Source organism: Saimiri boliviensis, chromosome 2 (assembly GCF_048565385.1).
Source record: "Saimiri boliviensis isolate mSaiBol1 chromosome 2, mSaiBol1.pri, whole genome shotgun sequence".
Classification (NCBI taxonomy): Eukaryota; Metazoa; Chordata; class Mammalia; order Primates; family Cebidae; genus Saimiri; species Saimiri boliviensis.
This window is the reverse complement of record NC_133450.1, coordinates 110,096,051-110,228,927: the sequence shown is the minus strand read 5'-3', so window position 1 is coordinate 110,228,927 and position 132,877 is coordinate 110,096,051. Positions and strand designations below refer to the sequence as shown.

Below are 132,877 nucleotides of genomic sequence, written 5' to 3'. Positions count from 1 at the left end.
TTCACCACATTGGCCAGGCTAGTGTTTTGTTTTTTTGAGACAGAGTTTCGCTCTTGTTGCCCAGGCTGGAGGGCAATGGTGCAATCTAGGCTCACTGCAACCTCTGCTTTCCAGGTTCATGTGATTCTCCTGCCTCAGCCTCCCAAGTAGCGAGGATTACAAGCATGTGCCACCTGGCCTGGCTAATTTTTGTATTTTTAGTAGGGACAGAGTCTCACCAATTTGGTCAGGCTAGTTTCAGACTCTTGACCTCAGGCGATCCACCCTCCTTGGCCTGCCAAAGTGTTGGGATTACAGGTGTGAGCCACCACACCTGGCTATTTTGTTTTTGTTTGAGACAGTCTCACTTTGTCACTCAGGCTAGAGTTCAGTGGTGTGGTCAGAGCTCATGGTAGCCTCGACCTCTTGGGCTTAAGTGATTCTTCATTAGCCTCCCAGCAGCTAGGACTACAGGCATGCACCACCATGCCCAGCTAATTAAAACTTTATTTTTGTTTTTGTAGAGACATGGTCTCACTATGCCCCCCAGGCTGGTCTCAAATTACTGGCCTCCAATAATTTGAGTGCTCCTCATGACTCAGCCTCCCATAGCACTGGGATTACTGGCATGAGCCACCATGCCTGGCTTATGTAGGCTTTTTAAGACACAAATTAGAGATGGCAATCACTTTAATTCTGTAGTCTTTTCACTTATTTTAACTACTCAGATATGTCAGAAACTCTGGTTGTCTGCTAGTGCCCACTCTCCCCTCCTTCAAAGATAGAATTCTAAAACTTTAGCTGGACACACAGCCACCTGATTAAAGATATTTCCCAGTCTCCCTCACAGTTAGGTGCGGCAAGGTGGCTACACAAATAAAAATAATAATAGTTTATACTCTTTTTTTTTTTTTTTTTTTTTGAGACGGAGTTTCGCTCTTGTTACCCAGGCTGGAGTGCAATGGCGCGATCTTGGCTCACTGCAACCTCTGCCTCCTGGGTTCAGGCAATTCTCCTGCCTCAGCCTCCCTAGTAGCTGGGATTACAGGCACGCGCCACCATGCCCAGCTAATTTTTTGTATTTTTAGTAGAGACGGGGTTTCACTTTGTTGACCAGGACGGTCTTGATTTCTTGACCTCGTGATCCACCCACCTCGGCCTCCCAAAGTGCTGGGATTACAGGTGTGAGCCACTGCACCCGGCTATAGTTTATACTCTTATATGTGTCGAGTAACTATCCTAAGTGCTTTAGATATACTTTTCACAATAACTTCATGAAATATTTAAAAACAGGAGTACAGATATGTTAAGTGACTTGGCCAAGGCCACACAGATAGGGAGTGGTAGGGCTGGGGTTTCATCTCAAAAATGGGGCTGCTGAATCTGCAACTAACTCACATTTAGCCCAATGGATGAAAGTAGACCGTCTAGGCCACGCCCTCAAAGAGGAGAGGATCATCAGCCATTGCCCCTTCGCTCTTTCCTCCTAGCAAAAAATCACCATCTTAAACTACAAGATGAATGCTCCATACCGAAGTTGGCAGAACAGCAAGATAAAAAGAGCCTGGGTTGAGCGGGGTGCAGTGCCCTGTAATCCTCAGCTTTGGGAAGCTGAGGCAGGAGGATCACTTGTGGCCAAGGCCAGCCTGGGCAATATGGGGAGACTCCATCTCTACAAAAAACAATGAAAAAAAAAATTAGCCAGGTGTGATGGCCTGACCATGTCGTCCTAGCTACTTGGGAGGCTGATGCAGGATTGCCTGATCCTAGGAGTTCAAGGCTGCTGTGAGCTATGATCATGCCATTGCACTCCAGCCTGAGTGACAGTATGAGACCCTGTCTCTGCAAAAAGAAAGAAAGAAAGAGCCTGGGTTCCCAGAGCCACAGAACTATCCATCAGTCTTGATTCCCAATGTTCAGATTGTTGCATGAGAAAGAAATAAATGTTTAACGGATTTTAGCCATTGTTATTTGGAGAGGAAAGGTGGTCTTTTATCACAGCCATATTGTAACAAGGGATATATCCTAACTAATCTAGGTCACAGAGGGAAGGAAAACATATCTTTGAGCACCTACTGTATACCTGCTGTCTTCATATATTACCTCATTCAACTCCTAGAAAAGTTCTGCAAAATAGGCATCATTAGCCAGTATCTGCAATGAGAAATCTGAGGCCCAGGGTGGCAATTCATCTAAGATCATATAATTAGATAGTTGAATAGGCCAGGATTTCAATAAATCTTCACCCAAGGCCTCTTTTTCACTATTCTATAGCAATGCCTCCTGGAGATGGTGACTCATTCATAAAAGACAATTTCCACATCTGTATCATGATTCATAACCCTTTTTTTAATTCTTCGAAGCAATCTGATCAGATTGGTACTCTTAGTTCCATTTTATAGACGACAAAACAGGCAAGGCATGCAATTACACCTCCAAAGTCAACAGAGAGCCTAGATTTAGAAGTTGCAGCTGCAGAAATTAAAGACTGATGATTCCCCTACAAATAGAACCGGTTTGAGACCCCAAAAGCCCTTACTCTTGAATCTTGCAAAATAACTGCTCATTTTTCATGAATTTTAAAGGCTTGGGATGTTGCTATGAGACAGACAATCTGTGTTTAAGCTGATTTTTAGGGATCTTTCCTAAAAGGTTTGACTATTCCAGGTTTGTGGGTCACATTAGGTCTTCTAGGCTTCAGGGACAGTTGCATGAAGTCCCTCAGCCTGGAAACTGGCCCTCTTTCAGAGACAAAGATGTAGTTACCAAGATTCTTGCACACTCTGCCATGAATAACCTTAAGGTGGGAGACCTGGAAACCTCCCCAGTACCCAGCCCCAAGTCCCAAGTCCCAAGTCCCAAGTCCCACTGTTTTTCTTCTTTGGTTTCCGGTGGGAGAGCAGCTTTCTCTGTTACCAGTCTACTTAGGGGTAAATGGTGGCCAACTGCTCCCTATGACATATTTCCTGGGTTAACAGGATGATATGGTTTGGCTGCAAACCCACACAAATCTCATTTTTTTTTTTTTTTTTTTTTAAGACGGAGTTTCACCATATTGGTCAGGCTGGTCTTGAACTCCTGACCTCAGGTGATCCGCCCGCCTTAGCCTCCAAAGGTGTGAGTCACCACGCCCGGCCCCAAATCTCATCTTGAATTGTGACTCCCTCAATTCCCATGTGTCATGGGAGGAGCCCAGCAGGAGATGATTGAATTATGGAGGTGGGTCTTTCCTGTGCTATTCTTGAGACAGTGAATGAGTCTCATGAGATCTGCTAGTTTTAAAAATGGGAGTTTCCCTGCACAAGCTCTCTTTTGCTGCCATCCATGTATGATGTGATTTGCTCCTCCTTGCCTTCCACCATGATTGTGAGGCTTCCTTGGCCATGTGGAAGTGTAAGCCCCATTAAACCTCTTTCTTTTGTAAATTGCCCAGTCTCAGGTATGTCTTTATCAGCAGCATGAAAATGGACTAATACACAGGAATAACCAGATCAAGCTGGGTCTCACACCTAATTTCCCAGGGAAGGGGGAACAATGTTGTAACTTAAGCCCACTGTCTGCCCTTCATCCAATCAACCATGCCCAGTGAGAATATAGCTGTGGAGATTTGGGGAAAGGTCTGTTCTCATAGAAACTGCAGGAGCCAATGACTTAGAACATTGTTACAAGGACATAGGACAGGGTTCTCAAATCTATCTGCACATCAGCATCTTCTGGGGAATCTTAAAAATCTACCAAAGTCCAAGCCCTACCCCAGAGACTATGATTTTTTGGTGCTTTGTCAAAAGTTAACCAGGTGATGATTTGCAGGCCATGGTAAGATATTTGCAACGTGTCTTAACAGTACAGAGGAAACCTCTCAAAAACGGGAGCTCTGTGTTCTGAAAAGTGGTTTGCTTTGTTCTGTGACCGTTAGTGGCTCGATTCCCTTCAGGTGTTAAAGAAACATCCAAGGATCTGCTAACTGAAGAGTGGTCCACAGACCACTGGCATCATCATCACCTGGGAGCTTATTAGAAATGCAGAACCTCATGCCCCACCCCTGACTGCTGAACTAGAATCTGCATTTTGACAAAATCCCCAGGCGCTTTGTGTGCACATTACATTTGGGAAGCGCCACCTTGAGACCCTCATTCTCAAACTTGGTTGCACATTGGAGTCATTTGGGGCCAGATCCCACCTCCAGGGATTCTGATTTAATTGAGCTGAACTATAGTCTGGGAATTGAGATTTCGTTTTTCTTTTATTTTTGAGACAGTCTTGCTCTGTCGCCCAGGTTGGAGTTTGAATGGCCTGATCTCAGCTCACTGCAACCTCTGCCTTTCGGGTTCAAGTGATTCTTCTGCCTCAGCCTCCCAAGTAGCTGGGATTACAGGCACCCACCACCACACCCAGCTAATTTTTTTGTATTTTTAGTAGAGACGGGGCTTCACCATGTTGATCAGGTTACTTTCAAACTCCTGACCTCAAGTGATCCGCCCGACTCAGCCTCCCAAAGTGTTAGGATTACAGGTGTGAGCCACTGTGCTCGGGCAAAATTGAGTTTTTCGTTGTTTTTTGTTTGTTTGTTTTTGTTTTTTTTGAGACGGAGTTTCTCTCTTGTTACCCAGGCTGGAGTGCAATGGCACGATCTCGGCTCACCGCAACCTCCGCCTCCTGGGTTCAGGCAATTCTCCTGCCTCAGCCTCCTGAGTAGCTGGGATTACAGGCACGCGCCACCATGCCCAGCTCATTTTTTGTATTTTTAGGAGAGAAGGGGTTTCACCATGTTGACCAGGATGGTCTCGATCTCTTGACCTTGTGATCCACCCGCCTCGGCCTCCCAAAGTGCTGGGATTACAGGTGTGAGCCACCTCGCCCGGCCAGAATTGAGCTTTTTAAGAGCTTACTAGGTGATTGTAAAAGGCAGCAAAATTTGAGAACCACGGCCTCAAGGGTCTTCCCGTCCCACACTTTCCACTCCACTTCTCTCTCTGCCCCCAAATTAGCTAAAGAGTCAGTCCTGAAAATCTCCTGTCTGTTAGGAGAGGGAATTCCAAGAAAGCAGTTATCCTATTTCACTATTTGATTTAGGTTTAAAGTAAATAGCCCCAGGCAAAAATACAGCCCTCAAGATTCTATTTGAATCTTTGTAAGAATTGATTGGAAAAAACTTTATGAATGTTTCTCTACCCCTTCTGTCTCAAGAACCACACCCCTAGGTGTCAGCCTGGACTTTTCTCTCTCTTCCAGCCACTTTTTGAAGGCAGGGAAAGGAAAGAATAAATATTAGGCTTCCTGATGCTCACCTTGGTGTCCACAACACAGAATGCCGTTTGTTACTGATTCGATGTCTCAATCTGGGGAAGTTTTCCATTTTGCTTAAGGTCTCAGTCTTCTGGGCTGCTCAATTTAAGCTCTGCCCCCTGCTGTGAGCAGCTAAACTAAAAAGCTCTGCAGAACCGGTCAAAGCAGGCTCAGGTTTTCTTTCTCCAGACAGCATCAGAGGGAAATAATGGAAAGCTACTGCAGAACAATTGTCCTTTCATGTCAAGGCAGCCTTCACTGAGGGAGGGGACCCCTTTGCTTTGTTATTCTCAAAATTAGCCTCCCAGGCAAGGGTCTGTGCTCTCCCCTCGAATGTCAATCATCACCCCAGTTTAGGGCTTTTCAATGTCACCTCTCAATCTCCCCAGCTCCTTTCTTTTTATTTTCTTGGCTAATAAGAATCACGTTTCCTAATATTGATTAAAAGAGATGTTGACATTCAAAACCAGAGAACTTAAATCTGTGGGAGTAGGAGGCCTTTCAGCAAGCAGTGACTGGTAAAATATGGGAGTCAGATATAGAAGACTGAACAAAGCAGGACCTTGGTCATCTCCCCAAATCTAGGGAGCCACCAAATCAAACAAGCAGCCACCTGGAACTACGAACACATGCCACCACTCCTCAGAGTCTCCTAAACCACATCTTGAAGTTGAAAGATGAGTTCATGTATGAAAACAGGGATTTGATAGCCATTGAGATTGCTTCCCCAACATCTATCAATCCCTCCACTACAGGGGCCATCATGGAAGAATGAGTTTGATCCCACCCTCAGCTCCACCTCCCTTTGCCATAGGGATTGGCATGAAGGAAGCTGGTCTGAGGACCAAGCCAACATGTTGGGGGAAGACGGAAAAATGGAGACGCAGCCCTCAACAGTAACTCTCAGCACTCAGGAGTCAGTGTCTACATCCCCCAGCCTTGTTATCCTGGAGCGAGATAATTCTGAGCCACGTGTTGTACATCAGTTCCCAGAGCTTCCCTGGGGGTTAACTACCCTGTGCCGTTCCCAAGGATGTAAGTACCTTTCCCAAGGATATAAGGAAATGGATGCCAGTTCCTGGAGGGATGGCCCAGTCATTCTCCTTATGAATATGTATTTGAATCCAAGTTCCTTGATATTATGGCAAGATGCGTGTGTGTGTGTGTGTGTGTGTGTGTGCGAGCGTGCGTGTGTGCCCGCGCTGGCAGCGGCAGTAAAGGAAATGGAATATGACCAAAATACATTTGAATCTTTTTAAAAATTGCACTTATGTCAAGTTGCTTCATTGGGGGAAAGATTCTCTCACTAGGCTGGCCTGGGACTGGGCTAGAGGCCTCAGGAGGTGAGGAGAGTGATTAAGGTAACTCTGAACCCTAGAAATCATCATCTTTTGAATGAAAAGACATCTAATTTTTTTTTGCCTTTTTTCAACTGGGTTTTCAATGTGACTTCAGCTCAGTCTTCCTCTTCTCTTATGTTTCAGCTAAGTCTGGGTTCTAATGAAGACTGAGCTGAGAAGCATTTGCTTCCCATACTGGTAAGCAGGCAATATTTGTGGTATCTAAGAAGCTCATTATTGACCAGGCATGGTGGCTCATGCCTGTAGTCCCAGCACCTTGGGAGGCAGAGGAGGGTGGATCACTTGAGGTCAGGAGTTCAAGACCAGCCCAGGCAACATGGCAAAACACCGTTTCTATTAAAAACACATTTAGCTGGGCATGGTGGTGTGCACCTGTAATCCCAGCTACTTGGGTGGCTGAGGCATGAGAATTACTTGAACCCTGGAGGCAGAGGTTGTAGTGAGCTAAGATCGTACCACTGCACTCCATCCTGGGTGAGAAAGTGAGACTCTGTCTTAAACAAACAAACTGTAGAGCATATACTAATGCAAGAGAAATTTGGGCTGATTTCAGGCTTAAACAAAGTTGACTTTTCACTGAATCTCTGTGAGCTTATCTAGGAAGCTGCAGTGTGGCCAGAAGCACAGATTCTGAAGCCAGACTACCTGGCTTTGAATACCAGTTCTGCCATTTCTAGCTGTGTGACCATCAGCAATGGACTTAACCTCTCTGTGCCTTGAATTCCTTACCTGGAAATTCTCCTTACAAGGTCAGGAGATCGAGACCATCCTGGCTAACATGGTGAAACCCTGTCTCTACTAAAATTACAAAAAAAAAAAAAAAAAAAATTAGCCAGCATGGTGGCACTTGCCTGTAATGCCAGCTACTCGGGAGGCTGAGGCAGGAGAATCAGTTGAACACAGGAGGTGGAGGTTGCAGTGAGCCGAGATTGCACCATTGTACTCTAGCCTGGGCGACAGAGTGAGACTCCAACTAAAAAAAAAAAAAGCATTTTCTCCTTTGTCACCTCTTGCTGTCCCCTTTGGCAAATTGTCACCATGGTCGTCCTATCCTGTTAAGCCTGAAAGCTTACATGAAACAAAAATGAGTTGCATCAGCTGCTCCCAGTGATGCGCTATCTCAAGGCTATGGGCTAGGATTCTTTTGGTAGGGAGGAGGCTTAGAGAATGCCAAACCCCAGACCTTCAATTCACAGATACAAGAACAACCTGATAGATGAATGCTCAAAGCTAGGACCTAAGCCCAGTACTCCTTTCCCTACAGGCAAAACCTAGTACTGGGACCTAAGCCCAGTACTCCTTTCCCTACAGGCAAAACCTAGTACTGGGACCTAAGCCCAGTACTCCTTTCCCTACAGGCAAAACCTAGTACTGGGACCTAAGCCCAGTACTCCTTTCCCTACAGGCAAGACCTAGTACTGGGACCTAAGCCCAGTACTCCTTTCCCTACAGGCAAGCAATGACCTCTATTTGTCCAAATACCATGTAACGGGCGTCCAGATGTTTTTTCACAATGTACCGACTGCTCAGGTATCTGCTGCACACATGCAAATGTAATTTCCAGTCTGCCCCAGTGGAATGGCCTGTTTGGATAGCAAACAAGACTTTGCTCCCTCTGAATGCCTATGCACACAGAATGTGTGCAGCCTGCCTGACCCTGTGCAGCTGATTGGGAAAACAAACCAAGTTGTTAACAGGCACAGCCATTAAAGACACACACAGAACATTTATTTTACATGGTTACAAGTCCCTCTAGAAAACCCTGTGCTTTTGCGAACTAGAAGTACCTGAGTAAGCTAAAAATAGCTAGACATTTTAAGCCATAGCAAGGTATGGTTTCATATATATCTAGTGCTATTTATTGCCATTCTCAGGGGAAAGTATAAAATAAAATTGCCCGTTGTGGGGAGTTACATGCAAAATTAATATATTCCTTATGCCAGACAAGCATATATAATTATCTGCAGTGGCTAGAATTGAAATTTTAAACAGTGCTGGGAATGACAATGGGTAAAAAGAAAAGCTTTGGATGGGAGCTTTCAAATAAATACTCCATTAGAGCTGGTTTATGGGCTGGGCGCGGTGGCTCAAGCCTGTAATCCCAGCACTTTGGGAGGCCGAGGCGGGTGGATCACACAGTCAAGAGATCGAGACCATCCTGGTCAACATGGTGAAACCCCGTCTCTACTAAAAATACAAAAAATTAGCTGGGCATGGTGGCGCGTGCCTGTAATCCCAGCTACTCAGGAGGCTGAGGCAGGAGAATTGCTTGAACCCAGGAGGCGGAGGTTGCGGTGAGCCGAGATCATGCCATTGCACTCCAGCCTGGGTAACAAGAGTGAAACTCCGTTTCAAAAAATAAATAAATAAATAAAAATAGAGCTGGTTTATTAACTTTTGATACTAAATGAATGTATCTATGACAGACTTATTCCAGGAATAAATTATCTTTAACCTTCTCCATGTACCCAAATGTCCATACAACTTTCAGAAATTACACTAGGCCACCTTGCTTTTAATAGTGCCTTTTATACATGGCCATTTGAATAAAGCTTCTTCCAAAGTTAAATAATTTAACTGCACATTATTTTTAAAAGCCTAGCTTTAAAAGTATGAGGGGATTGAAATGGACGTTGATTTTTATTTCATCTGTTTTTTCATCTAGCTCCTTCCTTTCTGTTCTTATAAGACGTTATATAAACTTTCATTAGAGCCAGTGACAGTCTGCATGTACATGTTTTTCCAGCTGTCATATCAATAGTTTCTCCTCTGACTCTTAAAACTGCCCTGCCTTGGGGACAGTTGCCTGGTGGCTCTAATTATAGCACAGGTCACACCAAGTTGTGGCATCTCCCTACTGATGTTGTGGGTTCCCTGAGGAAGGGAGCCCTTTCTTTTCTTTCTTTTTTCTTTTTTTTTTTTTTTTTTAATAGAGACAGGTTTCACCAAGTTGGCCAGGCTGGTCTTGAACTCCTGACCTCAAGCAATCCACCCGCCTCAGCCTCCCAAAGTGCTGGGCTTACAGGCGTGAGCCACTGGGCCCGGCCGCGCTTTCTTTTCTCTTTATCTTTGTGTCCTCAGTGCCTAGAACAGAATCCGACTCATGGTACGTACCCTGGAAATGTTTACTAAGGACTAACAGCCAGTCACCAAAGGATTGGTATTTGCCATTGAGATTTTTTTATTGAGTCTTAATTATTTCATTTTAGTTACTGTATTGTGCTTGAGCCTATTAGCTAATCACAGTTGGCCACTGGTAATGACTGAAAAAGAAAAAGTGAATTGACTTGAAATCCCTCTGATTGAGTGATAAAGTTACAAGAAGATACGAGGCAGAGGAAAACAGAGGAGGAGGTAAATATCACCCAGAGCCTGGCAGTGTTCCACATACAGCAATGATTTCACAATTTTCTTACTGAACAGGATCTGCTACTCCAAAACCAAAGTTTGGAAAATGAAATCGCGCTTGCAGTCAACAAGTATTAAAATCTTTCAATATTTATAGTGATATCACATGCTAACAAGATAAAGTTATTTATAGTGCCTGACTTGCCCCTGGCAAGAATAATGTTTTAATCTTATAAACATAAAAATGATAGTTTACAGAATTATAATAACTATCGAATCCTTTCGGAAAAGGTCTAGAATCCTTAGGGAAACGCACGTTAAGATTCAGTTTTAGTATCATGTAGTTCACTTTTATTTAGGAGTAGAGTAGTAGAAATAGTAGTTTTGATTCATAAATTTATTCCTATGCTGAAATTGTTCCCAAAATGTAAATATCAGTATCACTGAAAAGGGAATAAGATTTCCTTCTGATAACAAAGCATGTTTAGGAAAACTGTCAGTGGATAATTTGAATCTTACGACTGTTTAAGGCAATGTCTACTGTGAGTACTTTTTACCACCAAATTGTGAAAGCAGTAACAACTCATTGCCTTACAATTAAAAAAATGCAAGAGGGCCGGGCGCGGTGGCTCAAGCCTGTAATCCCAGCACTTTGGGAGGCCGAGGCAGGTGGATCACGAGGTCAAGAGATCGAGACCATCCTGGTCAACATGGTGAAACCCCGTCTCTACTAAAAATACAAAAAATCAGCTGGGCATGGTGGTGTGTGCCTGTAATCCCAGCTACTCGGGAGGCTGAGGCAGGAGAATTGCCTGAACCCAGGAGGCAGAGGTTGCGGTGATCGCGCCATCGCACTCCAGCCTGGGTAACAAGAGTGAAACTCCGTCTCAAAAAAAAAATGCAAGAAATGAAAATTCTTTCCTATTCTTCTCTTCAGAAGTAATAATAATTTTATTTTTTAATTTAAGCAAGATTTTAAAAAGTTTTTAGCCAGGTGTGGTGGCTAACACCTGTATCCCCACCACTTTGGGAGGCCAAGAAGGCTTGAGGCCAGGAGTTTGAGACCAACCTGGGTAACATAGGGAGACTCCATCTCTACAAAAAATAAAAAATTAGCTGGGCATGGTAATGTGTGCCTGTAATCCTAGCCTTGGGAGGCTGAGGTAGGAGCATCAGCTGAGCCCAGGAGACTACTGTAAGCCATGATTGGACCACTGCACTCCCGCTTGGGTGACAAAGTAAGACACTGTCAAAAAAAAAAAAAAAAAAAACAGTTCAGGTGTGGTGGCTTATACTTGTAGTCCCAGCACTTTTGAATCCAAAGGTAGGATCCCAAGGTAGGATCCAAAACATATTTATGTTTTGGGAATATTTCAGTATAGGAATAAATGTGTGAATTCTAACTACTATTTCTACTACTCTACTCCTAAATAAAAGTGAACTACATGATCGCAAGGTAGGCAGATGTGTTGAGGCTAGGAGTTCAAGACCAGCCTGGGCAACATGGTGAAACTCCATCTCTACCAAAAATAAAAATAAAATTAGCTAGATGTGGTGGCATGTAATATACCTGTAACATATATACCTTATACTATTTATATATTTACATAGCTTATACTTATATATCTATTACATATAATATATGTAATACATATAATACATAATACATATATATGTAATACATATAATATATGTAATATATGTATAAGTATGGCTATGTAAATATATAAATAGTATAAGGTATATATATTACATATACCTTATAAATATGTAAATAAGGTAATCCTTATTAATATAAGGATTATATATAAATATATATAATATATTGATTTATTTATATATTTATATAAGGATTATATATAAATATATATAATAAATTATATATAATATGTAATAAATATATATACTATAAATTATAAATATTTATAATATAAATATATATATTTATTATATATAACATATATTTATGTAAATATATAAATAGTATAAGGTATATATATTACATATACATTATAAATATATAAATAAGGTGTATACCTTATACCTGTAATCCCAACTACTTGGGAGGCTGAGATGGGAGGATTGCTTGAGCTGGAAGGCCGAGGCTGCAGTGAACTGTGATCACACCACTGTACTCTAGCTGGGGTGACAGAGAGAGACCCTGTCTCAAAAAAAAAAAATTGAAAAAATTCTAAGTAAATATGCTTTGTACACACGCACACACAGATACACACATACATCAATGCAAATACACTTCTTCTGGAGGTCAACGTCACTCTTCCTGTTAATGGAGCATAAATCACTTCCCAGTTATAACCCTAAAATCCAATGATCCGAAAGAGCATTTCTTGATTTTTAATTCTAAAGAAAAGGAGTTGCAAACACAGTACAAAGAGGTCCTTGGAACCCTGAAGCCAGCTTTCCCGAATGGTTACACCTGATATAACCGTAGTATACCAAGCCAAGCCAACAAAGAATGTTTTTGTTTGTTTTCTCACTTCTTTTTGAAACACGAAGTCATTTGGGGAAAATCCTGCTTTACATATGACAAAAGGCCCTTTGAATTCTTTATATCCACATAAAATTTTTTCTAAAAGGTTTTTATATCATAGAAGGACATATTAACAACTTTAATTAGTGAAAGTAACAAGATACCAGGTCACAGGCCAAGGTAGATGTCAACAACATAACATTTAATGGGCTTTGACGGACAATATTGTTTTAAACTCTATACCCTCCTAGTCTGAATCAACAGAATTTTGAGTCACAAATGATATTGATGGCCCAAACACATTTATACTTAGTGGTAATGAGGTTGATAATAAATGTTTCTTAAAATACTAGATACTTTACAGTACATCATGTATACATTGTATGTACTTGGAGCAGTGCTCAAACAGCAATCAGCGCATCTGTAACAATCATGAGTGATGGCACCAGTATGTTTTAGTTGTAATTTAAAAACTTGCCCTCAAGGCCTCACCCACATCAGTTCCTCAAAACCTGTGTGTTTTCATCTGTTTTGGCACCTTCATTTGGTATCATATTCCCTTTACTGTTGAGGTTGCATTTAGCAAAATCACAGAAAACAAATAACACAGTAATAAGAGTATTCTCAAAAGGCAGTTTCCTCGTTATTAAGCAGGTGGTTTGGGGCTTGGAAAACATAATGACAGTGTACTTCATAAGCCAGAACTACGAAGCAGAGGACAATAGCAAGTCACACGAATCTGTAAGATAAATGAATCAATGTATTTATTTGTGAAATACTGAAGGTCACCTGGTGGACAGGCACAGTCCTGAGCACTGGATATATACAATCCTAGATTAGACTTTTTCCTCCAACATGTTGACATCTCAAAAATAGAGAATTAGCTAACAGTGTCTTAAAAGCATTATTGGGCTGATCGTGGTGGCTCCCTCCTGTAATTCCAGCGCTTTGGGAGACTGAGGCAGGCAGATCTCAAGGTCAGGAATCCGAGACCAGCCTGGCCAAAACGGCAAAACCCTGTCTACTAAAATACAAAACTTTAGCTGGGTATGGTGGCATGTGCCTGTAATCCCAACTACTCAGGAGCCTGAGGCAGGATAATCACTTAACCTGGGAAGCAGAGGTTGCAGTGAGCTGCGATGGCACCACAGCCCTCCAGCCTGGGCCACAGAGGGAGACTCTGTCTCAAAAAAAAAAAAAAAGGAAACAAGAAAAAAATTTTCAAGGATTATTGGCTAGATAGTAGTTGTCACTGCCTACACATCTGCAAATTATTATAATTCCTTTAATGTTTTGGTCAGTCGTAGCCCATTTAGTACAGCTATAACAAAATACCTGAGACAGGGTAATTTATAATGAAAAGAAGTTTAGACCAGGCACAGTGGCTCACGCCTGTAATCCCAGAACTTTGGGAGGCTAAGGGAGGCAGATCACCTGAGGTCAGGAGTTCATGACCAGCCTGGACAACATGGTGAAATCCCATCTCTACTAAAACTACAAAAATTAGCTGGGCGTGGTGGTGGACACCTGTGATCCTGGCTACTCAGGAGGCTGAGGCAGGAGAATCACTTCAACCTGGGAGGCAGAGGCTGCAGTGAGCTGAGATCATGCCACTATACTCCAGCCTGGATGACAGAAGGAGACTCCATATCAAACAATAAATAAAATAAAAAACAAAAGTTTATCATTTCATGGTTCCAGGGACTGGGAAGTTCAAAATCAAGAGGCCAGAACCCAGTGAGGGCCTTCTTGCTGTGTCATCCCCTGGGGGGAGGGGCAAAGAGAAGGTGAGAAGGAGAGAGTGGATAGCACTCACAGCCTTGAGCCCTTTTAGAATTGGCTTTCATCCATTCTTTTTTTTTTTTTTTTTGAGACAGAGTTTCACTCTTGTTACCCAGGCTGGAGTGCAATGCAGCGATCTAGGCTCACCGCAAACTCCGCCTCCTGGGTTCAGGCAATTCTCCTGCCTCAGCCTCCTGAGTAGCTGGGATTACAGGCACGCACCACCATGCCCAGCTAATTTTTTGTATTTTTAGTAGAGACGGGGTTTCACTATGTTGACCAGGATGGTCTCGATCTCTTGACCTCGTGATCCTCCCGCCTCGGCCTCCCAAAGTGCTGGGATTACAGGCTTGAGCCACTGCGCCTGGCCAGCTTTAATCCATTCTTGAGAGCAGAGCCCTCATGACCTAAGCACCTCACATTAGGCCCTGCCTCCCAGTACTGTTGCACTGGGGATTAAGTTTCCAACACGTGTTTTTTGGGAAGACACACTCAAATTATATCAGTCAACAAACCGTTTAAGAAGCATTTGAAGAAGGAATATGAGTCCTGGTTATTGTCAAAAAACCTTCTATTGACTCAGAAAAATCTAAAAAATATCAAAATTAAGACTCACAGAATGGGTGTCAAAGCACTGGGGAAAAAAATCCTGTAGGCGAGAATGGAGCACTCTCTTAAGAGACCCTGAATATAGATGATACTCTTGATGTCTTAGAGGACAATATGATACATATGCAATCTATATATTATATATGCATTTTAAAATATCTTACCATTTATATATACACAAGAGGAAGATATAAAAAATACGTATAAATAAGTTTATTAAAAAGGCCAAAGTAATCCAATAGGGAAATAAAACTCTTTCAATGGATGTTGCCAGAACAATCAATACTGATAAGAAAAAAAAAATTTGCTCTCTACCTCACACCATATACAAAATTAATTTGAAACCTTAAGGTGGTGGATCATTGGGTGTTTCAACTTTTTTGTATGATTGAAAATTTTCAAAATAAGATGGTGGAAAAAAATGTTTAAAAAGAAATCCAGCTGGGTGCAGTAGCTCACACCTGTAATCCCAGCACTTTGGGAGGCTGAGGTGGGTGGATCACCTGAGGTCGGGAGTTCAAAACCAGCCTGGCCATCATGGTGAAACCCCATCTTTAAAATAAATAAATAAATAAATAAAAACAAAGAAATCCAAAAGAGCTCTTTCAAAAAGTACAAAATAAAAATTCTAAGTGATAAGGAGTCGTGGTGTCACAGTTTAATTGACAGGGTTTTTCTCCCTTTTACTAATTGTACCCAAAATAATGATATATCTTACAGTTGACGACATTTTAGATTTAAAGAAATATAATGATTCCTAGGGTGGAAGAGAATACAGTCTTCCCTGACCTCTAGGAGCTTACAGTAGAGGAGAAAAGGAACATGCACCTCTGGGTGGGTGGGATTGAGTTCTGTGATGGGACGTGGGTGTGCACCTACAAAGCAGCCCTCACATTTTAGAGCTTTACAGCTTGCACTGGGCTTCCACATTTATATTTACGGCATCTCCTTAACCATCCTTTCGATAGGCCACATGATTAGCCCAATAGGCATTAGTTTAATGAACCCATAAAAAGAGTGGGGCCCAAAGAAGTGAAATAACTTAACTAGGATCATTTGGCTAGTAAAGGCTCAGTCTCAGACAAGGTTCTTCCAATAATTCTTCCTCCTAAGCCACATTTGTTTTAGGTTGGGTTCCCTAGAAGCAGAGTCAGAGATGGGGACGCTTTTGTGCAAGTGACTTAGTGAGGTTGTGATCTTGGGGAAAACCTGTAAGGGACTGAAGAATGTGGAATAGGGCCAGGGATTGAGGCTGAGTGAAGATGTAGGTTCAGCCCAAGTCTGGCCTCAGTCTGATCTCATGGGGAACCCTGGAGAGGGGGTTTTCCCACCTTGGGGTAAGAGTCTGGGCTTACATACCCCTCTATCAATCTGGCTTCGGGTGCCGCACCTTCTCATGTTGGGGGTATGCATCTCTGAACAACGTGTTCTGAGGGCAGTTCTCTGGACAAGCGGGGGAGCTGTGACCCATTAGCAGCCAAAAGTCAGCAGCAGCTAGGGAACGCTTGTGCCAGCCAGGCAAGCAGATCTGGGTGGAGCAGTAACCACAACTCTTACACCACCGGGGCTCTCAGCGAGAATTCTATCAGAGACAGAGCATCACATATTATCTTAGGGGAGGGTCACTGTCCCCGCTAATGACTTCACTGTGAGATATTGTGAACAGATAGCGTTTAGCCATTAGGCCTGCTCTGAGAGTTAGACAATATTTACTGCAAAATAGATATTCCCGTGACATTATGTTCTGCTGGCCTAGAGGTCCTAGTTCCAGAGGGAGAAATGCTGCCACCAGGAGACACAGCAACGATTCCATTAAACTGGAAGATTGCCACCTGATCACTTTGGGCTCCTCCTACCTTTAAGTCAACAGGTTAAGAAGGGAGTTACAGTGTCGGCTGGGGTGACGGACCTGGACCATCAAAATGAAATCAGTCTACGAATCCAGAGTGGAGGTAAGGAAGAGTAGGCATGGAACACAGGAGATCATTACGTCTCTTAGTATTACCAGGCCCTGTGATTAAGGTCAATGAGAACCTGCAACAGCCCAATCCAGGCAGAACCACAAATGACCGAGATCCTTCAGGAATGAAGGTTTGGGTGACTCCAAAAGAGAAAAAACCCGCAATGTGCTGAGGTGCTTGCTGAAGGCAAAGGGAATACAGCAAGGGTAGTAGCAGAAGGCAGCCATCAATACCAGCTACGACCACGTGACCAGCAGCAGAAACAAGGACTGTCATTGTGAATGTTTGCTCATTTTGTTAACAATACGTTTGTGCATGTGTACACTTGCACTAAGAAAATTTTTTTTTTAAAGAAAATATTTTATTTCCTTTCTTTTTCCTTTATCAAGTGACATTTTTTTGGCTTCATATCAATATTTAAGTGTTAACTTTATGTAAAAACATTTAGGTTAAGGATTAGTGCGCTTTCCGGTTGTATGAGGGATAGCTGTATTATGTTAGACAACCTTATTATTCTTTATTTGGAGATTATATATGATTTTGGGAAATGTGTAAGGTTCAAGTGGACAAGGAGTGGACTTGTGACAGTTAATATTGAGTGTCAACTTGATTGGATTGAAGTATTGTTCCTGGGTGTGTCTGTGAGGGTGTTGCAAAAGGAGATTACCATTTTTGTTTGCTAGGTTGGTGTTTTTTTGTTTTTTTTTTTGAGACGGAGTTTCGCTCTTGTTACCCAGGCTGGAGTGCAATGGTGCGATCTCGGCTCACCGCAACCTCCGCCTCCTGGGTTCAGGCAATTCTCCTGCCTCAGCCTCCTGAGTAGCTGGGATTACAGGCACGCGCCACCATGCCCAGCTAATGTTTTGTATTTTTAGTAGAGACGGGGTTTCACCATGTTGACCAGGATGGTCTTGATCTCTTGACCTCGTGATCCACCCGCCTCGGCCTCCCAAAGTGCTGAGATTACAGGCTTGAGCCACCGTGCCCGGCCTAGGTTGGTGTTTTTTTGGAGACAGAGTCTCGCTCTGTTGCCCAGGCTGAAGTGCGGTGGCGCAATCTCAGCTCGCAGCAACCTCTGCCTCCCAGGTTCAAGCAATTCTTCCTCAGCCTCGAAAGTAGCTGAGATTACATGTGCATACCGCCAGGCCTGGCTACATTTTGTGTGTGTGTGTGTGTGTGTGTGTGTGTGTGTGTGTGTGTGTGTGTTTTAGTAGAGATGGAGTTTCAACTTGTTGCCCAAGCTTGTCTCGAACTCCTGAGCTCAGGCAATTCACCCACCTTGGCCTCCCAAAGTGCTGGGATTACAGCTGTGAACCACCGTGCCTGGCCAGGAGATTAACATTTGAGTCAGTGGACTGGAAGAGGCAGACCCACCCTCAAATCTGCATGGGCACCATTCTGAGTCATCTGGCCTCCGTCTTTCTCCCGTGCGGGATGCTGCCTGCCCTCAAGCATCTGACTCCAAGTTCTTCAGCTTTTGGACTCTTGGACCTACACCAGTGTTTTGCCGGGATTCTCAGGCCTTTGGCCGCAGACTGAAGGCGGCACTGTTGGCTTCCCCACTTTTGAGGTTTTGGGACTCGGACTGGCTTCCTTGCTCCTCAGCTTGCAGATGGCCTAATGTGGGACTTCACCTTGTGATCACGTAAGCCAATTCTCCTAATAAACTCCCCTTCATATATACATTTATCCTATTAGTCTAGTTCCTCTAGAGAATCCTGACTATACAGCAGAGTTAAAGACCAACTCCCTGTACCGCTTTATCTCAGCTTTCTGTCATAAACCAGAGTCTACAGGCAGGATTTGCCTCACGGATGCATTTCATCTGGGCAGGAAAGTGTTTGACTGTTTTAAAAAGTTGGAGATTCCACATTGTGGGTTGTCTTGCTTTCACCAATAAAGTTGAAAGGGCTGAGTGGCTGTGCCAACGTTCCAACATGGCAACAATTTGAGTCTCAATATAAAGCAAGCTGAGCAGTGGCTTCCCATTGCAGACAGGTGTTTCCCTGCCTGGCCGCGTCCACCTCTCACTTTCACTGTGTCTGCCCTGAGGGTATTGGAATTAGTGACTCCAGGTATAATCTCCTTGTAAACCCTTTGCATGTATTTTTAAGAAAACTCTATGAAAAGTGCATATAATTGCTCCAGTTCTCCCTCTGCACAGTATAATTAACTTGTTAAAATTGAAGTATAATATACATATAAAAAGTGCATATTTCACAGTGTACGCCTTGGTGAGTGTTCATAAGTTAAACATATCTGTGTGATAATAACCAAGTCAAGAACCAACACATTTCCAGCACCCCAGAAGCCCCCTTGTGTCCCCTTCTGGTTACTCCTGCCCCGGGGTCACCACTATCCTGATCTCTATCAACATAGATCAGTTGTGTCTGTCCTTGTAGCTTATAAAAAGAGAATCGCCCATCTAGTATAACTTTGGAAACATTTTCGATAGCATATGTTTGGCTCCAGTTTGTAATAAAGTGATACAGTTTACTGTCCTGCTATATACTTTGCAGAGACTTCTGCCTCAGCTGTAGAATAACTGCATTTCCAGGTGAGCTGGGCACAGTTTAATTCCATCGTATTTTCCCGTATACTCCTGGGAAGAACTTGGTCAAGTAGACATTGTACATGAAAAGGGTCTCTGAGTGTTAGCACTTTGGGAACTGACTTGCATTCTACCAGGGAAGATAATAAGGTTTTACCTACAACAATAGCCTTTGCTTTCAGCCTACGTGTAATTAACAACCCCGCTGCTCAATGCCAAACACTGGGGATATATTTAAAAAAAACAACTTTCCCTTAAGATCTCGTAGTCTGGCCTGCATAGAAACAAGTAGCTGCTATTTCTAGTTCAGGATGCTAAGTGAGTGCGTGACTCTGGAGTCAGATCGCCTGGGTTTAAAATCATGTCACTGCCAATCAGCTGTGTGACTTTGGCTCAACTCCTTAAGCACTCTGTGCTTCAATTTCCTCACCAGTAAAGATGATGAATAGCTCCTGCTTCATGGGTGTGTTTTGTGGCTTAAATGAAATCATCTGGCCAGGTGTGGTGGGTCACATCTGTAATCCAGCACTTTGTGGGTCAATGTGGGAGGATTACTTGAGGCCAGAAGTTCAAGATCAGCCTTAGCAATATCATGAGACATCCCCCCACTACTCCCAGCCCCTTGTCTACAAAATAATAATAATAATAATAAGCTAGGCATGGGGGCACATGCCTGTAAACCTGTACTCCTAGCTACTTGGGAGGTTGAGGCAGGAGGATCACTTGAGCCCAGGAGTTTGAGGCTGTAGTGAGCTATGATTATGCCACTGAACTCCAGCTTGGACAACAGAGTGAGCGCCTGTCTCTAAAAATAAAAAATTTTAAAACAAATATGGAAGAAAAATTTTTTTTAAAAAGACCAAAAACAAAAGAGAAAAGCAAATCATCTAGGTAAAGCACTTAACACAGTACCAGAACATGCAGACAGCTCAGCACATGTCATGATCGTTGTGATTATAAAGGAACACAGAAACATGTGAGGCATACTGAATGGAGTCAGGGGCTGGGGAAGATAGAAAGTGGACAGGAATGGAAGGAGGCAGAGGAATAGTCAGAAAAGCCTCAGATTAGGTGATACCTTGGTTGAGTTTAAAGTTGCCTTTCGGAAGTTAACCAAATATTAGCTAAGTTAACCAAGAGGAGAAAGGACTGGAAGGTGGCAGAGAGAGGAAGGGTGTTTAGGAAGGAGGAACAGCCTGTGCGAAAGAAAAAAGGCAGGAGTGAGCATTACCTGTTCTGGGCATCACACCCCAAGGCGTTTTCCTGGAGAATCTAAGAAGTGGCAGGAAATGAGTTTGGTAAAGTTCACGACGGTTGGATAACGCAGACTGTTAGGAAAAATGAGAGAAAAATTAGAATAAAACCAAGTGAAGATGACTGCATATGACTTCAATGCCTTACTGAAGCTCTGAGTAAAACGCCCACCGAAGGGCTATTTATTTCTCCAGGCAAATGTACCATTGTGAGATTTTGCTTTTTTTTTTTTTTTTTTTGAGACAGAATCCCATTCTGTCACCCAGGCTGGGGTGCAGTGGCAAGATCTCAGCTCACTGAAACCTCCACCTCCCAGGTTCAAGTGATTCTCTTGCCTCACCCTCCTGAGTAGCTGGGATTACAGGCACCCACCACCACACTCTGCTAATTTTTTTGTATTTTTAGTAGAGATTGGGTTTTGCCATGTTGGCCAGGCTGGTCTCGAACTCCTGACCTCAGACTATCTACCTGCCTTAGACTCCCAAAGTGTTGGGATTATAGGCGTGAGGCACCGCGCCCAGTCTTTTTTGTTTTTTGAGACAGAGTCTCACTTTGTCACTCAGGCTGGAGTGCAGTGGTACGATCTTCGCTCACTGCAACCTTTGCCTCCTGGGTTCAAGTGATTCTTGTGCCTCAGTCTCCTGAGTAGCTGGAATTACAGGCATGTGTCACCCTGGGTAATTTTTATATCTTTAGTAGAGACAGGTTTTCGCCATGTTAGCCAGCCTAGTCTCAAATTCCTGGCCTCAAGTGATCCCCTCTGCTTGGCCTCCCAAAGTGCTGGGATTGCAGGTGTGAGCTACAGTGCCAACAGATTTTACTACTTAATATTAATTAAGGACTCAGACTTTGTGAAGTTCCATGTAAATTAGTAGATCTGTCTAACAGAGATGTAAATAATTTCTGTCTGGTAGAAAAATAATCCCAAAGGTTATAATTATATTGCTTTGCAGGATATTAACCAGCTTTATGTCTAACCTAGGAAACTTATTCTAACATTTTTTTAAAGGACCATATAAATCCTAGTTCCCCAAGCATTCCAGCTCTATTTTCTGATCGGTTCTCTCACGAATTAATGAATTCAATAAATTTTAACCTTTTTGTTCTATATTTGTGTAAAAGTCTAATTTTTTCAGTTTTCTTTTGTTTTTGTTTGTTTGTTTGTTTTTTTGAGACGGAGTTTCACTCTTGTTACCCAGGCTGGAGTGCAATGGCGCGATCTCGGCTCACCACAACCTCCGCCTCCTGGGTTCAGGCAATTCTCCTGCCTCAGCCTCCTGAGTAGCTGGGATTACAGGCTGCGCCACCATGCCCAGCTAATTTTTTGTATTTTTAGTACAGATGGGGTTTCACCATGTTGACCAGGATGGTCTCGATCTCTTGACCTCGTGATCCACCCACCTCAGCCTCCCAAAGTGCTGTGATTACAGGCTTGAGCCACCGCGCCCGGCCCTGTTTTGTTTTTTTGAGAAGAAGTGTCTCTCTGTCACCCAGGCTGGAGTGCAGTGATGTGATCTTGGCTCACTGCAACCTCTGCCTCTGGGTTCAAGCAATTCTCTGGCCTGAGCCTCCCGAATAGCTGGGATTACAGGCGTGTCACCACACCCAGCTAATTGATCTCGATCTCTTGACCTCATGATCCACCTGCCTTGGCCTCCCAAAGTGCTGGGATTACAGGCGTGAGCCACAGCGCCCAGCCTCAGTTTTCAAAATTATACTTTGGTGAAGGCCATTACATACTGTGCTAAGAGGTATGAATTTATGCTTTAAAAAGTAGGAAACCTTTGGAACATTTATGCAGAAGAATGACATGATTATATCACTTTAGAAAGGTCACTTTTATCAGGAGTGTCTTAAAGGAGTGAGATAGTCATTCATGTGAAATTTAAGTCTGAAAACCAGTGGACACTTGGTGGCAACAGTAGTGATAAGAATTTCTGAATATCATGGGAGCAGGTAGTAATTTCTGTATGGGAATTTTATCACGTACAGAATCAGGGAAGAATGGTATTTACACTGCAGTTTAGGAGAATGTCCTACATATTAATGTCCATTAACAACCACTATGGTAATCAGAGCTCATAAATATTTTAAGTAGATAAAAGAAGCTGTACTCTAGGGTTACTAGCAGAGGCACATTCTCAACGTGCCCATGGATATGGAGTAAGAAAAATGAGTCATCATTGCCTGCAGCTGGGAAGAAAGCCAGTTTATCTGATGTGAAGTTATCTCTAATACCCTTTTTTCTTCTCCTGGTATTCTCGAAACTCAAGAGGTGAAGTAGAATAAGGGAACACCCTGGAAAGCTCAAATTATCTTGGAACACTGCCTCTGGTCAAGGAAAGCAGGGATAGGAAGGAAACGTGCTGCTCATGTGCCTTTGTATTTTAAGCCATTGGAATGAACGCACTGCAGTTCTGCGCACTGCTGTGCCTGGGGTCCCACCCTCTGTGGAGGCGCCGTTCATATTATAGAGACTGTAGATCTGGATAAATATGCCGAGCTTTTGGTAGTTATCAGTAAAGCATCTTGGATCAGGATTGCATTTTTGCACAAAGGCACCAAGTGGGCTAGGGGTGGCCTTGTGAATGATGAACCTTTTCACATGTATTTAAAAATGCTAACAGGTCAGATTCCTAGGATTTGGGAAGGCTGGCATTTTGAAGTGCTTTTCTTATATTACTCATTATTGTACTACTGTTTCTCCCTTAAGATGGACTTATTTCTCCAAAGTCCTGGAAGGTAAGCAGAAGGCACAAATTCTTTACCCTAAGGAACATGATCCTTCTGTTTTGTGTTACTTTCACATTTAGAATCCTTTCTGCAGATGACTTGTCTGTCTATGTATCTATCTATGTATATATATCTGTACCTATGTATCTATGTATGTATCTATCTGTCTACCTCTCTATCTTTTATTTTTTTTAATTTTTTTGGCTTTTCTATCTGTCTGTCTGTCTGTCTGTCTATCTATCTATCTATCTATCTATCTATCTATCTATCTATCTAGAGTCTTGCTCTGTCACCCAGGCTGGAGTGCAGCGGCACGATCTGGGCTCAAGGCAACCTCTACCTCCCAGGTTTAAGCAATTATTGTGCCTCAGCCTCCCAAGTAACTGGGATTATACTCACATGCCACCATGCTCTACTAAAATTTTGTCTTTGTAGTAGAGACAGGGTTTTGTCATGTTGGCCAGGCTGGTCTCAAACTCCAGGCCTCAAGTGATTCACCTTCCTTTGCCTCCCAAAGTGCTGAGATTACAGGAATGAGCCACCACACCGGGCCATCTTGTCATTTTAAAAAGCTGTTCGGCCTCCACTCTGCCATTAAGACATCAGTCTGAATTTCTTTTGGGAAACCACTCTTTCCTCATTCTCAGCCATGTGGTTTAGATGGGACTGATTCTAACGCTGACCCCGACTGTCCTAAGTCACCATCTTGGCCACTTGATTGGTTCAGCAAAGGGAATATATCCCAATCAGAACTTGTGAGACAGGAAGATGCTTTCTGGGGGTATTTTGCTGCCACACTAGGGGAGAGCCTGATGCTGCTGGAGAGAGAGCACCTGGTATAGTTTGAGAATAAATCTAAAAGCATAGAAAAAAAAAGTCACCCATGGAAATGTCATTTGAGTCTGGGATCACACAGATTCTGAAACCAGCACTGCCTTTGGGTATTGTGGTTATGTAAGCCAATGCAGTCCATTTCTTGTTCAAGCAAGTTGAGGTTTTTTAGGGAGGTTGATTTTGTTTTGATTTTGATCACATGAAACACACACACATTCTTCACGAATCCATTCTATTTTTTATGTGATTCGGATTTATCCATTTTCAGACTAATGACTTAAAGGATGACTGCAGGCTACAGCAGATCATTTTAAAAATAACTATTTGCCATTAAAAGCACTTAAGGTCAGGTGGGAGGGCTGATGCCTGGAATCCTAGCACTTTGGAAGTCCAAGGTGGGAGGATTGCTTGAGCCTAGGAATTTGAGGACAGCCTGAGCAACCTGTAGGGAGACCTTATCTCTACAAAAAAATTTAAAAATTAGCTGGGCGTGGTGGGGGAGGTCAAGGTTGCAGTGAGCCATGATCGTGTCACTGTGCTGTAGCCTGGGTGACAAGCAAGATGCTGTCTCAAAAAAAGCAGGGGGATGGGGGAGGCACTCCAGCACCTAACATAAATTGCTGACACGAGAGCCTTATAGTATTTGAAATTTACAATTACTTTTTGTTTTCGCCTTTAAGCAGAAATGATTACCCTGACTACTCTTTCTCGATGTTTTGCTTTGGATAAATGATCAGTAATATCATGCATTTCACAGTATGGGTCCGTTCAGGAGAAAGAACCACTGCATAGGTGAAGTAGAGGAGGTTTTAGATAAAGAAGTATTAACTATGCTAAAAGTGTAACAATAAAAGATATATGGTGCCCTAGGGCTGAGCGAGAGGACTAAAGGAAGCATAGACTTGAAAGAGGTTCACGTCTCACTGGAGAAGCTGTGGTTCAGCCCATGGGGCAGCAGAGTGGTTTCCCAGTTCTGCTGGAGAAGAGCTGGCCTGAAGCTGCTGGAAAGCAAAGGGCCACCTTCCAGAGTGCAGCCTTGGAGCTGGGCTTGGGTGGGCAGTGGGAGTCTGCATGGGGACAGGAGCCCCTCAGAACACACGGGCTGCACCAGAGCTTTGGTTTCCATGACAAGAGGGCCATGGAAAGGCTGTCACCAGGCTGAGGCTGCAATGTCACAGAGGGACTGTGTTCTGGGCTGGGGCAGGCTCTACTGGAAGTCCTGGGACCCATAGAACTGACCCCTGGTTCCCTCAGGAAATGACAGGAGAGTCTCTTCCTCCTGCAGTGTCCTCCAGCGCCCTGTACAGAAGTTTAATGAACATCATGCTCCACTTCAAGAGAAATGCTTGAAAGAATTCTAGGTTGATCCCAGAGCATATACCGAAGGTTGCATTCAGAGCTGAGAAGCAATAAATTGTGTTTTTTCAAGAACACAGCTCTGTGCAATTCATCAGGGACTGTTCTGGGGGAAAGGATGACAGCAGTTGTCTGATCTTACTCAGATTTTGAGTTGGGTTAAGGGTTTCCCAAAGGGGTGAGCTTTGTCTACGTGGGTGTCAGCTAGAGTGTTCTATGTACTAGGATGAAGCAGAAAACAATGGAGATATGCCGTGTCAGGCAAAGTGTTAAGACTGACCTACTGCTGTTCACTCCAAGGCTTTCACATGCTAATGTATAATGACTTCTTCCCAAACTATTCAAACTGAGAACCCTTTTCCCTTCGGGGTTATGTTGCCTATAGCAGATTGTTTTTCTCTCAAAATTGCCATATCCTCCACATTCTCTTCTTACAATATGATATTAAAACTCTTCCCATTGAGAATTTGGATCTATTTTTCTTCCCCTGAAGTTTGGGTGAGCATATGACTATGTCGGATCTATACTACGTGGCTTCCAAGGTTAGATTATAAAAGATAAAACAGCTTCTGCCTGGTTGTCTTGGGACAATTGCTCTCGGAATCTAGCCACCGCACTTTCAGGAAGCCTAAGTGGCCACATGCAAGTCTTATGTCCAAAAGGCCCAGCTGTATCCCAACCAACAGCCAGAATCAATCACCATGCATGTGAGTGAGTGTTTAGTTGGTTCCAGCCCCCAGCCATTGAGTCAGGTCTTCCCAGTCAAGGCCTCCGACATTGTGCAGCAGAGGCAAGCCAGCCACACGATGTCCTTCCCAATTCCCAGACCTACAGGATCCATGAGGGTGATATAATGGTTGTTGTTTGAAGCTACTAAGTTTGGCTTGGTTTGTTACACAGTAAGAATTACTGCACCGGCTGGGCGCGGTGGCTCACGCCTGTAATCCCAGCACTTTGGGAGGCCGAGGCAGGCAGATCACAAGGTCAAGAGATCGAGACCATCTTGGCCAACATGGTGAAACCCCGTCTCTACTAAAAAATACAAAAATTAGCTGGGCATGGTGGCATGTACCTGTAGTCCCAGCTACTCGGGAGGCTGAGGCAGGAGAATTGCTTGAACCTGGGAGGCAGAGGATGCAGTGAGCCGAGATTGCGCTACTGCACTCCAGCCTGGTGCCTGGTGACAGAGAGAGACTCTGTCTCAAAAAAAAAAAAAAAAAAAAAAGAGTTACTGGACCACACACTGTAGGAAAGCCTTTCTTGCAACTCCCAGCTGTCTTACAGTTCTGTCCCATCCTTTGATCCTTCTTTTCACTAGTACCAGGCTGTCCACTGCCCAGTCCAGGCATCCACTGCTCTACCAATGTGATTGCCAGTGTGCTGCGACTCTGTGAACACATTCTTCTGCTCTGTGTGACCCATACTGACCCGGCACTTTCCAGATTCTTACTCTGCAGTGCAAGATATGTTCTCATTAGGTCTGGAAGGGAGAGGGTGCTCGACTTGGCCCGGGTTGTTTAATCTTAGGTTTGTGTTTTGGTCACAAAATGTAAAGAAGCGAGCCTGAGCGAAGCCACTTCCGTTTCGTCCCTTTCAGGGTGACAGCCCACTGGGGTATTAGGCCTCCCAAGGAGGGCTCCTCCTCCTCTTCTTTCCCCCTCCATTATCCTCTCCTTCCCCTTCCTCTCCTTCTCCTCCTCTTCCTCTTCTTCACTCCCTCCTCCTTTTTTTTTTTTTTTGAGACGGAGTTTCGCTCTTCTTACCCAGGCTGGAGTGCAATGGCGCGATCTCGGCTCACCGCAACCTCCGCCTCCTGGGTTCAGGCAATTCTCTTGCCTCAGCCTCCTGAGTAGCTGGGATTACAGGCACACACCACTATGCCCAGCTAATTTTTTGTATTTTTAGTAGATACGGGGTTTCACCATGTTGACCAGGATGGTCTCGATCTCTTGACCTTGTGAGCCACCCGCCTCGGCCTCCCAAAGTGCTGGGATTACAGGCGTGAGCCACCTCGCCCGGCTCCTCCTTCTTAAGCAGTGACCAGGAGCCAGGCACAGCATGTAACGACATACAAGGTGTGAGCGCGCTGTCATCCCCTGGGTGGTGCGGTTCGTGTTCTCCATCCGTGTGGATGCCTTTTCCATTTCCCTGCACACAGGCTCCCCAGCCAGCACCTGAGTCTCTGGTTTCTTTGTCCTAGAATGGTTCTCCGGCTGCCTAGTTGCAAATGCCTGGCAGTTAACACACCTTCTCCCGGTAGCCCTGAACTTTTGTGGAACTAGACCAAAACTTCCCTCTGTGCGACCTGGCTTGCTGGAGCACTTTAGATTGCCCCCATTCCCTTTCCTGTCTCCTGCGAATAGTTCCTGATACATCGCTTTTGCATGAATCCCAGACTCAGGGTCTCTTTCTGAGAAATTCAGCCTAAGACATTTCTGTTTAATTGTCAGGGAAACTGAGACGTACATCGCACCATCTCTGTAAAAAATAAGTGATTGACATTGAGATTTAAACCTGGCTTCCTTTGGATCTCAGGTCTGCGTACCTGCTCCTGACTCAATACTGCTTCCTGAGAGGAGGCAGCCAGGTAACACCTAGGTCTCTCCCCAGGACAGCTCCAGGGAAGACACTGCTAGGGAGAGCCAGCTGTGCCCAGTCAGCTGCCTGTTTATCCACCAGCCCACAGTTCTTTTTTTTTTTTTTTTTTTGAGACGTAGTTTCGCTCGTTACCCAGACTGGAGTGCAATGGCGAGATCTCGGCTCACCACAACCTCCGCCTCCTGGGTTCAGGCAATTCTCCTGCCTCAGCCTCCTGAGCAGCTGGGATTACAGGCACGTGCCACCATGCCCAGCTAATTTTTTGTATTTTTTAGTAGAGACAGGGTTTCACCATGTTGACCAGGATGGGCTCGATCTCTTGACCTCGTGATCCACCCGCCTCGGCCTCCCAAAGTGCTGGGATTACAGGCTTGAGCCACTGCGCCTGGCCCCCACAGTTCTTTAAAGTTCATCCTTTGAGGGCAGACCATGTTATATTGAAGTTTGCAGCCCCACAACATTATGATGCTCGTGACTGCCATTAGGACAGGATTCGGTGGGGAAGGAAAGGCTCATCTCTGTTCCATGTGGTGTCAGCTGCAGGCCTCCACTGAGGGATGGAGAATCTGCTTCTAAGAGGGCTCAGTCTGTCAAATTGGTGCTCTCAACAAGATGATCAGCCAAGGCTGAGGCTAGAGGGGTCTCTCTCGGTGGGTCTCTCCATGTGGCTTCTCTTTTTTTTTTCTTTTTTTTTTCAAGATGGGGTTTCACCATATCGGTCAGGCTGGTCTCTAAGTCCTGACCTCAGGTGATCCGCCCACCTTAGCCTCCCAAAGCGCTGGGATTACAGCCATGAGCCACCGCGCCTGGCCTCCACGTGGCTTCTCATAGCAGCAGAGCCAGGTTCCAGGTGTGAGCCATCCCCGTAGAGAGCCAGGAGGAAGCTGGGCTGCTTCTGTGGGCTGGGTTCAGAAGTCAGACAATATCACTTCTGCCCTTCTCTACTGATGGAGGCAGTCACAAAGGCCCACCCAGTTTTTTTCAAGGATGGGGACAGCCATAGACTCCACCTCTTGTTCAGGAGTGGCCAGGTTCTGGAAAAACACATGTGATGGAAAATATTACTGTGGCCATCATTTGGAAGCACAATCTGTCACAAAGGTATTACCTTCCTTCCCGTGGGTGAGCTTGTTAGACACAGACATCAGTAATTCTCAGGTTCCCAGCTTCCGCTCCACCATCTGAGAGGGATGCCCTTCTTGCCTTTAGCCCAGTTTGGGTTGCATCTTTGCTCTAATTGCTCTGGTGAGAGATTGAATAATGTTGTTGGTTTATTTGGGGTTGGGGCCCTACGTCTCCCTGTGGCCTGGGGTGTGAGATCTGAAAGCAGATGGCTCTTAGCAAGAGGGTGAGGACAGGATGAGGGTGAGGAGTAGACCCAGACGAGGCGAGGGGTGCTACCCTGAGCAGACAAATCAATAGCTGTCCACCACAGGCAAGACATCTGACCCCTGACCTTAGGACATGCTGTCTTGGAGAGATTGCTCTTAAGTACTGCCCTTCCCTGCCCTCCACCGGGCGGCAAAGAATGTGGCTGCTTAGATAAATGGGCTCCCAGCCTGCTGTTCCAAGGGAGGACTTATATTACTTTATAGACCCAATTCTGCCAATGTAGCTAGAGGTTTAGGTGGAAGTTGTGAAGATCTATGTTTAAAGAAAGAAACCCGGCAGGTTTAGCAATAAATGGGATCCATTTCTTCTTGGAAGTTTCTGCTCTGAGAAGGTGTAAACTTTTAAGTTTTATGATCCCTGATGGTGGCAGTCAACCCACATATGTTTCTCAGAACAATTTCTTTGGTTAAACACTTCAGATTTTTGTGTTATTTTGTTTGAAATTATTTATTTAAATGGACAGATATCATTGTTTGTTTTTTATCATGTATAACGTGATATTTGAAGTGCATGTCTATTGCAGAATGGTAATTAACAAAGGAGCCCTTCAGATTTTAAACACCAGCATTGGCCCTAAAAAACAAGAACTGCTTGAGACCACATGAATAAAATCAAGATTTTGGGAGGTCAGACATTCAAGGCTTTTTGTAAACTGGATCCAGCTGAAAAATGATAGCCTTTATTTTCACTACTGATTTAAGCTTCAACAAGTGGAATTTAACATAAGATTTTAAAAGCCAGGCACAGTGGCACATGCCTGCAGTTCCAGCTATGCTGGAGGCTGAAGTGGGGGGCAGATCCCTTGAGCCTAGGAATTTAAGGCCAGACTAGGCAACAAGTGAGATCCTATCTCCAAAAAACAAATAAATAAAAATAAAATAATGCTTTAATCAATCTTTCTTTCTCTTTTTCTTTTCCTTTCTTTTTCTTTCTTTTCCTCCCTCCCTTCCTTCTTTCCCTCCCTCCCTCTCTCCCTCTTTTTCTTTTCTTTTTTTTTTGAGACGAAGTTTCGCTCTTGTAACCCAGGCTGGAGTGCAACGGCGCAATCTCGGCTCACCGCAACGTCCGCCTCCTGGGTTCAAGCAATTCTCCTGCCTCAGCCTCCCGAGTAGCTAGGATTACAGGCACGCATCACCATGCCCAGCTAATTTTTTGTATTTTTAGTAGAGACGGGGGTTTCACCATGTTGACCAGGATGGTCTCGATCTCTTGACCTCGTGATCCACCCCCCTCGGCCTCCCAAAGTGCTGGGATTACAGGCATGAGCCACCGCGCCCGGCCTCTTTCTCTCTTTTTCTTCTTTTCTCTCTTTCTTTTTCTCTTTTTCTCTCTTCCCTCCCTCTCTCCCTTCCTCCCTCCCTCCCTCTTTTTCTCTTTCTCTCTTTCTTTCCTTCTTTCTGAGTTTCACTCTATTACCCAGGCTGGAGTGCAGTGACACAATCTCAGCTCTGCCTCTGGGTTCAAGCAATTCTCCTGCTTCAGCCTCCCAAGTAGCCGGGATTACAGACATGCATACCATGCCTGGCTAATTTTTGTATTTTTGATAGAGACGGGATTTCATCATGTTGGCCAGGCTGGTCTCGAACTCCTGACCTCAAGTGATCTGCCTGTCTCTGTCTCCCAAAGTGCTGAGATTATAGGCAAGAGCCATCACCCCCGGCCTACATATTTCTTAATAGTTTTATTTTCAACTTTGGTGGTTTCCTCGGAAATGGATTCTAGATCATTTTTTTTGGTTTTAGTCCTATTTTTTAATACAATTGAGGAAACCCAAGAAACATAAATCTGGGGGACATAAAATTCCTCACTCAACAGGATCCCCTCAAGGTCATCAGGTGCTGCTGGAACATGTGGGTGGGAGAGAACACACTGCTGGAAGAGGCTGTCCATCTTCCAACTCCGACACTCCTCACTGCGAGAAGGGTATTACATTAAAGCCAAGCCTGCCTCTCTCATGCAGGAGTGCATTTCTGGACTCTGACCAAGAAACACAATTCCGCTTCCTCCCACGACCGCCCTCTGGATACTTTAAGATAGTTATCAGGTTCACGCATGTTCAGTCCAAACTTTCTGTTGCCTAAGTCAGTCATACCCAGAACCCAAACCCCACACCATCCTGACTGTCCTCCTCAAGATGGATCTTCATTTTAAATGTTCCTTCTGAAAAGGGAGTGCCTGTACCAAACACAGTATTTCTTCATTCCTTCATCAACTAGGCACTGAACACCTATATGAGGGCTAGGCACTGCTTGTCATCCAGAGAGCTTGAAGAGCGCAGGACAGATGCAATTCCTGCCTTATGGAGTGTGACGTATCCTGAAGGAGCTGGGCATACAGGGTGCCAGGTGTTGGGGAGCCGGGCATGCAGAGTGCCAGGTGCTTTTATTTTTCCTGATCACCACTCTTTTGTCCCATTCATGCTGCCTGAAACTGTATTATCTTATTTGATTTCCACAACAAACCGTGTGTCATACAAACTGGGGCAGTGCCAGGCATCTGTCACCCCGAGCCTGTGCAGCTGTATTTATTTTATGCTTAAATACAGCTGTCATTTCCCTTTTATCTTGTTGGCTACACCTCAGGATTCTGATCTGTTGAAATCATTTAAATGTTGATTATGCCATCTCTTTTATTTGCCATTTCTCTGAGTTTAGGATCATCTGCTAAGTTGATGAGCATGGATTTTAAGGTTTTTGCTTTTAAATTAGTAGTTGATTTTTTTCAAAATGTGAAGGACAGAGCAATAAACAGTACCCTGTGGAATACCACACTAGTTCAAGGAGTCTCAGTAAAATACTTGAATGAACAGCTAGAGAGGAAGAGTAAGTTCTAATGTTCTGTACCAGTGTAGAATGACTACAGTCAGCAATAATGTATTATGGGCCAGGTGCAGTGGCTCATGCCTAAAATCCCAGCACTTTGGGAGGCCGAGGCAAGCAGACCACGTGAGGTCAGGAGTTCGGGACCAGCCTGGCCAATATGGTGAAACCCCATCTCGACTAAAAATACAAAAATTAGCTGGTGCGGTGGTGCAGGACTGTAATCCCAACTGCTCAGGAGGCTGAGACGCAAGAATCGCTTGAACCAGGGAGGCAGAGGCTGCAGTGAGCCGAGACGGTGCCACTGCATTCCAGCCTGGGCAACAGAGTGAGACTCTGTCTCAAAAAAAAAAAAAAAAAAAAAAGAGAGAGAGAAAAGAAAACAACACCCCCCCCCCCACCCCGCCGACAACAAAACCCAATAATACACAGTTTCAAATGGCTAGATGGCTAGGAAGAGGATACTGAATGATCCCAACACGAAGGAATAAAACTGTTTGAGCTGATGGATACGCTAGTTACTCTGATCTGATCATTGTGCATTAAATGTATTGAAACATCTCTATGTTCCCCATGAATATGTAGTTATTTGTCAATATAAAAAATGAATCCTTGAATGAATGAATATGTACTTTTCTCTGAAATTTTTAAAATCTGCTTTTCTAAAGTCACATTTACTATTCTCCAAATCAGTTAATCACTTTTTTCCAAAGGGTTCTGGCATTTCGTTACCCGTTGTTTGGAGGTTTGTACAAATTACCATATGCCCACTAATCCCTTACTCCGAAGAAAGGAAAACTGGGTACTTTGAATGCAATGTTCAATTTACCTTTGGTTGTGTCGAAGAGGATAGCCTTTAAAAAATGATCTAAGGTCAAAAAAGACATCTGCTATACTATTTTGTTGGTAATTTTAAAACCCTGGGCTAGTCAGGAAGATTCTATTTTTACACTCATTGTTGAGAGAATCAAGTAACAACAGGAAAACCACCCTACGGACTGAAATCAGATAATCTCAGACAATAGGGTGTCTTGCCACTGGCTTGAAGCTTCTGGTCCGGCCTGCAGGGAGGTAATGGTCTGCTCACAAACCTGGAGCAAGTTCCGGTTCCAGAGGCTTCACAGAGCAGAAGTTGGAGCCGTATCAAGCAGGCCTCTGATTTATGAGGGTAAGGCAGGGGAATAAACATGGCTCCTGCCTGTGCTGACCCAGTCTGCGTCATGGGGCTGAGGTGTGTGTGCCTGTGTGTGTGTGGGCATTCCTCGAGGGCACACCCCTGGCGGCCTCGCCAAGTGTTGGTGAGGTGAAATTCTGAAACCAAATATTGTTTGTAATCTTGCTGTTACAGGGACAGATTTACTTTATTGTCAAAATTAAAACTCGTTCATATCTCCCAAGAAGTTTATGGACCCCTTGTGCACCGTTGTGTATGGGAGCAGATTTGGTTTTGTCAGCTCGGGGAACGAGCAGTCTGGAAATTCACACCAGCCTCTGGTTCGTCTGAAGGTCCTGAGTGGTGAGGAGTGGAGTGGCCATCTGAGGGGTTGATGGTGACAGGCCCACAGCCTGGGAGTGGAGAGGGCTAGGTTCTGACTGCGTTGTGGAAAGGGACGCCATAGCCTTTCTTGATGATAAATGATCACCATTTATCATCCAGACTGTGGCACTTAAAAAAAATTCTAAATAAGGCCGGGCGCAGTGGTTCGTGCCTATAATCCCAGCACTTTGGAAGGCTGAGGCTGGTGGATCACAAGGTCAAGAGATCGAGACCATCTTGGTCAACAAGGTGAAACCCCGTCTCTACTAAAAATACAAAAATTAGCCAGGCGTGGTGGTGCACACCTGTAGTCCCAGCTACTCGGGAGGCTGAGGCAGGAGAATTGCTTGAACCCAGGAGGCGGAGGTTGCAGTGAGCCGAGATCGTGCCATTGCACTCCAGTCTGGGTAACAACAGCAAAACTCCATCTCAAAAAACAAAACAACAACAACAAAAACAGCTTTAAATACTTTGATGTGTATTTCCTTTTTTTTTTTTTTGAGACGGAGTTTCGCTCTTATTACCCAGGCTGGAGTGCAATGGCACGATCTCGGCTCACTGCAACCTCTGCCTCCTGGGTTCAGGCAATTCTCCTGCCTCAGCCTCCCGAGTAGCTGGGATTACAGGCACACGCCACCATGCCCAGCTAATTTTTGTATTTTAGTAGAGACGGGGTTTCACTATGTTGACCAGGATGGCCTCGATCTCTTGACCTCGTGATCCACCCGCCTTGGCCTTCCAAAGTGCTGGGATTACAGGCGTGAGCCACCGCGCCCGGCTGATGTGTATTTCCTAAACCTAAGGACCTTCTACATTAATGGCAGTGCTGTTACCTAATCTGCAGTATTCAGATTTCACATGGCCTGCTAAAGCGCTCTTTTTCCATTCAGGACATAATCTTGTACCACGTGTTGCATTTCGTTGTCATTTCTCTTTAGTCTCCTTCAATCTCGAATGACTCCTTAGTCCTTCTCGTCTCTCATGACCTTCACATGCTTTGTGGCTCAATTGTTGTGTGGAACGTCCCTTAGTTGGGGTTTATCTGATATTTCTTAGTCATGAGATTCAGTTTAGATATTTCTGGCAACAATATCACAAAAATGCTGTTGTGTCCTTCTCAGCACTTTTTTTTTTTTTTTTTAAGATGGGGTCTCACTCTGTCGTCCAGGCTGTAGTGCAGCGGTACGATCTTGGCTCATTGCAACTTCCACCTCCCAGGTTCAAGTGATTCTCCTGCTTCAACCTCCTTAGTAGCTGGGATTACAGGTGCATGCCACCACGGCCAGCTAATTTTGTATTTTGTATTTTTTTTCTTTTGAGACGGAGTTTTCACTCATTACCCAGGCTGGAGTGCAATGGCACAATCTTGGCTCACCGCAACCTCCGCCTCCTGGGTTCAGGCAATTCTCCTGCCTCAGCCTCCTGAGTAGCTGGGATTACAGGCATGCACCACCATGCCCAGCTAATTTTTAGTATTTTTAGTAGAGACGGGGTTTCACCATGTTGACCAGGATGGTCTCGATCTCTTGACCTCGTGATCTACCCGCCTCGGCCTCCCAAAGTGCTGGGATTACAGGCTTGAGCCACCGCGCCCGGCCTAATTTTGTATTTTTAGTAGAGATGGGTTTTACCATATTAGCCAGGCTGGTCTTGAACTCCTGACCTCAAGTGATCTGCCCACCTGCCCACCTCAGCCTCCCAAAATACTGGGATTACAGGTGTGAGCCACCACACCTGGCCCTTCTCAGCACATTAAAAAAAAGTTGTTTTTTTTTAAGAAACTGATGGGTTTTTAAAAACTGATGTTTAGTTTTCATTAACCTTATTTCCATGTTGCTTAAGAGTCCGTGAAGAACAGCTTAAGACCATTCAATGGTTGCTCCTACCCATTCAGTGGCCTACGCAGTGGGAGCTGCAGACCAGTCTTCCGTGGCAGGCTGGGTGCTCCAGGCTTCAGCAGGGAACTCCTGGACAGGCACAGCGGGCACCTGAATGCCTTCAGACCAGTCGGCAACCTCAGGCTGAGTGGCAGTGAACTCAGGAGCTGGAGCAGTCCATTCGCCCTGAAATTCCTCCTTTTTTTTTTTTTGAGACGGAGTTTCGCTCTTGTTACCCAGGCTGGAGTGCAATGGCGCGATCTCGGCTCACCGCAACCTCCACCTCCTGGGTTCAGGCAATTCTCCTGCCTCAGCCTCCTGAGTAGCTGGGATTACAGGCATGTGCCACCATGCCCAGCTAATTTTTTGTATTTTTAGTAGAGACGGGGTTTCACTATGTTGACCGGGATGGTCTCGATCTCTTGACCTCGTGATCCACCCACCTCGGCCTCCCAAAGTGCTGGGATTACAGGCTTGAGCCACCGCGCCAGGCCGAAATTCCTCCTTGGTCACAGCCTTGTCAGCAGCAGCCTGCTCTTTTTCAGTCTCTTCAGGATCTCTGTAGAAGTAGAGATCAGGCATGACCTCCCACGGGTGTTCACGGGAAATGGTGCCACGCATGCACAGAGCTTCCTGAGCCAGCATCCACCACATCAGCCCACGGAGTGAGCTCCCTTGTTGTCGCATGGGATGGCAATGTCCACACAGCGCAGAGGAGAATCTGTGTTACACAGAGCAGTGATAGGTAGGTTAACTTAAGACGCCTCCATGAGAGGCTGGTGGTCTGCCCTGGGTCGGTAACCATAAGAGGCCATGGCTCCCGGAAGGCTGCCTGGATCTGGTTGGTGAAGGTTCCAGGAGTGAAACAGTGGCAATTGGAGTGGCTCCAGTGGAAGAGCAAACTCAGCGCGGCCCTCTGGCCAGTATTCCTGGAGGATACAACACTGGCATCAGCAGGGTTTTCAATGGCAACAATGGCACGAGCTGCCAGCAGGAGCTGCTCCCAGGTCCTCTGCAGATTTCTGATGTAGATGCCATCACTTTTCATTTTACAGATGTACTGTTCCATTTGGAAGACAAGATTGGTGCCACCTAAGTGCGTTCCTCCTGCAAGGAACTTAAGGACATCCTCCTCCTTCATTTGCAGGACATCAAGGGCTCCGGACACTGTGAAAGTTTCCCTTTAAGTTACGATGGGAATCCAGAACAACGCCGTCTGGACCCCTCTGTGGGTGGCATGGAAAGCTCTCCACACATCTTAACAGGAGGCACATGACGCCCGTTGGTACCGTCTGTGAAGATATTGATCTTGGTTCCTGGATTAAACTTCTGCCAGATTTCTCTACTGTAAAGTTACTATTTTTTTCCTTCGTAATTACCACAATTTTTTAGGGAAATGCTTTGAAACCATGCATAGATCAAACATGTATTTTGAGAGGAAAAAAGGGGGCTACTGATACTTAAACTGTGACAACAGAAGCAAACGTATTATTCTGGGGAACTAGGACATATGGTCATCCTAGTTCTGAATGACTTGTTATTTCCTGGTGTAATGTCCAGGTTGCTCCTAGCCACATTGTAAGGGTCACATTCACGGCAAAACCATTTCGGAACCCCTCCTCTCTGCTCCCATTTCACCCTGTGAAATGACTGACATAGACGGTTATGTCTGTCTGACTTCCTGTCTCTTTCTCAGACTCACAGCTCCTTGAAGGCAAGAACCTTGTCATTTCTATATCTCCTAGGGCCGTGCACGGGGCGAGTACTTTCTACAAGTTTTAATTCATACTGACCTCTGAACATTGGTTTTGTCATCTTTTGCAAAGAGGGGTAATGAACTTTGCTGATTGCCTGTATGGATGAATTGCAATGAGATTTTATAAGTGAAAGCATTTCATAACCTAGAGAGTACCAGAGGACTCAGGCATCATGGTTTGTTTGGAGAGAAGAAGGACTCCAGCACCAGTGAGAACTGCTGGGTCTCCTCGCACACTCAGCAGCTGGCCACCCAGACTCTGATCTGAAATCAGCATGTTCACTCCCTGGTCCTAAGGGTAGTTTCTGTGGCTGTCTTGTTCATATTAGCAGCTTCAGGGCCGAACATAGAACACACCCAGGGGTACTCAATAAGTGTTTTGAAAGAACCCCACATAAGTGAATGAATCTAGCCCCTTTCCCTTTTCTTAGTGTCCAAATCTCCTAAAAGAAATTTCAGAACTAGCACTGTACCTGACACAGTATTGTGTCAGCATTCAAGATGAATGCTGTGAAGAGAATCACAGCAAGTAAAGAGATTGAATTAGCAATCAAATAGCTACTTACAAAGAAAGCCCCAGATTTAGATGGCTTCACTTGGTGAATTCTATCAAACATTTGAAAAAGAATGAATACCAAGTTTTTCACAAACTCTTTCAAAAAATATTAGACAGGGGAATATTTCCCAACTCATTCTATGATGCCAGTATTATCCCTGATACCAAACAAAGACAATTCAATAAAACTCCTGCTCAATATCCCTTATAAATATAGTCAAAATCCTTTAACAAAATACCAGTGAAATAGAAGAGTGATACACCATGACCAAGTGGAATTTATCCCAAGAATATAAAGTTGGCAATACATGAAAATAAATCATGTAATATACCACATAAAAAAAGAAATTGAAAAAAGCCACATGATCATCTCAGTAAACGCAGGAAAAGCATTTGACAAAAGTGAATATACTTTCATGACAAAAACACTCAACTACGACTAGAAGGGAACTTCTTAAACCTGATAAAGGGCATCTACAAAAAGAAAACTCATCGATAATGGTGGAAGACAAATGCTTTTTTTTTTTTTCTAAAATCAGGAAGAAGATAAGAATGTCTATGCTTGGCCAGGTGCCATGGCTTACGCCTGCAATCCCTGCACTTTTGGGAGGCTGAGACAGGCAGATCATGAGGTCAAGAGATGAAGACCATCCAGGCCCACATGGTGAAACCCCATCTCTACTACAAACACTAAACTTAGCTGGGCATGGTGGCACACACCTGCAGTCCTAGCTACTGTGGAGGGCTGAGGCCAGAGAATTGCTTGAACCCAGGAGGCAGAGGTTGCAGTGAGCCAAGATTGCATCACTGTACTCCAGCCTAGTAACAGAACAAGACTCTGTCTAAAAAAAAAAAAAAAGAATGTGCTCACCACTTCTACTCAACATTCAATTAACTGACAAAGTAATTCGAAAATAAAATAAAATAAAAGGCATCTAGATCTGAAAGGAAGAAATAAACTCTATGTCATCTATTGGCAGATATAAGTCTTATATAATTATGAAGTATCCACTAAAAATTACTAGCACTAATAAACAAGTTCAGCAAGGATATAAAATCAATATATAAAAATCAATTGTATTTCTATATGCTAGCACTAAACAATCTGAAAATGAAATTAATCTAAAAATTCTAGTTATAATAGTATCGAAAAGAGTAACATACTTGGGAATAGGTCTAACATAAGAAGTATAAGACTAGTACACTCAAATTATAGAACACTGCTGAAAGAAATTAATGAAGACCTAAAGAGATGAAAAGACATCCCATATCCATGAATTGAAATACTTAATATTGTTCAGACGGCAGTACTCCCTAGAGTGATCTATGGTTTCAATGCAGTCCTTATCAAAATCTCACCTGGATTTTTTTGTAAAAATCAACAAACTGATCTTGAAAATCATATAATTTGTGTATTAGCTCAATTTAGCCATTTTATAATATATATGTATTTCAAAACATGTTATACATGATAAATACATACTATTTTTGTCCATTAAAAATTAATTAAAAATAAAATAAACCCAACAGTAATGAGAAAAACTTAAAAAAAAATATGGAAATTCAAGGTATCCAGAATAACCACAACCATCTTAAAAAGGAAGAATTAAGTTGGAGGCTCACATTCCTCTATTTCAAAACTTACTACAAATCTATGGTAATCCAGACAGTATGGTACTGGTGTAAGGATAGATACACTGGTCAATGGAATAGAATTGAGAGTCGTGACAGAAATTTATACATCTATGGTCAACTTGTTTTCTAAAACGGTGCCAAGACCATTCAGTGGAGAAGGAAGTTTCTTCAATAAATGATGGTGAGGCCGGGCGCGGTGGCTCAAGCCTGTAATCCCAGCACTTTGGGAGGCCAAGGCGGGTGGATCACGAGGTCAAGAGATCGAGACCATCCTGGTCAACATGGTGAAACCCTGTCTCTACTAAAAATACAAAACATGAGCTGGGCATGGTGGCATGTGCCTGTAATCCCAGCTACTCAGGAGGCTGAGGCAGGAGAATTGCCTGAACCCAGGAGGCGGAGGTTGTGGTGAGCCGAATTCGCGCCATTGCACTCCAGCCTGGGTAACAAGAGCAAAACTCCGTCTCAAAAAATAAATAAATAAATAAATAAATGATAGTGAAACAACAGGATAGCCATATGCAAAAGATTGAAATTGAACTCCTACTTCATGCCATATACAAAACTTCATCAAAATGGAGCAAATACCTAAATAAATGTGAGAGTTAAACTATAAAACTCATAGGCCAAAATCTTCATGATCTTGGATTAGGCAGTGGTTTCTTATCAACAGCACAAGCAACAAAAAAAAGTAGATAAACAGATAAATAGGACTTCATCAAAATTGAAAACCATTGTGCTTCAAGGATACCTTCCAGAAAATGAAAAGAAAACCACTGAATGGAAGAAAATATTTGTAAATCGTGTATCTGACAAGGGACTTATATCTAGAATATGTAAGAACTCTTACAATTCAGTAATAAAAAGATAAATAACCCAGTTTTTAAATGAGCAAAGGATCTGAATACACATTTCTCTAAAAAGATACACAAATGGCCCATAAGCACATGAAAAGATATTCGACGTTATTAATCATCAGGGAAATGCAAATCTAAACCACAATGAGATACTACTTCACGCCTACTAGGCTGGCTAGAATCAAAAGGTAGATAATAATAGGTGCTGGTGAGGCTATGGAGGAATTAGAACCTTCATATTTGTGCTGGTGCCAACATAAAATGATACAGAGACTTTAATAAAGTCTGGCAGTTCTTCAAAATGTTAAACATAGAGTTACCATATGACCCAGCAATTCCACTCAGTGTATACCCAAGAAAATGAAAGACATATGTCCACACAAAACCTGCATACAGATGTTCACAGGAGCTATTATTCATACTAGCCCAAGAGTGGAAATGACCCAAATGTCCATCAACAGTTGAAGGTGGTAAAGCCATGTAAGGGAGCATTATTCAGCCATAAAGAGAAATGAAGTATGTGAACCTGCTACTTCCTGAATGAACGTTAAAAACATGCTAAGTGAGATGAGCCAGATACAAAAGGCCACATATTGTGGGATTCCATTTATATGAACTTTCCAGAACCCGAAAATCAGTAGAGACAGGAAGTAGATAAACGGTTGCCAGCAGCTGGGGGCAGGGAGGACAAGGAGTAACTGCTGATGGGTTTGTGGTTTCTGTAGAAGGTACAGCCTCTTTGGTTTGCCTGGGACTGGGGGATTTCCTTGGGATATGGCAGGACTTTCAGTGCTAAATTTGGGGTGGTCCCAGCTAAACCAGGAGGGACTGGTCGCTCTATTCCATACCTGCAAATGAATGTGTTATATTAGATTGTCTCTAAGGTCTCTTTGAGCTCACAAATTCTTTGAGATTTGTGACAAAAACAGCAAAAGCAACAACCCATGCTCAAAAACAAGAAAAGCCTGTTTTTCTCTCCCTGTCTGGTAAATGATCCTCTCTGGGTTAGCTTGCTGTCCACACCTGCTGGCTATTCCCCGCTCATCACAGCTAGCGGCAGACTTCCCTGGTTTCGGGAGAAGCGTGGGTACCACGCATCTGAAACAATAAGCATGCTTAGTCTCTAACCCCAGATCCATTGAACCAGAATCTCTGAGGGTGGGACCCAGGTCGTGGGCATGTTTTTAAAGCTGCGCAGGTGATCTGAATATGCAGCCAGGTGACCTGAGAGCCGCCCAGCTCCTCTTTCCCTTTACTCCCAGCCTGTGCCAGCTCCTCCATTTGATTGGACCATGTGTTGCTGAGACAGATGAGATGAGCCAGTCAGAGCCTCTCTCTGGAATTTGAACTAATACATTTGGGGAAGCTTGAGAAAGGGAGGGCAAGGCCATAGCAGGTCAAAGGCCAGTGCTCTGGGGAGGAGCAGGGGCTGAGGGAAATCTAACAAGACTAAGAGAAACAGTACAGAGAGGGCAAAGCAGAAATACAGAGGTCGGAGTCAGAGTAGCTGGTCCATTCCAGGGTTTTCCTAATTCTAGTCTTTTGTATTTTTATAATAAATCCTTTTTTTCTTAGCAGTGGAGGAGATTCTATTTTTTTTTAAAAAGAGATGGGGTGTCACCATGTTGACCAGGCTGGTCTCGAACTCCTGACCTCAGGTGATCCACCGATCTCGGCCTCCCAAAGTGCTGGGATTACAGGCGTGAGCCTGCTGATGCTTTCATAGCCAGAATGGTTCTGAAAAGCACATAATGCAATTCTAAAGTACTAAGAGAAAATATAAGCAAAATATCTCTAAAATGTGGTAAAATATACAAAAACTTACCATTTTAACCATTTTTAAGTGTATAGTCCAGTGGCATTAAGCACATTAACACTGTTATATAGCAATCATTGCCATTTACCTCCAGAACTTCTTCATCTTCCTAGAATGAAACTGCACTCATTAAACAACTCCCCATTCTCCCCTCCCCTGTGTCCCAGGAACCACCACTGTGCTTTAGGTCTCCATGAATTTGGCTACTCTGTGTACCTCATATAAGTGGAGTTACGTAGTATTTGTGCTTTTTTTTTTTTTTTTTTTTTGAGACGGAGTTTCGCTGTCATTACCCAGGCTGGAGTGCAATGGCGCCATCTCGGCTCACCACAACCTCCGCCTCCTGGGTTCAGGCAATTCTCCTGCTTCAGCCTCCTGAGTAGCTGGGACTACAGGCGTGCGCCACCATGCCCAGCTAATTTTTTGTATTTTTAGTAGAGGCGGGGTTTCACCATGTTGACCAGGATGGTCTCGATCTCTTGACCTTGTGATCCACCCACCTCGGCCCCCCAAAGTGCTGGGATTACAGGCTTGAGCCGCTGCGCCCGGCCGTATTTGTGCTTTTATATCTGACTTAATTCTCATAACATAATGTCTCCAAAGTTCATCTATGTGATAGCAGGTGTTGGAATTTCTTTTCTTTTTAAGGTGAAAGAATAGTCCATTGTATGGGCTGGGCGCAGTGGCTTACACTTGTAATCTCAGCACTTTGGAAGGCTGAGGTGGGTGGATCATAAGGTCAGACATTTGAGACTAGCCTGGACAACATGGTGAAACCCAGTCTCTACTAAAAATACAACAATTAGCAGGGTGTGGTGGTGCGTGCCTGTAATTTCAGTTACTCGGGAGGCTGAGGCAGGAGAACCGCTTGAACCTAGGAGGCGGAGGTTGCAGTGAGCCGAGATCGGGCCAATGCACTCCAGCCTGGGTGAAAGAGTGAGACTCTGTCTCAAAAAAAAAAAAAAAAGATTAGCCTATTGTATGTATAGACCACATTTTGTTTATCCATTCATCTTTTAGTGGACACTTGGATTCCTGCTACTCTTCGGCTACTGTGATTAACGTTACTGTGAATGTTGGCATACAAATACCGGAGTCCTTGCTTTTAATTCTTTTGGGTATATACCCAGAAGTAGAACTACTAGATCATATGGTAATTCTATTTTTAACTCTTTGAGGAAACACTATACTATTTTCCATAATGGCTGCACCTTTTTTTTTTTTTTTTTTTGAGACAGAGTTTTGCTCTTGTTGCCCAGGCTGAAGTGAAATGGTTCGATCTTGGCTCACCACAACCTCTGCCTCCCGGGTTCAAGTGATTCTCCTGCCTCAGGCTCTCCGGGAGCTGAGACTACAGGCATGTGCCACCACGCCCAGCTAATTTTGTATTTTTATTAGAGATGGGGTTTCTCCATGTTGGTTGGGCTGATCTTGAACTCCCGACCTCAGGTGATCCCCTGCCTTGGCCTCCCAAAGTGCTGGGATCACAGGCGTGAGCCGCCGTGGCTGCACCATTTTATGTTCCCACCAACAACGCAAAGCAGTTCCAATTTTCCCACATCCTAATTCTTGTAATTAACTACATATTATGAAAAAAATAACCTTCCTAATGAGTGTGAAGTGGTGTCTCTTTGTGGTTTCGGTTTGCATTTCACTGATGATTAGTGAAGTTGGGCATCTTTTCCTGTGCTTATTGCCACTGCATATCTTTGGAGGAATGCCTATTTAAGCCTTTTGTCAGTTTTTCAATTGTTTTTGTTGTTATTGAGCTGTGGGAATTCTTTATATAGTCTGGATATCAATCCATTATCAGTTATATGATTGCAAATATTTTCTCCCATTTTGTGGGCTGCCTATAAACAATATAAAAAGACCTGAAAAACACCTTCTCTTTCTTTCCCTCCCTCTGTCCTTTCTCCCTCACTCCCTCCCTCTTTTCACTCCTCCCTCCCTCTTTGCTCTCTCTCTCTCTCTCTCTCTTGCTCTCGCTCTCGCTCTCTCTCGCTCTCTCTCTCCCTCTCCTTTCTTGAGATGGTCTCACTGCCACCCAGGCTGGAGTGCAGTGGTGCAATCTTGGCTCACTCCAGCCTCCGCCTCCAGGGTTCAAGGGATTCTCCTGCCTCAGCCTCCTGAGTAGCTGGAATTACAGATGTGCACCACCACACCCAGCTAATTTTTGTAATTTTAGTAGAGATGAGGTTTCACCATGGTGGCCAGGTGGTCTTGAGCTCCTCACTTCAAGTGATCCACCCACCTCGGACTCCCAAAGTGCCGGGATTACAGGCATAAGCCACTGCACCTGGCTGAAAAAGACTTTCTAAGTGTGGTGCCAAAGCGGAAGTTATAAGGAAACTAATTGAAGAATTTGACTACATAAAGATGCAAGAATTATCACAAAAAATATAAACCAAAAGGCAAAGGACACTGATTTTTTTTTTACATTATATAACAATAGAGTTTTAATATACGGGAAATAAAATTCAATAAGCAAAAGGTAAGCCCCAGTAAAATTAAATGGGGCAAAAGACATGTATGGTTATACAAGAAGAAATTTACAATCCAGTCTACACCTGAAAAGTCTCATGGACGCAAAACGGATCCCTTGCCTCCGTTAGGTCCCATGGTTAGAGGAAAACAAATGTTTAGAACCCTCTCTAATTCTAACCCCCCAAATAAATGAACTCCTGAGCATTTCCTGTAAGCTGCTGACTACTTAACGCAAACAACTTCATCCCAGACTTTTGCAAAACTGCTGTCTGAAGACTACCCTAGTCTTTGTAGAAATGATAACCCTGTAAGAAAATTGCTGGTTTTCTGTCATAAACACACCAACTATAAATTCAGTGGCCTTGGTAATTCTGCAGAGTTTGGTGTTAATGACCTGTCATGTTTTTTATCTGATGAGCAGTTCCTTCTGAGGCCCCACATTTCTTGCAAGTAAACTTTTTCCTTTTCTAAATGCTGTCTTCTCCAAATCTTCAACTTACTGATAATTAAATGCAAATTGAAATATGAAGATACCACTTTCACCTATTAAATGAGCAAAGTTGTATTCTTCCAAGATATTGCTCAATGCCAGATGGATGAGCACTAACCTGGGCACTGATATGTGGCTGGTGGGCAGTTGGGTCATATTTATTGAAAGCTTTGAAAATCTAACCTTCAAGTCCTGTAATTCTACCACTAGCAATAAACCAATGGATGTAATTACATTGTATATCCCCAAATTAAAGCAAAACACTAAAAATGCCATCAAATTACACATAGTTAAATATATTTCCTTTAGCTGGGCATAGTGGTGCGTGCCTGTAATCCCAACTACTCGGGAGGCTGAGGCAGGAGAATTGCCTGAACCCAGGAGGCGGAGGTTGCGGTGAGCCGAGATTGCGCCATTGCACTCCAGCCTGGGTAACAAGAGCGAAACTCCGTCTCAAAAAAAAAAAATATTATATATATATATATATATATATATATCCTAAGGATATTTAATACTATGGGAAAATGCTCTTGATTTAATAAAAAAAAAAAAAAGGGACCACACAGGGTGATTGAAATTTTGACATAAAAATCATATATATGGTATCCAAAAGTCAAGAGAAAAAAAGAAAACATTTTAATGACCACTCTTTCCTTTCTTTAAGACGAAAAAGAAATCATTCTATTCTGCTGCTATTTAATAACAGTAAAACTTCTTAAGTTTAATGAATTTAGAATTATATATAATGTTCTGTGTTAAAGTGGGTGAAACTGGATGTGATTGGTTAGGAATGAAGAAAAGAAACAGAGGGGGACAGGGAAAGAAAAGGGAAAATTTTGGGCCTGGCGGCTCACACCTGTAATCCCAGCACTTCGGGAAGCTGAGGGACGTCAGGAGTTCCAGACCAGCCTGACCAACATGGTGAAACCCTGTCTCTACTAAAAAAACACACACACACACACACAAACAGCTGGGCATGGCTGCGCGTGCCTGTAATCCCAGCTACTTGGGAGGCTGAGGCACAAGAATGGCTTGGACCTGGGAGGCAGAGGTTGCAGTGAGCTGAGATCGCACCACTGTACTCCAGCCTGGGTGACAGAGTGAGACTCTGTCTCGAAAAAAGAAGAAAAAAGAAAAGCGAGTAGAAGAGAAGCGTGAGAGTACAGAGAGGCAGCGGAGAGACAGACAAACTTGGAAATCTAGGGATAATGATCAAAGGAAATCAATCCATGGGGTGCTGTTTATCTTTCTCTGTTTCTCTCTCCCCCTCTACACACACACACACACACACACACACACACACACACACACACACACACCAGCCTGTTGTTTCAGAAAGCTCTGTCATAGAAACCAACGAAGAAGTCAGCTCTGTGAACCGACAAGAACACAGATTCTTCTGCAGATACATGTACTAAAGCTGAAAGAAACGATGTTTGCATCAAATCCTTGCCAGTAGAGCCTGCGCAGGAACATGCCCACTGGAGTTTGCAAAGGACATCAGAGGCGTCTCAGAAGTCGTGATCAATTGTTCCGGAGGAAAAAGAAATTGCATCGCAAATGGGCTCAACACCCTTCTGTGGAAATTGCCAATAAAGATTGTGTGCATACTCCCACCTCCAGGAGGCAGGGACCTCAGGCCAGATTGCTCAACTATTTATTGGAGTTCTAATTTAAAAGAATGAAACCAGTTTAAAAAATAAAAAAGGCAAGTACTGGCTGAAAGAACAGAACAGGCTATTATTTACAAAGGACACACACACGTGCAGACGCAGACCTGTAAGGTGATCAGAAAGGCAGTGTACCAGCAGACGAAGCAAAAGTGAAGATCAAAACCAGAAGTAATTGTCCATGGCAGGCCCAAGGTACTGTACTCCTCAGCAAGCCATGCTGGCTTCTGCGGGCATAGAACTCACCGCCCAGTAAAGAGCTCTGACTTGCTGGGTCAAAGGAGATCTGTCCTCTCTCAAACTAAGACTCACACCTTCGATTGCCCAGGTGTGAGAACTCTTTACCAAATTGAAAACTTCTAAGGAATCTAGCTTAAATAGTAGAAAAATATCCCAGATTTGGAATTAGGAAAGTGTCACAAACACAGAATTAGCACTAGGTATCTGGAAAATAAAGCAGGGTTCCCTGGCCCAGTACGAGGGAAACAGATCAAGTTAACAGTGTAGTCATTTAGCTGCCTATGGAGGGAACCCAAGAAGCGATTTGACACCTGTATGTGCCCTGCCTGGTGTGGATTTCAGGAACCGCGGGGCCTTTGATTCTCAGTGGTCACTCCCTTCAGTAAGTTAAGGTGACACAGTCTCTGAGGTAGCTGAGAAGACCATCGCCGGAAAGTCCAGAGGACTCACACACATATCCGTGAGTTGGATAATAGCAGGATGCGAAGGGCAAACACCACGCAACGCGTCCCTCTCCCGTTTCCTTTAACTCTGAGGAAAGTGGCCTCAATCTGGGGCATTGCTGGGCTACGATCTGGGACAGAAGTGGGGCAGGGTTGTAAACAACAAGGAAACATAGACAACCCCCCCCCCCCCGCCCCCGTAAGGTGGCAAAGCCGTTTGTGGAAACGGAGGGTGGAGGCTGAACTCCCCACCCCCACCTCTGAGATGGTGACTGCTGTGGGAGCCCAGTGACAGGACAGGGAACAGAAACACGTGCGTTTAAGGAAGTCCTCAGAGGGATGAGAAGGGAGGGAAAGAGATCTGACGGCTGGTCGCTGCCACGGCTTCTTTAGCAAAGATAAGGGGTTTATTAAAAAAAGGATGGGGTTTATTTAAAAAGAGACATCCTGGTGTCTACCCAAGACGTCCATTCGTGTTGTATTTACTCTGTTGGCCGCAGTAAGGAAGAAGTCATTTTTGGGTAAACGCTGCGTAAAGTAGTAGCCATTCCACATTTGCAGAGCAGATTTGTAAATGGGGAACTGAAAATGAACCAAGAAAACCTAGCACATCCTTGGCAACCTACTCTTCACAGGGCTTCAGCTATATTTTCTTAGAAACACAAGCTCTCTTTGTCAACAGAGCTTTGAACACCCACTCATAAGGTGTAACGGCCGTCATACTCCAGTCCCTTTTAAAAGGGGCCTGCAGCTCCCTCACTGAGAACCATTCAGTTTGCCCAGCAGAATTGCAAATTTGATGGCTTAAAGCACATAGACTAAACATCCCTAAATGAAAGTGGTTTACAGAAAAAAGTTGGGATTGCTCCTCAAAGATACCTGATCAGGTCTGGCTGTTCACTGGAACCCCCGGGAGCTCTGGAGCCGCTGGAAGTTTGGGATCCATCCTGCAGCAGTGAAATCAGAATCTCGGAAAGGCAGGCCAGTCCTTCGCATTGTTCCCAAAGGCTTCCAGGTGATTTCAACACAGACCCACCCGGGTAAGAAGGAGTGGTCCAAGCAGAGCTTGTCAAGCCGAATGGGCACAGGACTCACCTGGGGATCTCCTTCAGCCTCGGAGACCAATCCAGGCAGGTCTGAGAGACTGGAGTCTGCATTTCTAACCAGCTTCAGGTGATGCTGATGCTCTTGATCACAGGCCACACAGGACAACGAGGGTCTCCAGGCCTACCTCTTTAATTATGGGGATTGGATTGGAACGGAGGATTCTCGCCAATGAAATACTGTTGAAAGCCAGTCAGAAACCTTTTGATCATCATGGTAAAAAAAAAAAGAAAAAAAAAACCCTAAAAACTTTTCTTTTATGCATGAGGGGAGGTCAAGGGTAAGCAATCAGATCAGATGAGTAGAAATCAGATGCTATTAAAAACAGTTTTTGATTTCAGTTACATTTTTCAGTAAACATTGCTTCAGCTGATGAATGGGAAAACAAAATTAGCCTATTCCTACAATGAAATATTATTCGGTCATAAAAAAGGAATGGAGTTCTGATATATACTACAATGTGGATAAACCTTGAAAAATTAGGTGAAAGGAGCCAGTCACAAGAGACCATATATTTTATGACTCCATTTATATGAAATGTCCAGAACAGGCAAATTTGTAGAGACAGAAGTTAGGTTAGTGGTTGCTTAGGATGGGGGTGGGGGAATAGGGAAATGATAGCTAAAAGGTATGGGTTTTTTTTTTAAGTTTATGAAAATGTTCTAAAATTGTAACAAAAACCCATTGTACACTTTCAGTGGTTGAATTGCATGATATATAAATTATATCTCTATGAAACTGTTAAATACTGGAAGATCTTCGCAGCGCATATAAGCAACCAAATACACAAAGAACATAGATGTTAAATGTATTGCATATACTATAGTCTTTATATATTATCTTTATGTGGTATACAGATATACATTTTATGTATAATATAAAATACTAAGATTATGTAAAAACAGACTTTCAGGAGCAAGTCAACTCAAAAAAAAAAAAAAAAAAAAAAAAAGAGAGAAAAGAAAAAAAAGAAGAAAAGGGACCCAACGGGCAAATAGCCAGAGGATCTGCACAGCCAACTCACAAAAGGAAACTGGGAGGCCAGTGAACACAAGGAAAGAAGCTCAGCATCTTTGGAAATCGGGGAAATGAACATTAAAATATCAACCAGATACCATTTCAGATCCATCAGACAGGCAGAAACCTACACAAATTAGCATCGCAACACCAGGTGATGCCAAATGTGAGAAATGGGATTTCTCCTGTACTAATGGTGGGAGAATATAGATTGGTCCAAAGTCTTTGAAAAGCAATTTAGTAGTAGTTTAGTAAATTTGAAGACGTGAGTATCCCATGGCTTGCTGGTGTATATCCATGAGAAAATCTCACTTAGGTACACAAGAGGCATGCACAGAAATATTTTCCATTTTGTTCTTTACTAGTCAAAAAAAACCCTTCAAACAGCCTAAATCCCATCCACAGGGAAATGGATAACTAGAGTGGGATTTATTCATATAATAGAAAGTAAGACGGCAGATAAAAATAAATGAATTGAGCTATTGTATGCATAAAAATATTTAAAATATGATTCATATTTTATCTCCTTAAAAATGAGGCTAAACAGAGCAAAAGTATAGGAGAAAGTCAAGTTGATAAATATATATATTGCTTGCACCTGGCTCACCGTCACCACCTGGCTCACCGTCACCCTGCCACACTGCACTGGCAAAGCAAATCACAAGACCAAGCCCAGATTTGAGGGCCTGGGAAATATACTCTATCTATAAAGTCTGATGGCCAAATGCATGGATTCAGGGAGGGGTGAAGTGGAGCCAAGATCTACCACGTCACCGTGTCATTTGATCTGCCATTATCACCTTGTATACGCCTATTTCCAGACAGGGACCGACTGGAACAGAGCACCCCCTAGTGGTCATCTCTGGGCTAGATACTGAGAACACAGGTTATCAGCAGAACCTCTGACTTAGGGAGACCTGCCCAGTCTCCAGGACTGGACATATGCACAAAAAGGTCAGTGAGATAGTCAACTTGTAGACACAATTGAACCATGTGCTGAAGAAAAGGTAGGACTTACTGTCCAGTGGAGACAAGGATGTTCTGGGAGGGAGAGGTGCCTTGAAGAAAGACTGGTGATAGCCATGCCTCTATGCCTTTGTAAAGTGGGACGACTACCACCTTCCTTGAAATAAGTTACAGGAAAGGGCCTGACACGTGGTAACCGCTCATAAAATGTTAATAACTCTAGAAACTGACCTCTAACCCCGATCCGCCTCCACATCCCGCTCCTTTCCCAGCCTCCACTACCCTGTCCCTTCTTCCCTCAGTCCCAGGCTCTCTGCCCTCACAGAGCCTTCATACATGCTGCTCCCTTTACCAGGAACACCTCTTCCTTCCCTGTTTAATTCCAACCCATCCTGCTACATGGCTCAAGGCCACTTCCTTAGGAAAGCTTTCCTTGACCCTAGTTACAACCTTGCTTAGCACATGACATGCCCTCAGTAAGTATCTGCTGAATGAACGATGTTGGTTAAAGAACCCTTGAGCAGTGCTGCCCTCAAGTGATTATTCTGGGTATTTTATTTATTTATTTATTTATTTATTATTATTTTTTGAGACGGAGTTTCGCTCTTGTTACCCAGGCTGGAGTGCAATGGCGCGATCTCGGCTCACCGCAACCTCCGCCTCCTGGGTTCAGGCAATTCTCCTGCCTCAGCCTCCTGAGTAGCTGGGATTACAGGCACACGCCACCATGCCCAGCTAGTTTTTTGTATTTTTAGTAGAGACGGGGTTTCACCATGTTGACCAGGATTGTCTCGATCTCTTGACCTCGTGATCCACCCGCCTCAGCCTCCCAAAGTGCTGGGATTACAGACGTGAGCCACCGCGCCCGGCCTATTATTTTATTTTTTAAAAATATTAAAGTAGCCTAGAGCACCCGGTATTCTCAGGAGGCCTCCTATCCAAGTACTAACCAGGCCCGACCCTGCTTACCTTCCAAGATGAGACGAGATCGGGCGTATTCAGGGTGGCATGGCAGTAGACTGCAATAATTAATTTTAAACGGACTTCGAATGGTTGTCACACTTAGGACTGCAGATCAATGAGAACAGGGCCACGAATGAGTAAGTCCTGGGGAACGGAGTGAGAGACTTAGAAATTACCCTCAAGAAATGAAATGTGAACTTCTGAAGTTCAGGCCTCACCCTGGGCACTGTGCTGGGCTGAGACTCCCACTTCTTCCTTCCTGCCCCACAGAAACTTCCTTCACCCAGCTCTGGCTTCAGTCACTGCCTGGACCCTGGCCTCACTCCACATCTCTGCTCCTCATCCCCTTTTGATCTGTAGTCCAGAATGTTCTTTTGCTTCCTGAACATCTTCCTAAGAAGGCCCCAAGCCATTCAATCCAAATTTGGATTTGTCATTTTCTTTCTGGGTTCTTTCCATCATGAAGTCCCCTATGTGTTTAGGGAACTGGGAAAATCAAATTACATGCTTTCTGACTTCTCAAGACACTCAAGATAAAAGATACTATTTACAGACAAGAAAATTAAGGAGGAGGGGGAAGTGACTTCCCCAAGTTTACACAGGACTCAAATTTGAATCCCCACCTGACTTCAAAGTCCTGACTTTGGGGGACATCACTTTAAGAAAAATAAAAATATATGAAAACAAAGTTTGGTACAGAGCCTTAGAAAGGATTTACACTCACACCTGTAATCCCAGCACTTTGGGAGGCCAAGGTGGGCAGATCCCAAGGTTAAGAGATCAAGACTGTCCTGGCCAACTTGGTGAAACCCTATCTCTACTAAAACTACAAAAATTACCTGGTTGTGGTGGTGCGCACCTGTAGTCCCAGCTACTCAGGAGGCTGAGGCAGGAGAATCGCTTGAACTTGGGAGGTGAAGGTTGCAGTGAGCCAAGATCACACCACTGCACTCCAGCCTGGTGATCGAGCAAGACTCTGTCTCCATAAAAATAAAAAAATTAAAAAAAAAAAAAAAGGATTTACAAAAGTAGGGGTCTTGAAGCTTAAATTTCATTAGTTTCATGATTATACAGCATCCTAGTGAAAATTATGCTATCCTCAAAGATAAAAGGCAAATCAGAAAGAACATTAAGATGCAAAGAGGTTTTTTCTTTCCTACCACTCGCCTTGCTGAAACTGCTTCCTTTAAAAGTCTTTCCCAGATGCGTTCCTGGAATAAAAGCAAAAAGCAGGAAGAAAGTGTGTGTGTGTGTGTGTGTGTGTGTGTGTGTGTGTGTGTGTGTTGTCAGAATGTCAGTGTCAGAATGAGAGAGAGAAGAAACCAAATTTAATAAAGACGTTCGTAAGTGGATCTCCCACTTTAAGGAAAGGAAAGAGACCAAGAAGCAACAAAATCCCCCCAGACATCTAAGTGGACACAGGCAGCAGTGAAAGTAAAGCTGCTATATGTAAAAAATTGTGGTCTGGGAGTTTCCAGATAGCTGAACACATGGAGGTCCCTGGACGCTGGCGTGGAAGCTCCATGCCCCGGCTCCATTCCTGGCCCTACGCATCTCTTTGTTGATATCCTTGGTATTCTGGTGACTCACGTTTTGCTCCAAACCTCTATTTCCCGGGCTGTGTCCCTTGCAGAGAAAGACTGCATCGACTCTGTTTTTCTTGTTTAAAAAATTTGTCTGCTAACCTAGGGATTGACAAACTTCAAGCCAAATCTGGCCCACTGTCTATATTTGTAAATAAAGTTTTATTGGAACAAAAAAAAAGTCATCTGTTTTGAGTTAGAGTCAAAATGAAACCTTGACACTGGGTAACTTCCTAGTGCAAACTCAGTTTAGTTTGTAAGAAATACGTGTCTTTCTAAAAACTTGACTAAAATGCCATAAGAATAATGTCTGTCACAGGATGCCAACTGCCTAGAGAAAAGTTATTCGCAAGAGCGACCTCTAGTGGGCAAGGGTCATAGTTAATTGGAACCTGGAACTCTCCCAGAAATGCATCTTACCCTCATTTCATCTTGTTTTGACAAAGGCCTGAAGAGGTTTTGCCTAAATAGTAAATTTGTGATTAAAATAATAATAATACTAATAATGTTTCTTGTTTTAACATTCCTTAAAAACATCTCATTTACATGAACCTTTCTGTGACTCAAAAAAAACTTTCAAGGCTGGGTGCTGTGGCTCACGCCCGTAATCCCAACACTTTGGGAGGCTGAGGTGGGTGGATCACCTGAGGTCAGGAGTTCAAGACTAGCCTGGCCAACATGGTGAAACCCAGTCTCAGCTAAAAACACAAAAAACTAGCCAGGCGTGGTGGCAGGTGCTTGTAATCTCAGCTACTTGAGAGGCTAAGGCAGGAGGATTTCTTAAACCCAGGAGATGGAGGTTGCAGTGAGCTGAAATTGCGCCACTGCACTCCAGCCTGGGTGACAGTACAAGACTCTGTCTCAAAAAAAACCACAAAAAACCTTTCACTATCAACTGTTACAACTACAGTAAGATGGCTTCTGCAACACAATTGTAGTATTGAATAACAAAAATTTTTGTTTTTTACAGTGAAACTGGTAGGAGAGACACATTATTGATAAGTACAAAAGCTCACATTCTGGGACTTACTGGTTCAATGTAGGTCTCTAGTTATTCTAAAGAATTCCCTAATAGAGGTTCTAGAGGTAATTAAGAGCAGAAAGTGAGTCAGAAGCATAAATTGCAGCCATCCTTTTGAAGAGGGATTTGGCAGTGTCTATTAAAATACAGAACACACATACCTTTGAGCCAGCATTCCACTTCCAGCATCTTATGCTGTAGGTTCACTCATATTAGTCAGCAGAAATCCATGTGCAAGAATGTTTTCTGCACCAATTATTATAACCCAAATATTCATCTGTAATAAACTAAGGCAAAGTCATGGAAAATGATGCAGATACATAGAATGATGTAGGAGATTATACTGATATGGAAAGTTCAATATTGAAACTATCAAAAAAGTTTTAAAACAGTATTGTCTTAAAATATATCGCACGCAGGAACACAGTACATTTATGAAAGTTTGCAGAAGAATGAAGAGTGATTACCGTTTCAACCCTTCAAACCATTGTGTGCTTCCGCTTAACTGTGGACACCCATTACTCAAAGGAGTTAATGCAGTCTTATCTAAGAGTTAAGAACACAGACTTTTAAGCCAAATGGCCCAAGTCCAAAACCTGGCCTCATTAATCACTGTTTCTGTAGTTTGGACACATTCTTTAGCTCCTTTGTGCTTTTACTTCCCCATCTGTATATGGGGGTGATACAATTTTATTAATAAGTTCACATATGCAAAGCACTTAGAATCGTGCTATAAGTGGGCCAGGCATGGTGGCTCATGCCTACAATCTCAGCACTTTTGGAGGCCAAGGCAGGAGAATCACTTGCAGCCAGGAGTTCAAGATCAGCCTTGGTAACATGGTAAGACCCTGGTTTTACTAAATATTAAAAAATCATCTGGGTGTGGTGGCGCATGCCTGAAGTCCCATTTACTGGAAGAGGCTGAGGCAGGAGGCATGCTTCAGCCCGGGAGCTAGAGGCTGCACTGTGCCAGGATAAAGCCACTGTACTCCAGCCTGGCAACAGGGAAACCCTGACTAAAAAGAAGGAAAGGAAGAAACGGTGCTGAAGGTATTTTGCTACTGTTATTTTGACTTACAGTTTTAAAAACTAGGTGTTAATATATTAGGGGAAAATTGGGTGGAGGGTACCTTTGCAATTTACTGTGAATCCGTAATTGTTTCAAAACAAAAAGTTAAACATGCAGTTGTTAAAAATAACTGATATAAAAGACTGTCAAGATGTCATGTTAAGTAAAAAAAGCGAGATGTGGAACAATGTGTCTGGTAAGCTCAATTTTGTATAGAGAAATGGGGAAGGGAATAAGTGTATATATTTTGCTTATGCATATCAAATGAAATTCTTATGTTAAAAACCAGTAATTACTTGGAAAGTGGGCTTTATTTTTGAGCCAAGTGACTGTGTTATCTATTGAAAAATTATTTTAAAAATAAGACTAGTAGGGCTGGGCACTGTGGCTCACGCCTGTAATCTTAGCACTCTGGGAGGCCGAGGTGGGTAGATCACCTGAGGTCAGGAGTTCAAGACCAGCCTGGCCATGATAGTGAAACCTCATCTTTAAAAATAAAATAAAATAAAATAAGACTAGTAATGAAAAATACAAATAACACTTCCATCATAGCATAAAAGCATTTCCATTTGTCACAAGTCAACACCAATTTGACAAATGACAGAGTGTATTGAGTTCAACAGTAAAGTATTTTCCAATGGCTCAATTTCACTCACAATGTGTACAATTCAGAGAACTTTAATTCCTCAGTCTTTGAGGGGGGAGCTGAAGAACCACTCCTTCAGGCTTTACAAGTAGCACGTGGCCTTATCTAAGATCTAGTGACATTTCAAACTTAAAGCTTTTGAAATGAAGAAGACATCTTAAGGACATCACCACCTGGTGAAGCCTTCTCTGATGTTAAGGAAGCACGTGTTATAAGTCCTGGAACTTGATGGCATTAGTCCTAGAGAAAGAACGGCAAGGCCAGGCACAGTGGCTCGTGCCTGTAATCCCAGCACTTTGGGAGGCTGAGGCGGGCAGATCTGAGGTCAGGGGTTTGAGACCAGACTGGCCAAGATGGTGAACCCTGTCTCTACTAAAAATATAAAAATTAGCTGGGTGTGGTGGCATTCCCCTGTAGTCGCACCTACTCAGGAGGCTGAGGTAGGAGAATCGCTTGAACCTGGGAGGCTGAGGTTGCAGTGAGCCAATATTGTGCCACTGCACTCCAGCCTGGGTGACAGAGCAAGACTCCATCTCAAAAAAAAAAAAAAAAAAAAGAAGCAGGGGGAGAAAGAAGAACGATTGGATATACAAATTTGGATTTAGCCAGAGTTATCCTGGGGAGGAGAGAGTCAGACACACCCACAGGCACACCCACGCTCCTATCTAGCCTCCTGTGTCCAAACAAATGATGGCAAAACAGACACTTGATGCCGTAGTGACCGAAGGATGGAAATTTCCCTCATCTCTTGATGTTTCTGCAAGTTCCATTTATATATATATATACACATATATATATATGATTTAGAGACGGGCTTTCACCATGGTCTCGATCTCTTGACCTTGTGATCCGCCTGCCTCGGCCTCCCAAAGTACTGGGATTACAGGCATGAGCCACCGCGGCTGGCTCTGCAAGTTCCATTTTTAACTCCTGAAACACACTTTTTTTTTTCATGTCTGATAATGAGCAGATGTTGTGACAGGTTTGCAGGATTGCGGGGGACACATCTCACACATAAGCATGACAACTCAATCATCACACTTATTAATCACAAAAGGATCTCCTCAAACATCTTTTTAGCAATGTATGAAGTGAAGTTATGCTAGCTGCTATAACGAGTAACCCCTATGTCTCAGTGGCATAATAAAATAATTTTTGTGCATATCAAACACAGACCAATGTGGACCAAGGTTGGGGGAGGGGGACTTTCTCTACATTGTCTTGTAGAATCCTGGCTGAAAAAGGGTCCATCATCTTCAATGTATGGCTTCCAGAACATACTGGAAATCGACATCCAACCAGCACACACAGAAGAAATAATAATCAGACAGAACAGAACACCTGAAAGTGATATTTTTCTCTCCCTGTCATTGGCTAGAACTCAATCATGTGGTGCCACCCAACTGTTGGGGAGTCTGGGAAATGTAACTTAGCTGTGTATAAGAAAGAAGGAAGGAAGGAGGGAGGGAAGGAAGGAAAGAGAGAGAGGGAGAAATAATTTAGTGAACGCATGGCATTGTTTCTGCCACAAGCAGTTACTGCCATGATGATTTAATTTTTCTCCTTTACTTTGTTGATTTCCTGGTCTTTACGGACCTTTACAGCAATTCTATGAGGCAGGCTGCACAGACATTATTCCCACTTGCCAATGAAAAAAGATGAACTTCAAAGAGGAGTTAGCTGAGTTGACTAAACAACATGGATATTAAATGGTTAAGCCAGAGCTACAAGTCTTCCCACAGAACTATGCCTGCTGTCTCCCATCCCTACCAAAGGCAACATCGCTTGCTTCAGTAACGTGAATCAATCAGTGCTTCAGTAAATTAGATTATGCAAAGAGTTTTCATAAAGTTTCTTTCGTTAAAAAAGTTCACTATTGACTTAGTTATATGCAGTCATAAAAAAGTTATACAGACCATGTGATTACATTTTAATGGAAATACATTATGGAGAATAACATAAAATTGAATGCACATAATTTTTTTTCTTTTTTTTTAAGAGACGGGGTTTCTCCATGTTAGGCTGGTCTCAAACTCCCAACCTCAGCTGATCTGCCCACTTCGGCCTCCCAAAGTGCTGGGATTACAGGCGTGAGCCACCGCACCCGGCCCTGAATGCACGTAATTAATTCAGGACAAATTTCAGCCTTTTCTTCAAAAATTGCCTCCCTTTTCTCTCTTCTGTAACTCCTATCAGATTTATGTTCAAGTCTTATTCTATCTTTCACTTACCCTTTAAATTCTCAAATATTTTCTTTGCTACTTTATGTTTTTGAGATGGAGTCTCCCTCTGTCACCTACGCTGGAGTGCAGTGGTGTGATCTCAGCTCACTGCAACCTCCACCTGCCAGGTTCAAGCAGTTCTCCTGGCTCAGCCTCCCAAGTAGCTGGGACAACAGGTGTGTGCCACCACACCTGGCTAATTTTTTATATTTTTAGTAGAGATGGGGTTTCACCATGCTGGCTAGGTTGGTCTTGAACTCCTGACCTCGTGATCTGCCTGCCTTAGCCTCCCAGAGTGCTGGGATTACAAGCGTGAGCCACCACGCCTGGCTCTTTGCTACTTTCATATGCTCAGATCTATTTTCCAGCTTGCCAATTCCATCTGCAGCACTGTCAAATCTATTCTTTAACCTTTCTATTTGCCTATTTTTAAAATTCAAATGATTATATTCATTCCTAAATGTTCGAATAGGTTCCTTTTCAAATCTGCCTGCCTGGGTTCTTTTTTAAATTTCTCCCATAGTATTTATTTTTTAATCTTTCTTTTATGTCTTTATTTATTTATTTTTAAAATGTCTTTCAAAGCATCTGGCCAGGTTTCTTGCTTGTAGTTCCAGGGCTTTGGGAGGCTGAGGTGGGAGGACTGCTTGAGGGCAGGAATGAGACCAGGCTGGACAACACAGCAAGACTCCATCTTTACTTAAAAAAAAAAAAAGTCTGGGTGTGGTACCATGTCCCTGGAGTCCTAGCTACTTGAGAGGCAGGAGGATCACCTGGGCCCAGGAGTTGGAGGCTGTAGTGACCTATGATCATATCACTGCAGTCCAGCCTGGGCAACACAGTAAGACCCCATCTCTATAAAGGATTTCAAATGATTTTTCAAAAAGTATCTACTACATTACTCAAATTATCTAAAATCCTAAGGTTCTAACCCTGCTTTTAAAAATCTGTTGGTTTTCACTCCTAATGAATTATTTTGCAATCGTTTTATTTATCTTTTCAAGACAGGGTCTCACTCTGTCTCCTAGACTGGAGTGCAGTGGCGTGATCTCTGCTCACTGCAGCCTCAACCTTCCTGGGCTCAGGTGATCCTCCCACCTCAGCCCCCTGAGGAGCTGGGACCACAGGCATGTGCCACCACGGCACTCCAGCCTGGGTGACACGGCCAGACTCTGCGGCAAACGAAACAAAATGTTTTTCTCCACATGGGCCTCAGCTTCCTTGTTTGTGCCTAGACTTGGGTTTTCTCAGCTCATTTATTTCCTCGACAACACGGACTTTGGTGGGCTCCGGTGTAGCATAAGCTTCACAGTTCAATCCCTTCGACTCTGCCAGTCAGTCCTCTATGTGTTTCAGGATCCTAGGAATTTCCCTCATATTTTTATGAGATCAGCACTGGTTATACTTTCCCAGCTTTTAAAGGTATACATAGAGTCGGGAGAAGGGGATTTCAAATTCACCAGAAGGTCTCCATCCTATACTGCGATTATGTAAAAATATCAGTAAACAATAAAAACAGATGCATTTAAGGCCTGGGATTAGAGAGGAAGCCCTTCTGTTGAAAACTGTCTTTGATATTGGTAAGGAAACACAGTTCAGGAAAAAAGAGCTGACAAATAAAACGTTTACCGAAGCTGATAAAAAGAAAAACAGAATCCATGGTGCAAGTTTAGGGGGTTAAATGTTTATTAAACCAAGGTTTAAAATTATATATCCACCTCCAGTCTGTAAACAAATACAGAACACATATATGTAAAAGGCTAGCAGATAAGAACTAGTGGAAAAACTGAAGTCCCCTATCACAACGACACCCCACCACGACGCCCTCCTGGTGCGGATGCCACGGGGCCATGTTATAGTTACGAGTTAAAATGAAAAACCGCAAGTTCAGTATGACTCCATCTCCTAGGGTGGATTTCATTCAGATATTTGTTCCGCACTGCAGAAGAGTGGATCACAGCAAGGCCACGGTGTAGTTTTTACATTCACAGATTGGCTGAAGTAGTACAAATTGAGCTTCTAATCTAGGTGTCTCCCTCCTTGTTACCATACTTCGTAAGAAATATGAATTAAAACGAACAATGGACCACAGGTGGTTATAAAAATAGACAACTCACAGAGCAATAAATATCTACAGTTAGTACAGCAGAAACTTGTAAAATTTGCCTTTTTCCATGATGTGCAGAATATGCTAAGTATGTTCAGGAGACACAGTCAGCAGACTTCAGAGTGGTAATTACAAGGGGATTTGTAAAGAAATAGCACTCGAATACAAACCCAGAGTAAGAAGCTGAATGCAGATGAAAATATGCCAAACACGTAAAGTCCCACCTCCTCACATCTCATTATGCTGCTTAATAGACACCACAATTAGCTTACAGCCCTTTATGTATCTTTAAAAGTAACTTTTTGTTACCTATGTACAAACTTTAAAAAAGATTTTTCATGAGACAAGCAAAGTGGGTTCATGGCGGTGCTAAAACTGACACTTGTAACGTTCTGTGTGCTTTCGTATACTTCTGTGTATGGGGCTTTAAAATGCTCCAAAAATGGTTTGGATAGAGTTAAAATTCCCACAAAAATCTAGTTTATAATCATTTAAAGGTCTAGAAAAAAAAATCCTAAACTGGGGTTGAGGGACAGGCCCAAATCTCACAAAGTAACTGAAATTCCAGGAATATATAAATTACATTCATACGCTCCTTTAACATATGTCAAGTGCTATATAAAGTACTGTAACGCTATTCTGAAGCCAATCTCACTTAAAACAGTACATCAATCCCATCCTAATTCTACAATTAAAGCACTTAGTCCAGGTAATGTGCGTTTCAGCAAAGCTGACATCTTGTACAACAGTGTCACCTTAAAGCTTTATCAGATTCACGGCAGGCCTGAACTGTCAAAGTTCGGAACCAGCAATACCACAGGTAGTTCTTCATCCTAGTTCCTCGAAGGGAGTGAAGGGTCTACCTGAGTCATCCTAAGGTCACCTAAGCCTAGAACAGCGTTCCCTGAAAACTCCAGCAAGTTACCTCACCAAAATCTCGCTTCAGTGTAATGTGTTTGGGACTTGCTGGGCTAGAAAAATGGGTTCCACTGATGTATGAACATACATTCTACACCTTCAAGGGGTGTACAGACACGGTACTTCCCAAACTCACCGGACCTTTCCGGGGAGCACCTGGAATAACCGCTGGATCTTGGGGGACTCATGTCCCAGGGGACATGGTTAGAGGAATGCCAAGTTAAAGCAGATTTTCTCAAGTAGTGGTTCTCTGATTGCAGTGAGTATCCAAAGCACAGACGCCATAACCCTTCAGAGGTCCAGGATGGGACCTGGAAATCTGCATTTCTGACAGAGGCCCGCCGCCCGCCACCAACCCACCAAGTGAAGCTGCTGCTCTTGAACCGAGAAGTACACTTGGGAGAGGCATCGTTGAGGATGGCCTGCACAGATCTCAGCTGCAGGAAGCCCTCCTGCGGCCCCAGGAAAGGCTGCACATGGCGTTTGCCACAACCAATTAGTCAGGGGTCAAATCAGCCCAGTGAATTATTGGAGGGTCACGTACCTTGGCGTTGTAATTGACTCCTGGTTCTGTCCTTGCTCACTGGGTGACCAGGAAGAGTGACGGCATCTAACAAGAGGAGTAACAGTAGCCCCCGGCCCCCCAGAGCATCTGTGATGCTTAAGAGAAATGTTTGCAAAAAGAGCACTAACCAGCCAAAAGCATCATACAAGTGTCTGCTAATCAGAAGAACGTGCCCGACACAGCAGGAAAACCCCAGATGAGTTCTCTGTCTTCTGTCACTGCTGAGCCTTGATGAAGGCACATTCTGACAACTAATGAAGAGAAAAGAGGCTAAAAATGCAGACAACTGCAGTGAGGGGGAAATACGGAAGTGGATTATCTAATTAAAAATACCTGATTGTTAAAAAAACAAAGGTCAGCCCACAAAGTAGTTAATTAGGCTGGCTTTGAGATAGTGTTTAGAAGTTAAATATATTGATCTTTGAACACACTCATCCAGTCTACCATGTTAATGCTGGTTAAAATTTAACATTAGAAGAATGAGAAAAAAGAAATCCCCCACTCAAATCCGTATGTATTACACCTAAAACAATTTAGCTGAGGTCATTCCAATTTTATAAGCTACCATTGTGTGGAAATTTCATAAACAATTTTTTAAAAAGACATTGAATTTTGGCTCATAGAAACACCCGCAGAATGAGGAAGAAACTGCCATTCACATGTTTGTGTGTGTGTGTTTAGCTGCTGCCCAGGACATCTTTGCCAATGAACTTCCTCCCACAATTTAAAAATGAACCTGTAAAAATTCATACATATCCATGATGAGATTACAGTCAAGCAAACATCATGCTGCCAAGTCCTGGTTTCCACGTGAACCCAAAAGATGGATCCGAAAGGCAGAGCTTTCCCCAGCACGTTGCGCAATTCAGTTTAGATATGCTCCGGATGGCTCTGAAGACAAGACAACATCTCTTGAACTGGTCGGCCTTCATAGCAGATCTGATAGACTGCAGTAAACAGTGGAAACCTAGTTGGGAAGAAATGTGAAAAGACAAGGTTAGGCCACTGGATTTGCCTCAGAGAATAAGTTAGGTTTTCTGTCCTGACACATTGCAGGTTAGCATGCGACTCTGGAAAACACAGTGACCCCTTTCTGCATTCTTTACTGTTTGGTCTGCAGAGAGCCTCTGCGCTGTGGCTGTCAGATCCTGGTGCAACCTAGACCATGCTCTGTCTAATTAGATTTGGAGTGCATTGTCCACAAACAAGTCACATGGTCATCCTACCGGGCAAACTGTTGTCATTTATGGAAAGAGTTGTGGCTCCAACTCTTGGTCAAATCTTGGATGAGTCTAAATTCTGTCATTATTATAAAAGTTGTAAAAATAAATTTTCAGTTGCAAGGAGGCATTGCTCTCCCTTCTCCAAAAAGAATCATCTCACGATGACGATGAAGCAGTCCACACATCACCACAAATAATGCAGGCTGGAATGCTCCCACAAGAATCCCAGTGAGGACCCGCAATTAGCATAGCACTCATCTTATGCTGGAAGCTTGATCTATCTTACCTTTTCTTCCAAGAGGCGAACACACATATGAGTGAAAGTCTGGAATGGATGAGGGTACAAAGGGGTGGGCTAATCATCCGTTGTAAGAAAACAGCACAATCCCAGGGCACAGCTACTTAGTAATTTTTTTTCTTTTAACGGCAGAAATCGCTAAATAAATAACTAATTTCAGTAGGCGTTTAAGTACACACACACATAGCTCAAAGTGAGCTTGGCAGAATCAACAGTCTTTTTTTTTTTTGAGACGGAGTTTCGCTCTTGTTACCCAGGCTGAAGTGCAATGGCATGATCTCGGCTCACCGCAACCTCCGCCTCCTGGGTTCAGGCAATTCTCCTGCCTCAGCCTCCTGAGTAGCTGGGATTACAGGCACGCGCCACCATGCCCAGCTAATTTTTTGTATTTTTAGTAGAGACGGGGTTTCACCGTGTTGACCAGGATGGTCTTGATCTCTTGACCTTGTGAACCACCCGCCTCGGCCTCCCAAAGTGCTGGGATTACAGGCTTGAGCCACCGCGCCCGGCCTATCAACGGAGTCTTGAAAGGCAATCCTGAAAATTAGCTGGACAGAATCTTATAATGGTAATTTAATTTGAGAAGAACAGGCTGGGTGTGGTGGCTCATGCCTGTAATCCCAGCACTTTGGGAGGCCGAGGCTGTCGCATCACCTGAGGTTAGGAGTTTAACACCAGCCTGGCAAGCATGGTGAAACCTGTCTCTACTAAAAATACAAAAATTAGCTGGGTGTGGTGGCATATGCCTGTAATTGCAGGTACTTGGGAGGCTGAGGCAGGAGAATGGCTTGAACCTGGAAGGTGGAGTTCTATAGTAAGCTGAGATGGTGCCTCTGTACTTCAGCCTGGGCGACAGTGAGACTATGTCTCAAAAAAAAAAAAAAAAAAGAACAGACAGTACTAACAGAGCACATGTCTTTATGAGAGCCTATCGTTGTAGGGTTGTTGTTTTTTTTTACTGTAGTTTTTTTAAGGTTTGGGATATTTTGTTCTTTTTTGGAGTCAGGTAGACCTAATGAAATCTGACTCTACAGCCTACTAACTCTGCAAGTTTCACAATCCTTCTGACCCTGTCATCTGTAAAACAGGACTGGATATACAGCCTTGCTGCAAGTATTAAATGACTTACGTGTGGAGTGTATAGTATACACTTAGCAAATGGTGGATGTGCAGTAACGACAGCTGATAACAGTAGCCACAAGATGGTCAGTGTGTCCTGGACTAAGAAAGCTCCACGAGGACTGGGACCAAGTCTGTGTTTTTCACTACTGTATCCTCAGTGCCTTGTGCAATGCAGAGCAGGGGCAGGTGCTCAGTGAGGATTTGCTGAAGAAATTCCTGTGGATGGGATTTAAAGCCTACAAAATTCAGCCCGTTTCTTTGTCCTTTCATGCTATGTTTCCCTGTTCCTGAAACAAGAACGATGTGTATGTCCGCAAAGCAGTGTGGTAGCAGAAGACTGGCCAACCAAAGCCATTTTCAACCTGCTTCTCCCTTTCCCAAGGTTGGAGAGAGCCTACTCACCTTCCTAGCCTTTCTTTAATCTAGAATTAGCCAAGTAACACAGTCTGAGCCAGCAAGGCACAACATATCTGCTGAAGGGTTCTGGGGACGACACAATATATCTGCTGAAGGTTTCTGGGGAAGTCCTAGCCAGCAAGACATAATGTATCTGCTGAACATTTCTCTCCTTCAGAGGCACCAAAGGAAAAATCTGTTACTTTAGACTACTCTTGTTTCCTTGCTGAGTGTAGAAGTGAATGTGATGCCTGGAGCTGCCGCAGCTATCTTGAGGTTCAAGGGAAGGCCAACAGGATCACTGAGATTCTAATACAGAGCCACATGGGCCAACACTTTATTAATGTCCCCCTCCATACCGCCTGCTGTGACTGAGTGTTGCTCTTGAAGCTGAAAGCACTCCCAACTTTTAAAACTAGCATTTCCAAAGTGTATTCTGTGGATGGGATATTAACAGGAGATATGAAGTAGGGAGAGGGGAAATTTCTGCAGACAAGTAACTTGTTTAATCCTCACAATCACCCCATGAGGTCGAAAATATTGTCCCCATTCTATATACGAGTAAACTGAATCACAGTTTTGGACTCTGAAGCCAATGTTCAACCATTAGGCTACACTGCCCATCTAAATATTATTTTCTATTATACAAAATGCTAAAAGGCCAATTCGATCAGTTTGGAAAGCTCTCTAAATAAAGTTAGAGGTGAAAGGAAGACAAAAGACAACATTTCATTTACAAAATTGACAAACCAGTCAGTCAGCTATCCCACTAATAAATACTGAGGGTTTAAGATGTATCAGACTTCAGACTAGGTGCAGGGATGTGCAGTATTATAAATAAAGCCAGGCCAGGCATAGTGGCTCACACCTGTAATCCCAGCACTTTGGGAGGCCAAGGTGGGAAGATTGCTTGAGTTCAGGAGTTTGAGACCAGCCTGGGCAACATGGTAAAAACCAGCCTCTACTAAAAATACAAAATTAGCTGGGCATGTGGGCATGCGCCTATAATCCCAGCTCCTGGGGAAGCTGAGGCACAAGAATCTCTTGAACCTGGAAGGCGGAGGTTGCAGTGCTGAGATTTCGCCATTGCACTCCAGCCTGGGTGACAGATGGAGACCCAGGAGCTTACAACAATGTGTATGGCCTGAATGGTGCCCTCCTCCCAATTCATATGCTTAGGTCCTAACCCCTAGTATCTCAGAATGTAACAGGGCCTTTGAAAAGGTAATTAAGGTAAACTGAGAGTCTGAGAAGGAACTTGCAAGTTCCATTCAAGAAAAGAAGTAAGTGGAGGTACTACCGGAAGTTATGTGGATACTAGATTGAGGGGGGCTGCCTCCACCTAAGGACCGTGTGCTTCACTCCATAAGAGCAGGAGGTCTCTGACTGTAAATGCTCAAGCTAGTAGGGATCATGGCGATCATCTGGTCTACCATCTTAATTTTGTGGATAAGAACACTGGGGCACAGAACAGCAAAATACGTGACTTGCCCAAGACCACATGGCTCATAAGCCACAGGGCAGCCTTGAATGCTGCCCTCCTGCTATTTTTTTTCTATAGCAGTGGAGAAGAGAAGGGAGGGGAGGAGGAAACAGAGGAAGACCAGAGTAGTGGTGGCCAGAATGGAAAAAAAAAAAGGAATCAAAGAGGTGGTGCAAGAGGAGAACAACAGGCCTCTGCCTTTGGGAGGCAGATGGTGCGAGAAATGGGGAGAAGTCCCAGGGGAGTCTACACTCCAGCCAGGAGAAGGGCGCTGCTGTCTCCAACCCAGCAGCGATGTTATTAAGCACAGGTGCAGCCTGTTCAATTTCTTTCTTTCTTTCTTTTTTTTTTAGAGATGGGGTTTCATCATGTTGGTCAGGCTGGTCTTGAACTCCCAACCTCAGGTGATCCACCCGCCTCAGCCTCCCAAAGTGCTGGGAGTACACGTGTGAGCCACTGTGCTGGGCCCAGCCTGTTCAATTTCTAATCAGAAGAAATGAAATGGGACATGACCAAGGAGAGATGTCTGCTCGGAGCAGAGATTTGCCTGCTTGATTACACCTGCTTTTGAAAACAGGCAACTATTGACCCCATAATCACAGTTCCAATCCATGCCCCCCTGGAGCTAACAGGCCAATGCCCAGCCAACCTGTCCATCCACAGAATCCTATCAAGGCACCCCTTGGTAGCACACAGGTGCCACTCGAAAATTCTGGTTGGAAGAGACTCACCAAGCAGCCAGGTGTGTGTGTGTGTGTGTGTGTGTGTGTGTGTGTGTGTGTGCCGTGTGTGTGTGTGTGTGTGTGTGTGTGTGTGTGTTTAGACTTAAAAAATTTTCTTTATAAATCTCAGTGGTCATTAAAGTAGTCCAACCACACACAAACGTGTGAGTGTCTGCTGCTAAGTAGATAAGGAAAACCATGCATGTCAGACGCATTTTCCTTTTAGTCACTATTTAAAGGTAGTTCTCCTCCTGTGGCAGCCTGTTTGTGAGCTTCCATCTCTGCCTGGCTGGTTTTAAAAGCCATTTCAGAAAAATAAAGTGCAAATTAAAGAGGGAAGGCGAATGCTCCATCCACCTTCATTTTTAGCTTTCAGTAAGGAACTCCATGGCTGACGAATTTGTTCTGGGTAAAAGGAGGAGGGGTGCTGGGTGCAGAGGGAGGTAAAGATGCTTGACGAAGACCAGCAGGCACCTGAACTGACAGAACCAGGATAAAGGAGCTGCAACCAGAGATAATAGCAAGGCATCCACGACCCTCCTCCCAGCTTGGAGAGCTCCTGCTCTGAATCAGCCACAATCAGCATGTCAATCCGGCTGCTCAGCTCCCTCCAGTCCTAGGCAACCAGACTTCCCCTCCCCCAGAGAGTATTACGGGAGAGTTAGGAATACATACAACGTGCTGCATAAGCATTTTATAGAGTGGTATAGTTGGCATCTTGATTATGGTCACCCACAATCATGCTCAGTAAATTGGCAAGAGAAAGTGCTGTGGAGCAGGTAGGGCCGGGGAGTGGCCTCAAGAGAGGCTGGGAAGCTTTGTGGTGCTACAGGGCTCACTCTCTAAATCAGGTGGCAAACAAACTGACTCAAGCCCACTTTTAACACACAACTGGCCTGGAAGGGCAATGGAGGATGGATGCACCCACCCATCTATCCATCCATTCACCTACCCCATCCATCCACTCACTCATCTACCCATGCACCCATCCCTCATCCATCCATCCATCCATCCACCCCTTCATCCCATCCCATCCCATCCCATGCCCGCATCTACCCACCCAGTGACGAGACTGGAAGGCTGTGCGTCGAACCTTAACAGAGCTCCCTTCTGACCGTACAGTGTTGGGCTACCTTGTCCTTCCTTCCCTTCTGACTTGTTTGACATTTTAATAACATGACCATATTTTTTTATAAAACAAAAAAAGTAATCTTTTTTTTTTTTTTTTTGTGAGACGGAGTTTCGCTCTTGTTACCCAGGCTGGAGTGCAATGGCGCGATCTCGGCTCACTGCAACCTCCGCCTCCTGGGTTTAGGCAATTCTCCTGCCTCAGCCTCCCGAGTAGCTGGGATTATAGGCATGCGCCACCAGGCCCAGCTAATTTTTTGTATTTTTAGTAGAGACAGGGTTTCACCATGTTGACCAGGATGGTCTCGATCTCTTGACCTTGTGATCCGCCCACCTCGGCCTCCCAAAGTGCTCGGATTACAGGCTTGAGCCACCGTGCCCGGCAAAAAGTAATCATTTTTATAATTTTTTTTTTAAAGACAGGGTTTCACCATGTTGGTCAGGCTGGTCTTGAACTTCCGACCTCAGGTGATCCGCCCACCTTGGCCTCCAAAGTGCTTGGATTATAGGTATGAGCCACCACGCCTGGCCCATTTTATAAATTTTAAAATGTATGATATGTAGATTTTACCAAACACCCCACAGGACAAACTGGAATTCTAAGCTTTAGAGTTTATAACATGATTTAGAGAACTGAGCTCCTTTTATTCTCGTTGAGCCTGGGTTTTGTGTAAACATTTGTTTTTGGGGTAGGTGGATGCTTCTCATCACAGATGTTCATATCACACAAAGGACAGAACTAATCCAGGAAAGTTCTAAGTGCACTTGTTAAATAGTCTAGCTCATCTCCATGGGGCTGGGAGTCCTGGGAACAGGAGCAATGGACGTTTATCTGGTTTCATGGGTGACCAAGAGACTTACTTGTCCACTAGTCCCTTCTGTTTGAGGATGCGGTACACTTCGGCAGAAGTCTGAGGTCCTTGGAGCTTTTGCCCGTTCAGCATCTCCTTCTCCAACTCTTCAATGGTCTTAAAAACAAAGGATTATATAGAAAAAAAAATGGTAAAGACAAAAGGATGATTGACTTGTTTAATTTTTAAGTTTTTTCTTTTCTTTGTTTTGAAGAGATGGGGTCTCGCTACGTTGTGCAGGCTGGCCTTGAACTTCTGCCTAAAGCAATTCGCCCACCTTGGCCTCCTAAAGCAGTGGCAGTACAGGCACAAGCCACGCCTGGCCTGGCATCATTTATTTCAAGAGCAGAGTGGAGAGAAGAGCCTCAATACCCTGCTGCAAGCCAAGGAAAGATAAAGACACAAAGAACAGAAGACTCAAGTGAAAGCAGCCAGGCAGACAGAACAATCCCAGTAGACAGATGCCGGCATGAATCTCCGCTGGACTGCAGCTCACCCCAAGCCAGGAGTCTCAAGTGAGGAAGGAGGGGTACGGGAGGGCAGGTGAGGGACTACCTTCCCAGTTCTGGCGAAGGCCTCGGCCACCCTGCGGTTCCGCCCTCCGTAGCAGGTGGTGATCAGGTCGGCCACTCCGCAGCTCTCTAGGAAGGTGGCTGTGGACACCCGGCCCTTGCAGAAGATCCTGGCGAACGCAATCATTTCCATGAGTCCCAGGCGGATGACGGCAGCTTTGGTGTTGTCTCCGCAGCGGAGGCTGTCGCAGAAGCCAGCTCCCACAGCTACGATGTTCTGCAAAGAAGACCACAGAGCCCAGATGCTGTTACAGCACCCACTGCGGGTATGGATGCCAGGGGCGGTGGGGGATGCTGAGGCAGGGACAGACCAGAAACACTGGCTCCATCCTTGAAATGATCAATGCCGGGTTCTGCTCTTGTACACCTGGGTGAAAGAGATGATGAAAGGAGAGACCAGGCTTCCCAAGCCCCTTTCTAGGACAAAGAGCCCATATCTGGGAGCAGTAGGGGGCAGCAGTGGCAGAGCATTGGCTGATAGCAGTCTTAAGTTAAATAATATTTGGACAAACCACTTTCGGTTTTCTTTCGTTTTAAATGGAATGCTTTGTGCAACTTTAGCATTCATACAGAAAAGTACACAAATCCTAAGTGCACAGATTGAAGAATTTTTACAGACTGCACAGCCCCCCGCAGCCAGCACAGTGATCAAGGAAAAGAACACAGCCAGGGCTTCAGGAAGCCCCCAGTCCCCACTTCCAGCCACCTCTACCACCAAAGGCAACCACTCTCCTCACTTCTCACAGCACAGATTTGTTTTACCTGCCTTTAAATTTTTTGTGAAGAGTCATACAGTATGTAACCTTTTATGTGTAGCTTCATCTTAATTCAACATCATGTTTGTGAGATCCATCCATATTTTTACATCTAGCACATTAATTTTAATTGCTGCACAGTACTCCATCTTGTGAATATGCTGCAATTAACTTGTTTAACTGTCTTCTGTCAACTGGCACTGGGGTAGCTTCCAGTTTGGGGCCATGACAAACAGTGCTGCCATGGACACCCTGGCACATGTCCTCTGGTGGCTACGTGCAGGCACTCCTGTTGGGTATGACCTAGGAGTTGAAACATTGGGTCATGAGGCCTGCATATGCGCAGCTCAAATTCCAGCCTTTTGTTTCATTTAATAATCCCCAAACGAGTATTTACAGAGCACTCACTCTTTGCATGGCCTCTTCGAGACACAAGGCAAATGAGACACAGAGCCTGCCTTTTCAGAAGCTGATAATCTGGTGTCGGCTGGCAATCGAGGCCAACTGCCTGTTTGGTAAATAACGTTTTATGGGAACCCAGCCATACCCGTTCATTTACGCATCGTCTGTGGTTGCAAATTTGAGTAGTTGCAACAGAGACCGGATGGTCCACAAGGCCTCTTCTATCTGGCTCGGATGGAAAATGTTTGCCACCCCTGACCTTACAGGAAAAATAGAACGTATACAAATAACTGTAACCCTCAGCAGAACGTGATATCCTCTAAAAGGTACTGAGAATCTGAAATTCCATTTCAACAGGTATGCACTGAGCACGCACTGTGTAGGAAGAACCCCACTCAGCTCTGGAGGGACACAGGGATTGCAGGGGCTAGGGCGGGGAGAGGGGGAGAATGCAGGTGCTGAAGACGCTCCCAGGGGAAAGGTGTAAGGAGGAGAGTCAGACACAGAGCTTGTCCTCAAGGAGCTGACAGACTGGCTGGGAAAAGAGACACAACAAAGCACATCAAAAGGCAGAGCAAAGAGAGTGTGCTGAAAAGTCGCAGGAGCCACACGCTTCTGTTCAAAGCAGGGAAGACCACACGGAGGAGGTGACACCTGAGCTGGGCCTCAATAAGTAAAAGTCAGATTACCATCTAAGACAAGTAACACCTGCATAGCTGCACAGGTGACAACTTAGTTGGAACTTCAGTTGAGCCCCGGATTCCTGGCCCCTTGTGCTTTGCTCCTTCACCAAGAACGCTTAATGCTAAATTCCAGTAACACCTGGTGACTACACAGGGAGCCTTGCAAGACTTTAAAACATGAAGCTAGTTTTGGAAATGAGTTAACATGAGTGCATTTTAATAAAACCAAGTTTTACTAGTGAAAGAATAACTTTTCTTAAAACATCAGGCCTATGAAATGTGAAGGATCAGGTGAAAAACAGAAAGAGCTGGGGAATAGAAATGCCTTCTCTAGTATGCAGGCAGTTCTTGATAAAACACATGAAACATGGCATTGATATGGCTGGGCTCACCAGGACAAACAGACTTGGTCATTTAGATACAGCTACTTCTCACTATTTCACATGAAAAAACATCTGACTGAGCCTCCTGAAGTTTCCATCTACTCCCTGCAGACCCACAGAACAGAGCCCTCTCTTGCCCTCTCCCACAAGGTGACTCGGAATGAAGAGGGCTAGAGAATAAAGATGGGGATGGGAAGGGCCCCCCGTGTCTTCTCTTCCTCAGCAATAATGGGAGAGCTTATTGGGGTTGCTGCTTAGGCCTCTCATTGCAGTCGAAAGGAAAAAGTTGAAAATTTTTCTAAAAAGGATGCAGGCAGCGCTGATGAGGAACTGGGTCCTAGGAACTGACAGGCTGACCATATGCGTGTCTTCGTAAGGTACCACCTTGCCTGTACCTGTGAAAGTTTCTCAGCCTCTTCCTACCACACAGGCTATGTGAACTTAGGTTTCATCAGTTCTCATACAGCAATCGCCTCAAACTTCCACACACAGGGATGGTGGAAGGGGGCAATTCCTGGCTTACACACTCTCAGCATCAGGCAGCATCAGGGAAGAGGCAAGCGAGAGGCCTTGTGAAAGAAGACTGGAGAGACGCTGGGGGTTGGTGGGATCTGGTTCTGTGGCTTTGCTCCTTGGGGGGTGAGCTGCCGAGTCGGGATGGAACACCCAGGCCTTTTAGGATGAGTGCTATGCAGAGACTAAGAGCAGGGACCATAAGAACACCCGGGCTGGGCCCACCTAGGCCTGGATCCCCTTCCCAGCACAGCAGCCAGACTAAGGAGGCTACAGGGAGAAAAAAGCGGTACACGGCACTGACATCACAGAGCCTTTGCATCACACAGTGTGGCCTGGGGCCATCCCTCCACCCCTCGGGCCACCTTCACCTCCGAGGTAAAATCCAGGGCTTGCACAGGAGTTTTCAAGGCCCTTCTGGGACTGACATTCTTTCAGAGAAGCTGGTGCAACTGCAGCCTGCACTGGGCAATAGGTTGACCCCTGGGGACGTGCAGGGGGACTGGCTGCCGAAGCCCGGAGGCCAGCCCTTGGCTGAGCTGGCCAAATGGTTTTACTGAAGTTGCTATGCAATGTGGCGAGGCTTAGGCTGTGGGCCAACCGGTCAGCTTCCTGAAGTTGCTCTCTGATGCCCCAGGGCCTGTGTCTCCACGTTCCCCTCCATCACAACATGAACCATTCTGAAACTGTTACAGGAAAAACCAACCCCAGGAAATGCCTATGAGCTGAGTGGGCGAGAACATGGGCTTCTGTTCGATAAGGGGCTCCTGCAAATAGAGGAGGGGAGGCATTTCCTTATTGCATGCCTTCAGCCGGCCCAGGCTAGTTACACACACTGCCTGATCGTCATTCCCACGACTCTGAGGCATGTACCTATCCTCCTATCTCCCAACTGGCACAACTCAGGCTCACGGAGGTTTAGTGGCTTGCGAAAACACCTCACCGGTAAGCGATGGAGTCACGGCGCACTCCTGGTGCCTGGCTCTGCAGCCCACTCTGCCCCTGTGACTTGCTGCTCTAGTGTGGGAAATTTGCCCTTCCTCCCCCCTCAGTCAGAAAGGCCTGCCTGACCCTTTGCCATTGGATGTTAAAGGAGAGTGCCTTCCCGGCCTACACCAAGGCTTAGGAGGTAAAAAGGGTTGCTTAGGCTGGGCGTAATCCCCGCACTTCGGGAGGCTGGGGCAGGTGGATTGCTTGGGCTCAGGGGTTCTATTGAGACCAGTCTGGGTAACATAGTGAAACCCTGTTTCTACCAAAAATACACAAAATTAGCCAGGTGTGGTGGCATGCACCTTTTGTCCCAGCTACTTGGGAGGCCGAGGTGGAAGGATTACTTGACCCCAGGAGGCAGATGTTGCAGTAATGGAGATCACGTCACTGTACTCCAGCCTGGGTGAGAGTGAACCTGTCTCAAAAAAAAAAAAGCTAGCTTTGGAGACAAAAAGTAATAAAAAATAGTAATAGCTAACCTTATCAAACTGTTCTAAGAGCTTCATATATTATTGCCTTATTTAAACCTCACAACATTGCCACAAGGCAGATCCTATAATCATGGGAGCATGAAAGGAAACTGAGGCACACAGAGTAAGGTGCTTGCTCGAGGAGATGACGCCACACTATGCTGCTCTAGGGCCAGTGGGTGAAAGGCACAGAGAAGCCACCACAGAGTCCAGATGAGAACTTTCTAACAGGAAGAGCTGACCCTGCCCAACAGGAAAGATTTAGCAGGAGCTTTCTGCCACCAAAACCATCCAAGCAGGACTGTATGGACAGGCCCTGCGCTCCGAAGCAGTGCTTCCATGTTGCTGTACTCAGAAAAGTCAGATGAGGAACCAGGGCGAGCAGATGAGGATGCCTGGGGGCTCCCTCGCAGCTCCTCTGTGGCCCCTTCAGTGCAGGACACACGGGTTGAGACACCCTCAAAGCTTCTACTAGACGTTTAACCTCCCCACTGGGACGGGGGGTGGGCGGGAGACCACTGCAGGGTCTATTCCTCTTTTCTAAGAGGACCCTGGGCTGCAACCCAGTTTAATCGCCTTATGACGGATCTCAAAATCCTCATTCTCTTCCCTCCACCACTTACCACTGTCAAAAGGAAAATAACCATACTGAGCCAGTCAGAGCGTGTTTGAAGAGCATCGAGCAGATGTCCTCTGAGATGGCTCAGATGTGAAAGTTATCATTATCCACTGTGCATTTAAATCTGTTTTAAACTCTTTTGGAGCTAAAAATACCGTAATTTTCAGAAGACAGACGTGTGTAGCCCTTCCCCATCTCCTGGGTGATGGCAACGCTCAGAGGCAATCATCCATTCCCGAGAGCACTCGTTTCAGTTCTGAATAGGGGTGGGTTGGATGGGGCTCAATTCCTCTCCCACTTCCACCTTCCCACGGAAAGAATAAAAAACAGGAGAACCAGCCCATGCTACCTGCAGTTTCCACAAACGTTCTCACCGCCCAGCAAGAACTGCCTGCCTGAAACCCAAGTCAGTCAGTACTGTTTTCTCCTGTTCCAACAATCCATCCAACTCCTCCTGAGGCTAGCTGCTAAGGGGAGGCTGTCTGTTTGGGATTACTAAAGCAAGGTGCCACCTACTGTCTGAGCTGACCCCTAAGGCGGCCTGGCTGAGATGTCAAAGAAGGCTAAGGCAAGCCCACGCTTGGCCCGCCAAGCCGGTCGCACCAATAGGAAGCTGCCTGAGCTGGAGCAGCAATGTCCAGTTGACGTTTCTTCAATAAGAAATGTTTTCTATTTGCTCTATCGAATACAGTAGCCATTAGCCACACGTGGCCACTGAGTCTTTAAAATGTAGCTACTGTGACTCTGCAACTGAATTTTTAGTTTTTAAGAAATGTAATTCATTTGAATGTAAATGTAAAGAGTACATATGGCTACTGGCTAGCGTGTCAGACTATGCGGGCTTGCTCTCACTCACATAAAGGTGCTTTTGGGCAAGCAGCGGCCCTGACTACAGAGGAGACCCAAGGCGGGCATCCCGGCACGGTTTATCACAGCCGAAGCCCGGGGCAAACCTCTGCGCCCAGCAGTGAGTGCTGCAGAACAGCCCCACAGAGGAACACTGCCAGCCTGTGCCACAGGCGGCTGGGTTATCCCTGAGCTGCTCTTCCTGTCTACAGTAACAGTCTCTTATTTCAATGCAAGCATAGGGCTATCCAGAAAAAACATCCTCCAAATGATTTTCCAGCCTCCCTCGTAGCTAGTTATGGTCACACCTAGTGTATCCAGTAAGAGGAAGCCAAGTCACAAGGTTGATTTTCCAGAACCTTCCTTGAAAGATAGCTGCCTCATGGCCTTCGTCCTTTTTTTTTCTTTCTTTCTTCGTTTTTTAACCTTGCTGCCTGGAAGGTAGATGTGACATTGTACCTGGAAGGTAGATGCTGCTCTGGTCACCTGCATAGAACATGAAGACCGGGGTCATGCCCTGTGCTACCCTGTGCTAGTCAGCGTTTGCCCTCTCCAGAGCCCATGTTGAAATTCAGTGACCACTGTGGCATGCTGGGAGGTGGGCCTAACAAGAAGTGTTTTGGTCGTGTGCATTCGGCCTTAATGAATGGCATGTTAAGAAAAGGACTCTGGGAGTGGATCTCTGTTTGGCTCTTCCACTCCTCTGCTGTGTGAGGGTCAGCGCTTCTCCCTTCCAGCAGGATTCAAGGTGCCACTTGGAACAGACCATGCCCTCATGAGACACCAGAAGTGCTAGATTTCCCAGCCTCCAGAACTGTATGAGCCAACCAATTTCGGTTCATTGTAAGTTACCCAGTCTCAGGTGTTCTGTTACAGCAGCACAAAATGAGCTAGGACATCCAAGTGAGCTGGAAGAAGCCTGGGTCTCTGCAAACTCTGTGGAATAGAATTGTCATATATATATTTTGGATTTTACATGAGAAAGAAACTTCTACCTTGTTCAGCTAGGACAGGTTGAGCATTCCTAATCTGAAAATCCAAAACGCTCCAAAATCTGAAACTTCTGGAGCACCAACATGATGCTCAAAGGAAACAGTCATTGGAGCATCTTAGATTTCCAAATAGGGATGATGAACTGGTAAGCATAATGCAAATATTCCAAAATCGAAAAAATCCGAAATACCTCTGGTCACAAGTATTTTGGATAAGAGATACTCAACCTATATTGTTTGGGTCTCTGTTAATGAAACTTAATCCTGATAAAGAATGTATTAAAAATAATAGCCTTTTGGGCCGGGCGCGGTGGCTCAAGCCTGTAATCCCAGCACTTTGGGAGGCCGAGGCGGGTGGATCACAAGGTCAAGAGATCGAGACCATCCTGGTCAACATGGTGAAACCCCGTCTCTACTAAAAATACTAAAAATTAGCTGGGCATGGTGGCACATGCCTGTAATCCCAGCTACTCAGGAGGCTGAGGCAGGAGAATTGCCTGAACCCAGGAGGCGGAGGTTGCGGTGAGCCGAGACCGTGCCATTGCACTCCAGCCTGGGTAACAAGAGCGAAACTCTGTTTTTTAAAATAATAATAATAATAATAATAATAATAGCCTTTTGGCCAGAATTGCCATCTTCCAGTAATTTACCAAAATGACGAAAGCAAAAGGGAAAGGGAAGTACCCGACATATGCTCTCTAGGTCTTTTGGAAAACATGAAGTTGCTCTTTTGGCCACATATATGTGAATCTATAAGAAAGGTGATATTGGCAGGGTGTGGTGGTTCAGGTCTATGATCCTAGCACTTTCGAGGCCAAGTCCGGTGGATTACTTGAGTCCAGGAGTTTGAGATCAGACTGGGCAACATGGTGAAACTGTGTCTCTACAAAAAATACAAAATTGGCTGAGCATGGTGGTGAGCACCTATAGTCCCAGCTACTCAGGAGGCTGAGGCGGGAGGATCACTTGAGCCCAGGAGGCGGAGGTTGTAGTGAGCTGAGATTGTGCCAGTGTACTCCAGCCTGGGCAACAGAGAGAGACCCTGTCTCAAATAAATAAATTAATAAATAAATAAGCTTAAAAAAGTAAAAAAAAAAAAAAAAAGATGCTATTGTAGACATCAAGGGAATGGGCACTGTTTAAAAAGGAATGCCCCGAAAGTGTTACCACGTGAAACTGAAGAGTCTACAGTGTTACCCAGCATGCTGCTGGCATTGTTGTAAACAAGTTAAGGGCAAGATTCTTGTCAGTGGCTATAGCGAGCACACTAAACTAAGAGCTGAGATAGCTTCCTGAAACACATGAAGGAAATGAGCAGAAAAACAAGGAGGCCAAAGCTTCCGGTTCTAGGCACTTCGGGAGCCGCAGCTTAAGGTGCAAAACCACGCCACACACAACCAGTCCCGAAAATGGCACGGAAATTGTATCAAGAAACCCCGGTCACAAAGATACAAATATCTTAAGCGGGTGGACCTCAAGTTCCTGAGGAACATGTGCTTTGCCAAGAAGCACAGCGAGAAGGGCCGAAAGAAGATGCAGGCCAGCAACGCCAAGGCCGTGTGTGCACGAGGCCGTCAGGCCCTCGGAAAGCCCAAGGAGGTTAAGCCCAAGATCTAAAAGGTGTCAGCCGCAAGCTCAATCGCCTTGCCTACAGTGCCCACCCCAAGCTTGGGAAGCGTGCTTGTACCCGCATTGCCATGGGGCTCAGGCTGTGCCAGCCAAAGGCCAAGGCCAAGGCACCAACCCAAGGTCCAGGCTGCAGCTCCAGCTTCAGTTCCAGCTCAGGCTTCCAAAAGTGCCCAGGCCCCTACAAAGGCTTCAGAGTAGCTATCTCTGTCTGCCAACGTGAGGACAGAAGGACTGGTACAACCCCCCCGGGGATGCCATCTGCATGGGGCTGGGTCCTCCTGCGCTATTTGTACAAATAAACCTGAGGCAGGATTTGTAAAAAAAAAAAAAAGAAGGAAGTCAAAGAGAAAGGTACCTGGATTAGACTGAAGCCCCAGTCTGCTCCACCTAGGGAAGCACACTTTGTGGGAATCAATGGGAAGGAGCCTGAGCTGTTAGGACTTATTCCCTATTAATTCATGCAAAACAGGTGTAAAAAATAGGCCAGGTGTGGTGGCTCACGCATGTAACGCCAGCACTTTGGGAAGCCAAGGCAGGCGGATTACTTAAGGCCAGGAGTTTGAGACCAGCCTGGCCAACATGGTGAAACCCCGTCTCTACTAAAAATACAAAATCAACTGAGCGTGGTGGTGTACAATTGTCAGCTACTTGGGAGGTGGAGGCATGAGAATTCCTTGAACCTGGGAGGCAGAGGTTGCAGTGAGTTGAGATCACGCCACTGCACTCTAGCCTGAGAGAGACTCTGTCTCAAAAAAAAAAAAAAAAAAAAGTCGTTAAAAAAAAAAAAAGGACCACGGGACTATTTAAAAACACACAAAACAACAACATAAATCAGGCACTGTGGTGTGCACCTATAATCCCAGCTACTAGGGAGGCTAAGGCAGGAGAACAGCTTGAGCCCAGAACACAAGACCCCTCTCAGAGGGGGAAAAAAAAAGATAACATCAATTTAACTATATACTTACGATTTTTGTACTTTTCTGTATGAAGTACCTTTTAAAATTTACATTAAAGCAAAGAAAAATAGACCTCCAATCAAAGAAGCCAATAAAAAACAGTACATACTGTATAATTCCGCTTATAACAATCATACAAAATGCAAATGATAGCATCTAAAAGCAGATCAGTGGCTGTCCGACTGGAGGTTGGGGTGATGAGGAACCTCAAAGGGACACGTGGAGTTGTCTGGGGATAATGGAAACGTTGTGTACTGTGGTAGTGGTTTTCACGAGTGCATGCACACAACTCTCAAAACCCATGGTATTAAATACTTTAAATAGCTGCAGTTTGATTACATGAATTACGCTTTTTGTTTTTTTTTTAATTGGAGACAGAGTCTCACTCTGTCGCCCAGGCTGGAGTGCAGTGGTGCGATCTTGGCTCACTGCAACCAGTGCCTCCCAGGTTCAAGCGATTCTCCTGCCTCAGCCTCCTGAGTAGCTGGGATTACAGGCATTCACCACCACGCCTGGCTAATTTTTGTATTTTTTAGTGGAGATGGGGTTTCACCCTGTTGGCCAGGCTGGTCTAAAACTCCTGGCCTCAAGTAACCCACCCACCTCAGCCTCCCAAAGTGCTGGGATTACAGGTGTGAGCCACCACGCCCAGCCTAATTACATGAATTACACTTAAAGTTGATTTTTAAAAAAGAACATATCCTTACTAAGAGATTAATACAGCTAAGAGGTAGTGAAAGACATTCTGAAGGTAGTAAGAGGCACTGGTACAAATGATCATGCATACATCTTTGAATTTTCGGCCAGGTATGGTGGCTCAAGCCTGTAATCCCAGCACTTTGGGAGGCCGAGACGGGTGGATCACGAGGTCAAGAGATCGAGACCATCCTGGTCAACATGGTGAAACTCCGTCTCTACTAAAAATACAAAACATTAGCTGGGCATGGTGGTGCGTGCCTGTAATCCCAGCTACTCAGGAGGCTGAGGCAAGAGAATCGCCTGAACCCAGGAGGTGGAGGTTGCGGTGAGTTGAGACCGTGCCATTGCACTCCAGCCTGGGTAACAAGAGTGAAACTCTGTCTCAAAACAAACAAACAAACAAACAAACAAAACTTTGAATTTTCTGTTTTATCCTTGTAGAGAGATGTTTTCCTATTTTTCCTAGTAAGCCAAACGCTCTACATTTTTTAGCACAAAAAGATAATCTACATTTTGTAATTTGGCTAGTACGGAGAATATTACTAAAGATTGTTATTGTAAAATAAGTAAAACACATCAATGGCTGGATGTGGTGGGTCCTGCCTGCATCTCAGCACTTTGGAAGGCCGAGGTGGGAAGACTGCTTGAGCCAACTAGTTCAAGACCAGCCTAGACAACACAGTGAGATCTCAGCTCTACAAAAAACAAACAAAATTAGTCGGGTACAGTGACATGTGCCTGCAGTCCCAGCTACTCAGGAGGCAGAGGTGGAAGGACAGCTTGAGCTTGGGAGGTTGAGGCTGAAATGAGCCATGATTGTGCCACTGCACTCAGCCTGGGCAACAGAACGAGACCTTGTCTCAAAAACAAACAAAACACACACACACACACACACACACACACACACACACACACACACACAAAATCAAATTGCTTGAACAGTAAGATCTAGTTTTTGTTTTAAAAAGGAGCCAAACACATATGTACACACTAAAAACACTGGAAGGGTATACAACAAACATTAATTGAGGTTATTTCAGGATATAGGATTGTTAGTGATTTGATTTTTACTTCCTTCTTTACACCTTTCTGTTGTGTAAAAACAAGGAATATGACTGTTATAGTCAGGGGGGAAAAACCCATCACTGTTATTTCTGTAATAAAAGCAACATATGGCCATGTGTCCTTGCTCTGGCAGGATCTGATGAGAGAGGGCTTCCTTTTGTTCATGCTGTCTGGTTACTAACCAGAAAAGTCAAGTTGTACACGGTAACGAAAGAAACCAGGCTAAGAGTCTTAAACCTCGTGTTCACGCTTCGACTGTGCCAGTATTTGCTACCCTAAAGTCATTTGCTCTCTTGGATCTTGATTTCCTTATCTGTACAGGACAATGGTTGGATTTAATAACTGCTAAAAGTGCCTGCTTCTTCGTTTTCAAAAATCTCAACTCTGATGCAAGCCCACAGGAATGATGGTAACTGATTTTGTTTTAAAAGACTGGGTGGGAAGTCGCAGGGAGGATGCCCCCACCACCCTGCATCCACCACGAACCACTTTCCATCAAGGTAGGAAGCACATCCACTTTCCGTCTTCCTGCATGCAAAAATGAAAGCCATTCTAAGTTCAGACACAAGACCAGCAGGGGCTTCTATTAGCAGAAGCTTTTCCAAAGCCCTCACGTCAATCTAGACTCCTTCTTCTCACCCAGCACTCTTTGTTCTGGGCAGGGTTTCACAGCTTCTCCATGACCACCAAAAACATCCAGTCACTTAAAAACAGGTTTGAAAGAGCTCAGACCGGCCCTGAGCAATTAGGCATTCATGATGCCCCCTGCTGTTGAATGGTAATTAGTTTAATGAAGGACTATTAAAAACACATAAAAATCTCAACCAACAAAAATAAACAAAGCAACCAAAGCCAGCGTCTTACATGGATAAGTGGACCTGTATGTAATGCAATGCTAACGCAAAGAATGCCCCACAAAACATGCACGTGTGCTTCCCAGGAGCCCAAGCCTTTCATTGGCTTTAATTTTTTAAAAAGCTCACTGCATATCGTGACCACACATATATACACAATGTTAATTCTAGAAAGTGGATTTAACTTCCAACTAGAAAATAAGATAGACAATTAAGAAGAAAGCATAGACAGGCATCCTTTCCACCTTTGCAGCTCCTACCCAACAAAGACGGTGACTGGTGGATTGCCTAACCTCCTCCCCAGGTGCTCAAATTTCTGAAGAGTGGCTTTTTGCTGCAAAAGAGATGACTCCAAGTGGCTCAAAAGGAGCATTCACACTGAGAACTTTTTATTTCCCCTATTCCCCCCACTCTTTTTTGTAGATGGTAGTGACCTGAAGGCAACTTGGATTGTGAGAGGGAAGGAGCAGGTAGCTGCTGCAGCACGACTCCCTGCTGGCTGTTCCCCACGTCCTGGCAGAGAGAGGGACGGGCGCCTAAGGCTGCAAAAGCCAGAAGCCAAGTCAGAAGCCTAGGAGTGAGGAGCTCCCAGCACGTTAGGAGGCTGAGGGAGGTGAATCACTTCGCAGGCCACTGGCCAATGAAGGGCGCTTCTTTAATCAGATCTTCTCCCTCTAGAGGGCAAAGACAAAACTGTTCTTAGAAAAACCTCTCCCAGCAGCAGATTCTCTTTTTTCCTTAACAAGAACAACCAGCCAAACTAGTAGAGTAGCATAATTCAGAGTGAACAAGATCCTCTCCCTGCTCAGAATGCAGTGTAGGAGAAAAACATGAATGAATAGAATCATTTGCTCCTGGGTGAAACCCTACCATCAAGGAAATCCCATGCTTTCCAAATATCAATGCTGCCAACTTCCCAAAGACCGAAACATCACAATTCCCCCATATTTACAAGTAGAAGCAAGCCACGAGTAAGAGAGGAACTGAACTTCCCAGGAAAGGCTGCGGCAAAACAGGAAGTTATAAACAAGGCTCTCGATTCACTATTCTTCGCTGATGGGGGTGCACAGAACACAGGGCCCATTCTTGAGGATCAGACTCAATGATGCTAACATTGGCCTTGCTTGATGAACTCCTCCCCTGCAGCAGCGATCACCGGCTGACTTTACCTTAAGAGCACCACAGAGTTCAACAGTGTCTGCGTCATCAACCACGGTAATTCGGAAATTTGGAGTCTGCAGAAGTTCTTTGAAGAGGAGACCATTCTCCATGACTTTGCTGCCTGTCGAAAGGTGAAACAAAAAACATATATAAATAACAATCTCTAATCTTAATTTTCACACCGAATACATTCTAAAATAACTTTCTGCTTACTATAAAAGTAACATATGTTCACGATAGGATGTTTAGAAAATACATAGGAGCAGAAATAAGTAAATATTCTTTTTCCAATAGAGGTGATCATTTACAATTTGACATACATTTTTAACGGACTGAATGTGAATCTAAAGTTTTTCTTGGCCAGACATAATGGCTCATGCCTGTAATTCCAGCACTTTAGGAGGCTGAGGCAGGTGAATCACTGGAGGTCCGAAGACCAGCCTGGCTAACGTGATGAAACCCCATCTCTACTAAAAGAACCTGGAGGTGGAGGTTACAGTGAGCCGAGATCATATCACTGCACTCCAGCCTAGGTGACACAGTGAGACTCTGCCTCAAAAAAAAAAAAAAAGGTTTTTCTCAAAATTGGGAACATAACATATATGTGGTTTCATCATCAACTTCTGAAATTTCTGGAAATGCTGTCGGCCTACTTGTTTTTGCTGCCACTATATTCCTGTCCTTTGGGACAGTGTCTGGGATGTGAGGATGTCAGTAGTTCTGACATATTTATTATAGTTCTTTTTTTGTTTTGGAAACCTCTGATTAAAATACAAAAACAAACAAAAATAAAGTCTTACACACAAAGCCTGATGTGACATCTGCTGTGGCTGGTGGCATTCAGGGTGAGGCTCATCAAATCCACCCCACCCAGCTCCAGAGAAACTGAAAATCAGAATCAAAGGTTTACCAGCCAAGTCCTGCCTCCCAAATCATGTCACCACACAGAGATAGCAGAAGGCACACTGAATACTATACAGCACTTGGGCTCTGCCTGCCTCGAGGTGGGAAACCAGCTGTTCCCAAGCCTGTCTGCACAGAACAATCATCTGAGATCTTTACAAATACCAAAGCCCACGCCTCATCTCAGACCAATTAAATTACAATCTCTGGAGTGGAGCAGGCATCAATCGTTTTTGAAATTCCCCAGGTGACTCCAAGAGGTAGACAAGTGTGAAAGCCTCTGATATAACTCCTTCAGCTTCCGCTTCACTGGTAACAATACTACAGTACAGCGAAATGAGAATCCTATGTGAAAACAGTCTTTCAGGGGTAAGAAGCACTTAAAGATTCCATGTAATAATGATGGAGTCAGCTGACATTTGCACAGTTATGATTTTCTCCATGTTCTGACAGAGAAACAGAGTCCCAGAGAAGTTTGCCAACTTGCCCACGGTCAAACAGCTGGTAGGAGGAGAACCCAAATTCTAACCCATACACTGCTCTGGCCGCCAGGGCCCATGCTCTGAGTCTCTATGCTATGCCACCTCTTGGGAACGGGAAGAGAAGATAAAACAAGCAAAAACCAAACATACATCAGAATTAGAGCTGTAAATTTCCAAAGCACAAAAAAAGCATGATTGTCAGCCGGGCACAGTGGCTCACACCTGTAATACCAACACTTCGGGAGATGGAGGCGGGTGGATCATGAGGTCAGGAGATTGAGGCAATCCCGGCTAACACGGTGTAACCCCATCTCTACTAAAAATACAAAAAATTAGCGGGGTGTGGTGGCACACACCTGTAGTCCCAGCTACTTGGGAGGCTAAGGCAGGAGAATAGCTTGAACCCGGGTGGCGGAGGTTGCAGTGAGCTGAGATCACGCCACTGCACTCTAGCCTGGGCTGGACTGTCAACAATTAAAATTATACCAAGAAGTGATACAATGTCAAAATAATCCAGGCCATCTGAAGGTTGAGTGAAGGTGGTGAGTGGATGAAATGAGACTGGCCAGAAGTTAATCATTTCTAAATACAGGTGACGGGAATGTGAGGTTCATAATACTGCTCTCTCTACTTTTGTTTTCTGAAGTTTCATGATAAACCACAATATCTACCCCCACCTAGAAACACATTGTCTGTTCTGTAGCATTACTGTTCTGTCATTTAGCCGACTTCCCCTTTTCCAAATATTAGAACTATGTCAGTTTGTGCAAACTGTTCTCTTCCTTTTTAAGCAGTCCACCAGGCTGTCTCGGTGACTATGTCCAAGGCTACTGCCTCATCTGGGTTGGGTAAACCAGCTCCTGGCCCCAACATCATATTACGGCCTCACCGTGTCTCTCCTCTCACTGCTCAGTGCCTCCCACGTGAAGGGATGTCCCTGAACACTGCAGACCAGCCCTTCCCTTGAGTCACTTTAATGCAGCCTTCTACGCCTGGAAGCTTGGGTTGCTGGTGAGCAAACTGAGGACTGGGCAGGGGAAGGCACACTCTTGGCTTGCCATAGATACAAAGTAGGGTCGATGGGTTCCTCTGTGGCTGCAAGCAACACACAGTGTCCGTCCAAGAAGTGAGCTTGACTTACAACAATCTCATATTTTCTCAAAGGTACCTTTTAAAATTTATTATCTTAAATCATGGACAAGAGGCATTAACTTTATTTGTTTATGAGACAGAGTCTTGCTGTGTTGCCCAGGCTGCAGTGCAGTGGCACTATCTCAACTCACTGCAACCTCCACCTCCCAGCCTCAAGCAATTCTCCTGCCTCAGCCTCCTGAGTACCTTGGACTACAGGCATGTACCACCATGCCGGGCTAATGTTTGTATTTTTAATAGAGGGGTTTGGCCATGTTGGCCGGGCTGGTCTCGAACTCCTGACCTCAAGCAATCTACCTGCCTCGGCATTCTCAAGTGCTGGGATTACAGGCATGAGCCACCGCGCCGGGTCCATTAACTTTATTATTAATATCAAACCAGTCAGAGGCCAGTGTGGTGGCTCATGCCTATAATCCAAGCACTTTGGGAGGCTGAAGTGGATGGATTGCTTGAGGTCAGGAGTTCGAGATCCACCTGGTCAGCATAGCAAAATCCCGTCTCTACAAAAAATAAAAAAATTAGCCAGGCGTCATGGTGGTGGGGTGTGTGTGTGTGTGTGTGTGTGTGTGTGTGTGTGTTCCCAGCTACTCCAGAGGCTGAGGCATTAGAATCATTTCAGCCCGGGAGGCAAAGGTTGCAGTGAGCCGAGATCACGCCACGGCACTCCACCCTGGGCAACAGCATGAGATTCTGTCTCAAAAACAACAGCACCAACAACAAAAATCCTAGTCACAGTGGCATGCAAGCAGGGACTCAGGCCGTCTATACAGAACAGGTAATGCCAGACAGCCATGTGGTTAGGCTGCCCAAAAGTCAATGTAAACCAAGGACCGGAAAATCTCCTTTCTCTGTCACATCAAGTTTTAGAGGCAATTAACCTATTTAATAAAACTCAAAATCCTTATTTTAGTCTGTGATTCCATATGTGTTTGTGTGCTTAGCAGTTCCACAAGGAGCTTATGTATTCTAGACATCTGGCACCATGCCTGATACATAAGATGGTCTGAAAAATATTTGCGAAATGACTAAATAAAAGCCTCAGTCAGTGCTATGCCCCAAGAATGAAGGGAGACCTCACCACAAGAAGGCACTGTAGTATTTTGAAGCCTGAAACTGCCATTACTTTTTCCTCCACAGAAGACTCAAGTGGGCTAGGATTCCTGAACCTATCATAATTTAAAATGGTCCCTACATCAACAAAGGACATCTGGATAACCACACTGCAATGATCAAATACAGAAAATGTAATGTTTATATAGTATTATCTAATACACAATCCACATTCAAATCTCACCAATCATCTCTGTGTTGCCTTCCACAGCAGCCCTCCCTGCCCAATCCAGGATCCCACACTGCACTTAGCGCTCATGTCTCAACTTTTATTTTTATTTTTTGAGACAAGGTCTTGCTCTGTCACCCAGGCTGGAGTGCAGTGGTGCGATCACTGCTCACTGCAGCCTCCACCTCCCACACTGAAGCAATCCTCTCATCTCAGCCTCTCGTAGCTGGGACTATAGGCGTGTGCCACCACACCCGGCTTATTTGCTGTATTTTTAGTAGAGATGAGGTTTTGTTCGTCATGTTGGCCAGGCTGGTCTCAAACTCCTGGACTCAAGCAATCCTCCCACCTTGACCTTCCAAAGTGTTGAGCTAATAGGCATGAGTCACCACGCCTGGCTTGCTAATATCTCTTTAGTCCTCTTTAATCCGGGACACTCCTTTAGCCTTTCACTGTCTTTCATGACACTGACTTTTTTGAAGAGTCAAAACTGTCATAGGCCTGTTGTTTTGTAACACATCTCTTCCTTGGGCTTGTCTGATATTTTCTCATGAGCAAATTCAGGTTATAGGCCAGGCACAGTGGTTCACATCTGTAATCCCGGTACTTTGGCAGGCTAAGGCAGGAGGACCCCATGAGGCCAGGAATTCAAATAAGACTCTACTTCTAAAAATTAATTAATTCAGGTTATATAAAACCATTTCATGTTCTATCTCACTTTCAATGTTTCACTTAATTTTTTTTTTTAAGAGTCTTCCTGTTACCCAGGCTGGAGTGCAGTGGCGTAATCAGAGCCACTGCAGTCACTGCAGCCTCTGTGGAACTCTTAGGCTCAAGGTGATCCTCCCACAGCAGTCTCCTGAGTAGCTGGGACTACAGGTATATACTACCACAACAGGCTAATTAAAAAAATATATTTTTTTCCTTTTTGGAAACTCCCAGCTACATTGTCCAGGCTGGTTTCAAACTCTTGGCCTCACAAGATCCTCAGCTTTAGCCTCGTGAGTAGCTGGTATTACAGGCATGAGCCACTCCACCCAGAAATGCTTTACTTAATTTAATTCAGGTCATCAGTGCCTACCACAGTCCAACCCAAGAGAAGGCATAGAAGCACTGGGGAAAGAAATGCCAGGGGGAAAGAAATGTAACTGTGTGTTTTTGTTTGTCTTTTCAAACCAAAAAATCCTGAAGCACCCAACTGGAAACTTTCTTTTAACAAACAGGGCTAGAGTACAGGATTGGATCAGGGATTGGAGATGAAGACTTAGCCTTACAGAATGAACTGGGAAAGGATTATTGGCAAATAGGATTGAGCTGGAAGAAACTAGTTAATAATCTTTTTGGAAAAACGTAAGTAATTACATGACAATTTCACAGGCTACATTAAAACTGCAGATGAGCAGGGTGTGGTGGCTCATGCCTGTAATCCCAGCACTTTGGGAGGCCGAGGCAAGTGGATCATGAGGTCAAGAGATCGAGACCATCCTGGTCAACATGGTGAAACCCCGTCTCTACTAAAAATACAAAACATTAGCTGGGCATGGTGGTGCGTGCCTGTAATTCCAGCTACTCAGGAGGTTGAGGCAGGAGAATTGCCTGAACCCAGGAGGTGGAGGTTGCGATGAGCTGAGATCACGCCAGTGCACTCCAGCCTGGGTAACAAGAGCGAAACTCCATTTCAAAAAAAAATTAAATTAAATCAAAAATAAAACTGCAGATGAATAAAAAAATTAACTGTAAAAGAATAAGACACATTCATATGTGTAAATACTAACATACATATACACACAAATGTTTTCCAGAAGAATATTCAGAAACTGCTAACAGTCAAAGCCATTAAAAAAGAAGGCAATCGTGTCCTTTGTAGCATGGATACACCTGGAAGTCACTATCCTAAGCATGTTAACACAGGAACAGAAAATCAAATACTGCATGTTCTCACTTATAAGTGAGAGCTAAACACTGAGTACTTATGAACATGAAGATGGCAACAACAGATACTGAAGACTCCTAGAGAGGAGAAAGAGAAGGGAGGGAAGGGTTTAAAAATGACCTATTTGGTACTCTGTACTGTGTAAGAGTAGAAAAGGCTTACTATTTCAGGAAACAGAAGACCCACATTTGTTCCTGGCTTCTACAGTAGTGTGTGATCTTGGGGCAGGTAATTTATTCTCTGACTCTTATTATTCACCTGAAAATGGGGATCATTCTAACCAATTTTTAGATCTCATTGGAATCAATGAGGATCCAGATGCTAGCAACTGTAAGAAAAAACAAATTTGGGTTTCTAAGGCCAGAAGTCCCTTACCATGGATGCAGCCACCTGTTCCTTGGTACAAGTAACCTTGCACTTTTGTATTTAACCTTAATAACTGATTACTGGATCACAGCAAGTCAGAATGGTCTCCTTGGCCATATTCATTTATATTCAGTCCGGAGGTTGTTGAAACTCTTTAGTCCCACAAAATAGCCTCCTTATATAAAATCCCCACTCCACTGAATGCCCACTTAGGAATGTTAAGAGGGACAGGGAAGAGTCTATTACAGAAAATATCAGAAATGGAACATGAACATGTTCAAACAGCAAACGTCCAGACTCCTGGGGCCCTCCCAGGCAGCGCTTACCGATGGTGGTCTCACAGAACTTCTCCGCAGCCACCTCATTGGCAATGTTGGCTCCCATCAGCACACTGATGTCGATGCCCATCTTCTCGCGGATGATGTCAGAAATGAGTTTCAGCCCCTCTGGGCCCTCATCTATGCCCTACAAGCATGTGGAGAAGTTAGGAGAAAACGAACCTCCAAATCAAAGAGGCATGGGATCGCGGCTTCATAAGTAATCCAGATTCAGGTATCCCATGGCGACACAACTTGAAAAGTATCTCCTACTTACAAGAGTAAGTGTGTATACTGCATATGTACAACTTAAGTGAAAATAAAACGAAGAAAATAAATGTGCTCATCACTCACGTTAAGAAATAGGACGTGAATGTCACCACTGAAGTCCCCTGTGTCTCCCCTCCAATCATCCTCCTTCTACCCCAGCTCTCCAGGGTGAACCACTGTCCTGAATGCTGTACGCATTGCTCCCTGGCTTTTCTTGATTATTTTACCACACCAGATGGTCCCTAAACAGTGTTATATATTATTATCCCTGGTATTTCAAGTCTATAAAGAGAATTGCGCCATTCACCTGTGATGCGCTGTCTTGCACCACATTATCATTTTAGAATTCACTCATGTGGCTGCATGAACCTTGTGGTTCGTTTCTGTTCACTTACTGCATAGAATTCCAAAATAAATCGTTCACATTTCATTTGTCTACTCTCTTGCTGATGACATTTGGGTTGCTCTGGTTTGTCTTCAGGAACATTCATCTGTAAATGCTCTGGGACAGCCTCTCTCGGGAGTTCTTAATCTTTTAAACGACATGGGTCTTACCCCTGGTAGTCTGGTGACATTTATGGACTCATTCTCAGAATTTCATATGCATAAAACAAAATACCTAAAATAGCCCAGGAATCCAATTATATTGAAATTTGTTAAAAAAAACAAATGTATGATAAAGTAATATATGCACTGTTTTATTAATGCAATTAGAAAAAGATGTCATGGCAGGTCTAATAATTACCACGATTTCCAAGTAGTGACAAGTATAAATGATACCTTGAGATATCTGAAAAAGGTATAAAGTGAAATGAAAGCCCTGTGACTCATATTGAAAACAAGGTCTCTGATCCTGCTAATACTACTGTTACTGAAACTTTGGCTGTGACTTACCTTCATAAATGAAGAAAATGCTCATTTCACTTAGAGGTTAAAATGAATTGGAATGCAAGGATTTTTTTCCTCCACACTTAAGTGCATGAACTTCTTGCATTCAATCTGTGGACCTTTGGAGGTTCATGGTTAAAAACACAGGCTTTAGGGTATATATCCAGGAACGGGCACTAACGGTTATTGATTTCCCAGCTAATTCAAACCACTGGTGGTTTCCAGATGGCAGGCTGAGCCCCCAGAGTGGACGGGATGGGGTGGCACAGCTCTGCACGTCACTGCTGCTGCAACAGAACACAGCAGCTCACTCTAAATCTCAGCTAAACCAGTCTTACATTTTTTATGACCTTTCGGGCATCTTTAAGAACACGAATGAAAAACTTCCCCCCTTCAGCTCCAAATCTCAAGCAGATGAAAGCATGAAAAAATGAAATTTCCTGGTAACCAACGTCTGGCCCTGGGCAGATGCACTCGAGTTACCTTGATGAGGGTGATTCCCAGTGCTTTCTTGGGCACTCTCCCAGTGATCTCGTCACAGATTCTGTGAATGAACTGGTGAGGAATGACAAACACCAGCAGGTCTGCGTCCTCCACGGCCTCGCTGAGATTTGAGATGGCAACCTGCAACCAAAAGGCAGAGAAGACCGTTTCTCCTCCCACATCAAACCATGCCTGTCCACACAGCTTCACTCACGGACCATTTATCAGAGGCCTACTATGTGCAGAGCATTGCACAGATAGACAAGGAAGGCAAGTGTGTTTGCTTGGCCTTCCTTATTCCTTGTGGGGTCTGAAGCAGAGGGTCCTGCGTCTGTCTCAGCTGGGCAGGTGATTTATCCTCTCCACTCCTCGACTGCCTTACCTGCAAAAGGCACCCCTAATAACACTGTGTGGGTTGCTCTCTGTTGCTCTCCCACCTCGCCAGCTCTCCATCCATTTTCTGCTCTTCTCTGCCCCACTCTATTCCCAGGAGGCTGCTTTCTCTAAACTGTTTCCCAGGCTCCCTTGTTCTCTGGCTTCCAGTGGGCTTCAGCCAATGGGAGGCACTGTCAGGAGATCAAAAGACGGGAGGAGAGACAGGCTGAGGGTATTTATCAGTCTCCTTGGGCCTCTTCTGCCCAGGCTCACAGTGGTTCTGGCCTGGCTTCATCCTACAGCTGCCCCTGCTGCCAGGCAGCCTCTCTCTAAGGCCATGTCTCTAAGCCCGCTTCAGGCCGGTGACATGTTCTTTCCCTGACCCTTTCAGGGGTGGTAATGGCTTCCTGCTGTTGCAAATCTCTGAGCACTTCACCAGCCCCTGTTGGTTCCCTCAACCTCGTGGCCCCTCAGTAAATGATCTCACACTAATCTCTCCTTTGAGAGTGCCGATGTGAGAAGTAAATGATACAGAAAACTGCCTGGCACTTGATATACACTCAATACGTGTCAGCTATTATGACGCTTTCTTTCCTTAAGGGTGAAGATCAGTTTAACACGGCAGAAGTGAGGGCATGCCTTGAGGACTCCAGGGCACATGGTCTCTGGCAGAGGCTGCTTGCTGCACCTAGTATCTGTTCTGCCTTCTTCCTCAGCATTAGAACCTCTAGTTTCGAGTTGGGCTCCTGAATGCCGGCAAAGAAGGCTATGTTTCCCAGTGCTCCTTGCAGCTTAGGTGTACCACGTGACTAAGTTCTGATCAAGGGAGCGTACATGGAAGTGCTGACTATGACTTCTAGAAAATGTCCTGGAAGGCCTTTCTCCCTCCTTTTGCCAGTGGGAATGTGAAGGTATGACTGGAATTCAGACAGTCACCTTGGACCAGGAGAAGGCCAGCAACAACACATGCTGAGATGGCAGAACAGTGGAATAAAGCGAGTCTCTGCCACTGTGATGCTGCACAACCACAAACCTCTTTACGTGAGGGAGAAATGGACAAGCACTGACCTTGCTTAGACCACTGTTGTTTTAGATTTTCTGTCATATGCATTTAAACTTACCTACTGATATAGTCTCCATTAAGCATTCCTGGTTCCCACAGTGAAAGGCCCTGGATGAAGATTCTTCTCTGAGGAAACCATGTCTGTCATAGGAGCATCAATCAGAGTGGACAAGCCTCTGAGGAAACTTGGTTTGGGGGCTGTGATGGAGACTACCAACTCCCAGCCAAAGTTCCTTGTCCCCTTTTCTGTAATCACAGACCTGAAAGCTGGTCACTGGCCATCTGGCCAGGGATTGTGTTTCCCAGCAGTCCTTGCAGCTACACATGGCCAGGGAACAAGTTCTCATCACTGGAGGTGAGACGGAGAAGTGGGTGCCACTGATAGCCCAGAGGCTTCAAGACAGCGGGTTGCCTCTTCCACACTTTCTCTTACCCCTTTCTGTGAGCTGAAAACCTCGCAACTTAGCCTTGACCCCAGCGAGGGACACAAGGCCTAGGGGACGCTACAGGAAAAAAACAAACAAACGTGGGACCAAGAATAATAGCATAAAGCATAGCACTAGAGTACTTCCGTGTGAGAGGAAGACAAGTCTCTTGTCCTTTGTCACATTATTACGTCTCTTGTAATATATTGGCCTGTCACCTTGACTAATACCTGTGCTAAGAGTTACTCCCTCACACAGAGGATTCCACCTAGAACATCTGAAGTTTCATTCCCTTATCCCTCCAGGGGGTGCGGAGGACTTCTATAATTTACTGCCCAGCCTCCATTCCCCTTCTTTCTAGCAGAAGTGTCCCTAAATTTCCCTTCAAAAGTTATCACTTCCCCATTTTAACCAAGCCATTTGGGTGGAATTGGCCCTACCCCATTCCAGGGATGGTTCTTCATTTGTTCAGGCTAAAGACACATTAAACAATTGGAGCCAACAAGAAACCAGCAGATGTCTTCTGGGAAATACATGCTTCCTTGTTCTTCAGGAGTAGCCACGGGTCTTTGAACAGTGTGGGATGCTGCTGTGAAGTCTGGAACTACCACATCCATGCTTACAAATGTGAGGGGAGAATCTACGCCATGGGGCTCCCATGTGAATGAAGCCAGCTTTGTGGATGGCAAAGCAGAGAAACAGAGGGAAAAACAGGGCCCTTTTAATATGAAGCTGCTGGTTCAGGCTGCACCTGAAGCCAGCCCTACCTGGATTTTTGGTTACATGAAACAAAACATTTAGCTTTAAGCTGGTTTGAATGACAACCTAGAGTCATTCCCCCTACAGCAGATCAAAACCCAAAGCTCAGCACTTCTCTCTCGTTAGTGGCAGACCCAAAGGCAGGGAAGGCCTATTTGCCTACTTTCCTCTTTGGAAGGGCTTCTCCAGGTTGGTCATCTAGGCTGGGTAGTCACAAGCGGCAAAGGTTTATTACCAAAAATCCACCTGCTACATTAATCCTCTCATACCTGGCGACTCCACCCCCTCCAACAAGGCATTTTCTGATTCTATTCCATTAACCTCCTGATGCAGGCCAGGTACCATGCTCATGCCTGTAATAATCCCAGCACTGTGGGAGGCTGAGGTGGGTGGATCGCTTGAGGCCAAGACTTTGAGACCAGCCTGGCTAACATGGCGAAACCCCATCTCTACTACAAATGTAAAAATTAGCCAGGCGTGGTGGTGCACGCCTGTAATCCCTTAGGAGGCTGAGGCATAAGAATCACTTGAACCCAAGAGGGGGAGGTTGCAGTGAGCTGAGATCCTGCCACTGCACTTCAGCCATCTCAAAAAAGAAGGAACTTGCAGGTGGTAGCGAATGTGATGGTCTCTAGGACAATGTGACTGGGGCTTATTCTCCTTGGTGGAATACTTAGGGTTTAACCCACAGAAGCAATGCGTACAATGGGAGCTGTATTTTTATGGTGTACATGGTCCATTCATGGAACATTATTCCTCTTACGTAGTATCTGAACAAGTTCTCATCAGCTAATGAGATCATGTGAATCTCATCTTTTAGAATAAAACCTTTTGCTAAGCCCCTACCCAACTTTCTGCTCTGAAAATAATCAGGATGCTGCTTTGGAAATGGCAACTGATTTTGTGAGCCTCCTGCCAAAAATCTTTCTGAGGGTGTCTGTCATCCCAGATCCTGAAATATGCGGGAAGCACAACTCTGAACAACAGGTCTTGCCTTCCAATGGCAAGTAGGACAAACAACTCAGAACGAAGGCATCAGGGCTGGTTTGCTTAATGTCCAGACTTTCAGGAGCCCAGTGCTCTTGGTCAAAGTTAATAAAAGCATAATAATAAATAAAAATCATCGGAAACAAAGCTGGTGAAGTCTGTGTGGGCAAGCCTGAAGGTTCTTCTGTGCCTTCTGGGTCCCACCATCACTGCCCACAGTGTGTGCTTAAGGAGGTTTTACCTATGAGCAACATGTTATCTGCAGTCATCAGAGCAGGCAAGAAAAAGATCTCCCTCCCATCAACGGCGACTGACCTCCTCACCCTCCAAAGATGCTATTTTATGCTCTTTAAAATCAATTAGGATGAAAATGCTTTCTCCATTCATTCATGACTATAAATAGGCTCACTGGATCAAACCTGAAGAAAAAGCATCTAAGTAGGAAAATAAGAACTGCTCTTCCCGGCACCAGAAATAATCACTGTCAATATTTTGGTACATTCCTTCCAAGGCCTTTTTGAGCCTACAGATATATCTAAAGGTATATTTATAGAATTAAAGTAACACTTTTATATCTTTTTAATATAGTATTATAACAATTTTCCTGTAATTCAAATGAAGACTTTTCCCCCTAAAATCCATGAATCTTGCCACATACCTTTTCATACCAACATCATAGTGATGACAGATAAACAAGGGTAAGCCAAATAAAAGGTACCAGGGCTGCTCTCATTTTTATCTAATCTCTTAGGGCCACTACAGTTATTTCTACCTCAAGTCTATGAATCTGCATGCTGAAACAATTCTGGTACCTAGCAAGAATGGCGTGGTTTAACGACGGTCCAGGTGCTGTGGGTGCACAAAGCATCATGGCCAGGCTCTACTGCCAGTCAGCTAACCGGATGCCACAGCAGCTCACCTACATTCTCTGGGGGATGTGCACTCAGATTCAACACAACACCAGGAGTAAAACACATAGCAGTGTGGTACCTGGGATGTAGCAGAGGCTCAAACATATTGTAATCCAATCCCCCTCTATTCTCATCTCACTTTCCGCCAAGATCTTAGGTGAAATTCACATACTTGGCCCTACATGCAAAAACATGACCCTTAGACAGAGGACCTTATCTGATGACGCTTATGTAAACATGCCACTGTTGGTAAGTAAGGCTGCTTCTGGAAAAACAGCTATCCACTGCCTGGATTCCCCAGTACATCACCAATAATATCAATTTATTATATACACCCATGATTCCCAAAGCATGGCTCCTGAACCAGCCGCATCCCCACTACCTGGGAACTTATGGGAAATGCACATACAGGGACCTCACCTGAAACCTGCTGAATCAGAAACTATAGGAGCGGGCCCATATATCCCTGGGAAGCTCTTCCAGTGATCTGAAGAACACTAAAATTTGAAGATCACCAGGGAAAACTACTAATCTAATGAAATCAAAGAGTTAAACCCAGGGAGGAGTTAACACTGAGGCTTCCCACTGAACTAATATTTTAATTTTAAGAAGGCTTTCAGCAAAAATTAATAGATATTACCCCACCCCTAGTGCCCAAATGTAAATGCTTAATTTTTTTAAAGTCTTGCCCTAACCTTATTCCCCATGTGATACCACCTAAAGCATTGAAACAAAACTCTTCATCCTGGTTTGTTCTTCCTCACCACATCTACTATCCCTGGCATTTATTCAGACCACAAATAATGCCAGGCACTATTCCAGGTGCTGAGGAGACATTAGTGAATACAGACCGATGCAAGAAACTATAATCAAAGATTTAGTGGGAGAGTCAAAAGGTAAACACTGGACTTCATCATTAAAAAGTCTGTGCATCAAAGGATACCATAAAGCAAGTAAAAAGAAAACCCATAGAGCATGAGAAAACACTTGTGGAGAAAGGAGACCTGTATCTAGACTATACAAAGAATTTGTATAACTCAATAATAAAAAGACAATCCATTTCTTAAATAACAAAGGATTTAAATAGACATTTCTCCAAAGATATACGAAGGACAATAAGCACAAGATGCTCAACTGGTTAGCCATCAGGCAATTGAAAAGCAAACCATGAATTAGATTCCCACTAGAATTAAAAAGTCAGATAACAGCAAGGGCCGGTGAAGAAAACGGAAACTTTATACACTGTTGATAGGAACGCAAAATGGTACAGCCACTTTGTAAAACAGTCTGGCAGTTCCTCAAAAATTATATCTGGCTGGGAAGGTGGCTCATGCCTGTAATCCCAGCACTTTGGGAGGCCAAGGTGGATGGATCATCTGAGGTCAGGAGTTTAAGACCAGCCTGGCCAACATGGTGAAACCGCATCTCTACTAAAAATTCAAAATTAGCCAGTGGCATGCACCTGTAGCCCCAGCTACCCACGAGGCTGAGGCAGGAGAATCGCTGGAACCCAGGAGGTGGAAATTGCAGTGAGCCGAGATCACACCATTGCATTCCAGCCTGGGCAACAGAGCAAGACTCTGTCACACACACACGAAAAAGGTATATCCACTCATAGGTACACACATGAAAGAACTGAAAACATATGTTCATACAAAATGTTGTCTATAAAGGTTCACATTGTACATAAAGGTATTATTCATAACACCCAAAGAGTGGATGCAACTCTAATGACCATACACAGATAATGGGTAAAGAAAATGTGGGACATCCATACAGGATACAGGATAGTATCTAGGCATAAAACGGAAGGAATATGTGCTACAACATGGATGAAGCCTGACAACATTATGTGCAGTGAAAGAAGCCAGTCATAGAAGACCAAAAATTTAAGATGCAATTTATATGAACTATTGAGAATAGGTAAATCTATAGAGATAGCAAGTAGATTAGTGGTTATATAGATCTGTAGGACAATTGGGGAAAACAGGAGGTGACTAAGAAAGAGTACAAGACTTCAAGGTGATGAAAATGTGTTGAAATTCACTATAGTGATGGCTGCACGGCTATGTAAATGTATTTAAAAAGACACTGAATTGTACGGTCTGTGGATTGTATCTCAGTAAAGTAGTTTTTTTAAAAGCAGGCAGAAGATGAGAGGCAATGGCAACTGTACTTCATGAGGGCGCTGAAATCTAAATCCTGGTGTCACACCCAGGCTGGCTGAAGCTGGAACAGGGAAGTGAAGAGCCCTCTACCTTGATAAGCTCCAAACACAGACTCTGGAAACAGAGCTAGAAAACAGGATCAACAATCAGTTTTATTTGAGACGGGAGTCTTGCTGTTGCCCAGGCTGGAGTGCAGTGGCGCAATCTTAGCTCACTGCAACCTCTGTCTCCTGGGTTCAAGCAATTCTGCCTCAGCCTCTCAAGTATAGCTGGGACTACAGGTGCGTGCCACCATGCCCGGCTAATTTTTGTATTTTCAATAGAGACAAGGTTTTGCCACGTTGGCCAAGCTGGTCTTGAACTCCTGACCTCAAATGAGCCGCCCGCCTCAGCCTACCAAAGTGCTGGGATTACAGGTGTGAGCCACTGCACCCAGACTACAGAAAATTATGAGCATTCTTTTTATTCAGATCTAAAGGGAAACCACAAACTCAGATGGGCTCAGCTTTTAGTGAGCAGGCAATGACATGGTGAAGTCAGTGTAACAGAAGGCTCCTATGTGGGAAGGGCCACATGATGACAGTGGACCTGAGAAAGGGTCAGGTGGGCAGCAGCTTGGGAGCCTCACGCTGAAAAGGCTAAGTCTGAAGTCAGCACATCAACCGACAGCATAAACAGTGAGCTAGTGTTGATGGAAATGCAACAAACCTCTCCTGCTTAAATTGGAAAGAAAAACAATAATTAAAAACTGGCCTTTTAAGCGGTTACCTGAGGTTGGAGGGTGAGGGACTGGGGATATGTTGGTCAAAAATTCCACTTAAACAGGAGGAATAAGTTTGAGAGCTCTAATAGACATCAGCAGGGTTCTGGGAGTGAATTCTTCCTCCCTTCTCTCCTGCCTCTGTCCACACCCGGTGACCAGGGGTGGGTGGTGGAGTCAGTCGTGTGGGGGCCAGGCTCTCTCAACTGCTCTATATAGATTCCTTCCCTCCCACTCTCCCTGTTCGCAGCACAGGCTCCAGCTTCACAGAACCACTCAGCAGATTCACTTCCCCCAACATTCCCCCAGTATTCACCGTAGGAGAAGCACTGTGCTACGGACTGGGGGTGAATAAAGAACCAGAAAGCAAGGTCACACACTGGGGGGCAGGTGGAGGCAGACAGACAGGTACACAAGGGACTGGTGCCAGGCATTGTGGGAGGAATTTAACAATGAGGCATGTAGTTTACCGAAGGGAAGGGGCAACCAATTCTGATAAAAATGAGAAAAGTAAAGCTCAAAAGAATAATCTGCCCCATGAACGGATTAGAGATGACCCCAGAGGCCTTTCCATTTTGGTGGAAACAGCTGCCTCTCTTATTCTCTCCAGCAGATATTTGGACAACTTAACTTCTAAGCTCATAATTCTAAACGTTCTTCCACCCCCACCAACTGCACCAAGAATAACTGTAGGGAAATGCTGGCTCACTCAAGTCCAGAGGAGAAAGTCATCCTTGTCTGGAAGGCAACAGATTCAGCATGCTCAGGGATGAGTCCACCAGGAATCAATCTGAAACATCACCCTTAGCTGTGTGACCCTGGACAAGTTCATTCGCCTCTCTGAGTCTTGGTTTCCTCCACTATGTAATCAAAATCATCATCTTAATAGGAAAACCAGTAGTATCAACCTAAGAGGGTTATTGAGAAGATTAAATGAGACTGTATGTGTTACTTAGCACAGTGCTTGACGCTAACGAATACTGTAACTAAAACTTCCCCACATTTATTGATTTAGAGATCAGTCTCCCCTGCTCAGTTCCTTGAGGAGAGCAACAGTGTCTTACTCCTCTTTCTGTCGCCAGCACTCAGCGCCGTGCATTGCATGCACAGTACATACCCGTAAGGTTTGGTGAGTGAACATATGCAGTAAAGGGTATTTCATTAACAAAGGGGATAAACTTCCTGGGTTAACCGTAGGAATCAGACAGCCACAACTGTCTGGTTTTCAAAGAGATTAGGATAGAAAGCCACAAAGGGGCGAATCTGATAACAGAAAAAATTCATAAATGCCACTCAGACAAGCAGCAGGGAACACCCTTTTCACTCCCCAAGCTCATTTCTTTCTTCCCCGGCAAGTCAATAGGAGGAGGTCAGGCAATAACCTGTATTTTTCTCTCCCAGACCTACTAAGCTTGAACTTAAACTGTCAGTCTTACATTTTCCCATTTTCTTCTATCTCATTCTGTAGTTTAGGCCTTGACCCTGGTTTTAATCACAGACCAGTGCACTAGCTGTCCTAGCGAGCTGACCTCATGCACTTAGAGAGGGTACACCAGGAGCTACTTGGGGAGTATGAACAGCCCAAGGCAAGTTTGTTAGCTCCAGACATGGCTGGCACTTTGAATGCCCAGGAGGAAGCCTGTTAGGGGCTGTACCTCGGAATGTGACTATATCTGGAAATGGTGTCTTTAAACAGGTAATTAACTTAATATGTCATTGGATGGGTCTTTATCCAACACGACTGCTATCTTTATAAGAGCAGATTAGGACGGAGACAGGATCACAGGGAAGACCCCATGGAAATACAGAAATGCTATCTACAAGCCAAGCAGAGAAGCCTCAGAAGAAATCAACCCTATCAACACCTTGATCTCACACTCAAAACCTCCAGGATTATAAAAGATAAATTTCTGTTGTTTAAGGCACCCAGTCCGGCACTTTGTTAAGGCATCCTTAGCAAATTAATAGGAAAACCATTTTCAGAGTCAGGAAAACCAAACTCAACCAACCAACTGGTACTGGAAAGGAACTGGGGAAAGGGAAGTAGCTTTCCCAGGTCCAAGTCCCGGGGGCTGCTCAGCCAAGAACAACTTGCAGAATGAACTAATGTACATTTCACCCCAAAGTCTTACCACATTTTCTGGCAGCTTGTGTCCAGGAAGATATTTTACATTTTCGTGGTCATTATTGATGATGTCTGTCAGTTTTCTGCCGTTAACTGTTTCTTCAAAGACCCACATCTTGACTGTGGAGGCAAACTTCTGAAGTTTCTTGACATTATTACCAATTATTTTTGCAACAGCTGAACCCCTACAAAACCGTGGAAAAGAAAAAAGTCCAGTCACTTGGGCAGAAGAGAAAAAGCATGCTATTAAAATTCAGAAGATTTGTGTTTTGATTCGGATTCAAACACTGAGCTTACTCCTGATGTGATGTGTATCAGCCCCAAGCCATTTCAAACAGTTGTTTTCACGTGGAATACCACTGCCTGTGACTGGGGAAGTGACTGAATCGGGTCTAAGTTCAAAAAGCACTACCCCTGGAAACTTGCAAGACTCAACCTATCGACAGCATCATAGGCAGAAGAGAAATCTACCCGAAAGCATGAAAATGACCCTAGAAGGTCTTCAAAGGACATTGAGATGTAGCTATGGTAAAATAAACTGTGTCTTGATGAACTGCAACAGACGCAAGGCAGAATCGCAAAGGAAAGACAAGAACCTGAGTGGATGCCAGGAGAGGAGCCGGGGGAGAGCACGGGGCCCAGCTGCCAAACAGTTTGCGGCCCCTCCTCCCCACGACCAAGCTGGCCTCTGGCCCTCAAGCTCCTTTTCTCTGCATCTCGATCCAGCAAACATGCTCTAGTGACGGCTCAGTCTCCCATAGGCTTTCCTACAAGGGACGAGAATGACCCTGGCTTGTGAATATCCGTCTTCCTGACAGCAGCGCGGGTCTGCCTGTGGTCGCTGCAGCAGAGGGGGTCGGACCAGGCACCTGTGTCCATCTCACAGGCGCCGTTGATGGAGCCAGGGTGGGCACTTGATCTTCGCTGAGCCTGTCAGCTTCCCCCTCTGGACTTTCAACTGAGAAAAAGCTTGTTTCTTAGATGACTTCCTGGTGTGAGGAGCAAATGAGAGAATGCAGCAAAGAGCATCTTGCAAATTCAAGTGTTAGCGCGTTTGTGACTTTTTCTCACAATTACTCTCAAGACAGTTTGATGAGATGGAGTAGCGGGTGATAACAAAAGGTGGGGCAGCCAAGCTGATGCCGAACATGTTGGAGACATTTATCTTCATCCCCTGATGAATCTGTTATTCTAACCCAATGATTCATCTCAGCATATAAACCTATGTGCTCTAACTACCACAAAAATTCAAATAATTCTAACAGATTCTAAGAGATTCTTATCATCCTTTTCCTGAGATGGAATGGATAGACTAAATAAATGGTTCTCAACTTTGGCTGCGCACGAGTTACCTGGGAGATTTAAAAGTCCTGAATCCCAGACCATACCCCAGGCCAATGACACCGGCACTTCTGCGGTGGGAACAGGCATCTGTACTTTTTAAAGCTCCCTGGTGACTTGATGTGCAGCCAGGGCTGAGAGCCACTGCTCTGTGCAATGATTAGAATTCCAGTATCCTCCTCTCTCACAAAAGAATAGCTGTAGATATCAAGGCTATGCAGCTGTACCTGTGCAATTCTTATTCTATGCCAGCAGAACAAGTTATTAGATAAATACCCATTAATCCAATTCTCCTACTGACGCTTTGTAGAAAGGAGGCCAGGAATCTCCCATCATCACTACCACCTCTATTCTAATCTTGGAAACAGCTGCTCACGTACTCACAGGGAGATAAAGGCTGTGGTTCACAGTGTTCCCTGGCATCAAGTAACTTTCACAAGGTCACAGAGAGCAAGTGTGGCTCTGGGGGACTGAGCATCAACTGACGGTGGGCTGTGAGACATCAGGAATCTAAGTCTGGTAAACCAAGTGGAAAAATAAACCAGAACCAGGAATCCCTCCCTGTGATTACTGGAATACACTTGTTTTCCCCTTTACAGCTGCCTTTTGGGGAAGCCAAACATTTGCAACCAGAGGCAAACCTGTAGTATCTGCTGCAATGAGTTGGGAATATTTATTTATTTATTTATTTAAACAGGATCTCACTTTGTCACCCAGGCTGGAGTGCAGTGCTATGATCACAATTCACTGCAGCCTCGACCCCCGCCCCCCACCCCTCGGCTCAGGTGCTTCTTCCACCTCATCCTCCTGAGTAGCTGGGACTGCTGGCACGTGCCACCACGCCTGGCTAGCGTTAGGAAAATTTAGGCAAACATTGGGACTGTTAAGAACTAGGCCCTCCAGACCATGTCTGTACGTCCTGTGGGATTCAATGGGGCTTAAAGTGACAGGATAAAAATTAATAAGGGAAATTTCAGTTATTTTACTCTTGAGGGGTCAAGACCTCATTCTGCCTCATTCCTGGTTTCATCAATACATTCCATTCACTCATTTATCTCAGTCATCAAATATTTACTGAACACCTACTGTGCATAATGCATTGGGCCAGATGCTGGTGATACAGCAGGGGAAAGGCAATGTGTTCTTTGCTCTCAAAAGCTCACCGCCCACTCAGAGATGAACAGCTAGAAGTCATTCCCGATGCTGCGTGTGATAAGAGGTGGAGGAAAGCAGAAGCAGCTGTGGTTAGAAGGGTACACTGCAGTGGACTGCAACACAGAGGACTTACCTGCAATCCATGTGATCCGTGACAAGTCTCCCAGCCCCAACCTTCTATTGAGAGAATCGTAACAGACAGCCCCACCCAGGGTGCAGGGAGAAGACACCGGGATGGTAGGAAAACCAAACCCCCACTGAGAAGCAATGCAGGCTTCGCAAATCAGGGCTGGGAAGAGCAGATGCAACAGTGCTTTCCACCCAGTACTCAGCTAACCGTAGACACGTGAGTGAGCCCAACCAGGCCAAGAACCACCCAACTGACCCACAGACTCATAAGCAATCATACATGCTTGTTATTTTAAGCAGCTGAGTCTAGGGGAGAGTGGGCTGCTGATGGATGCATAAATACAGCATCTTTGACACAACTAGAGGTAACTCCAAGTAATTCTTGGCCAAGCTGCTGGATTTGCCACCCAGGGATTGGCAATGTGGTGGGTGGGACTGGGGGCTGGGGTAGGTGTTCAGTGTTGAAGGAAGGACTGTGGAATTACGTTCATAGATGGAGAGAAACAAAACAATCCTAGTACCTTAAGGCCTGTTTTGTTCTCTCTATATAATTTATACAATAATTTTTGTTTGGTAAGGGTGGCAGGGACTCAAGAGGAGGAGGACCAGGCCTTAAAACACTATATTTCATTTCGTTTTAACCCCTTTAGTATACTCTCTCTGTTTGTTTGAGACAGGGTCCTGCTGTGTTCCCCAGACTGGAGTGCACTAGTGCAATCACCGCTCACTGTAGCTTTGACCTCCTAGGCTCAAAGGAATCGTCCTTCCTTGCCTCTCGAGCAGCTGAACTACAGGTGTATGCCACCAAGCCCAGCTAATTAAAATAAAAATTTGTAGAGACAGAATCTATGTTGCCCAGGCTAGTCTTGAACTCCTGGGCTCAAGCGATCCTCCCACCTCAGCCTCCCAAAGTGCTAGGATTGCAGGCATGAGTCACTGCGCCCGGCCCAATCTCCAGGTTGAACTCAACATTTTCTCTGTTGTCCGCTTTTATCTGTCTAGTTTATAAACACTCAAAAAGTATAACCTTCACCTAAAACTCCTTTGTGCTTCTGGAATAGTACTAGACGCATTCGTCCCAAGTGTTACCTCTTCTGACCAATGTGAAGGAGCAGCTTCATTTTGCTCGTGGATCAAACAGAGCAAGAAAAGCGTGCTGGAGGAGCCGGAGGGTTTCGAAGGGACCAGAGTCTACTTATAAGTGACATACCCTGTTCTGAAGAAGTGTGACTGGCCAGCAGAAGGCCAGTCCAAAAACATGCACCGATACATCAGAACTGAGTTTAAAATAAAAGTACTGACTACAGTCCACAAAGGTGGTTTGCATGTGAACAGGTCATAGCTGGGGTCCTGTGGCCACGCTGCTGGCACTCTCCGTGTCCCAGCTGGTTTCTGTGCCCCTACACAAGCATAGGCACAGGCGTCTGTCTCTCTGTCTGTCTGTCCGTCTTTCTGTCTCTCTCTCTCTCTCTCTCTCTCCCGCATATCTATGTCTATCTACCTACTTACCTATTTTTCACCTCCTGCATATCTGTCTGTCTGTCTTTTAACTCCTGCATTTTGAGAATCGAGGGCACAGGCCTCCACATGGCTGGGTCAAGGGCATGAGCAGCCACCTCCACACCTGGCTCAGCTCATCCAGCTATGAAAGGATGGCAGGTAAAGTTCCTTGCATGTCTATGATCAAATCCAGTGCTTCCCAAAGTGAGAAGTGGGTACCAGGGATACACATGAAAGCAAATGACACTGAATCACTCATGCTCTTTTCAGCTCTCATGGTCCTGAGCGAGTGCAGAATGTCTCACTGCAGTGCCATTAAGTGGCTACCATCTCTCTGGCATGTGCTAATTTCCGTTCTTCACAAACTTTGAAGAGGCCTCGGACTCTGAGCCTTGGCAGGTATTAATATCTGGCAAGAATTTTATAACACTGCCTTGTTTTCGTTCTGCTGGGTTTTGTTGTTGTTACTGTCTACTTGTGATATTTACTATAGTGATATGAAGTTGTCTTTTAAAGTAAATATTTAGGCTGGACAGAGTAGCTTCCACCTGTAATCTCAGCACACTGGGAAGCTGAGAAGGGAGCATTTCTGGAGCCCAAGAGTTTGAGACCAGCTTGGGGAACATAGTGAGATCCTGTCTCTACAAGAAATAAAAAATTAGCTGGGCGCGGTGGCTGTACCTGGAGTCCTAGTTACTCAGGGGGCTGAAGCGAGAGGATCAGTTGAGCTCAGGAGGTCAAGCCTGCACTGAGCCATGATCATGCCACCACATTTCAGCCTGGGTGATGGCGCACAACCCTGTCTCCAAAAAATAAATAAATAAGCTTTTGAAGAAAAAATAGCAAACAAATAATACTACAGATACGAAGCAGTTAGAGCCAAAGTCATAAGGGTGCTGCCTGCGTGATGCATTTAACCCTACTCAAACTCTTCATCTTGCAGATTAAGACGCATGAGACTTCATCTTGCAGATTAAGACGCATGCGATTCACCTCGCATCCTACAACCAGGTATGGTCCCCGGCTGGGTCTTACCTGGGGAGGAGGTTGAGGAGCCTTCCAGGCAGAAGGAAGGCCCCTGGAGCAAATGCCAATAACTAGCTAAGGCAGAACTTGGAGGACTCGGGTCTACTGATGGCCAGTCCTAGGTCTTTACATAGATGTATAAAATTCCATTACCCATGAAATCATGAATTATCTTAAGTCTTAGGCCTTAAAATAGACACGAATTCACAAGTCCTGTAATGCCATGCAAATGAAATTTAAAAAGAACTTGAGTAGATGGGTACTTGATATAAGATCTCATTTAATATTTATTACAGCTCACAAGAGAGGTGCACATTATTCCCATTTTGCAAATGAGGAAACTGAGGCCCAAAGAGCATAAATGAATTACCTAAGTCATGCTTCCATCTACAGTCAGCAGCTCAAACCTAAATCAGAGTGTCCCCAAAGCCTGCACTTCTTGCTAATTTATATTTGCCCTGGTGTAGGTTAGAATCTTCTATTGAAAATATTTATTGAGCACCCATTAATTTCGGACACGATGCTGGGTGCAGGGGATGCAAGGGAAGAAAAGCAGACAAGTCCCCATCCTCATGGAGCTTGGAGAGTGGTAAACGGAGATTGATGTTGTTTCAACAAGCACACAAAATACTTCTGTACCACAGCGACCAAAGTGGTCAAACAGGCAACACAGCGACACCTAGCGACGATGTCAGGGAAGGGTGGGAGAAAGCGTAGCCAGGGCGGGGCTCCGAGAGGCTTAGTGGGCCTTACCTGGGGAGGAGACTGGGTACCTTCCAGGCAGCAGGAAGGCCCCTGGGACAAAGCTCAGTCACAGCAGGTGGCAGGCTGTGATCAAGAATAGGCACAGATTTTATCTAGAACCAACACGTCTAGGGAGGAGGGAAAAGGAGGGAGAGGAAAGAGGTTAAGGGAAGGAGAGAAGAAGAGACAGTACAAGAGAAGTGGAGAGGATGGGAAGACCAAGAGAGGAGAGAGAGGAGGGAGGGAAGGTGGAGAAGACAGAGAGAGGAGGGAGGGAAGGTGGAGAAGACAGAGAGAGGAGGGAGGGAAGGTGGAGAAGACAGCATGGTGGGGGCAGGAGGCAAGGAAGGGACAGGGTAGGCAAAACCAGCACTGATTTGGTGCCTACCAGGTGTCGGGCACTATTCCAAATACCTTACCCATATTATCCCTTTTAAGCGTTCTGCTCTACTGCCCCAACTTGGCAATACCCCCTCCCTCACCCCCGCCACCACCCCTACCTAACCCTTTGGCATTCACTCTGTCCAGAGCCTTCTCACCTCTTTCTAAAATGGTGTAGTATTTAATTAGGCTGGGAATGTACTACTTCAGCCAAGGAATGGCCACCTGGTTTTAAATAAAAGTAAAAATTTCAGGACCCCTAAATTGATTATGCCGAGTGGGAAGTCAGGCCTTGAAGACTGGATTACGTATAACTTGCGCACTTGCAATTCTGCTTCACTTTCTTCCCCACTGTTCTCAACTTCCTCATTATAAATACCGCTCTAATCACTGATCTTTGTTGTAGATTAACTGCCTCCTTTGTTGTCTGTATCTAACTCAGTCCAAGACTGCAGATGGTTAGTTACATCTGCAGTGTGGAATGTTAAATACACCTCGCCCACCATTCCAAAAGACCACCTTGACTAATCAGATCATTGTAATCACGCATTACGCCTTACAGAGGAGCATGCTGAAATGCTGTTAAACTTCTCTGAACTTTATCTGTCTGAACAATCTCACATTTCTACACTTCGGAATACTGACTTCTGTTTTTGGAATCTGTGCTTTCTGGGTAGGCTCATTTTTAACCTTTGCACTTAATCAAACTCTCTTTAAACTAGATTCTGACATTTTTTATTATTTTAGATTGATACTATCAAGTCGGACCTAAACCTGACAGAATGTCTTTGAGGCCAGAAAGGACCCTACAGTCTATCTTTCTTGTTACGATGAGGAAGCTGAGGTCCAGGAAGAACTGTCAGCTAGATTCTCCACATTCCAAGCCCCCATCTCTTCCAGAGCTGCCCCAGGCTGGTTCTGTGGACAAGAGGGTGGTCCTTCATGGTTTAAACAACATGGACTTTTTCACTCATAAAAGCAACACAAGAAAAAATAATTATGAATAATCTCGCCACCCAGGGAGAACCACTGTTAACATTTTATGTAATTCTTTGCAGTCAAAGGGCTTTTAAAGAACAATCAAACGCCACAGTATTAGATGCAAATGTAAAAATGAAGCATTTTAAAAATAGATTCAACTTAGTTAATGTTTATTTCATCTCTACCTAGGGAAGCTTTCTAAACTTAAAATCAAAGAAAGAAGCCACAGAGGAAAAAAGATCAATATGAACAACTTCACTTAAAAGGGAAAGACTGAGAAGGCTTTCTATCAAAATTCAGACTGCACAGGAAAATGCTTATGACAGAATGTCACATTTAACAAAAAACAGGTTGTAAAATTGTACATACCATATGATTGCAAGTGTGCAATTAATAAACAATGCCACCTCAGATCCACTTAGATGGCTACTATCAAAAACACAGAAAATAATAAGTGTTGATAGGATGCAGAGAAATCAGGACCCTTGTTATTATACTGTTGGTAGAACTGTAAAATACTGCAGCCACTGTGGAAAACCAAATGCGGTTCCTCAAAAAATTAAAAATAGAGGTAACATATGATCAAGCAATTCTGTTTCTGGGTGAATACCCAAATAACTGAAAGCAGAGTCTCAAAGAGGCATTTGTACACCCATGTTCACAGCAGCAGTATTCACAATTGTCAAAAGGTAGATGCAACCGAAGTGTCCATCAGCTGATGAATGAACAAGCAAACATACAATGGGACATTATCCAGCCTTAAAAAAGAAATTCTAACACAGGTTACAACATGGATGAAGCTTGAGGACACTATATTAATTGAAATAAGCCAGACACAGAAGGATAAATAATGTAGAATAATGCTTACATGAAGTACCTAGAGTAGTCAAATTCGTAGAGACAGAAAGCAGAAAGTGTGATTTCCAGGGGCTGGGGAAAGAGTGGATTGAGGAACTGTTGCTTAATGAATAAAGAGTTTCAGATTTGCGAGATGAATTCTGGAGATCAAATTCTTTTCAACATTTTTACTGCTTTCAATACAAACAAGGTGAATATTCTTTTTTTTTTTTTTTGAGACGGAGTTTTGCTCTTGTTACCCAGGCTGGAGTGCAATGGCGCGATCTCGGCTCACCGCAACCTCCGCCTCCTGGGTTCAGGCAATTCTCCTGCCTCAGCCTCCTGAGTAGCTGGGATTACAGGCACGTGCCACCATGCCCAGCTAATTTTTTTGTATTTTTAGTAGAGACGGGGTTTCACTATGTTGATCAGGATGGTCTCAATCTCTTGACCTCGTGATCCACCCGCCTCGGCCTCCCAAAGTGCTGGGATTACAGGCTTGAGCCACCGCGCCCGGCCTAAGGTGAATATTCTTAACTCTGCTACACTGTATGCTTAAAAAATGGTTAAGACGATAAATTTTATGTTATGTGTGTTTTGTCACAATTAAAAAAAAACCCCAACACATTTAAAAATGATTGCAAGAAAACACAGAAGAACTAGCATAAGACCCAGCCTATGGTCAGATCCTATTAAAAGTGTAGTTTGTAGACCAGCAGGGAAAACATCCCTGGGAACTTGTTGGAAATGCTGAACCTCAGGCCCCACCCCAGACCTGCTGAATCAGAATCTGCTCTGTAACACAATCCCCAAGAGATTCACACGCATGTTGAAACTGATGTGCTGATATAGTAGATGCACAAGAAACATTTGTTGCATGAATACATCACATTCTTGTTGGTAAGGTTACAAGCAAATGTTATCGTGTTCTTCATACTTGCCTATCTTTTCCAAGTTTTCCCAAATAGACATGTATTATTTTGTTTTTTATTCTGATTATAAATCATTCCCATTTAGATATTTTAACAGACCCCAAATCCAAAGCAGACAAGTTTCAGCAAGTCCCAAGGCCTGTTAGCCAACCAGAAAATAGAAACTATGGAGGTAACTGAAACCCACAGATGTCCCCGAAGTCTCATTTTAGTTGATACTTATTTCAATATGTTTTCCGAGCAGCCAAGTATGAGCAGTTTGGGACAGACCACACCTCCATCAGCCTGTTGCAAAATGGCTACCCATGACTGGGCCAGCTGTGCTATCAACCCCACATACCCTGGGAACAATGTTCATCTGAGTGAGTGAAGGAATGGTCAGTGATGAATTCAGATCAGAATCAAAGACACAGGTAGCAGGAGAACCTACCTGGGCACTCAGGAGAACACCCACAGGGTCCTGGAGAACGCCTCAGTCACAGTCTCAAATTGCCTTTAAAGACTACCGTTCTTAAGCAAGGATGGCAGAGAACCAAACTGTCCATGGTGCTTCAAACAAGCATATTCTACATCCTAGCCCAAACCTTTTAGATAAACGCATTCTGCAGGCCCATCCATGGATAATGGAAAGAACCGTGTAGTGCACATTCTGACAGCCACGTGGCATGTGGTCTCTGTTGACAGAATAACTGAAGACTATACACGCCTGCCCTCATTCCTGGATAATGAGAACCACTGAAAACCACCTGCAAACATCCACCAGAGTCTCAATGATGCAAAATGTCAGCTTTCAAACCTGAGCCCCACACTAGACATGCTAGGTAATCCAGAACAAACCAACCGCCTTTCTGCTCATCTTTCTAGGCCCTCTACAGCTGGAATGTCACTCTCCATCTTCTTTGCTTACTACAAAGTGAAATATGCAGTAAGAAATCATGACTAAACTATTTCTCGTGTATTGTTAATAGTTCTGGCTTCTACCAACATATACACAGAGGGTTGAGTTTAAGGCTATTCACTGCAGAACTCTTAGAATATCCATCAAGAGGAAACTGATTAAACAAAAGCATATCTACACCCAGGAATATTATACAAGGATAAAAAACAATGAAGACGTTCTTTTTTTTTTGAGGCAGAGTTTCGCTCTTGTTACCCAGGCTGGAGTGCAATGGCGCGATCTCGGCTCACCGCAACCTCTGCCTCCTGGGTTCAGGCAATTCTCCTGCCTCAGCCTGCCGAGTAGCTGGGATTACAGGCACGTGCCACCATGCCCAGCTAATTTTTTGTATTTTTAGTACAGATGGGGTTTCACCATGTTGACCAGGATGGTCTCGATCTCTCGACCTCCTGATCCACCCGCCTCGGCCTCCCAAAGTGCTGGGATTACAGGCGTGAGCCACCGCGCCTGGCCGAAGATGTTCTTTATGTAGAGATATGGAAAGGGCTTCAAGACAGAGTTAAATGAAAAAGCAAGGAGAAAATTAGGATGTAGAGCCCCGCTGCATATGTAGCTACACATCGTGTTTCCATTTTAATTAGTTAACATTTAAATTTAGTCCCAAGAGCCACAAGTGGGCAGGAAGGCAGAGAACTTCAACCGCTCCACTGCATCGTATCTGTGTAACTTTGAACACATTACGTAACTTCTGTAAGCTCAGACTCATTATAGAGTAAGGACAATGACAATATAGTACCTCATACTGTGAGGATTAAAAGAGGTAACACATAAAGTGCTTAAGGGGTCAACAGGGCCAGTCCTTTCTACTGAATCTAACATTTGTGCAGCTGTGGGCCAAAGCCGAGCATGAGCTGGCTGTGCCAGGCAAGGCCTCACAGATGGGTTCTCCTTTGGTAGAAGTAATTAGTCCAAGTTGTAGTACATTTAAATGTGAGTAGTGGTAAAATTGGTAGTAGTAAATCAGTCCAAGCTAGATGCTGTCAGTCCCCACCCCAATCCCTACCCCAGCTTTCTATCATAGGTCACAGCACCCTTTCCTGCCAAAGCTACTCTCCTCCCCAGAACCCTTCTTAACACAAAACTCTAGGCAGCCACCATCAATCAACTAGAGTCAGCGCTTGAGATGAAATCTAATTGCCATCATTGCTGGTCCTGGTTGTGCAGATCAGAATCATGTTACTTAAACAGAGTTCAGTTTACCAGGTTACCATAAGATTTATTGTTTAAAATAAGATCCTTTTGAGAATGCTCTGAAATTAGACTGGGACAAGTATAAACCACAGTCCAAGGCAAATGTGAATGCATGGTCACTTAATTATATGTGATAATGCAAATTTATCCATAATAATTTCTAACATTTATATAACATTTTACAGTTGTCAAAGTATTTGCACATGCAGAATCGCAGCAGACAACCCACACAGTGGAGAACCATGGAGCAGAGTCTATAAAAGGCACTTCTCATCACTAGGTGGATCCGCTCAAGAAACTCAAAGTTATAAAAGTTCAACCTGGCTGGGCGCAGTGGCTCATGCCTGTAATCCCAGCACTTTGGGAGGCCGAGGTGGGTGGATCATGAGGTCAAGAGATCAAGACCATCCTGGTCAATATGGTGAAACCCAATCTCGACTAAAAATACAAAAAAGTAGCTGGGCATGGTGGGGCGTGCCTGTAATCCCAGCTACTCAGGAGGCTGAGGCAGGAGAATTGCCTGAACCCAGGAGGCGGAGGTTGCGGTGAGCCGAGATCGCGCCATTGCACTCCAGCCTGGGTAACAAGAGCGAAACTCCGTCTCAAAAAAGAAAAAAAAAAAAAAAAAAAGCTCAACCTGGCTGGGCGCAGTGGCTCATGCCTGTGATCCCAGCACTTTGGGAGGCCGAGGTGGGCAGATCACAAGGTGAGGAGATCAAGACCATTCTGGCTAACATGGTGAAATTCCATCTCTACTAAAAATATAAAATATTAGCTAGGCGTGGTGGCACACACCTGTAGTCCCAGCTACTTGGTAGGCTGAGGCAGGAGAATCACATGAACCTGGGAGGTGGAGGTTGCAATGATCCGAGATAGTGTCACTGCACTCCAGCCTGGGTGACAGACTCCATCTCAAAAAAAAAAAAAAAGTTCAACCTACACTAAAAGGGGTTTAGAAGCTTGAAGCCATTTCCATCAAAGTGAGGTAGCTACATGAATTACTGATTTCATCTTGGGAATATTTCCGTCCAGATAGCCAGTGTTAGGGCTATCGGGTTAGAGGTCTCCTCCAGGACTGGAGAAACACAAATTCTTTGGTTCTTGATTGCCTATGACCTATGAAAACCACTTCCTTTCTTCAGCACTGGAAAAACCAGGTAGAGAAAATTCAAACACTGAGGATACAGTTTTCTCAAGACATACATGTACATCCGCAGAACCACTCTGACTGTAATGATAAGGAGAACCTGTTTTACTACCTAGGACAGTGTTTCTCAAACTGAAGATTATGCAAGTACAAAATAAATACAAGGAGAAAAGATCACAGTTAGTCACCCACAGCAACACTTGCTACTGTGAAACATTTGTCTCTGGTTGAATATGAAGTATCTTCCATCATCATTTAAAACTGTATGCCAGTTAGTTGCAAGTCAAAAAATTTAAAGCCACAGATTTAGGAAACTATGAATCTCCTGAACCCATGGACTAGAAAAGCATGTGGCCTCATTTGTGCTACAGCTCCAAGAGTGCCTACTAAGCTCATGAAGGTTTGCCTTCTCTTACTCTTGTTAGAACCCAACCACCACATGGAGACGCCTGAGCTAGCCTGCTGAAGGATGAGAGACATGTGGGCTGGTCACTCCTGTCATGCTGGCTGAAGCCTGCCCACTGCCAGACGTGAAGGAGGACCGAGAGTCCCAGCCAGGCTGGGTGCAGTGGCCCATGTCTGTAATCCCAATACTTTGGGAGGCCAAGGCAGGAGGACCGCTTGAGCCCAGGTGTTCAAAATTAGCCTGGGCAACAAGTGAGACCTCACCTCTATGAAGAAATTTGAAAATAGCCAGGCATGGTGGTGTGCACCTCTAGTCCCAGCTCCTTGAAAAGCTAAGGTGGAAGGACTGCTTCGAGCCTGGGACGCTGAGGCTACAATGAGTTGTGATCACACCACTGCATTCCAGCGCGGATGACAGAGTGAGACTCGCAAAGGGCAACAACAACAAAAAGGTGGGGTGGGAGTGTCCAACCGACCCACCAGCCAACCACAGCCATATGAGTGAGCCCAGGCTAGATGAGCAGAAAATCTGCCCAGGTTAGTCAGCCCAAATCGCTGAACCCCAGAATCAGGAGCTAATACATGATTCCTGTCTGAAGCCACTAAAGCTTGCGGATAGACTGGTAGGCAGCAAGAGATGACTGAGTCAGTTCTCTTCCAGCTGCGGAAGAGACTGAACCTCAAAGCAGAATAACTACAAAGTGTCACCGGCATAGCCTCACGGGAGCCCAGTTCACTTCTGGCACAATGAGCTTAGTTCCTGACATCACCAAGTTGGGGAAGAGGAAAGGAAAATGAGAAGGGTGACGCAGATGGTGAGGACCCCAGAAACCACTGTCTACCTGCAACCACTGAGAGACTTGGGGATGCTACTTGGCCCGCCAGAGACAAGATTTAGGAGACATGTAACTTTTCTATCCGAAGGGACATGACTTAGATTCTGAGTAGGCTCACCCAGGTGCTGCTCTGGGATTAATAGGTAAAAGTTGGAGGTGAGAGATCTTTAGCTTAGATTTTTCTAAGATTTTTCTTCATTTACAAAGAAGAAAAAAAAGTAAGATTTTCCTAACAATCTGCTAATTAATTTTAAGATCAATTGCCTTGAAAACAGTAAACTATAATCATCTGTCACACAGGAGAAGGGATGACTACTTTGGTCGGAAACTGAGTAAGATGATTTTTAAGGCCTTGTTTCTATTTTATTTCTCAGAAGGGGAATATAAAATTGGACTTTTGTTTAGGAGGATATTCAACATTTTTATGAAAATGGTATTTGTCCTCATGTAAAGTATGCTTCACACTGAAAATGGTAAGAATTTACAGAAACGTGCTCTTTGGGGTTACAAGGATCTGGGTGTCTAGTCCACTTTATTAACTGTTAACCTAAGCAAATTTTCTCTAAATCTTAGTCACGTCATCTAACATGGGGATGATAATAGTACCCTACAGGCCTGTTACACTGTTTAAATAAATAACACAGAAAATGATCAATTATTGTACTTATCCCTCCTAAGGGAGAGAAGGACGTGGAATGGAAGAATGATGGAAGACATGAGGGTTAAGAAATGAAAGGTGAAGATAAGAAATCAAGCGCTCAACTCATTCCTAGAACAGTAGTCATTATTATATTATTATTATTTTTTGAAGAAATGCCAAATGGAATGGAGCAACTGCTCTGTTACATTTTAAATTATGTTTCTTTTCCTCTATTTGTTTTGAGTTGGACTCACTCTTGTCGCCTAGGCTGGAGTGCAAAGGCACCGTCTTGGCTCACTGCAACCTTGGCCTCCTGGGCTCAAGGGATTCTCCTGCCTTAGCATCCCAAGTGGGTGGGACTACAGGTGCATGCCTTCATGCCCAGCTAATTTTTGTATTTTTTCTAGAAATAGGGTCTCACTATGTTGTTTAGGCTGGTCTCAAACTCCTAGGTTCAAGCAATCCACCTGCCTCAGCCTCCCAAAGTGTTGGGATTACAGGTATGAGCCGCTGTGCCTGGCCATAATTTTTATTTTATTTATATTTTATTAAATTTCTAAATTTTTTAAATTCAGAGACAGGGTCTTGCTATGTTTCTCAGGCTTCACTCAAACTATGGGGCTCAAATGATTCTTCCACCTCAGCCTCCCAAAGTGTTGAGATTACAGGCATGAGCCACTGCACCCGGCCACACTCATGATTTGTATACTGAGCAGGTAGGGGAGATGAAGGAAGCAGGTGATTAAATATTACTTTTAAAAAAACTATACAAACTTTCTCATCTTAGTCCACGAGAGAACTCTGATCCTCTTTCCAGTTCAACTCCAGTCCACCCTATCAACTCGCACTCCAACTTCCAAGGCAGAAGTGTGTCTGAGCGACTGTCCTCAGGGAAGGATTATTTCTGACTATAAAGGAGCTAACTTATAGTCACTCAAATTGTCTCTGAGCTCTCTGTGTGGTGAGCATCACAACGGAAACTGAGTAGCACAGACAAAAGGGAGCCCAGGGCGGACGAACAGCCAGGATCCTGCACCCAACTAAAAAAAAAAAAAAAAAAAGACAGAGTCACAGGTCCAGCTTCGGTCATCAGTGCAAAGTGGGCCAAAGCTCTCCCTGACCTTCAGTCTCAGAGAAAACGTCAGGCTGTGGGGTGATGTGAAAACAAGGGCAAGAGACAGGCAACTCCCAAGGACTCTCCTCCAGCTGCCTATCAGCCACTCTGCTCGTCTCCTGCCTTCTCCCCCATCTTGTTTCTCTACCCCTTGGCCAAACCCCAACCCGGTCCATTTTGTGACTTAATGACAGCTCTGATCCAGGATGATGAAACTAATAACAGCAACTGTCATTTATTTCGTGCCAGTCACCATGCACTCTCCCAGAACATTTCACTTAATCCTCACCATAATCCCAGAGAGCAGGTACCAATATATGATTCTTAGAGAGAAGCACTTTCCCAAGGCCTCAGAGCCGCCAAGTGGGGGACCCAGGCAGAAACCTAGGCAGTCAGATTCCCAAGCTCTTTCTTATACTACTGCACTACCCCGCCTCCAAAGGAAATTTAGGATGTGTTTCTGGACGTATGCTTCCTATCGCAGGGGTTTGCCTATAAATACAGTACTGAAGTTTTAACTCTAGAACTGTATTTTGAACTGTCTGGGTGATCTACCCAAGGTGCTGGTTAACAGAAAGAAACTTTGGGCCAGGCATGGTGGCTTATGCCTATCGAGTACCAGCTCTGCCAGACAGACCCCCATCCAGGTGGCGCTGAAGAAGATGAGAAGCAGACACCCAGATAAAACGGAAAAGCCGGTCTACCCAGAGGGCCAGCAGCCTTCCGAACTCATAGCCTCAGGGCTGACGGCATTCCAGGCTGAAGGCCCCAAGCAGATTCTGATCCACGTATTTATTCTCTCTGAACAGGTGATTAACAAACAGGTATTCTGTATTTTCTCATAACACAAAAACCTACCAAGTAGGCAGCTACTATCTGCTTACCACTGATTACAAACAAGCCGAAAGGTATTCTTCACGAGGGAGCTATGGGGGCAGGGTCAGCTATCTCAAAGAATTGTTTTATCTGGTATATGATATTTATACATTGTCCTGCCACTTTGGAATACCGCAAGTAGTTTTCTACTTGGGGGAGGCAGTCAACTAGGTTTTCCTTGCCATCATTCTTCCTAGCAAACAATATATTCTAACATACGCTCAGTATTCATCGGTATTCATAAACTTACCATTTCTCAACATCTATATTCATAAACGTAACATTTCTCCACATCTGCCTGTAATCCCAGCACTTTGGAAGGCCGCGGCAGGCAGACCACTTGATGCCAGGAGTTCAAGACCAGCCTGGCCAACATGGCAAAACCCTGTCTTTACTAAAAATACAAAAATTACCCAGGAGTGGTGGTGCCCGCCTGTAATCCCAGCTACTCAGGAGGGTGAGGCATGAGAATCGCTTGAACCCAGGAGATGGAGGTTGCACTGAGCTAAGATGGCACCACTGCACTCCAGCCTGGGTGACAGAGCTGACTCTTATCTCAACAACAATAACAAAAAAAAAAAAAAAAAAAAAAAGAAAGAAAAGAAAAGAAAAGAAAAAAAGAAAGAAAAGAAACTCTGTTTCATCTTTGAAGGAATCTAAAAAGCTTTTATTGTTTTTCCAAGTCAAAGTCAAAGGCCAGGAAAAGTCATGCAGGTTAGGAAGTCCCTCCCCGCACCCGAGGCAGTGGGCAGCGCAGCAAGGCTCAGCTGGATGCCTGAGGGCCCCTCCTCTGGCCTCCTCCCTCTGATCTGTACAGAGAAAATGAGGTTCACCAAAGGACAGGACAAGGGCATGTTATACAACACATTTACTTTCCTGCCCAGGTTCTTCCTGGCTGAAGCTCTCTGGCAAGCCAGCTAGATTTAATATTCTGGTAACTGTATTGCAACTGATGACAGGTGACTTAGGAGAGGCTCTCCATGTGACAGTTCTGGCTACCTTTTAGCTATGAGCTTATATGTGACAAATACCATTATTTACACAAGCAGGCTAAACTGCCTTAAAGTTCCAAGTATAAATATTGCTTAAGCAACTTGACATTCCTGAGGTAAGAACCAAATCTGGAAGTGTAGGTCTACCTCTTGGTGATCCATATTAAAATTGGCAAAAGGCTGAAGTTCCTTAAGAAAAAAAAAATCTCATTCTCAGGAGACATGATTAAGCAAGTCTAGTTTCAGTGTTAATTCTGACACGGGTAGTTTTTGGACCACACTTTAAAAAACAAAATTTAAGGCTGGGGTGATGGCTCACGCACGTAATCCTAGCACTTTGGGAGGCCGAGGTGGGTGGCTCACCTGAGGTCAGGAGTTTGAGACGAGCCTGGCCAACATGGTGAAACTCCGTCTCTACTAAAACTACAAATAAGATTAGCCTGGTGTGGTGGCAAGGTGCCTGTAATCCCCGCTACTTGGGAGACTGAGGCAGGAGAATCTCTTGAACCCGGGAGGTGGAGGCTGCAGTGAGCCGAGATGGCACCATTGTACTCCAGCCTGGGCAACAAGAGTAAGACTCTGTCTCAAAAAAAATAAAAATAAAAATAAATAAATAAAAGGAAAGAAAAGAAAAGAAACACAATTTAAAATGTAACCGAGCAGTTACTCCATTCCACTTGGCATTTCCTTTGGTCTTACTTTCCACCCCTTACTGATCTTGTTCCTGAAGGGAAGTTGTTCAAGGGCAGGGACCGTGTCTGCATCCCTGGTTAGACCATAGTATCTATACCGGGCAACACTCAAACGTCTAGTGACAAGCGCTGAACACCCCTCTGGGGCTTCTCCATGTAATTTTCAATTCCTGAGTTTCTGAATCCCTCTGGAGAGGTCGTGATCCTCTCTCTAGGACTGGAGTATCTCTGTACCCAAGGCAGTGGCAGAGAAGCCAACCACTGTTCCCGTCTGATCCCATAGTTAATGAAGCCAGGCAGCCGGCCCGAACCATTTCTCAATTGCTCTGCTTCAGTGTCACTGGCCAAGTTCTTCTCCATTTCCCCGGGCTGGAGTGGGCCAAGGAAACAGTCAAGTACATCAGAACGAAGCAGCCAAGGGCAGGCAGCCAAATCCTGGCAGAGGGGGCAGGAGGTTCACCTCACTACTCTTGCTGCAGGCCCAGATCCAGCATGGCAGAGCTGTGCTACTTGTAAATTAGGAAGAGGGGCTGTTATCTGTGGAATGTCACAGAATAGAAAACTAATGTTAAAAAATCACCCGCTAAATGGGTGCTTTTCGAATGGCATGGCCAATAGGGAAGCTGGTATTGCATTCAAGTCATCTTGAGATTAAAACTGGCAAAGCCGAGCAGCAGCAAGGTACCAACTCCATTAAATGTTGTGTAGAACATTGTTGTTGACTGAAAAATGCAGCTCACAGAAAAGTAAGCAATACCCTAGTATCTGTAGGGTAGACGGGGAAAGGAATGTATGTAAGCATTCACTTGCATGGACTTCCTCCAGAAAGGACAGAGGAAATTAATAACGCTGGTTTTCCTCCAGGAGGTATTCAGGGGGAATAAACGTGGATGGGAGATGTTTCACTGTTTTTGGGCACTCTTTGGGTTTTGTTTTGTTTTGTTTTGTTGAGACGGAGTCTTGCTCTGTTGCCAGGCTGGAGTGCAGTGGCGCAATCTCAGCTCCCTGCAACCTCTGCCTCCAGAGTTCAAGCGATTCTCCTCCCTCAGCCTCCTGAGTAGTTGAGATTACAGGCAGGTACCATCATGCCCAGCTAATTTGTGTATTTTTAGTAGAGACAGGGTTTTGCCATGTTGACCAGGATGGTCTTGAACTCTTGACCTTGTGATCTGCCCATCTCAGACTCCCAAAGTGCTGGGATTACAGGCATGAGCCATTGTGCCTTGACTGTTGTTGTTGTTGTTGTTTTTTTTAATTTTTAATTTTGTTTTGTTCTTTTGAGACAGGGTTTCACTCCCTTCACACAGACTACAGTGCAATGGTGGATCTGATTTTGGCTCACTGCAACCTCTGCCTCCCAGGCTTAGGTGATTCTCCTGCCTTAGCCCTCCAAGGAACTGGGACCACAGGCATGTGCCACCATGCCCAACTAATATTTTTATTTTTTGTAGAGGTGGGGTTTTGCCATGTGGCCCAGGCTGGTCTCAGACTCCTAGGCCCACCTCAGCCTCCCAGAGTTCTGGGATTACAGGTGTAAGCCACTGTACCTGGCCTTGGTTGTTAATGTGAATGTGTTATTCAATCAAATATGATTATGGTTTTAAAAATTAGTTTTCAGGCTGGGCGCAGTGTCTCACACCTGTAATCTCAGCTACTCAGGTGGATGAGGCACAAGAATCGCTTGGCTCAGGAAGGTGCAGTTTACAGTGAGGCAAGATCACGCCACTGCACTCCAGCCTGGGCAACTAAGTCTTGGTATTGACTTGGCATATGCCAGGCACTAGGGTAGATGCCATTCTCAAACGCTGGAGACAGATAATCAAATAAATCCTTATAATACCATGATACAGGCCAGCAATAGAGGGATAGACAGAGGCCACTGGCCTTGCTGGGATGGAAAAGTGAAGCACCAGGTAAGGTTTCTTCCAATAAGTACTTTCTAAGCCAAGTCGTGAAAGAGCAAAACTAAAACCAACTACCCAGGACCAACTGCTGCAGCACTTCTGATGCCTGTCACACCACAGAAAAACCGGTGACCAGGAACACTGAAAGGGCGTCATCACTCTTAACTATTGTCCACCAGTCCCTCCAATGTGGCGAAAGAGTGTACAGCAATGAAAACAGGCTTGGAAACACCAAGCCTTTGCTTCCTTTCCCCTTCACACCCCCACGTCTATATTCACCCACGACGTATGTTTGATTAAGGGTACTAGAAGAACTGACATTTCTAAAGTGCTTTACAAAATGTTTAAGTCAAATAAGGCCCCAAGGGGACCAACGCTTCGCAAACACCTCAGCAAGGAAGAATTCTCAACGCCTCAGGGGGCGCGGCCTGTTGAAACTTGGATTTTCTTCCTGATACGACGCGCCTAAGATAGTGGACCTATCAGAAGCGGGGGCGAGACAGGCACCTTGAAGGACAGAGCCTGCCCCGCCCGTGACCTGGGCAGCAAGAGCCCTTTAGCCTTCTCCGCCTCGGTTTCATCAACACCGAAACTGTAGTAAGAATGCTCGAGCCTCTTCCAATTCCTTGACCCAGGAGATCCCCCGTGGAGAACGGAGTGCGCCCTCAGGATGTCGTGCAAAACACCCGGGCGTGGCGAGCAGGTGGCTTCGGTGCGCTCAGTAACGAGGGCGCAGACAGGTGCCCGCGTGTGCTGGCTGCCCTCTCTCCGCGCTGTACCCCGCGCGCAGGCGGGCCCAGCGCCTCCCGAACGAGTGCCCCGGTGGGGCCTCCTCGGGCGCGCGGTGTCCAGCCCCGCAGCGAGGTCGCCCACCCCGCCTCCCTGCGCGCAGCGCCCGGTGCCCACGCCGCGGCACGGGGCGCGCAGCCCTCTCCGCCCCGGAGAGGCGCTTCCTGGAGGCGGAGCCCCCGCCTCCAACCCGCCGCCGCTCACCAGTTCCCCGAGCCCACGATGCACACTTTCAGGGGCGCCGCTGCCATGGCCAGGCCGAATGTAGCCGCCCGGACCGCGCTTCCCTGGCCAGTTGCCCACCTTCGCCTGCTCAGCCTTGCCCGCAGCGGCTGGGGCCGGCCCCGCCCCGTGCGCCTCTCCGCCAATGGTCGCGGCCACCCCTGCCCGGCGCCGGGGGCCACAGCTGACAGCCGGGCAGGACCCGCTCCGCCACTCCCAAGAACCACTGCGCACGCCTGGCCCTAGCCGGCCTCCCAGCCCGGCTCCGGCGCCGCCCCACCCTGCCCGAGGCACGTCGGGACATGTAGTCCTCACTCCCCCGGCGCAGCGACCCTGGACAGCTGCTCCCGCCGCGCCACGTGCAGGCCAGGGCCACTGAGCAGCGACTCGCGCCCCTGGTTCCCGGTGGAGGCTGCACTCTATCCTCACGGGTGGAGCAGACCCGACCAGCTCGTCGTGGTGCTCCCTACACGCTTGTTCCCTACGCGGGAAGAGCTGCCACACTGCCATTTGGAGCAGAGAGAGGCTCCTAGGTTGACTCTCAAGCCGACCAGACTTGGGCCAAAGCTCGAAGTGCCCACCGTGCCTTGTCATCCTCTGCCTCATTTGCACAAACAAGACTCTGCCTGGCACCTCTGAACTTCTTAGTGAACTTGGATCTTCAGAGGGCTTTGGAATTTGGCTGGACAGTACCTGCATTTCAAGGATGACACCTTTTCTAGTTAGTCAAGATAGAAACTTGGCCAGGTGGGGTGGCTCATGCCTGTAATCCCAGCACTTTTGCAGTCCAAGGCAGGAAGATCGCTTGAGCCCAGGAGTTTGAGACCAGCCTGGGCAATATAATGAAATCCCTTACCCCGACATCCTCACCTCCCACCCCACCCCCGACCCCTGCACAAAAAGTTTAAAAATTAGCCAAGCATGATAGCACACACCTGTAGTCCTAGCTACTCAGGAGGCTGAGGCGGGAGAACTGTATATGCCAGGAGGTTGAGGCTGCAGTGAGCCATGACAGGGCCACTGCACTCCAGAATGAGGGACAGTGAGACCCTGTCTCAACAAAAAATAAATACCTAAAAATAAAGGGAAAAAATGTAAACAATAACAACTTGCACTAAGTGGGTGTCACCCTCGCACACTTACTTGGCAGGAATTGCCTGACCACTGTCTTCGTCCAGGGCCTGACTCACACTTGCTTGTGGTTTGTTTGCATTTGTGATTAACACACTGCTCTCCTCCTTCTTGACAAATAGAACCTCAGTTTGTTCATTCTGAGCATCAGTCTCTGCCAGGCGCTGTGCTAGACACTGTCAGAGTAGGACAAAGGGGTTCTGAAACTCTGCTGCATATTAGAGTCATCAGGGCTTTAAAAAATCCCCATGCCCAGGCTCCACTGCAGACCAGTTACATCAGAATGTCCCAGCGTGGCATGCAGGCATCAGAATATGTATTTATTTATATTTTTTTAGACAGTCTCACTCTGTTGCCCAGGCTGGAGTGGAATTTTTTAAAGTTCAAGAGGTGATTGCAAAAGGAAACCACGAATGAGAACCAAAACACTAAAATATCAGTGGATTCTGGCTAAAGAAACAAATACTCTAGTCCCTACAAAAATAACTGTTAGTTTGGTGCTCAGAGAAGTAACTGTTATTTTTGCTTTGTTCTCTACATTGTGTGAAATATGTATTTGTGTTACTTATGGTATTTACTTAAGGAAATACTTAAAGGGAGTAGGTGAGCCAGAGGAGTCTTTCCATCCTTCCACCAATGGTTTGTTCGCAATTGTTTGCACGAATGCAAAGATACATGCAGGGATAATGGGAAAGATGGGGTAGTTAAGCTTTATTAATCTGTATTTGTGTAACAAAACGCATTTGTCAAATTGAATAGTGAAGTCATGTACTTGGGTAATATACATACACTGCAAATATTTATGTTATCTAACTGGACTAGGGTCCCTTCACCTGGAACGGTAAGGCCAAACACCCTATGCCGATTCAAAGAAATAAGTAAACAAAGCAGAAGGGAAAGTTCTCTACAGTCGAATGTCAACCCATGAATATGGAGAAATTATGGGTCTAGACAATCATCAATGGATGCTAACAGTAGTGACGGAAGTTTGATGTGGGACAGGATATTTACTTATCATCAAAGCCTCCACACAAATTGTTTACAAAGGATAAAACAGTAACTTTAGAGAAAACTGGCTGACACCATCTTAACCATGTGGTCAAAGTCATCACCAGTGATGGGACAAACTGACATATGCATGTCCTTCTTTTTTTTTTTTGTTTTGAGACAGAGTTTCGCTTTTGTTGCCCAGGCTGGAGTGCAGTGGCATGATCTCAGCTCACCGCAACCTCTGCCTCCAGGGTTCAAGTGATTCTCCTGTCTTGGCCTCCCAAATAGCTTGGAATACAGTCACGTGTCACCACGCCCAGCTAATATTTTTGTATTTAATAAAGATGAGGTTTCACCATGTTAGGCTGGTTGCAAACTCCTGATTTCAGGTGATCCCCCCGCCTCGTTCTCCCAAAGTGCTGGAGCTCCCAAAGGGCGTGCTCCACCTAGCTTGGCCCAAACTGGCACATGCATCCTCTTTAACTAAAATGAGAAGAAGGTATTTGCTTCATACTGGTGTGTTAGACATTTATTTTAAAATTAGGACTTAAGGATTTTACAGATTAAAATATTTCTAATTTTTTTGATGTCTGACAGAGAATTGTCAATTTTTTCCAAGTAAGGACGTAAGCTATTGCCATATCCTATTACCATTTTACTTCATCTTATTTTATTTAATTCATCTTATTAATCTTAATTAACTTATCTTTTGAATAATTAATGCATCCATATGGTTTAAAACCCATATTCTTTTTTTTTTTTTTTTGAGGCAGAGTTTTCGCTCTTGTTACCCAGGCTGGAGTGCAATGGCGCGATCTCGGCTCACTGCAACCTCCGCCTCCTGGGTTCAGGCAATTCTCCTGCCTCAGCCTCCTGAGTAGCTGGGATTACAGGCACGTGCCACCATGCCCAGCTAATTTTTGTATTTTTAGTAGAGACGGGGTTTCACCATGTTGACCAGGATGGTCTCGATCTCTCAACCTCGTGATCCACCCGCCTCGGCCTCCCAAAGTGCTGGGATTACAGGCTTGAGCCACCGGGCCCGGCTGAAACCCATATTCTTAAAAGGAATTTCACTGTGTACCCAAAAGTCTTAAAGAAGTACGCAATGAAATTCCTTTCTTTTCCAGCAGACACTCAATCCCTCCTTTGAAGAAACGCTTGTTCTCAATTCAAATTTCTCTGTGTATCCTTCCAAGAATATTCCACACGTATACAAATACATTTTTTCTTTCCTCTTTCTTTTTTTGTTTTTGGGAAAGAGTTTTGCTCTGTTGTCCTGGCTGGAGTGCAGAGGCACAAGCAGGCTCACGGCAGCCTTGACCTCCTAGGCTCAAGCAATTGATCCTCTCACCTCATCCTTCCAAGTAGCTAAGACTAAAGGAATGAGCCACTACACCTGGCTAATTTTTTAAAGTTTTTGTGGAGATGGAAGTTGACCATGTTGCCCAGGCTGGTCTTGAACTCCTGGGCTCAAGAGATCCTCCCGCCTCAGCCTTTCAGAGTGCTAGGATTACAGGCGTGAACCACTGCACCTGGCTCCTCTCGTTTTTAATTAGTATACTATGCACATTTTTCTGCTACTTGCTTTTTGACTTAATGTCATTTCGTGTTAAAAATGTCAGTCAACGTTAAAGAAGTATGCACATAGGCCGGGCGCGGTGGCTCATGCCTGTTATCCCAGCACTTTGGGAGGCCAAGGTGGGCGGATCTCTAGGTCAGGAGATCAAGACCATCCTGGCTAACATGGCGAAACTCCATCTCTACTAAAAATACAAAAAATTAGCCGGGCGTGGTGGCACATGCCTATAATCCCAGCTACTCAGGAGGCTGAGGGAGGAGAATCACTTGAACCCAGGAGGTAGAGGCTGCAGTGAGCTGAGATCACACCACTGCACTCCAGCTTGGGAGCAAGACCCCATCTCAAAAAATAAAATAAAATGCAATAAAAAGGATGCACACAATAAAAACTTAAAATTAAAAAAAAAAACAACAACTTTGCTTTTGGGAAAACACTCCACAAAAGTCTTTACTTTTCTTATTTCTTTGTGACACTAAAAACTTTTTTACAGACCGATATTGGTTAGATTTATTCCTGTAATTCCAAGCAAAACATACACTTGGGCCACCAAAGAGAAACATTTTATCTATTCTGCCTTACCCCACATATGTCACAACTTTATTTCCTCATTACACACCATACAATCTGTGATGGTGACGTTTGTTCTTGTTATAGCTGGTTTCAAATGCAATTACCCATCTTCAATATTGTTATTGACAGTCCAGTGATAAATTACAGACTTTTGGCAGAAGAAAACAAAGCCTCTGGAAACTTATATTGGCTTTTATCTCACTTCCTTGGGGAATAGAGACATAATCGATAAAAGGCAGATTCGGCTGCTTGAAAGAAGCAGATAGAGCCCTGGACACTTAGCAGTAGCAGGTGTCAATTGTAATCTGTTCACATCAAAGTTTATTACATTAGCCAAGAGGTCTGTGTACCAAGTTTTCTCCAGCAACCGCACGTTTTCACCAGTTCCTTAAATTGGGACTGTGTGAAAACTTGCTGCTTCTTTTACAAGCCACAATTCCATAATCCACTTTTGGTTTAGAAGCCAGCTCTTAGCCCAGCATTGTGTATTATTCTAGATTATGTCTGGGGTGTCAGCCAGCTTGGATCACTTGGAGAACTTGGAAGTTTTAAAGATGGATTTACCGGACTTAGCACTGTAACTGACCAGAGACAGGCATTTATCTATTCAGAGTTTTTGCCTGATTAAAAGTCAAATATTAACCTGAACTTGCGTGTTTTTTTGTTTGTTTGTTTGTTTGTTTGTTTCAGATGGAGTCTCTCTCTGTTGCCCAGGCTGGAATGTAGTGGCACAATCTCAACTCACTGCAACCTCTGACTCCTGGGTAGGAGTGATTCTCCTGTCTCAGCCTCCCGAGTAGCTGGGATTACAAGCATGCGTCACCATGTCCAGCTAATTTTTGTATTTTTAGTAGAGATAGGGTTCCACCATGTTGGCCAGGCTGGTCTCAAACTCCTGACCTCAAGCGATCCACCCACCTTGGCCCCCCAGAGTGCTGGGATTGCAGGCGTGAGCCACAGCGCCCAGTCTGAACTTGGCTTTTACTTTGTCTTTGTTTATTGAACACATAGTTACTGAACTCCTACTAGGTGCCAGGAGCTAAGGACACACAATATTGAAGAAAACAAAGTCCTGCTTTCGTGGAACTTAGTATAGAAGAGAGGCTAGATAAAAACAAGTATCTTCAAAAGTATCCACTCTTATGTTCCTCTGATGTGAGATAAGAGATGCCAGAACAGATAAGAGGGGCAGCAACCTGGACCCAAGGTGTCAGGTAAAACTTTCTAGATGTCTGAATTGAAGGATGAGTAGGAATTAAGTGTGGCAGGGGAAGAGTGTTGAAAGCAGAGAGAACAGACTGGGTGAAAGTTAGGAGGCAAAACAAAAATAGTCATCCGTTCTTTCGAGAAACTGAAAATTCAATAAATTGGAGGATAATTCAAGAGATAAAGACAGATGAGAGGCCGTGTGCAGAGGTGCATGCCTGTAATCCCAGCACTTGAGGGGCTGAGGTGGGAGGATCCCTTGAGCTCAGGAGTTCGAGACCAGCCTGGGAAACATGGTGAAACTCCGTCTCTACAAAAAAAATACAAAAATTAGCCAGGCGTAGTGGTACAAACTTGTAGTCCCAGCAACTCAAGGGGGCTGAGGTGGCAGGATTGCTTGAACCCCGGGGGATGAGGCTGCAGTGAGCAGAGATCATGCCCCGTACTCCAGCCTGGACGACAGCAAGACCTTGCCTCAAAATCAACCAATCAATCAATCAATAAGTGTTTTTAAAAATCAGAAACAAAGTCACTAAAAAAAGAAAAAAAGCATTAGAAAAAAGCGAATAAAGGCTGGACATGGTGGCTCACGCCTGTAATCCAAGCACTTTGGAGGCCAAGGTGGGCGGATCACCTGAGGTCGGGAGTTCAAGAAAAAAGGGAATAAAGACAGATAAGGCAGACAATTTGCTGGAGGCCAGATAATGCAGGCCTCTGTCATAGAGATTTTGATTTTATTTTGGAGACAATGAGGGAATATTGAAGTGTTTAAGTTGGTGAGTGAGGTGGCCATATTTGTTTTTTAAAAGATCACTCTTTTTGCAGCAAAGAAGATGTCCTAGAAGGGACAAAGTTGGAAGTAACAAGAGCATAAATATCTCATATTTATACACAGAGAGGTACACTCCTCTTGTGTATAAATATCTCATATTTATACACAGAGAGGTACACTCCTCCTGTGTATAAATATCTCATATTTATACACAGAGAGGTACACTACTCCTGTGTATAAATATCTCATATTTATACACAGAGAGGTACACTCCCCTTGTGTATAAATATCTCATATTTATACACAGAAAGGTACAGTCCTTTTGTGTATAAATATCAGAGATGTACACTCTTGTGTATAAATATATCATATTTATACACAGAGAGGAGGGTACCCTCCTCTCATATTTATACACAGAGAAGAACACTCCTCTTGTGTATGAATATCTCATATTTATACACAGAGAGGTACACTCCTCTTGTGTATGAGTATCTCATATTTATACACAGAGAGGAGTGTACACTCCTCCTGTGTATGAGTATCTCATATTTATACACAGAGAGGAGTGTACACTCCTCCTGTGTACGAGTATCTCATATTTATACACAGAGAGGAGTGTACACTCCTCCTGTGTATGAGTATCTCATATTTATACACAGAGAGGAGTGTACACTCCTCCTGTGTATGAGTATCTCATATTTATACACAGAGGAGTGTACACTCCTCCTGTGTATGAGTATCTCATATTTATACACAGAGAGGAGTGTACACTCCTCCTGTGTATGAGTATCTCATATTTATACACAGAGAGGAGTGTACACTCCTCCTGTGTATGAGTATCTCATATTTATACACAGAGAGGTACACTCCTCCTGTGTATGAGTATCTCATATTGATACTCAGAGAGGTATACTCCTCCTGTGTATGAGTACCTCATATTGATACTCGGAGAGGAGGGTGCACTCCTCCTGTGTATGAGTATCTCATGTTGATACTCGGAGAGGAGGGTGCACTCCTCCTGTGTATGAGTATCTCATGTTGATACTCGGAGAGGAGGGTGCACTCCTCCTGTGTATGAGTATCTCATGTTGATACTCGGAGAGGAGGGTGCACTCCTCCTGTGTATGAGTATCTCATGTTGATACTCGGAGACGAGGGTGCACTCCTCCTGTGTATGAGTATCTCATGTTGATAGTCGGAGACGAGGGTGCACTCCTCCTTTGTATGAGTATCTCATATTGATACTCGGAGAGGAGGGTGCACTCCTCCTGTGTATGAAGATCTCATATTGATACTCGGAGAGGAGGGTGCACTCCTCCTGTGTATGAGTATCTCATATTGATACTCGGAGAGGAGGGTGCACTCCTCCTGTGTATGAACATCTCATATTGATACTCGGAGAGGAGGGTGCACTCCTCCTGTGTATGAACATCTCATATTGATACTCGGAGAGGAGGGTGCACTCCTCCTGTGTATGAAGATCTCATATTGATACTCGGAGAGGAGGGTGCACTCCTCCTGTGTATGAACATCTCATATTGATACTCGGAGAGGAGGGTGCACTCCTCCTGTGTATGAACATCTCATATTGATACTCGGAGAGGAGGGTGCACTCCTCCTGTGTATGAAGATCTCATATTGATACTCGGAGAGGAGGGTGCACTCCTCCTGTGTATGAACATCTCATATTGATACTCGGAGAGGAGGGTGCACTCCTCCTGTGTATGAACATCTCATATTGATACTCGGAGAGGAGGGTGCACTCCTCCTGTGTATGAACATCTCATATTGATACTCGGAGAGGAGGGTGCACTCCTCCTGTGTAAGAACATCTCATATTGATACTCGGAGAGGAGGGCGCACTCCTCCTGTGTATGAACATCTCATATTGATACTCAGAGCGGTACGCTCCTCCTGTGTATGAACATCTCATTTTGATACACAGAGCGGTACGCTCCTCCTGTGTATGAACATCTCATTTTGATACACAGAGCGGTACGCTCCTCCTGTGTATGAACATCTCATTTTGATACACAGAGCGGTACGCTCCTCCTGTGTATGAACATCTCATATTGATACACAGAGCGGTACGCTCCTCCTGTGTATGAACATCTCATTTTGATACACAGAGCGGTACGCTCCTCCTGTGTATGAACATCTCATTTTGATACACAGAGCGGTACGCTCCTCCTGTGTATGAACATCTCATATTGATACACAGAGCGGTACGCTCCTCCTGTGTATAAACATCTCATTTTGATACACAGAGCGGTACGCTCCTCCTGTGTATGAACATCTCATTTTGATACACAGAGCGGTACACTCTTGTGTATAAACATCTCATTTTGATACACAGAGCGGTACACTCTTGTGTATAAACATCTCATATTGATACACAGAGCGGTACACTCTTGTGTATAAACATCTCATATTGATACACAGAGCGGTACACTCTTGTGTATAAACATCTCATATTGACACACAGAGCGGTACACTCTTGTATTGATACACAGAGATGTACACTCTTGTGTATAAATATCAGAGATATACACTCTTGTGTATAAATATCTCATATTTTTATACACAGAGATGTACACTCTTGTGTATAAATATCTCATATTTATACACAGAGATGTACACTCTTGTGTATAAATATCTCATATTTATACACAGAGATGTACACTCTTGTGTATAAATGATGTACACTCTTGTGTATAAATATCTCATATTTATACACAAGAGATGTACACACTTGTGTATAAATATCTCATATTTATAAACAGAGATGTCCACTCTTGTGTATAAATATCTCATATTTATACACAGAGATGTACACTCTTGTGTATAAATATCTCATATTTATACACAGAGATGTACACTCTTGTGTATAAATATCTCATATTTATACACAGAGATGTACACTCTTGTGTATAAATATCAGATACACAGAGATGTACACTCTTGTGTATAAATATCAGATACACAGAGATGTACACCCTTGTGTATAAATATCAGATACACAGAGATGTACACACTTGTGTATAAATATCAGATACACAGAGATGTACATCTAGTCTAGATGTACAGCGTACCAAGATGTACATCTAGTCTAGATGTACAGCGTACCGAGATGTACATCTAGTCTAGATGTACAGCGTACATCTAGTCTAGATGTACAGCGTACCGAGATGTACATCTAGTCTAGATGTACAGCGTACCGAGATGTACCTCTAGTCTAGATGTACAGCGTACCGAGATGTACCTCTAGTCTAGATGTACAGCGTACCTCTAGTCTAGAGGTACAGCGTGCCGAGCTGATGCACCTCTAGTCTAGATGTACAGCGTACCTCTAGTCTAGAGGTACAGCGTGCCGAGCTGATGCACCTCTAGTCTAGATGTACAGCGTACCTCTAGTCTAGAGGTACAGCGTGCCGAGCTGATGCACCTCTAGTCTAGATGTACAGCGTACCTCTAGTCTAGAGGTACAGCGTGCCGAGCTGATGCACCTCTAGTCTAGATGTACAGCGTACCTCTAGTCTAGAGGTACAGCGTGCCGAGCTGATGCACCTCTAGTCTAGATGTACAGCGTACCTCTAGTCTAGAGGTACAGCGTGCCGAGCTGATGCACCTCTAGTCTAGATGTACAGCGTACCTCTAGTCTAGAGGTACAGCGTGCCGAGCTGATGCACCTCTAGTCTAGATGTACAGCGTACCTCTAGTCTAGAGGTACAGCGTGCCGAGCTGATGCACCTCTAGTCTAGATGTACAGCGTACCTCTAGTCTAGAGGTACAGCGTGCCGAGCTGATGCACCTCTAGTCTAGATGTACAGCGTACCTCTAGTCTAGAGGTACAGCGTGCCGAGCTGATGCACCTCTAGTCTAGATGTACAGCGTACCTCTAGTCTAGAGGTACAGCGTGCCGAGCTGATGCACCTCTAGTCTAGATGTACAGCGTACCTCTAGTCTAGAGGTACAGCGTGCCGAGCTGATGCACCTCTAGTCTAGATGTACAGCGTACCTCTAGTCTAGAGGTACAGCGTGCCGAGCTGATGCACCTCTAGTCTAGATGTACAGCGTACCTCTAGTCTAGAGGTACAGCGTGCCGAGCTGATGCACCTCTAGTCTAGATGTACAGCGTACCTCTAGTCTAGAGGTACAGCGTGCCGAGCTGATGCACCTCTAGTCTAGATGTACAGCGTACCTCTAGTCTAGAGGTACAGCGTGCCGAGCTGATGCACCTCTAGTCTAGATGTACAGCGTACCTCTAGTCTAGAGGTACAGCGTGCCGAGCTGATGCACCTCTAGTCTAGATGTACAGCGTACCTCTAGTCTAGAGGTACAGCGTGCCGAGCTGATGCACCTCTAGTCTAGATGTACAGCGTACCTCTAGTCTAGAGGTACAGCGTGCCGAGCTGATGCACCTCTAGTCTAGATGTACAGCGTACCTCTAGTCTAGAGGTACAGCGTGCCGAGCTGATGCACCTCTAGTCTAGATGTACAGCGTACCTCTAGTCTAGAGGTACAGCGTGCCGAGCTGATGCACCTCTAGTCTAGATGTACAGCGTACCTCTAGTCTAGAGGTACAGCGTGCCGAGCTGATGCACCTCTAGTCTAGATGTACAGCGTACCTCTAGTCTAGAGGTACAGCGTGCCGAGCTGATGCACCTCTAGTCTAGATGTACAGCGTACCTCTAGTCTAGAGGTACAGCGTGCCGAGCTGATGCACCTCTAGTCTAGATGTACAGCGTACCTCTAGTCTAGAGGTACAGCGTGCCGAGCTGATGCACCTCTAGTCTAGATGTACAGCGTACCTCTAGTCTAGAGGTACAGCGTGCCGAGCTGATGCACCTCTAGTCTAGATGTACAGCGTACCTCTAGTCTAGAGGTACAGCGTGCCGAGCTGATGCACCTCTAGTCTAGATGTACAGCGTACCTCTAGTCTAGAGGTACAGCGTGCCGAGCTGATGCACCTCTAGTCTAGATGTACAGCGTACCTCTAGTCTAGAGGTACAGCGTGCCGAGCTGATGCACCTCTAGTCTAGATGTACAGCGTACCTCTAGTCTAGAGGTACAGCGTGCCGAGCTGATGCACCTCTAGTCTAGATGTACAGCGTACCTCTAGTCTAGAGGTACAGCGTGCCGAGCTGATGCACCTCTAGTCTAGATGTACAGCGTACCTCTAGTCTAGAGGTACAGCGTGCCGAGCTGATGCACCTCTAGTCTAGATGTACAGCGTACCTCTAGTCTAGAGGTACAGCGTGCCGAGCTGATGCACCTCTAGTCTAGATGTACAGCGTACCTCTAGTCTAGAGGTACAGCGTGCCGAGCTGATGCACCTCTAGTCTAGATGTACAGCGTACCTCTAGTCTAGAGGTACAGCGTGCCGAGCTGATGCACCTCTAGTCTAGATGTACAGCGTACCTCTAGTCTAGAGGTACAGCGTGCCGAGCTGATGCACCTCTAGTCTAGATGTACAG

The 132,877-nt window shown here is 44.7% G+C and overlaps 1 protein-coding gene and 2 pseudogenes across 7 annotated transcripts; all 3 read right to left on the bottom strand.

Annotated features, from left to right (window-relative positions):
• Positions 1–51,706: 51,706 nt before the first annotated feature.
• Positions 51,707–51,825, bottom strand: LOC120363005 (5S ribosomal RNA; annotated as a pseudogene).
• Positions 51,826–57,035: 5,210 nt separating this feature from the next.
• LOC120363006 (small nucleolar RNA U13) lies at positions 57,036–57,147 on the bottom strand (annotated as a pseudogene).
• Positions 57,148–59,971: 2,824 nt separating this feature from the next.
• LOC120363004 (glycerol-3-phosphate dehydrogenase 1-like protein) lies at positions 59,972–121,312 on the bottom strand. 7 transcript variants are annotated; one of them, XM_074394023.1, is made up of 8 exons: positions 121,231–121,312; positions 100,365–100,542; positions 90,785–90,925; positions 89,153–89,291; positions 82,720–82,832; positions 69,678–69,911; positions 69,133–69,239; positions 59,972–62,866 (listed from the first exon to the last, which is right to left on the bottom strand). In XM_074394023.1, the coding sequence occupies exons 2-8, from the start codon at positions 100,470–100,472 to the stop codon at positions 62,770–62,772; spliced, it is 939 nt and encodes a 312-aa protein (XP_074250124.1). In that variant the 5' UTR covers positions 100,473–100,542; positions 121,231–121,312; the 3' UTR covers positions 59,972–62,769. The 7 variants fall into 7 exon arrangements, with proteins under 7 accessions (XP_074250124.1, XP_074250119.1, XP_074250121.1 ...); XM_074394018.1 differs by lacking the exon at positions 121,231–121,312 and adding an exon at positions 121,132–121,224; XM_074394020.1 differs by lacking the exon at positions 121,231–121,312 and adding an exon at positions 102,987–103,205.
• Between the last annotated feature and the right edge of the window lie 11,565 nt (positions 121,313–132,877).

What these genes read in the sequence shown, in the direction of transcription:
- LOC120363004 (XM_074394017.1), bottom strand. Translation starts at nt 101,090, where the DNA reads ATGTTTGCTGGATCGAGATGCAGAGAAAAGGAGCTTGAGGGCCAGAGG. An exon ending in ACAAGCTGCCAGAAAATGTG is followed by an intron (nt 90,926 to 100,364) that starts GTAAGACTTTGG and finishes TTTTGGTTGCAG; the next exon opens with GTTGCCATCTCAAATCTCAG. An exon ending in TGGGAATCACCCTCATCAAG is followed by an intron (nt 89,292 to 90,784) that starts GTAACTCGAGTG and finishes ACATGCTTGTAG; the next exon opens with GGCATAGATGAGGGCCCAGA.